Source organism: Rhineura floridana, chromosome 8, assembly GCF_030035675.1.
Source record: "Rhineura floridana isolate rRhiFlo1 chromosome 8, rRhiFlo1.hap2, whole genome shotgun sequence".
Classification (NCBI taxonomy): Eukaryota; Metazoa; Chordata; class Lepidosauria; order Squamata; family Rhineuridae; genus Rhineura; species Rhineura floridana.
This window is the reverse complement of record NC_084487.1, coordinates 78,930,497-79,074,675: the sequence shown is the minus strand read 5'-3', so window position 1 is coordinate 79,074,675 and position 144,179 is coordinate 78,930,497. Positions and strand designations below refer to the sequence as shown.

The 144,179-nt window shown below is 41.3% G+C and overlaps 1 protein-coding gene across 1 annotated transcript; it reads right to left on the bottom strand.

The window, feature by feature from the left end:
• Positions 1–27,868: 27,868 nt before the first annotated feature.
• Positions 27,869–90,186, bottom strand: LRIG3 (leucine rich repeats and immunoglobulin like domains 3). The gene is made up of 19 exons (XM_061639872.1): positions 89,706–90,186; positions 79,767–79,838; positions 79,346–79,420; positions 48,825–48,959; positions 48,217–48,360; positions 46,688–46,831; positions 46,293–46,436; positions 45,764–45,907; positions 44,357–44,437; positions 43,007–43,078; positions 42,452–42,523; positions 41,660–41,823; positions 36,810–37,130; positions 34,600–34,881; positions 33,992–34,444; positions 33,616–33,789; positions 31,028–31,171; positions 30,059–30,334; positions 27,869–28,343 (listed from the first exon to the last, which is right to left on the bottom strand). Exons 1-19 carry the CDS (start codon positions 90,011–90,013, stop codon positions 28,096–28,098), a joined length of 3,453 nt encoding a protein of 1,150 aa, XP_061495856.1. The 5' UTR covers positions 90,014–90,186; the 3' UTR covers positions 27,869–28,095.
• Positions 90,187–144,179: the final 53,993 nt, after the last annotated feature.

Genomic DNA, 144,179 nt, shown 5'->3' with positions numbered 1-144,179 from the left:
TGAGTAAGGCAGAAAACTCAGCATCCCACAACCACTCCCTCCCACAAAGATGTGTTTACTACACCCTGGATCCATTCAGTCATACCCCCTTGGCAAGCTTTAATAAGCCAAGAAGGGAAAAGGTTGAAAGGACACATCGCTGGCTGCATCATTGCAAGCACCAATATAAAACTCTTATATCATCTGACTACAAGTAATAATTATAAATAGGGGACTGAATATAATTTAAGACTTGCTGACTAACAGGAGCTTTGTATATTCATATGGTTCCAACATGTTGCTCTGCAAAAGATATCCATCCATCCATCCATCCATCCATCCATCCATCCATCCATCCATCCATCCATCCATCCATCCATCCATCCATCCATCCATCCATCCATCCATCCATCCATCCATCCATCCATCCATCCATCCATCCATCCATCCATCCATCCATCCATCCATCCATCCATCCATCCATCCATCCATCCATCCATCCATCCATCCATCCATCCATCCATCCATCCATCCATCCATCCATCCATCCATCCATCCATCCATCCATCCATCCATCCATCCATCCATCCATCCATCTATCTATCTATCTATCTATCTATCTATCTATCTATCTATCTATCTATCTATCTATCTATCTATCTATCTATCTATCTATCTATCTATCTATCTATCTATCTATCTATCTATCTATCTATCTATCTATCTATCTATCTATCTATCTATCTATCTATCTATCTATCTATCTATCTATCTATCTATCTATCTATCTATCTATCTAATCAGGATCCAGAGCAAGCTTGAGTGAAGTTCTGTTTGTTGCTTTCAAAGCTGAGTCCATTTTATCTGCAAATCACTGTTACAAAGGATCTCTATACTTAAGTGCTGGTTGACTTGAAAACATCCAAATGATATATATCACAAAGTGGACAGAAGCAGCCGTAATCATTGGGGTTCTTTCAGACCCCTTCAGCATCTATGAAACAGTGAGAACGCTTGAGTGATTAAATTACAAATTAAGATAGCATGCAGAAATAAAAGATAAGTTGGAGGGCCAGTGCAAGACATTTTGCTGTCTGAGACAGAACCTCTGCCACTGCCCCACTCACTGCCCCCTTTCCAGTAACCTCCCACCTCCTGTTCCTCCTTTTCTTTGCAGCACTGGATCAGCGATGGCAGTGCAGACATGCCAGTGCCCTTCAGGGCTTCCCACCCAGCAGTGCTTCTGCTGAATGGAGGATGCTTTGGATAATGAAAGCCAGTGCAGAAGTGGGGAGAAGATTGAGCCACAGATTCAGCCTTTGGGAGCCAGTTGCCTATGCCTTCTAAGATGAAGTTGAAGTTCAAACTGTACCTGGGACAATGTGCGTAAGGGCAAAACTATCAGCACTCCCTACCTGCCCCCCCCCAGCCGACAACTTGGACTATTAAGAAAGAGGGATGGAAACAGACACCAACGTTTATTCCTTTGTAGGCTTCCCCACCACATTCCTCCTGCTGGTTTGTGCCACTCTGCACTTCTCTTCTTTGTTCTCCTTCCGCTGAAAGTACTGGTCACATGTTTCTCAGATTGTCCTGAAGTCCCTGGCAACTATGTTTAAAACTCTCCTTTTTTCCGCAGGACATCCCAATATATATTCTGCAAGCCTTCGTACTTCTCATTTTAGTTAGAGCTTTCAACCACATGCCTAGGACACCAACTCAGTGCACTCACTGCTCGTCTACATGCTGGGCTGCACTTTTCCGGCAGTGTGTGTGTGTGTAGAAATGTTAAGTATGAAAAACAAGAGTTGCCCTCAGAGTGACATCATCCATTCAAATCTAAGCCTAGTTGGAGGCACCATCTGTGATTCTGGGTTTCACAGGCTTTGCATGTATAATTACGTAACCTCAGGTTTTCCACTGATTCCTTTTAGAATGAAAAATCCACTTTGTCTCGTTCATACCTCTAACCGGTGTGTAATTACGGATGACGAAGGGAAGAGATAGTAGTGAAACCCTCAGTGCAGTCCACAAGCCCTACTCCTGACGTCCTCTCATTTTAGCCATATTATGCTTCCCGTAGACTTCTAAAAAAAACTCCAGCCTTCTAAAAAAACTAGGGGGAGGGCAGCTCCTTCTGCCTTGCCTGTAATTTGAGGATTGCCACCAACCAACTTCTCCTTCACCCAAAAATGCCATATGAAAATAAGAAATGAAAGCACGCACTCATCGCAAGAAACAAATGCATGGATCTGATGGAGTGGTCTTCATTGTTCTGTCCCATTTCCCTATCTCTGCTATAACCACACATATAAATGACGAGAGAGATGACATGAAATTACTGCATTAACTTAGCTTGTTCCCTACAGGCTACTGCCTATTACAAACTTATAGTATATCAAGGGGACAAAACCAGGGCCAGCGCCAGGCATGACTGGGCCCTTGGGCACCAGCCTCCACTGGGCCCATGGCGCCATAGCCCAACCTCCCCAATATAGGCAGCACAGGGCTAATAAGCCTGCCCAGTGCCCCACCTACCTCTCATGTAGTGTGAATGACTTAGATGGCAGTGGGGGGCATCAGCTCCTTAGGGAAGCCCCCACTGCCATTATGAGTAATGGCAGGCATGTGCGCACCGCATGCATGGCATTCACACTGATGGGAGAGGTAGGTGGGGCATGGGGGGTTATTGAAGCCTACACTATCTATATTGGGAAGGGTGCCTGGGAGTTTCTTCTCTGCGATTTGTGACAGGTCGGATTGCAGGACCCAACACTGCCATGGATCATGGAATGGGAGCAGCACCCTCCCACCCTAAGGAGGGGCCCTTCAGGGGGGCCCAGGCCACAAGGATCCTCAGTCAGGGCCCAACCTGGCCTTTTTCTGGTGCTGGCCCTGGACAAAACACAATTTTAAAACAACCTTTTCATAACCAGCTGGCACATAGCATGGTTTAAAAATTAGGAGCTGTATGGTCATAAAGAGACAATTGCCAGCTCATAATGTATAATCTGGATGCCCAACGGTATGCTTGGGGTTCATGCTTAATTTGTCACAAATTTATTGTAAGTACCTTTTCCTCTATCCTGCCCAATTTATCGCATCCAACTATTCAGTCAGATAAAGGAAAAGAAAAAAGAAATAATATAAAGGTTGTATGTTCTAGCTATGACAGTATTTGGCAGCAAGGCCAATTATGTGCATATGGTCAAATGAACACTGGAAAAGATGTGAAAGATAATAGCATATTTTAGTATTGTGATAGACTCTCCCTACAGTTTCACACACATACACACACTGTTAATTATGTACAAAATTAAAAACATAAGAACCAGACATGAAACAAAAAAATACAAACATTAATAATAGGATTGCAGCTCTGAAAAATGAAACTATCTCTAATGACAAAAGATATTAAAAATTAAATAAAATGCTAACTTATGGAATATGGAGATGTCAACATGAAATACTTTATAACCAAAGAGAATTGCGGAGGGTTGCTACAGAAGCCAAAAGAAAATTTATATTTCAGCGTTCAAGAATCTTCAGAAGTGATATGAAGTTGTACAAAAAGCTCTGTTGGTGTGACATAGTGATGATTCCCTCCTGATACCCATCATGCCCTGGCTGCTCTGCTCCCATCATGGAGAGGAGAAATCACATCTAGCCAGGGATAGGCGTCATGTGTTATTCTGTTGAGTCATTATTGCATTAAATGAACCTTGGCATTGACAACTGAAACTAGATTTGAGGGTTGCACTTCTGTTCAAATTAAGGCATTGCATCTAAAAGCTTCATGACTGTTCTGTGCCAGAATTGCATGATATCAACATATGACTTATTCCTGATTGCTGGTCAACTCAGGCCCCTGCTATACCACACATTTAAAACAGTGTCATACTACTTTAAACAGTCAAGACTTTCCCTCAAAGAATCCTGGGAAGTGCAGTTTGTGATGGGTGTTGAGAGTTGTTAGGAGACTCCTATTCCCCTGACAGAGCTCCAGTAGCCAGAGTGGGTTAACAGTCTGCCCCTCTTCTGCTGACTGTAGCTCTGTGGGGGGAATAAGGCATCTCCTAACAACTCTCAGCACCTTTTACAAACTACACTTCCCAGGACTGATTGGGGGAAGCCATAACTGTTTAAAGTGGAATGAATGTCTGGTGTGGATGTGGCCACAGAATTAACTATACTCCTCCAGTATCTTATGCTGAACCAGCACTTGAATGTATTCTACCACATCAAGCTTACGCAAAAGACTTGCTAGTCTCGAAGAGCAGTTTTGCGAACCACTTGAAAATCGCTGGACTTCTTGGTGGACCACTTCATCTTTTTTCTTCAGTGCTGGCATTGTCATCAAAACCAGAGCCATGCTGTGAAAATCATGGGCCCCAGGCCAGGCTGCTGAGGAGGAGCCCTTTAACTAGTTGGTGGAGAAATAGCAGGCTGCAGTGTCAGGGCAGTAGTATGAAAAGTGTGGGTCCTAAAACCCAGGGTCTTGTTAGCCTCTTTGATAATCCAGCCCTGGTTAAAATGACTTCAATCACCATGGACAGAAAAATTAAATCAAGCGCAAGGCCAAGTACAGACATTCTCAACTCTTCCTCAGCCTTTCCGTGAACCATCTAAATGAAGCCTGTGGCCCACCAGCCACCATTTGAGAATCTCTGCTTTAGAGAGACACTTTTTTTTTTTTTTTGCCAAAGAGCCCTTGGGCAAGTCTGTGTCACTGGGGAGATGAGGGCAGTGTATTAAATAAAAAACAGAGTCAATATATGCTTGAATACCAGATGCCAAGAACAAAGAGAGAAGACTGTTCCGTCATGTCCTGCTTACAAGTTTCCCAAAAGCATCTGGCTTGCAACTGTGGGAAACAGAATGCTGGACTTGACAGATCTTTTTTCTAATGCTGAGCTGAATTTTCAGCCAAAAATGTTCAGCTCAACATGGGGGGAGGGACAAGAAGAGGAGTAAAATTGTTCCCCTTCACCATTTTCACTGCAACTAGTTTCACAGCACTGGTGGTTGCAAAGAACAGCATTTCCTAGCAGCCATTGTCTGGCAGCTGCCATCCCTCCTGCCCCATCCCCAGAAGTACCTGAGACTGATATTATGAGATGATGTAGCATCATTCCCAGGGTGCTTTGGGGAGTGTGTGTCTGTCTGTGTGTGAAATTAGAAGTTTCCAACCAGACACCATTAATAACAACTTTCTTTGCAATCAAGACCAAATCTGCTATTTTAGCTGCATTTGGGCCACCCGTTATGATGTATCTGAAATAGTTTTGATGCTGTTATTTTCATAATTATTAGAACTCAAGTTGCTGGTGGTGGTGGTGGTGGCCATGGTTGTTTTTGTAAAATTCTCAAAAAAATCCTCTATAGATCTGGATGCTAAATATTCACGAGACATTTTCTGAATATTTAAAGAAACATTGAATATTCATTGTAGACTGATATCTAAAGTTCACATTGTGCATATTCAGTTGTGGTCATATGTATCCAATGTTAGTCTTATAGCAGACCCATTGAAATCAATGAGCACAAGTAACAATCCCATTGATTTCAATGGGTCTACCCTAAATATGACTAACAATGGATATCACCCTTATGCTCTAAGAATAGTTGTTTCACAAATATTTCCTGTCCAACATTTATTACATTTCTATTTTTTTTAGCAAAAAAAGTTAAAGGAAGGTACATTGCTGAGCTTTGAGTCAAATATGGATTGCACCTGGAGCTTCTTCTATGAGAGCAGTATACCACATACATAACAGTTTAAAGCAATCATGAAAGATTTTGGCTGGAGTCATAAATACACAGAAGTCAATCAATATTTCTAACATATAGCATCTTTTTTTTTATCAGCCAAAGGTGAAACCAGGCACATCCATTGAACATGGCTTTAAATGAATCAAAGTTGCTTAAGTGTTCTCAGGAGGTGATAAATTAAAAAAATGTTATGCATGAAGGAAATAGGTTTCCACAAGGTAGAAAAAGCAATAAGGCCTGAGCTTGGTAATAAATTGTTAGATACCCACAAAAACCAAGTTGTTACCAGTAAAAATTATCTGTGCACCTTTTTTAAAAAAACAAAACATTTTTGCTTCTATCTATAAAAAAGGCAGAATTATTTCCTGCAGCCAATGAATGTTGCTTTTCCTTATCCTCCATGCTGTTTACGCCATTCAAGTCATCATTTGATTCAACTTCTTGCATTCTTTTTTAAAGTCATTCTTTTTTCTATTTGATGATGGCATTCCTGGCTAAACTGACTGGCATTTGCTATCCAAATAATACATCGTTTAGTGTTTTATTGCTTTATGAACTTTTATGTTAAATCCCTGTTTGAGAAGGAAAGCTTATAGTGAACAAAATTGTGTACAAAAAGAAACATATTAGGAGAAATGCTCATGAAAAAGCACACAAATTTTCCAATTTTTAAAAAAATGCAATGGGGTGAATCAACTTAAGTCTGGAAAAATGAGAAGGTGATAGATTTGTCCATCCCTGGGAGACAAAGAGAGTGGCTGAAAGAGAAGCCATCAGCTACGCATGCAGCACCTGGCTATTATGAATATCACATCCCCAGATTACAAATGGAATGTGTGCTATTTATTTGTTAAACTTGTCTCCTGCCTTTCCACCAAGGCAAGGAGGCTTGAATCCAACAGCCTACTCGTCATGCTCAATGCAGGAACAACCTGTACGTTGGTGACCTGGCATGGAATGGGCTGCTTAAACCAGCAGGAATATGGATCAAAACCATTATTTACAGACTTGGAAACACCATTATTCCTATGAATTAGCACTTTAAGATGTAGAGACAGAACAAACCATCTGTTTTTGGCAGTGATAATATAGTATAGCAATGCATGGAGGGACAGGGAGAACTACTGCCCTCACTCTACAGCAGCATAACCATAGTAACCAGAGGCACAGTAACAGCACTCCATGGAATACTACAACTATGGAAACCCACAAGACCACCCACAGTCATCTGCCTTGCTGAGTTTAGCACACATTTTAAAAACTGGAAAACTTCCTACATTTCTCACATGGTAAGCTGGTCATTTCTATTCAAACCAATTTTTTTATTTCCAAATATCCTTTAAAAATGTATGTGATAGGAGAGGAATGGAAGGTGAGGGACTGTAATTCTCAAAAAAAAAGCAAACAGAAAATATTAAGAACCATAGCAAATAATAAGGCCTTTTTGCAATTTTCCTGGCCTAAAGACACTTCAGAAGTTCCCTGGTAGTGTGATTCTGACTTGTGTATTCTGTTTTTATGTTTCCAGGTAAGGTTCAAAGAGGTCTGCATTTCTCATGTAGGGATTTGCATCTAATGCATGCATGTTTCCACAGAAAGAAAGGAAGAAAGATTAATGGTAAATTCACAGTTGGGAGTCTTTGAAATACTGTCTCATTTCAAACCTCCTCATCCCATTTCACAGAATCACTGAGTTGGTAGTAACTTCAACGGTCATCTAGCCCAGCCCCCTGCCAATACAGGAAACCGAGTAATACAGCATCCCTTAGGCAGCTATCAAAACTCTGCTTTAAAACTTCTAATGAAGGAGAGTCCATCGCCTTCCATGGTAGTCTGCTTAGTGATGGCTAGTGACTATTGGGACTGGTAGGATGGAAGGCAGGGAGACCAACAGTAGGTGGAGCCAGAGCCAATGACAGGCAGAGCCAACTAATTCTAGTTTTGTCCTCATCCTCTTCCCTGATGAGTTCTATAGGGCAACACTGAGACTAAGGAGGAGGAAGTTAACAGGCATTGCTACCCATTGGTGGGACAGTGCCCTCTTTGCCCTAATGGACCATCCTCCACTCAGTGTGTTTCACTTCTGAACAGCTTGTATAATCAGGAAATTATTTCTATTGTTTAATCTAAATCACTTTTCTTATAGTTTGAAGCCATTAATTCAGGCCCTGCCCTCTGGACCAACAGAAAATAAGTCTGATCTGTTATCTACATGACAGTCCTGAAAATATTTGAAAGCCTATAATAGTCTCTTCTCCAGGCTAAACATAACCAACTCCTTCAACCTTCCCGGTAGGATTTCAGCTTACTCCAGGCCCCTCACCATCTTTGTCATTCTCCTCTGGATGTGGACAGTTCATCCTCCTTAAACTGTGATGCCCAAAAGTGGACACAAAACTCCAGGAGAGGTGTGGCCAAAGCAGAATAGAGTGGTACAATTATATCTCATAATCTGGACACCATACTTCTGTTTAGGTAACCTAGGATTACATTTGCTTTTTGTTGTTGTTGTTGGCAATCCTAGTATTATCATTGACCCTAGACATATTGGCACCATGGATTATTGCATAGTTTGCTCCCTCCCTTATATTTTGGGTCTTCACTTCATCCCTGTCCCTCCTTTCAAAATACACAACACTCCTATTTGGTCCTACAATCAAGTACTGAGCTCTTTGTTATCATCAAGGTTTCCTCCAATATCCGTCAGTCCGTCCTATGCTACATTCTGACAGTTTATTCCATTTTCCCAACATTTCCTTACCTGAGCATTTCCACATTTTATTTGATCTTTCACATGATGTAAAAGTCACTTCTGGAAATCTAGCAGAATACAATGGATGTTTACTGATCGATCATGTTAATTGCTTCTAGAAAAAAAAGTTTGCAACCTCATTAACCCAGAAAATTGCAGGAGTAAAGTGACGAAATTTGGGGCAGTATTTCAGCATACAGTTCTTTCCTGTCGTTTTCATGGGGGAATCACGGGGGAACAGAAGTGTGCATATGCAGAAAGGATGGGAAAGTAGCAACATGTCCAATGAAGTTCATTGTTGTGTCACACCACACCCATTGGTGTGAATGAAATTTAGCTTGGCATTGCAGTATATCAGTCAAAAAGCCACAGTTTCATAATGCAACAGGTTATTCAGAGTGAAAGGAGTGTTAGAAATCAGAACAGAAACCTTACCATTATAATCAGTAAAACTAATGCAACAAACCCCATGTCTGACTGCAGCCTAGTCTGTCCATGCCATTTTTCATGCATCTTTGTTTCTAAGAACTACAGTGTGAGTGCTCATCTGAAGCCCAATATACATTTTAGACCATTTCTAGTACAAACATATAATTATGATAATGTTAATGACTTTATCAGGATTTTATTTTTTAAAAAGTGGTTGAATGAAGTCATGGAAATTGGCCCGCAGCAAGAAATCTCTCCACACACATTTTATTTACAACTTGCTTTCCATCTACGCTGACACGACTGGGAATTTACAACTGCAGCAAAAGCATTACAAATAGTAACCTCAGAAATTCCACATTTTTACCGGGCTGCATTATTATGGAACATTTGTCAAATGCTGTCAGTTCTGTAAGTGATTTACTGCAACATCTGTAAAAAATATGGGGGAAGGGATAGGAGCCCATCTTGGTATTGGACTCGAGTGTTTCAGAAGATCTTCATGCATGAGGAAAATGTAGCTGAAGAGTTCTAAAAGAAAGCTCATTCTCTTTTAAGCTGCAATCCTATGCCTGTCTGCCCAGTGAAGTCATTGGGATTTATTCCAGATACATGTGTATACGACTGCAGCTTTAGATATTTCACACACTAGCTATATGTAACACTTGTTTCTGCTCTGGGGAGCATATAAAGAGTAATCCTCCCAAAAAGGTTAGATGCACCTAAGGGTGAACACATTCAATTTAGCTGGTGAAGCTGAATGAGTGCAATGGTTTAATTTTTTATTTTACAGATACACACAAATCAAAACAGTAACAAACTAAAAATAAAGGCTTTTCTTTCTAATCAGAATTCAGTAATTTACAAACAAATGATAGTGATCACACTTTAGCATCTCCGATTTGGAGGGTGATTCATGAATAATCCACTATATGTTTTGGAAAGCTGTTTGCTGTGCATTTGGTCACCTCTTACGATATCATAGCCAAATTTTGCATGGCAGTTCGAGATCAAGCAGCAGGTTTTCATCTATGTTTGGACTCAGTTGGATGCCATTTCAAATCAAGATGGCAGACTGAAGCCTTCAAAACTGCACTGATTTTTTTGTGTTTCTTAGATCTTCCAAACAATGCTGGGTGCAAGGCTGCTGGCATCTCATAAAAGCAGCTATTCTGAGGTTTTGGTAATTTGCAGATGTATTTCAGTTTCACCAATTAATCAGTTAGAAGGCTGATGTTTGTTCAGCTGAGAATGTAGGATGCTGTCCTGTTCGGAAGCAGCCTTTTGGCCTGCCTGCTTCAATATTATCCATTCTGACTGGTTCTCCATATTATTTCCCATCCCCATCTCCTTTTAATTGAACCAGATTGAACCAGAGGACCGTCTACATGTCACTATTGAGCCATGGCCCTCTCCAGGGCTGGCTCAATGTTTTGCTGCCTGAAGCAAAAGACAAGATATTCCCCTGCCCACCCCCGCATACAGAATCCAACTGAATTTTATTCATACACTGGCAATGGGACAACAACCTCCACCCGACCCGAGGGCAGCAGGCTAGCATCGGTGGCACAGAGCAGGCTAGCATGGGGGATTCAGAGAGAATGGGGAGGCTGCTACCCGCTAGATCTGGCCCTCTCCAAAATTTCTCTAAGAGGTAACAACTTTAAAAAAAACCAATCTATTTTATTCTGAAGCTTCTTAAAGGACAAAAGTTCTTCATTTGCTGACCCAGTCAAAAAGTCAACTAACTACCTGGTGAAGACAATGTTCTAGTAAATTGGTATCCCTTCAGCATGTCATAATTCAGTGGTGTACAATTTACACACTTTTTACCAGTCTCCAATAATTAATTGGCAGAACACCAAGCTGTTCAACTTATTAAGAAAATACAGCCCATAAAGAATGTTGAACAAGTTCATGATTACAGGCATTGCTGAAAATAAGATAGCACAAGGTCTGTGGCGCAAAAGAGAACTCTCATCCATGATATGATTTTGAATGAGAACGCAGACCTGGTGTGTATTACAGAGACATGGCTGGATGAGGCCTCAGCTCCTACGCTTGAGGCCATGTGCCCAGCTGGTTTCTGTTACGCACAGCAGCCGAGGGTAGGTAGGCGGGGAGGGGGTGTGGCAGTCATCTATCGAGGGTCCTTGGTTTTCGCCAGACCCCCTCTCCATGAGACCAAGTTTGTTGACTGCATGTACTGGAAGTTGGGCCCAAAGGGCAGTTTAGGGATTCTGCTTGTGTACTGCCCATCCTGCTGCACAGCAGACTCACTGACCGAGGTGCTTGAGGTGGTCTCGGCTGCACGGGTTCTCGCCCCCAGCCTATTAGTTTTGGGGGACTTCAACGTACATGCCGAGACTGTCCTTACTGGAGCTCCTCGGGATTTCATGGAAACCATGACTTCCTGGGAACTGCACCTTAGTAGTATGGGGCCCACCCATGTAGCCGGTCATGCTCTTGACCTTGTGTTTGTCTCGGTAGGGGAGGGAAGTGCTCTGAAAATGGGGGCTATTTTGTCTAACCCCGTGTCATGGTCAGATCACTATCTGGTGAATATAGACCTCTCAATGCCACACACCCTTCACAGGGGACAAGGACCTATTAGGATGGTCTGCCCCAGGCGCCTGATGGATCCGGAAGGATTCCTGAATGCACTGGGAGATTTGGAGCCTGCCGAAGGACGCTCGGTTGAAGCCCTGGTGATGGAATGGAATAGGGAGCTCACTAGGGCAATAGACCGAGTGGCCCCGAAACGTCCTCTCCCCCTGAACAGAGCTCAGACAGCGCCCTGGTATACGCCACGGTTGCGGAGCCTGAGACAGGAGGTGAGACGACTAGAACGCCAGTGGCGGAAATCCTGCTCTGAAGACGATTGGACACTGGTTAGAGCAGCAATAGCTGCCTACGAGGTGGCAACAAAGGCAACAAAGAAATAATTCTTTGCTGCCTCTATTGCATCTGCAGAGTGTTGTCCCAGGAGGTTGTTCCAAGTGGTCCGTAGCCTGGTCGGTCCAGTTGCTCAGGAACCCATACAGCACTCAAAAGCCTCCTGTGACAGATTTGCTAAACACTTTGCCGATAAAATCGAACGACTGAAGAGCATGATTCCGTGCGCCGTGGACACAGGAAGTGAGCCAGAGGCGGTCAGTAGCATTCCGGTCCGGTGGGATCGGTTTCAGCCTCTTCCTTCTGAGGAAGTGGACAAGGTGCTCTCTACTGTGAAGCCAACCACTTGTCTGCTGGACCCTTGCCCCTCATGGCTCATTATGAGCTGTAAAGAGAGGCTGAGCGAAGGGATCAGGGCGGTGGTAAATGCATCCTTGGAAGAGGGTGCAATGCCAACAGCCCTCAAGGAGGCAGTAATAAAGCCCATCTTGAAAAAGTCCTCCTTGGATCCCCAAGAATTGAATAACTTTCGCCCAGTCTCTAACTTGCCATTCTTGGGCAAGGTGATTGAGTGTGTGGTGGCCAAACAGTTACAGACACACTTGGATGAAGCAGATTATCTAGACCCATTACAATCGGGCTTCAGGACTGGACATGGAACTGAAACAGCCTTGGTCGCCGTGGTGGATGATATGAGGAGGGCGTTGGATAGAGGAGAATATACCTTCCTCGTCCTCCTCGATCTCTCAGCGGCCTTCGATACCGTTGACCATGGTATCCTTTTAGATCGCCTGGGGGGACTGGGAATAGGGGGCACTGTTTTACTGTGGCTCCGTTCCTACCTCTCAGACAGACATCAACGGGTGGCATTGGGGGATGAGGTTTCAGACCCTTGGCCTCTCAATTGCGGAGTGCCACAGGGATCTATCCTCTCCCCCATGCTATTCAACATCTATGTAAAGCCGCTGGGAGCCATCATCAGGAGATTTGGGCTGCAATGTCACCAATATGCAGATGACACTCAGCTCTATCTCTCGTTTAAGTCCTCACCAGAGTTGGCTGTGGATACCATGTCCAAGTGCTTGGATTCCGTCAGTGAATGGATGGGAAGGAATAGGCTGAAACTGAACCCCGACAAGACCGAGGTGTTGCTCGTGGGGGACAAGAGAAGGTTGGGGGATATAGACCTGATGTTTAATGGGGTAAGACTACCCCTGAAAGACCAGGTCCGTAGCCTTGGGGTCATTCTTGACTCCCAGCTGTCTATGGAGGCTCAGGTCTCGGCAGTGAGCTGGGCGGCTTGGTATCAATTACATTTGATACGGAGGCTACAACCCTGCCTTCCTGTACATGTGCTCCCACGGGTGATACATGCCCTGGTCTCCTCTTGCTTAGACTACTGCAATGCGCTCTATGTGGGGTTACCCTTGAAAATGGTCCGGAAATTACAGCTGGTACAGAATGCGGCGGCGCGCTTGATTAAGAACAGCCGTCACCGTGATCATATCACCCCGGTGTTAGTGGATCTACACTGGTTACCAGTTGTTTACCTGGCCCAATTCAAGGTGTTGGTATTGACCTTTAAAACCCTATACGGTTCTGGCCCAGTTTATCTGAAGGAGCGCCTCCAGCATCACCAATTATGCCGCATGACAAGATCAGCCACACAAGACCTTCTCTCGGTCCCATCAGTTAAAACAGCTAGGCTGGTGCGGACCAGAGAGAGGGCATTTTCGATTGTGGCCCCCACCCTCTGGAACTCCCTTCCTTTCGATCTTCGCCACACGCCCTCCCTGACAGGTTTCCGCCGGGCCTTAAAGACCTGGCTATTCAGGCAGGCCTATGGGGTCTCTGGGGATGGGCCAGTTTCTAATGTTTAATGCTGTTTAATTTTAATTATTATATTTTTGGTTATATTGTATTTTATCATGATATTGTACATCGCCTAGAGTGGCCGTTTATTCGGCCAGATAGGCGACTCAAAAATAAAATATTGTTATTATTATTATTATTATTATTATTGTTCAATTATGTGTGCCTTGTTCAGCCAGGAGGCATTACAGATGCAATATCATCTCCTATCTCCTGCACTACACCTGTAAGAATATCAAGCTACAAACTCTTTGACGTTTGCATTGGAAGAAAAGCATAGCATAGCTCTGTGTTCCATGAGCCTACAAGTGTCAAGCGCAAACATTCTGCCTCTTCTTAACAAATAAAACTCAGATGTCAGCAACTGTGTATGAATAGAAACTGTGAAATATTTTAGTCCTGTTTGTACCTCAAAAATGTTGTACGTACTCTGGAACTGAGTCCCACATACAAAGCAGATATACATCACATCAGATTGAAGGCTCCTTTGTGAAGACATAATAGCTTTACCCTTCAAAATGCACACACATAGAGCATTTGTGCATAGAGCAAGCCTTCATAGCCAACACAGACTGCAAATAATTTTTGCTCAAGAATTTCATCCGTAAGATGTCTTAAAAATCCCTCAAGGTCCAGCAATTTAGATTGACAGTTGAAACTGGAACTCCTCTATTAGCAATCAAGTGTTGTAATATGCTTACAGAATGATGCACATAAGCACTGTAAAGGCCCATCGGTGTTAATGGTAGATTTTAAACATGTACCTATTTCTTCTACTTAAAACCAGTGGAACTCAGAAGTGCCTAAGTTTAGGAAGCTTGGCCCTCTGATAAGCTGAAAAGCCACAATATGAAAAACAGACGCTGGTACTTATATGAACTGGGTATCCTCCCTCTTTTTGGGTGGTTGTGGTGTCAACCCTTTCTACTATGTTCTGGAATTTCCCTGCATTTGAAAGTCAACTCGGTTAGAACTCTTTCTCTCTCTCTTGAAGAAGGCTATTCATGCACATCTAACCATTTAGAATAGATCTTTAAATCAGGGTCTAAGCACCTGGATTGTTAAATGTTAAGATCTGATTTGACATCCAGACAGAAGTAATGAAAAATGTTTATAAGCCTCCAATGATGCATGTATTTGCACAGACTTTTGCAAAGTTTTTAAATGGGGCCCTGTTTTATTTTACATTTTAGCCTTTATGCAGAATGCCATTTTTTTTGGTCAAAGCTTTTCTTTTTCTTTTTTTCTTTTTGCATGGTGGGGGATCAAAACTAAGGCTGCAATCCTACACTTACCTAAAATCAATGCGATTTCCTTCTGTGTACAGACATGTATAGGATTGTGCTGCAAGCAGTTTTAAAGATCTTAGGCAACACCTGTCATCAAAGTGGGGCCAGGGGGAAAATGGGATTGATGTTCAATAATAACTCTCATGTGTTGACAATTAAATATGGAGGCATTTTCAAGCAAACAAATCCCTATATTTATTATGAACTCAGTTCTTCATCATGTCAGAGAATTTATGTTTGCTATTTGTAAAATCATGTTTTATATGGATACACAAGTCCGCAGATTTTAGAACAGGGATGAGGTACTTGTGGCACTCCAGACCTCACAACTGCCTCACCTTTCTCTTTCTGGTGGTGACAGCTGGTTATGTAAGCGGTGGTGCACCACTAGCCACTACTGCTAACAGATGTTGTTGGACTACAACTCCCATCATCCCTGTTGATTGGGTTATCCAGGCTGGGGTTGATAGGAATTGGAGTCTAACTATTGGAGGGCCACAGATTCCCCATCCTTGTTTTCAAACAGGGATGGGGAACTCTTTTTAGCCTGAGGGCCACATTCCCTTCTGAGCAACCTTCCAAGGGCCACATGCCAGTGCAGTAGGCTAGTATCTACACAGATTCACCCACCTTCTCTGTCCTCCACCCAGATAAGTAAGAGGCATTATCAGAGTTCAAGGACACAGCTAGGCAAAAGCACTCGGGGTGTGAACCAGGGCCAGTGAGGTGCGGCCTGGGGATAGGTGTGGCCTGGGAAGAGTTCTGGCCAAGAGGCCTGGACAGCCACACTTGGCCCCTGGGGCCTGAGGTTCCCCATGCCTGTTTTAGAAGAACCAGAAGCCACAGCGGTTAAGGTTACAATCCTGTTACCCATTTCCCTGAGATTAGTGCCCATTGAACATGAGTAAACATGCATAAAGATTATGCTTTAACAGTGCACTCCTAAACATGGCTGCTTAGAAGTCCATCCCAATTTCAAGAGGTCATACTTCCAGGCAAGTGTGTACAGGATTGCACCATTAGTCAGAAAACCTAATTTAGGATTTCATGAGTTGTGTCAGAGCTGAATGTCCAACTCTGTAAAAATTAATTGCTCTCCAAACACCGTTAACTATCCCCAAATGCCGATATCATTGTCTGCCACCACATAACCACATCTGGCAACAATGAAGACAAATTAACAATAAGAGTCAGAAAACCTGGCAATTTGATAAACAAAAGCATGAAAAATCCATTCTGTACAGTTAGACCACCAGTGACTAAAGATGGATTAACTTCCTGTCTCCAATGCTAGGACCTAAATTAAAGAGGGAAATTACAATGCAATCTGGATGCCAGGTTCCTGAATGGGGAGAAAAAAACCCGGCTTTGACTTCATGAGATTAGTGTGTAGGGCAGGGGGAACCTTTTGCACCAGACTTGTTTCTGAAAGATGCAGCCTGTTAAGTTTTGTTCAAACAGCTGGTTTCAATTTGGGTTTAAAAAAATCTGACAACTATATAAATTTGCACCTTCAAAGTGAATGGATAAAAAAAATTAAAAAGCCTAGTAACATTAGCCTATAGGGAGCCACATGGGTCTGAGGATTCACAACTTTCAGGAGCCCCAGACTACTGTACCAATGAGAACAGACAGGGAGGTTTCAGTTTGGCTTTAAGAACCCTGAAACATTAAGCTTTACTTTTTAAACCTAGCCAACCTCTTAAAAAACTTTTGTTTAGGAATGGTGTGGCTGGGGGGTGCTTAGTATAGACCTGATCTAGAAAGGTTATGCTGAATTGTACAGTTTAATTGATGAATATGTATCTCTTAAGACAGGAGTAGGGAACTTCTGTCCCTTCAGATGTTGTTGGACTCAAAATTCCTACCTGCAGCAGCCAACATAGTTAATGATCAGGGATGATGGGAGTAGTCCAACAACATCTGGAGGACCACAGGTTTCTTACTCCTGCTTTGCTGCAGAATACTGTAAGGAATTACGATTGGTCTCTTCCAGTTAACAAAGTGCTGCGTGTACAATGCCTTCTCCCTAATATGCTAACATTTGCACATGAAGAGAGGGTAGGGAATGCTTTCCATGTATGCACTTGGCTATACACATATTTAGAGATAGTGAAAAATCGTATCACATGAGATATACCTGAGTAAGCCTTAAGGCATCATACACAACAATTTTAACCAGTGGAATAGACAGTGGAACCAAATGCACAGATATAGGATGGGGATTCCTGGCTTGGCAGCAGTACAAGTGAAAATGGCTGTGGTCTTGTAGCCGACCTCAGGCTGAGCATGTCAGTAGTGTAATGTGGGCACAAAACATAATTTTAAGCTGCATTAACAGAACCATCGTTTTCAAGACACCAAAAATCCTCGTTCTAATCAGATATCATCTGGAATACAATCAATCTTTATTGATACGGTCATAGACCAAAAGACATTTATAAATAAAACTACATACGTTTATAATAAAAGGTTACAAAGTTGCAGTCATGTTAAAACAGTAAAACAATAAAACAACAAGGAAAACAGTTACAGTTGGGTGGCGGAAGCTTCTGAAAGGATAGATGCCTTCCGAATTGATTGAGCCGCAATAATAAATTTAGCAACTGACAAGATAGTATCCTTATTAGCTGCTGACAAAAGATGTAAAAGTAAACAGTTAAGCGGTTTGTAGGCGTATTTATTTATGATGGGGGTTATGAATTTGGTGCGAATATCGTCATATAGGGTGCACTCAAAGATGACATGAGAGAGAGTTTCTATGGCGCTGACACCACAAAGGCATAATCGGTTTGCATACGGGATACGTTTAAATCTCCCTTCAAGTAAGGCAGAGATAAGACAGTTAAATCTAGCCTTTGTAAAGGCTAGACGATATTTGGGGATCGTAAGAGTTTCCAGATAAGGGGCACTGAGCATAGGCACAAAGCTCAGACCAAAGTGAATAGGAGAGCAGGTCGAGGTGGCTGCAGTTATGGAACGTTGGAAGTCCATATCGTTGATACGAGTCCGGATAGAATGTTTAACTGTCTCTGGAGCGAGGGACATCAGATGTTCAATTGAGAGGCCAATACTTGCAAGGTAATTTGTAAACGTACGGGCCCATTTTGAGGTAAAAGAGTCTTCCCAGAGTAAAGGGAGATAGCCAGTAGATTTTTCATAAGACATTTTAAACCAGAAATTTAGGGCGGCCAACCACGCTTGAGACTCAAGTGAGACTAGGCCAGATTCTAACCTAAGGACCGCCGCAGGAACGCACCTGGGAACGCCAAAAATTTGTCTGAGAAACAAGGAGAGAACTGCCTCCGCAGAAGAGTTGAAGGCGCCAATCCATAAAGGTACCCCGTAGAGAAGTTGAGAAATAGTTTTGGATCTAAAAACCTTTAGGGCTGCCGGAATGTATTGTCCTCCTTTAGTGAAGAAGAACCTTCGAATACCACTGGCTGAGTTGCGAGCAGTAGAAATAGCCCCTCGGATATGGGGATTCCAGGACAGAGAGGAATGAAAAAGTATACCAAGGTATTTGAAATGAGAAACCTGTTCTATTTTATGGGTATTAATTGTCCATGCGTGAGCAGGAGAGTGCTTGGCAAAAGCTAAGATCTTAGTTTTGGAAAAGTTTATAGATAGTTTGTTATCATGACAGAAACTCATAAAAGCTTTAGTTAGGCGTTTGAGTCCTACTTTGGAAACAGAAAGGAGAACAGCGTCATCTGCATACAATAACAAGGGACAATGCAGGTTTGCTAACTTAGGGGGGTGGAAGTCCGGGGATTGACAATAGAGAGACAGATCATTCATGAAAAAATTAAATAAAAGTGGGGCTAGTATGCAGCCTTGTCTAACTCCTTTTGTTGTAGTAATGGGGTTTGTGAGATGACCTTCACGACTACATCTAACACGAAAGGATGTGCGGTGGTGCAGACGGCTAATTAAGAAGAGGAGTCTCTTGTCGATCGTAGATTTTGCGAGTTTCGCCCATAGTATCTCCCTAGGGATGGAATCAAAAGCCGATTTCAAGTCGACAAAGGCAACAAACAGGCCGTTACCCCAGCGGTTCTTGTATTTTTCAGCTAAGTGATTTAAAATCACACAGTGTTCTATCCCAGACCTACCTTTCCGGAAAGCTGCCTGCTCCCTCCCAAGGATATTATCCTCCTCCAACCAAGATGAGAGTCTCTCTTTTAAGTAGCAGGCATATAGTTTGCCAATAATGGAAAGGAGGCTAATTGGGCGGTAATTTGCTGGGTCCTCTTTGTTCCCTTTTTTAAATATAGGGATAACTATGGATTCAAGCCAAGACTCAGGGAAGCATCCGGAATTATTGATCAGAGTAAAGAAATTTGCTAGAAGAGGGGCCCACCAAGCTTGGTGCGCCTTCAACATTTCAGAAAGTATGTTATCAGGTCCAGGAGCTTTGCCGGATTTCAAACTAGCAATCAAATCAATAATTTCTTTTTGGGTTACAGGTGGCCAAGTGGGAAGATTTGTTAAATTATCAATAAAGGAAACAGCATTTACAGTCTCGTTGTTTGCAGAAAAATATTTCTCCCAGAGGTATGGGGAAATGTGGCAAGGGGCCGGATTTAGTGGGCTCATAGAACCAGAAATCAGCTCCCAAAAACACTTCGAATTATTTGATCTGGAGGCTTGAATTAAGGCTTCCCAATCTTCGTGCATCACCTGCCTTTTTTTGATGACTATCATATGCTTGTAGTATTTTTTGATAATAAAATACTCAGGGGGGAGGGTGGTTAAATTTTGGTGTCGATATTGAAGGTATAGCCGTCTCAGCTGTTTCTTAGCATCAAGACAGTCCTTATCAAACCATCTGGGAAAACCAGTGGTAGGAGGAGCCCTGAAGGAAGAAGATGGTGGGATAATAGAGGCTTTAAGTTTGGTAATTAAGGAGTTATACGCTATTGACGCTAAATATGAATCAGAAGCATGCATGATCTCCCTCTGTAAGGACAGGGCAGAGGGGGAAGTGAGAAATAAGGCCACATTAGCGGCTACTGTGGGAGTCCAAAATGTCCTTTTATGGGTAGGGTGGATTAGATTTGCCATTGGTTTATGGGTAAGGAGCAAGTGACCGCGTTCTGGTAGATAAAAGGAAAAGGTAAGGGGAAGGTGATCACTATCCTGTCTGGAGCCCACAGAAAAGTCCAAAATAAACCTGAACAGGGAATGCGAGATCAAGGCGTAATCGATGACGCTGCACCTGAGGCCAGAGATGTAGGTAAATTCCGCACATGAATCTATCTGCTTATGACCGTTCAACATTATTAGGCTGTGTCTAGCAAGGAATCGGTATAAACATATTCCACCATAATTTATCTTGGGGTCCTTGGAAGTCCTAGCATAGCCTGGGAGGTATGGGGCGGTGTCCTCGCCCCCCCAGAGGTTTGAAGCAAATAGCGCATCATTGTGGGGGCCAGACCTGGCGTTGAAATCACCCATAACAATGAGAGGCGCTTTGGGGAATTTAGCCTCGAGTGATGTTAGATAATTGGTAAGAACGCCCCAGTCACAGTCAATTTGTGCCCGAGAGGCATGAGGGGGAATATAAACATTTACTAACAGAAGAGAAAATGTGCTAAAAGATAATAAAACAGCCTGTGCAATGTTTTTACAAGGGGTTAAACTTATAGAGCGAGCTGTTACAGAAGTAGAGATGAGTATGGCTAGGCCTCCTTTGGGTCTGCCTTTGGAACTGGGTTGGGAATAGGTCGCTGGTAAACATGAACAAGAGAAACCATCCACTATTAATTTAAGGGTACACCACGTCTCCTGTAAGAAAATTAAGTTAAATTTGTTCAGAAAAGTAATAAAGTCAGGAATTTTTTGTTTGGCATTCCACCCTGCAATGTTCCAGGAGAGAAGGTGGAATGTAAAATTAGGTGAGAGAACAGAAACCTGGCATGCATTAATAATTGGATTCGTAGGATGAGAGATTTCCTTTGCTGTATAAGATTTGCATAGTGAGTGCTGTGATGTCCTGAAATGAGGGTTTACCATTTTTTCAGGAGATTCACAGGATAGAATCGGGTTTTTAGAATTTAATAAGGGTTGTCAAGTCAGTTCAGGAACCTCATGTACAATCACATCACATATTGTGCTAGGTCTACAGACATTTGAGTAACAATGTGGCAGTACCTTTAAGGGAACTTTCAGAGGAGAAACTTGAATGCTGGATGGTGAGTTCAGTTCATAGTCCTCCAAGTATCTGGAACATGTCCTTTTTGCCCTTAGATTGTTTAACAGATTCTGCATTTTGTTTATGACCTCACTTTGTTCATTCTCAGTGAATGTATGGAAACTATTTAATAGTTCCTCCTCTCCCTCACAAGCAAAGTCAAATGCGAGATCTTGATTTTCCTTACTGTTTACCAGAGAAGGAGGTGACTGTAACGGAACGAAAATGGGAGCTGGTGGTGGGGAGGAGCTTACTTCATCCAAAATAATAAGATCAGAGTTTATGGAGTTAAGTGTTTCAAAGTTTAATGTTTCTTGTGCTGGGGGAGTCAAAGGGGATAAATTCTTTTCCAGCATAGTTGGTCCTAATGATAGAGAAGAGCAGTTCATGTTTAATGTGCTTTTAAGAGGAAGCTGTTCCAGGAATGGATCCAAGTTTCCAGAGTTTGATATATTTTTGCTGCTGTTCGAGGAAAACTTCCTCCTCTCATGTGAAGAGATAAGGTTTGTTGTTGGAGTTCTCTTTGTGAACAAGGAAATTGGACTGGCCAGGTTTGTGAAATGTCTCTGAACGGATATTCCATGGTAGCTGAGAAGGGATTTATTTGCAATTATCCGTGCTGTTGTCTCAGCCGATTTAAAGGTAAGTAAAGCAGACGTTTTTGTTGAGGGGTTGTAAAGGAATTCCACATACGAGATATCGTCAGGCCGTAAATCCATTACACCTAACGACTGGAGGGCGTAACACACTCTTTGCTTCCTGATGTTTACTTTTTCTTTGATGTTAAGAAGAGGAAGATTCAGCAGTGCAAGTTTGTTTGAATTATATTTGAGAAGCCAATTCCCATTTGTATTCTCTCGTCGTGAAATCTTGTTATTGGTAGAGCATATTCCGCTATAGGACCTCGGGTTGGGGTGAGTAAGTAGCTCTGGGAGATTTGGACTTTTTTTGCTTTCTGGTAAGGCTTTGCAATAAGATCTAGGGGGTGTTCTCGCTGTAGATGAAGCAGATAAATTCTTTGTTTGCGAAGCTGTTTGCTGTTGAGCTTTAAGTACTTTAAAAAGTTTCTGAAAGTTCATCTTCTTACTCCTTGGCGGTTTGTAATTTTTTATGTTTTTGGATTTTTTCTCCTTAGGTGCAATACGAGGTTTCTTTGTGTTTGCACACTTCAGTGTTGTTGTTGTTTTGTGGGGGGGAAGAGTGTAGTTTAGGCTCAAATATAGTTTGGATAGTTCTTCCATAAATGATTTTAGAAGGTTGTTTGTTTCTTCCAAAAAAACTTTGATGTTTTCAGTCTCTTTTGCCACAATGGCTAATTGTAGCTGCAGACATTTTTGGCCAGTTAGAAGTAGTTTTTGGCCAATTTGTGCCAGTTCCGTGGTTTCAGTAACTTCTGTAGAGCAGGCAGAAGAAGGCTGTGATTGAGTAAAAACGGGAGTCTGGCTGTCGATGTCTGTAGCATGCACAGTAGACAGAATGTCTAAGGGGGAATGTAGGTCAGTGTCCTTGTACAGAGAGGAAGATGGCGTCTCCTTGCTTTCAGGTACCTGCAGCAGAGAGTTGATCAGACTAGGTGTATGCGTCTCCCCAAAAAGGGGATCTGTGGATGTTCCATACACCAGGCTTTGTATAATTTCTGGGTCATCCCTTGCCTGGAATTCCTCACTCAAGCAGGTACAGAATTGTTCTGTTTCGATTTGGGAAGGGGTTTTCTCAATAGATCGTGACGCATTTCTCTTTGTCTTGTCCGCTTTGGTTGGTAAAAAGAAGTTTGTAATTTTAAGCTGTTGATCCCCATTCCCAGATTCTTCCAAAACCTGGTCTGATTTATGGTCATGTTCATAACATCTTTTCCTTGTTTGAACCATTTTAAAAACTATAAGGTTTGCCTTTTAAACTCTAAGATGAACGGAGGTATAATTATAAATTGTCGACTCCAAGGCTAAGTAGTTTTATCTTAGGAATCCTTAGATTTTGTTATGGTAAATTATATTCCTTGAGTTAGTAATGCGAAGCAGAGTTGTGACTCACCGGCTGATAAAGAGTCTGTTTTCTTGCTGATAAAATGGTTCCATAGCCTTCAAAAAAATAGGTGTTGTTGATGCTGTTAGGTTCCAGAATAAAAATTTCCAAAGAATATCTCTAAAGATAGCAAAAAAAGAGGCAAGGTGGGTATGAGCTCCAGAGCTCGCTAGTGGACCAGCCTGCCAGCAGCCATCTTCCCCCTTCTCCCTGGTCTAAATTCTCCATCTAGAATACTGTGTCAAGTTCTGGGCACTGCACCTTAAGAAGGATGTGAATTCAAAGGAGGGCAACACAGTTTGTCAGTGGTGTGGAAAACAAGTTCCAGGTGGAAAGGTTGTAGTAACCAGGTGAGTTTAGCCTGTAGAGCAGCAGTAAGGAATCTCCATGCTGCAGGCCTAATTTGGGTCAACAGGTCTTGCCATTTGGTCCACATGACTGTTTAGGCCAAGCCGTTTCCACCTGCCCTATACCTGACATATACCATGCCAAGCACCTACAATTCCGAAGTTATTTGCAGTGTTGTGCCTTCGCTGGCTTGGTTTCTAATAACAGAAGTCCTCCAGAGCTATTGAGACTTGTTTTTTTTAATTTGTTCTTAAATAACCTGGATTAGAAGTGAGTTTTCTGCTAGCACCAGATTGTTCGGGGGGTGGGGGAAACTAAGAACAAAAAGTGATGTGAGGAGCTCTAAAGTGATCTCTGCAAACTGGGTGAATCAGCATTAAAATGGCAAATGTGATTCAACGTAAGCAAGTGTTAAGCGATGCACATTGGGGCAAAAAATCCTAACATCACATATATTCACCAATATAGTGAATATTAATATAGGCAAAAACCCTTACGGTTTAAGAACGTATCTATAGCCAATAGATATTTCTATGAAACTTTAAAAATCAGGGAAACTGGGCTGCTCTAGTGAATGCACCAGGAGAGTAGGAGACTTGACCTCCTCTGAGATATTGTACTGCCCTACACATTTGTAAAAATGCAAACAAAACTTGGGTTGGTCTTTCACAGTCCAATCCACTTCCTGTGTAGCTTGGAAGAATTTGGTAACATGTGCCTCTGAGCATATGGTGAGTGGTGGCAACACCTGCCATCTCCAAAGATGGAAATTACATTTTTGTATGTTTGTTGGTGTTCTCCTTACTTTGTTTCTTTCCTGTATTACTTGTTTCTACAGAGAATCTAACCTAGACAATTATATTTCTCTCATTATTCATCCTAGAAATCTATGTGAAATTTATTTTTATTAATTTCAAAGCCTTTTTATTGGTCAATGTCATAGGATGGTGAAGGCAGCCTTTTGTTTCAAACTGGAGATTATGTTCTATTTCTATTTTGGATGCATTAACATTTGAATCTGAAACTGCAGTTTGATGTAAAATCAGACTGATTACAATGTTACTACTTAAGCAATGACTCTAGCTGTTGGAAAAAACAAACTTAGCCTGCCCAAGATGCATGATTTAAGCCTGCTATGTTTAAACCACTCCACTTAAGGAAAGGTGGGCATGGTCCATTAAAAACATGGAGCACACCTGGAATTTTGCTAGAATATATTTCACCTTCCACTGTTTTATCTTGTGCAAACTGAAACACTCCTCATGTCCATTGGAATCTATTCTCCAGAGTAGTCAGTGCCATTATTCCACAATTGTTTTTGGAGTTTTTTTTAGTGTTGCAAAGTGTTGCTGTACTTCACATATTCACAGAAACAGAAGCAAAAGAAAATGATTTATTATAGGAAACTTCACTAAAATTGGAAAGTAAATCAAACATTTAAAGCGACTATCTGAACGATATCAGCTGTCTTATTAATGTTGCTTTCTCCCTGCTAAAACAAGATCAGCACAGCACAGGTCCCATTTCTGTAATATGGGCTGATTGCAGATGTTGCCACCACTCACCACATGCTCAGAGACACGTTACCAAATTTTTCCAAGCTACACAAGAAGTGGACTGGACTGTGAAAGACTAACCCAAATTGTGTTTGCATTTTTACAGATCTGTAGGGCAGTACAATGTCTCAGAGAGGAGGTCAGCTCTCCTGCTCCCGTGGTGCATTCATTACAGCTGCCCAAATTCGCTGCTTTTAAAGTTTGATAGAAATATCTGTTGGCTATAGGTACGTTCTTAAACTGCAAGGTTTTTTTTTTTGCCTATTAGTGAATCTCTCTGCTTTTTAATCCAGAAGGTAAGAAATGCGATCCTGTGAAAATTTGCTGAGAATGGATTGATCATTTGCATGCTTATTGATTTCAGTGGAATTTACTTGCATGTAATCATGGTTAGGATTGGTAAAACTGGCCATGGGGAAGGAGGTGGTGGGAGGAATTGGAAGGGGAGGGGCAGGGGTGAAGGAAGGGGAGGGAAGGGGCAAAAGGAGGTGATGGGAGGGAAGAGGAGGGCAGGTTAGGTTTGATCATTTGCATGCTTACTGAGTTCAATGGGATTTACTCCCATGCAATCATGCTTAAGATAGGAAAAACTGACCATGGGGGGGGAGAAGGGGAGAGGGAGGAGGGAACTGGAAGGGGATGGGGAGGGAAGGGGCAAAAGGGAGGGGATGGGAGGAAGAGGGAAGGGCGGGTTTGATCATTTGCATGCTTTTGAGTTTAATGGGATTTACTCCTGTGCAATTACACTTAGGATAAATGAAACTGACCCGGAGGAGGGAGGGAGGGTGCATGGAGAGAGAAGGGAGGAGATTGGGTGGGTGGGCACTGGGCAGAGGGGAAGCCCCTTTCTTTTCCAAAAGGAAAACAATGTGAACAGTATCATTGCTTTTCAGGGTCCCCCCCCTTTTTAGCAGCTACATGTAGCCTCCCACATAAATGTAAACCAAAGCAGTCCCTGGCCACATCCACACCAAACCTTTATTTCACTTTAGACAGTCATGGCTTCTCCCAAAGAATCCTGGGAAGTGTAGTTATTGAAGGGTGCCGAGAGTTGCTAGGAGATGCTCTGTGCCCCTCACAGAGCTACAATTAGAGCAGCTGACTGTTAAACCACTGTGGCCACTGTAGCTCTGTCAGGGGAATAGGAGTCTTCACAAACTACACTTCCATACTGGAAAGGAAAGATCACCTTTTTTGGAAGTTTTAACAAGGAGAAATAGTGGAGATGGGTGCAACACAGAAGGTAACACAGGTAGGCTTTCCCCACTCCCTTATTGCTGTATTCAAGCCTCTCCCGTTGTTTAAAACCACCAGTGTCCCCCCTCTCATGTGCTTCCATCAATGCTTTACTCACACCTCTCCTGTTGTTTAAAATGGGGTGTGTATGCAATGGGGGTTGCAGAACAGGAAGGAAGAAGGCATGGAAATGACGGTGGTCTGTGTGCATGGGGGAGTTGGGAAAAGGAAGGAGGAGGCAGGAAGAAAAAAGGATGAAGATGAAAATGGGGTGCAAGTGGGTGTCCAAAAAAGGCAGGAGGCATGGAAATAGAAGTGAATAGGAAAACAGTTGTACAAAGGGTCTTAAGAATAGTGGTGGCTTCATAACTGGGCAGAAGGTGAAAAGGGTGCTTAGCAGGGAGGAGGCAGATGCAAGATAATACCATGTGGATGGTCTGTGTGCAAGGGAGGGTTGCAGAAAAGGGAAGGAAGGAGGCATGGACATGGAGAAGGTGAAAACAGGTGCAAAGTGGGGCTGTTGAAAGAAGAGCGAAGTGGTTTCGGAAATGAGGTTGGGAAGGTGAAAAGAATGCTTAGTAGTTGAATGGGGTGGGAAGGGGAAATATAGGGTTGTTATGGCAAGGGTTGGTGAGTGGAGTAAGCAGGGGCACATTCCATACTAGATTTAATAAATAAAGCAAGTTTGACAAAGCATTAAATGGTATAGTAGCCAGTTTTAAAATTGTTTTCAGATTTTCTGCAAAGTTCAAAGATTTTAGATATTGCTACATTGTTAGAGATAATTTGTTTGGAGAAATGAAATAGTTAAAAGAAGAATCTAACATAAAAATGATTCTTTCATATTTGTTCAGTAATACTTTCCAGTGAATCAAGTGGCAGACAATTAAAGTTCCATTCAAATCCTACTTGTGTTCAACTCAGTAAGGCAAACATCACATATGGATGTGATGTTCCTCTGCATGTGCAAAGCTCTGCATGTAATTTGGAACCACTAAAATGAGGCCAAATATGATAGAATTGCAAATACTTGGGAATACGAGCCCTGTTGTTACTTTTGCTCTAGAGAAGCATAATGCATATTGGCGAGACTGGGTAACTCAAAAGTAGTATCTCACATAGAATAATGGAATCTATCTGGAGTAGGAGGCTTACTATAAGCACTATGGGCACTTATGCACTGTACTGCAGACTAATTGGCCCAAAGGGGGGGGGGAACAGAACTTTTTAATTTTTCTGAATATAAACTGGCTGTATTTTTCTTTTTATTACAGTGCTTCAAGCACACAAGACAGCCCAACATTATTAAAAGTGAAGTGGAAATATGACCAATTTACCTGCTTATAACACTGGAATGACCATTAAATGCACACACCTTGAAAACAAAAATTGCACGTGTTGGTATTTGTTTACAACAGTGTAGCACCCATTTCAATAAAATGAAATCTGTCTCAGTAACGAATGCGTAGGTATTATTTACACATTTTTTTAAAAAAGGTACCACTTGGTTAAAACAAAGCTATAAAGTTATTAGAAATATATTCTATTAGGAATGTATAATCTGCATAAAAATGTATAATGTTTTGGCAATAAAACGGAATCCGTATAAAATGTATTTCATTTTTTGAATCATAGCTCTATTAAAAAACAAGTATGGAGTGTCTTCTTCCTCTCCTTTTTAAATAATGTCCACTTTGAGGTAGTATATTCCTTTAGTTCATAAAACAGTTTGAAGGTGAGTGGAGCGAGCTATGTTTCCAACTCAGAAAACTGAGAAGTAGGAGTCCTAAAATTTTCAGCAACCTGTCCGTAAAAAGAGTTGCCACTCTCCCCTTCAGGAAATGTCCTGCCCTTTCTAATATCATCCTCAGACTCTGAGTCAAAGTACAATGATTCACGAGGATGATTTTGTGAGCCTTTTGGTTGCCAAATCGATGGCTGCTTACAGCTTGGGAAGGAATCAAACTGATGTCTCCATATAGGCTTTCCAAATGTTCCTGAAAGAGATAAGGTAAGAGAAAAGCGTGTTTGTCAACTGCAATCTATTAAAAATGGACAAAAAACCCGCAAACCAATGAAATATGTTTAAATCAGATTCACCTTTGTACCTTCGCCTCTGGACACAATCAAATGTTGAAGTGTCAAGCGCTTAGTAATAAATGTGCTTTTAAAATACTGAACTCCCCCGGTTTAACCAGAGGCTATATACATGTGCCTGCAGACTTCCATTAAACATATATCTGGCTGGTTGGGGAATGACATGTATGTGTGATTTCCCAACCCAATGTTGAAGCTGGGACTGCATGCACATGGTTCATTTTAAAAAAGCTGGATACCCACTGCTCATCTGTTTTGAGAAAGAGTGAGGACAACACTTTGATACAGTGTATTGGTGAAAGAGTGATAGACTAGAGAGTCCCGGGCAAAAATCCATAAATTGATAATGAAATGGAGAGAATCATCTTTCAGCCAGACATTTTCTCTATGCCTAGCCTACCTCACAGGATTGTTGTAAAGACAAAATAAGGACGAGATAGCTTTGCATGGTGCTCTGAGCTCCTTGGAAGAATGGCTGGATAAAAATGCAAAGAGCTAATCAATGGGATTCCAGCTTCTTTACTGTGCAGGCCCAGCTGCTATGTGCATGCTTTGCTGGATTGGGGCCAAACAGCCATATTGTGTATGGACACTGATTCTATGCTGTAGGTTCCCAGTGACAGACTTAGTTGCTCATCATTCATTTTCCATCTTTAAATTCTACGGCCTCCCCCCATAGCAATTTAGGCAAATAAAAATGTTAATGTATAACTCTACCATGGTACCAAAGGAGGTCAAATCTTTTAATATCAGTTCAGCTTACTTCCTTTCTTTTCAGGGGAAGGGAAGTTATGCCAGCTCAAAAGCTTACTACTAATAACTCCAAAACAAGAATCTGTTTCCTGTTCAGAAGTATGATCTGAAGCTTTTACAGTGTGATCTTATGTTTACTCAGATGTGACAATCCCATTATGTTCAACAGGGCCTAAGTAACAGAGAAATCCACACTGCCCTCTTGTCAGGCTGGGTGGGGTGTTCCTCTGCCCAGCTCTCCTGGTTGGGCCAGCCTCCTGCTGGCTTCTGCCAGCTTCCCCATCTGCCCACCGAACATGCAGGCAGTTGGTGGACTGCCCAGACAAGCTTTCCGAGGGCTGGTAGGGAGGGTGCACAGTAGGGTTGCCAGTTTCCTGGCCCAAGACTGATCCTGCATCTTTAGGAGAAGAGAAAGTTAGCCAAGTGTATCTTTAGGAGAAGAGAAAGTCAGCCCGGCCTCCAAGAGATCTTCTGTATCTTTAAAAGTTGTGCAGGGGGAAGGGAGAATTCCACCTTGTGGTTTTTCTCATTACGGTGTTGCAAGAACACCTGCACTTGGCTGACTTTCTCTTCTCCTAAAGATACAGGATCAGTCTCAGGCCAGGATCCTGGCACCACTAGTGCACAGTGAACTCGCCCAGGGTCCACTGGATCCCTAACCAGTCTCACTACCGTCAAACAATGGCATAGATCCCCAATGTCCTGCCTTACCACTTTCCACAGTGGCTGCTGTGAGCAGCAGGTCTGCAGATGCAGTGGTGGCCCCATCACTCTACCAAGCTCCAGCAGTGGGTGGGAGTAATTTTGATTTTGCCCCAAGTTGATTTAGGCTTGCTGCCTTACTCAACCATGAAAAACATACCCATGAAGGTGCTACTTGCAGTAAGAGAAGACAGCTCTTTATTTCTGTTAAATTTGCATGCATCCATATTTAGATGTGAGCTTCTTGTTCCACTTTCTTCACTTTGAGTGTAAGCAGAAGGAAGCAATTTATTACTTGGAGGATGTATTCCAGTAATGCTGATATACTGGTCAAAAGGATCTTCAGGTGGGTGGGGACAGGGGTAACATTCCCTTCTCTTTAAGCAGTTTGAATCATAAAAGTCTGTGCACTCCGCCCTTTGATCTGGGTTGCAGCCTTAAACAAACAAAACAACAAAATGAAATGAGATTGGATTAGCTTCACTAAGCAAAGAGACTCTTAAAAAAAGAGAGACAACAATGAAAAACAGTAAACTATTTAAATGCGTGTATAATTAATTACTGCAATGCCCTCTACATGGGGCTGCCTTTGAAGACGGTTCAGAAACTCCAGCTTGTGCAAAATGCAGCGGCCAGATTGGTAACAGGGACCAGACGGTTCAAACGTATAAAACTGATTCTGGCCCGCTTGCATTGGCTGCCTATATGTTTCCGAGCTCGATTCAAGGTGCTGGTTTTAACCTATAAAGTCTTACACGGCTTGGGACCACAATACCTGACGGAACGCCTCTCCCGACACGAACCCATCCATACACTACGCTCAACATCAAAGGCCCTCCTCTGGGTGCCTACTCCGAGGGAAGCTTGTAGGATGGCAACAAGGGAGAGGGCCTTCTCAGTGGTGGCCCCCAAATTATGGAACGATCTCTCTGACGAGGTGCACCTGATGCCAACACTTATCTTTTCGGCACCAGGTCAAGACTTTATCTTCTCCCAGGCATTTTAGCATGTGTTTTTAAATTGCTTTTTAAAAATGTGTTTGTTTTTAATGTTCTTAATTGTTGTACACTGCCCAGAGAGCTTTGGCTATGGGGTGGTATACAAATGCAACAAACAAACAAACACATACCTGTGTGGCATACTTCAAACATATCTGGTCCACATATATTCCCTTTCAAATATATACTTCCTGAAGTTCCCAGATAATGACATAAAAATGGATCTGTTACAGCTTCCAAGTCACTTTCACTGCAGTTATCTACATGACAAATTCCTTTAAAACAGAGATGGCACATGTCAGGTCCCTTTTATTCTTACAATCCATATATGAATATATATATATATATATATATATATATATATATATATATATATATATATATATATATATATATATATATACACACATACACACACACACACACATGTAATAAAAATCTATGCAATAGATGAACTATTTATTGATTTCACAGCAGTTTTATTTTGAGATAATCATTCATTTATTTATTAAGAGTATTTATAGCCTACCCTTTACCTGAAAATCCCAGACATACTGATTTGAGAACATAAGAGATTTTCCACCTATAGTGGCTCCCAGGTTTAGGCTTGTACACAGACTGACTTCAAACTAGACAGCCTCTTTAGATGGATGTAGGATTGACCATGCTGTGGGACATCTCAGCTTTTTGTAAAAACTCCTCTAAATTTCAGAAGCAGCATGAGAAAAATGTGCAAAACCTGCTGCTGTGGTGGTGGAGAGACTCTCCTAAACCAACATTCCTTAAATGGAAGTTGCTGTGCAGCCCTCTAGATCACAGTCATTGCCTCCATTTAAGGAATGTTGGTTTAGGAGATTCTGAGAGCCAGTGTAGTGGTTAAAGTGCTGGACTACAACCTGGGAGACCAGGGTTCGAATCCCCACACAGCCATGAAGCTCACTGGGTGACCTTGGGCCAGTCACTGCCTCAGCCTCAGAGGGAGGCAATGGTAAACCCCCTCTGAATACCGCTTACCATGAAAACCCTATTCATAGGGTCACGGTAAGTCCGAATCAACTTGAAGGGAGTCCATTTCCATTTTCAGAGCAGGAGAGGTGGATCTGTATCCCTCTAGTTTTGCTGGACTACATCTCCCATATTCCTTGATCATTGGCCATGCATACTGGGGCTGATGGGAGTTGCATTCCAGCGACATCTGGGGGGCCACAGGTTCCCCACTTTTCATCTAGAGTATAGGTAAGCAAAAATGGCTGCCAAAAATGTTTTTCTGTTGTATCTCACAGAAACAGTAAGTGAATACAGACTTTGCCTTTCAGTCCTGGGCCCAGTGCTCTTCAACATTTTTATTAATGACTTGGATGAGGAGGTACAGAGCATGCTTATCAAATTTGCAAATGATACAAAATTGGGGGGCATAGCTAATACCGTGGAAGACAGAAACAAAATTAAAAGGGACCTTGATAGGCTGGAGCATGGGGCTGAAAATAACAGAATGAAATTCAACAGGGATAAATGCAAAGTTCTACACCTAGGAAAAAGAAACCAAATGCACAGTTATAAGATGGGGGATACTTGGCTCAGCAATACGACATGTGAGAAGGATCTTGGAATTGTTGTTGATCACAAACTGAATATGAGTCAACAGTGTGATGTCGCTACAAAAAAGGCAAACGCTGTATTAGGCTGCATTAACAGAAGTATAGGTTCCAAATCGAGTGAAATATTAGTTCCCCTCTATTCAGCGCTGGTTAGGCCTCATCTTGAGTACTGCGTCCAGTTCTGGTCTCCGCACTTCTAGAAGGATGCAGACAAACTGGAACAGGTTCAGAGGAGGGCACCAAGGATGATCAGGGGACTGGAAACAAAGCCCTATGAGGAGAGACTGAAAGAACTGGGCATGTTTAGCCTGGAGAAGAGAAGACTGAGGGGAGATATGATAGCACTCTTCAAGTACATGAAAGGTTGTCACACAGGGGAGGGCCAGGATCTCTTCTCGGTTGTCCCAGAGTGCAGCACACAGAATAATGGGCTCAAGTTGCAGGAAGCCAGATTTCGACTGGACATCAGGAAAAACTTCCTGTTAGAGCCATACGACAATGGAACCAATTACCTAGAGAGATAGTGGGCTCTCTGACACTGGAGACATTCAAGAGGCAGCTGGACAGCCATCTGTTGGGAATGCTTTGATTTGGATTCCTGCATTGAGGAGGGGGTTGGACTTGATGGCCTTATAGGCCCCTTCCTACTCTACTCTTCTATGATATGGAAGATGGGAAAGCATTTCAGCTTGGAATAGAGATGTTTGATGTTGGGGAAAGGGAGAAAAGAACTTCTCTGCCTGCAGCAGGCCTCAGTTGGCTCCCTAGCTGAAGACACCTGGCAGCAATTTGAGCACTATTAATGTCACTGACCAGTGGTTGAAGAACTTGGCTCCAGGTGTAAAATTAAAATAAAAGGCAGGACAAGAAGAATCTCAGAGTAATTTCCTGGAAACATTCCTCAACCAGAGAGAAAAGCATTAGTGTGCTTTTGTATATGAAGATGTTCTACAGAATGCTACAAAATGACAAATGTTTTGAATACCCTTTTGGGATAATACTCATCAGTACACAATTTTCTCCTCAATAGAGTCTATCTGCCAAAAAAGCTACCTCCATGATTTAAGAACAATAGTGCTTTCATCCGTAGCCTTCAAATGGTACACTTCTAAAATATTTACCACTGCTATCTCTTTGTTGTAAGAAATATCCTCCCATTGACGATGAGGAGGAGGAGGATGATACAAAATGATATTGGCTTCCATTCTCTGATAACCCATATCCATCTTGTCTTTCAGCTAAAGTTCCTTGGGATGACAGATAGCTTGGAATATCAGCAGGCAGATTTGTCTCATCTGTGATTTAAGCAAACACACAAAACTATCAGTATCAAGATTCATTGCAGCATTTTAAAGCTACATGGGGCAGATTTGAAAAGTTATTCGCTCTTCTGAATATGAGTCAAGGGACACAAATAAGTCTGGGAAAAAAACCCTGTAGGGTAACCACAAACATATTTTGAGTGTGCTCTTCAGCGCCAAGTTTCAGTTTACACACCTGTGTTTGTGATGCTGCAATCTTCATTCCTTCTCCTTGTGTGATATATGATGACCACCCACACAAGGGAAGTGCCCACCACACAGCATACCACAGCTATGATCACAACACCCACAGTGGCCCATCCATCATCATCCAAAGTTGGGACAGCATTCTGAGGAGAATCACAGGTTGGAGTGGGAATTACACTGAGGCGAATGTTGCCTCTCTCTGTTCCAAGAGTATTAGACATTTCACATGTGTACTTTCCAGCGTCTTCAAAGTCTGTGTCCACAATGATAAGCAACTGATTTCCTGCAGCAAAGAAATGTCTCTCTGTCACCATTAAAGTGCTGTCATCTTTGGTCCAGTTAAGTCGAGGTGGAGGGCTACCACCAGCAATACACTGCAAGACTGCAGTTTCACCTTTTGTCACTGTCCGATCAAGCAAGGGCCGCAAAAATGAGGGTGTTTCTGAAGAAACAAAGCAAAAATATGAATGTTACCAAGTCCAAAAGTATCTTCAAAGCTTTAATCATCTGGTCAACAAGCATCCATTCCCTGCCAAAGGCAAAACAGTGGGTTACCAATCCCCCCATGTTCACTTGGCAAGTTAGATTTTATCTTACCTAATACTGTTAAAGTTGCATTAGCAGAGATGCTCCCAGCAGTATTTTGAGCTGTGCAACTGTAAACACCAGTATCCTCAATTTTGACATCCACAATAAAGAACACATCGTCCTCAGGCATCACATGCATACGTCTCTTACGTGCTGCAGGAAAGTCAGTGCCACCATCTTTCTGCCAAGCTATCTGGGGGACTGGGTGACCTACTGCAGCACATTCTAGTCGTGCCATCGCCCCTGCACGGATGGTAAGGTCCATGGGCATCTTGGTAAATGAAGGAAGCACTACAGAGAACACAACAAATGCAAAAAGATACAAGTGATTCTTGTTAAGTAGTAACCAGGCAATTGCTTTCAGTATGCCCATACGCTACAAGCAGAGTCAGTGTCACCCTCAATTCATGGACATTTCCTCCATTATTTGCCCTGCTCTCCAGGGCAATTCAGTCTAGATATTTTAATGCCAAATTCAGAAACAAACATCCACAAGCAACTTTTGAAATAAGGTGTGATTTAAGGAAAATCTTAACACATACTGAACCATCTTTTCCTCATTCCTAGTAACAGCAGCATAATGTTACGCTTGTAGATGCTTGCTACACTATCAGTTCTGTTGCTCCTATATCATCTTTTTTAGGGACAGATGAATATTGGTTTCTCTCAATTTATAATCTGAAATTTGCCTCATTTATTCATCTGTTGTTTTTAATAAATGTCTGCATGAAAATGTGTATGCATTTCTTATATACACATTTTTGCAAGCAATAGCATGTATTTTTGTGCACATTTCCCCCCATACACACATTTTGTATTTTTTTATTATTCGAGAGATCCATCACAAAATCTGGAGATGTGTACATTTTAAAGGATCACTGAATTCTGGTTTACATATTAGTTCAGGAAATATGAATTAGGAAGGCTCACATTAAAATGGTAACAGAAATAATTTCTCCCCCGTCTCTATTTATGATGCTGTATTTAATTTAATTTTATTGTTTTATTGTCTGTCACTCCCCACCCCCCATCCACAGCTCATATTCTTTATCTGGATATATCTTGACTGTCAATTGTTTGAGTCTTTGATGGAGCAAATGTAATCTAATTTATGGAAATATTATTAGCATGATAATATACGCTGAAATAATGAAATGTATATAAAGATACAGTGAAAACTCCTATTGGGGAGGAGTATAAGTTTTGATACTTTATGTTATGTTACTCCTTAAAACAATAAAAATATATTAAAAATATAATTTATGGAAATCATTTCTAAAGAACCAAGTAAGTCAAATCGTGTTTGAAAAGCTCTGATGTACTAAATTCATTAAGGCACATATATGAAGTAATGCTATTTTAGACAACACTGTATAGGGTCACACTTCAGTTCATGGTTGACTCTGGGGTTTTACCCTTCTGTTAATAAAACCTCTTTTAATGAAAACTGTGCCCAAATATTCTATCTCCAGCAGTTTAACAGATCATCCCACTCTTCAAGTAAATTTACCAGGGCTGCTTATTATAACCACAATACAAGATAAAAGAACAGTATGAGAAAAATTAAAAGCAGCAAGTATGACCAACATAAAAGGCCATTTTGGGTTTTTTAGGCCTTTGACTGATCTGCTGTGGGTTTCTGTCAGTTTTATCTGGGTGCTGTTATTTGCAATCTATTGTGAGGTTTTTACTGATTTTTTATTATTTAAAATAAATAATTTACATTATTTTTGAGGGCCTTTCAGAATGAACAAGCCTTCCCAAAGAAATGTACTCTGAAATAAAGGCTTGTTCATTCTGAAAGGCCCTCTTAAAAATAATGTAAATAAATAACCCAATATGCTTTGAGTTAATAGGCCTGAGAATTTTTTTTAAAGCCTTTGCCTGGTACCAAAAGAAACACAGTGTACACATCAAGAAAGCATTCCAGGGGAGATCATTCTACAGATGGGGTGCCATCACTGAGAAGGCTGTCACTCCCCAGTTACCACCTGCTGCACCACATTTGATGAACATCTGGAGAAGAGCCACTGATGCCTAGACTTGTAGTTTTTCTGCATTTAAAAAGAATGTTTTCACATTTGTTCTACATATGTCCATATAGGTCAGCCAACAGCATCTAAACCTCTAGTATCCAAACATTCTGGGTACAGCCTTCTGGATGACATTTTATATCATATGTAATTTGTTTAATGTACAGGTAATATCAAGATGCTTACTGTTCACTGTAAGTTTAGCTTTGACAGAATAGGAAGAGCCAAAGTGATTTGAAATAACACACTGGTATTTCCCCTCACTACTGAATTCAACATTGCGCAGCCTAAGAATGGTGGTGTATTCCATCACTTCACCGCCCTGTGCCCTGAGGTGCGCATAATTCTCCATTTCAGCATCATGCAGCAAATCATTGTCTTTCTTCCACGCAAAAGTCATTGGGGAATCACTGCTGCTGGCAGCTGAACATATAAAACTTAAATTGGAACCTTTGATTGCTGACTGAGTTTCAGGTTGGACAGTTATCTGTGGCTTTGGAAAATCATCTGTAAATGTAAGAGCAAAAGAAAAAAATGAATTGCAAGAATATGCTCAGATGATTGCTTGTCACAGACAAGAGCGAGAGACCAGACTAGTAAAGCTTGTCATTATACATTTGAACAAATCAAGCAGAGATATAATGCAGTTTTCCAATCTGCCATCTATACCACAGATGGAGAGCTTGTGGCACACTCCAGATATTTGTTGGACTCCAACTCCCATCATCCCAGACTATTTACTATGGTGGATGGGGCCTGATGGGAGGTGAAATCCAACAACATTTAGAGGGCTGTAGGTTCCCCATCCCTGATCTAAATGGTACCATTCAAGAATATTTTTACAAATAACATTTGACTAGAGCAGGGATGGAGAGCCATTACTGGACTACATCTGCCATAATCCCTGACTATTGGCAGTGATGGTGGGGCAGGGACTAATGGAAAGTGAAGTCTAATGATATGTTGAGCAACACAGATTCCCCATCTCTGGTCTAGAGAATCTTAGTTTATATCCTCATCTTGGCACTGTCCTTCCCCAAGTAAGGAAGCAGCACACATACACAAAATGATCTTATATTGTTTGAATAGAGCTGGACAGGCATGGGGAAGCAAGCAGACACCTTCTATTCCCAATAATGCTGCTTTGGCATGCAATTGTGGGTAGGCGAGAAAAAGAGAGAAAGATAAATAGGGCTCTATATAATCCCACAGGGATTTCTCCACACATGGGCACTATGTGCTCACATGGGAAATGATTGTACACTGATCACTATAACATTTTGACCAATCAAATGATGTTAGCATTTTTCTCAAAAAGCAGAAGTACATATATGCATTTACCTGGCAGTTGAGTCCTTTCAACCCGACAGGACTTCTAAGTAAACATGTGCTGCCAGTTTCCAGCACTTGTCAGCTAGTGGCTTTGCACTCTGACAAGGGAGTATGAGGTTGTGTGTTAAAAGCCAGGTTCCTGGCATGCTGGCAGGTTTCATTATGGTAACTACTGTGACTTCCATATTGCTTTTTCACCTTTGAGTTGGTGCAGCTTTGGCCCAGGGTATACCCGTTGTTGTCTTTTATTGTATAATCATATGATGATCACACGCAGTAATGATATACAAGTTCACCCACAAATTAATGAGATTATTCTTTAATAATTTTATTATTTTTAATAATTATTTTGTATCTATTTGTTTTTATTGTTTTTAATTGTTGTAAACAGCCCAGAGAACTTCAGCTATGGGGCGGTATATAAATGTAATAAATAAATAATAAATAAATAATCTAGATGGTATGGCATGTTTCAACACTCACTTTTAGCTTATCTTTTTTTTAAAAAAATTGCCTTTGAGTCTGAAATTTATTGTCTTTTGATAACTGAGAGACGTACAAATGACATCAATTTTAAATTCTAAGGACAAGGAAACCCATAAGCACAAACTTTCATTTTGTTAAAATGTGCCTTTTCTGGGAAGGAAAGGTGAGGAAACAAAACTTTAACCTGGCATGTTGAATTAGCTTCTAAAACCACACACACACAGAGTTGTTTTCATTAAATTTAGAAAGGCATGTGGTATTTTTCTCCTGCTGAGCAATCATCTTAATGAATGCAAGGATGAATATTTGAGAATTATGGTCATTCAGCTAAAAGATTTGAGAATTAAGTAGCACAGTTCTTCAAAACTTAAATATATATCTTATTTTCATTTCACACTGAAACATTAAAGTGATAACTAGGATTTAAGATCAAAAAGTGTTCTTCAATTCATTTAATTGGTTTAATCCACTTAATTCAAAAAGTAACTTCTCAATTAGATATAAAGGATTTATTTAAGTATTAAGAAGCCATATTGCACAGATGCAATATCAGATATTTTATTATATGGAAACTGTGGGGTGCTTCCTCCAGTTGGGTGCCTCCAACTTTGGTTCAATTCAAAGCATGACTCTTTCCTGTATAAGTGATCTTTTGTGGCTCAATTTCCCATCTCTAAAAATGGGTTAATTATGGTTTTTGACCTACAGTTTCATTAGTTATGTTTTATAGCTCTTCAGGGCAAGCCACAGTTGTTGTTTTTTTTTTTTTACAAAAGCTGAGTTTCTGCTCCCTGTTATGCAAACATAAATCAATTTCTTTTAATGTGCATGTGTACTGTGTACAGAACTTCAGCCCATGTTAGCTTGGGGCTACCAACTGTGGTCATTAACTCTGGCTATGAAAGAGCACTTTTACAATGGGTGAGGGAGAAAGACATTCATGAACAGCACAAAAATTATAATCAGAATCCTAAGATTTGAACCTCCTTGTTATTCAGCATTAGGGCATTCCTCATTGTAGTGTAGATAAACCTGAGTGAACCCCTCAAGAATATACAATGCATGAAAGATTATTTATTCTTCTTGATCAGTTCCACTGGCTCTGCCTCTTGTACACTTACCACCCCCCTTAAACATGCTCACATCTCACTGGATGCCAGGACCTCCTTTCCTTCTAAACAGAGAACAGGTGCAAAGAGCACCTCACTGTGTCTGAAAGGGTGTGGCAGCCACAGCACCTTCTCAAAATTCCAAATATGCCCACTGCCCCCCCAAAAAGGCTATCAAGCTGTTTTATGTATAGAAAGAGAGAGAATGATTGATACTTGTAAAAACAAACTAAGCTTGTTGGTTCAAAGGCTCTTTGTTAACATTTGATTCTTTTAAATTAAGCTGCTATACCAATATTCTTCAAAACTAATAAATCTCACGGGGAAAATAGACTAATACAATTACTTAGAAATAAGAAAGCACAACAGCTACTTTGTGGGCAATCATTCTCTCACATTACACTCCTCAAAGACTATGCTACACAAGTATCAATCCTCATTGTTGGAAATGGGACACTTGCCATGGAGAGTGTTTGTTTCCGATAAATGGGATCTTTAGAGTACTTAAAAGGAGTCTTAGAGATCTTTGGCAGCCAGGGTCAGGCTATAAATTAGAGTCAAGGAAATACTCAAACTATTATCAATGGCATTACCAGTGCCCATGACCTGAGGCTCTATGGGCAATTCAGAGAGGATAGTTGCCAGCACTCTCTCTGAAAATGAAGCTCAAAATGAAGGTTATATTTAATCTGCTTGGTAATATTTGACAAAAAGTGCAAAAAGTTTACTTAATGCTCTTCAATGAGGCAGATTGATTATTATTTAGCAGATTTATATTCTATTTTTCAACTACAGTCCTCAAAACGGCTAATAACATTTATAAAATAATGCTTAAATACTACTGTATAGTTCTGAGAGGCTCTCAAAGTGGTTTAAAAAAGATTCTCATAATCAAATTTGCATTGAACTCTGTATCAGCACCAGAAACAACATGATGTCCCTATGATGCCAAGATAATTCTGGTGGCATTCCCTCCTTGGTCTTTCCTGGTGTTGTCCTTCACCAAAGCCTACTAACAGGCACAGTTATTATCTAATCTCCAGATATGCCATGATAAATTTGTGGAGGATAAGGTTATCAATGGGTACTAGCCATGGCACATATGTTCCACCTCCACTATCGGAAGCAGTATGCCTCTCAATACCAGTTGCTAGTAATCAAAATTGTGGAGAGTGCTATTGCGCTCTGGTCCTCTTGTGGGTTTCCCATAGGCATCTGGCTGCTTGACCAGATGGGCCTGTGGCCTGTTCAAGCAGGGCTCTTCCTACGTTCTTATGACGTTGGAAACAAGGAAGTGGGGATGATAAGCTAGAATTCACTCAGCTAGAACAATAATTGTTCTCATGCTCCACATGCAGACACAACTTTTTTAAATGAAGGCCACTATACTACAGGGCTTAGAGAATGAAGGAAAAAACTGAGTAACAAGAAGATGGAGCTATGCCTAGCTAAATAAAACTGAAATTAAAATAGATCATGGAATCAAAGTTGGAAAGGATGTTGGTAGTACCTAGTTAGATAAATTAGTTTGTTACAAGAGGATTCCCCAGAGACTGTTTCCTGGGCTACTACTACTATGCTAGTCAAAAGAGAATAGATACATTTTGTCCCACCTCTAATACTTCTCTGTAGGGGGAGTGAACCGGGTATGTTAGAACTTTGTTCTGAGTACTCAAACGTTCCTAGAGAAGTGGCATTGCACAGAAACCATAACCCAACCATTTTTGGGTTTAAAAACACTAAGCATGCATCAGTCTAAACGATGCCAGGATACTTAGAACAGTGCTTACCTAAGTGCTATTCGTATTTTAAGTTTAACAGCACATACATTTGCCACCACAAACCACTGATCTTTTCTTTGTACACAACTAGAAGTATGCAGTACACTGGATTAAATCATAAACTGTCATTCCCCATCTGAAATGAAACCACAAACCCTTAAATATCTGAAGATCAGAGCTCATGAACAGTGGGAAGAGGAAAAAAAAGAGTATTTTAACGAACAAAAAACCCCACAACCCTCACAGTTTAGGTAATAAAGATAACGCTTGTTAAATCTGTGCTACAACAAAAATCTTGATGGCAATTAAAAAGGCTTTTAAAACTTACCACACACAAAATCTTCTAGGTTGACAGCAAGCACATTTCTCCCTTTTAGTACCTGAGGGTGGGCACAAGTGGCATTTACGAAAGCCTGGAAATTATTGTCTATCAGCCACTCGGGTAGCCATTTCAACTGGCAATCGCACAAAAGGCTTGATGTGTTTAGATACCTGTAAAACAAAACAGAAGCGAATTCAATTCATAAGAAAAATAGACTGGATGGTACATATTACATAGCCCTTGCTCATTCTGTCCAACACAGAGAACAGTGCAATCGCCCTGCTCCATGCCTGGCCTATCCAGATGCACTATAAAACCAAGATAGGAGGGTTAACTTTTTAAACTAACAAGAGAATGCAGGGGAGAGGTGCAAAGCACTTGCTCCCTGCCATACCTTACCTTTCCAGGCTCCACTGCATTAAGCTATGTTGTGCCTGCTGGCTCCCTGGTATCAGAGCCACAGTGTGTGTGTCTGTGTGTGTGGGGACGTCTTAAAGCAGCAGAGCCTATTGTGCTTAAGGGGCAGGTTTTGATTCCCTCCTCCATAGCTGCACAGGCAAAGCACATGTTTAGTAAACACACGTCTGGTTTGACTCTGAATATCCCTTGCTTTAGGTAGGTGGAAAAAGTGTTTCTCTGTTAAAGGACCAAAATGCAATGTTTTCACTCATTGGCTTTGAGTTTTCTGAAATTATCACTACTTTAATTGTACCCCTCAACATACACATTTCCTTTCTCGAGCCTGCAACACCTTTTTCTCTCAACTGGCCATGTCAGGGGCAGAGCAGAGACACTTACAATTCTTTAAGTTTCTTCATTTGTGAAAATGTATTTCCTTGAACTGACATGACTGCATTGTTACTTAGATCTCTGTAAGGTGGAAACAAAAGAAAAAGACAAATTGGGTATCAGATCTAGTATAGTATGCAAACAAAGTTAAAGCAAATTCGTACATTCTCTTCCAAAGGGGTAGGAGACAAAAGAAAAAGAAGCAGCTTGCATCCAGTAAGTGCCACACTACACTGAAGATCTTTTAAAAGATAATGATTTGACCACATTTTGTAGAAATAGCAGTATTTGGTAGGGGAATTCCATCCATAGACCCTATATTGGGACATGGTAAGCTGCCTTATACTGTTGGTCCATCCAGCTCAGTACTGTCTACACTGAGTGGCAGCAACTCTCCAGGGTGTCAGGCAGGGTTCTCTCTCAGCCTGCTTGGAGGTGCCAGAGATTGAACCTGGGACTTTCTGCAAATGCAGATGTTCTACCGCTATGCTACGGCCCTTCCAAGCTTAGCAGCGTTTTACATTTTAGCAATTGTTTGGTTAAGTATGATTTTCAACTACTCACAGGTGTTCAAGTGCATCCAGACCAGAAAATGCCTTCTTAGTAATTGACCTAATCCGGTTTCCTTGGAGTAGCCTGGAAGTGTAAAATGTATAATGTGTGACAGACGAAAATGAAAAAGGTACAGGATATTTGGCACCATTAAGGGGCTCTCTTGATAACCACTTTGAAGAAATGTTTTACTTCACACTGACTCTTCATCTCTCAGGCCCGTCATTTGTTCTATTTCCTAAATACAAACATTTATTCTGCTTCAACTGAAGAGATGAAGGCATGTTCAAAGACATTTAATGTACAGAATTTGGTAAAGCAATTATTTTTGAAGTAACTGTAAGCCACCTCTTATTTCCATTTCTGTGCACTGTCAAGAAAATATTTGCATTCTAGCATCGGCACCTTATCAAACACTGCCTTTGGGATCTCTTATGTAGCCTTCCAATAACATGACCTCCTTTAATTTCTGCTATGAAGAATCTTGGTCCTATGTGAAAGGTTTATAAGGGATATTCTCTTCCATTATTCTCTTAATGCACAGTGTCATATTCCAAAGTCTTTTCAAACAAAGAATGTTGGTGTACTTTTTTGCTCCTTCAGAAAAAGGAAGATTCACTGAAGGACAGCAGATCAAGGAAGACAGTATTAAATTAATGTGGCTCCAAGTAGCAAATCAATAAAGATCTTGGTGTTTCTAGACGTCTGCTCCAAGGATGTTTTAATTCCCACTCTTGCTGCTGACACTTTAGCTAATTTTGACTTTCCTAATCACCCTGTAGGCTTAAAAAAGCAGAATAGTTTGATAACTAAGCACTGTTGTGGTTCAGATCTCAGTCACATCTACGGTCAGGTATTAGGTGACCTAGAAGCCAAATCCATCCTGCAGCAGACACTTCAACCATCAGTACTTCCCCACTGTGCCTGCCTGGTTCTTCTGTATTTTTACTTTTAACTCTCTTGTCTTTCTGTAATGTGACCTTTTTGTAAAAAAGAGGGAGAAATCTGGAAGGACAATGACGGCTGATGGTTGTACTTCCTAGGTCTGGGGGTGGGGATTCAGGACCTGCATTTTTTTTTAAAAAAAATTATGTACTGCCTTCAAGTTGATTCCAACTTATGGCGACCCTATGAATAGGGTTTTCATGAGGCTGAGAGGCAGTGACTGGCCCAAGGTCACCCAGTGAGCTTCATAGCTATGTGGGAATTCGAACCCTGGTCTCCCAGGTCGTAGTCCAACACTTTAACAACTACACCACACTGGCTCTCTCAGGACCTGCATTACTTGCGGGTAATTAATTAATCAATTAACAACAACAACTACAACAATAATATGAAGATAAAGCAGTAAGTTGTACTTACAGCCATCTAAGTTTGTCAAGTCCAGAAAAAGCACCATTCATATCTTCAATTGTCCAGGAGATTTCATTATTTTTAAGATCCCTGTTGCAAGGAAAAGAAAAGTGAGACTCAAGATTTGAAAAGTGAACAATTACATTTTAAATCACAAAAAACAAATGATCCCCAGGGGAAAAAAGCACATTAGGATTCTAGCAGCATGTTAATCCCTAATCGAAATATTTCAGTATCTGGTGAATTGGTTACTCTTTCCATAAGCAGTGCTCAAAAGCACCCTCTCCAAGGTACTTTTCAAAAAGTGCAGCCGCATTTCATAAAATCAGCAGTGCTGTTTTATATTTTGTTATGACCAGATTTTACTTTTGTTTTCTACTGATTATATGATGTGTTCATTCATTCATTTATTTTTAAGCTCTGCTGTAAGTTTTTCTAAAAGATGAGGTATAGATAAATGAAACAAAGAAAAATGAAGACTGTAGAAATGGCTTTTGCAGTTGTGCTAATGCACATCAATGGCAGCAAAGACAAAACATCTCTTATAGCAAACTGTTTCCTCCTGGAAAAGAAGTTGTATCATCACCTGCCAAGGTGAAGAAAGGTTCCAAGAACAGAAGCAGCAAAGAAAGAAAGAGTTCAGGACACTTGCCTGACTTTCACATCATAATATCAGTCCCAATATAGAGGCTGCCACAGTAACTAATACAACAGAACATTTTTAATGCAACAACGAGCCAATCATACAGTTGCAATATATTCAGAGGCTCTCAGAGTGGATTTTTCAATACACATAGAGCAAGAATGTTAAGAATGGCTGAACAGTCCCTTAAAACAATTAAAAAGACAGCAGATAACCAGCCAATGCAATCACTATACCTCTTCACACTATACATTTGTATTCATCTTCAATGTATAGCAGTCTAATCTAAGCCAGATTCAGTGACGCAAGATAGTTCACAGAAAAGAAGAGCTCATCCTGACCTAAAAGTTCACGGACAACTTCCCCAGAGTCTTGGCAGCCAAATAAACCTAACAGAGTTCACTCCCATTTTCCCTTCACATAGTGAGGTTTGTCATTATGACCCCATGACATGTACTATATGATACTCACAATAGTTCTATTTAGGCATTATAGCTCCCATATAGAGTAATGCAGGTGTGAGGCTGCACCAAACAATTCCATCCCTAGTGTCTGAGTATACGGTGTGAATATCTGAGGGGGGAGGGCTTTGAATTTGTGAAGGCTTCCATGGGACCGGGAACCCTGATCATGGAGGCTGTCAGGTCCCATGGAAGACTTCACAAAGGCTTCCTTCCTCCCTGCAGAGGTTTGTGCTGTATGCACATTCATCTACACTCAGATCATCTTGATATTTTCGAACTTAAAAACAAAAAAACTAGCATGACACTTACAGCGTTTGCAAACTGGATAGTCCTCGGAAGGCACAATCCGCAATGTAACTGACTCTGTTGTTCCCCATGCTCAGTCTCACCAGCGGGCTTAAACCAACAAAGCTCGAATCCTCTAGCCGTGCTAAATGATTATAAGTCAAGTCCCTGCAAGTTGGGGGGGAGAGGAATGGTTGCTTTAATCAGTATTAATAATGCACTCAAACCCAATCCAAATTCATCCCTTCGTTAGTTTCAACATAATTATTTTCAATTTAAGTTTATGCATTATTTTCCGTTACACAGAATACTTTTGAAGAATTGAAAATTAAACAAAGGCCAACTGTAACTGCTACAAAGAGGGTAAGAAAACAGAACTGGCTTCAGTTTCTCACAACAAAATATCATTGTATTTACACACACAGAGAGAACTGTTGTCACCTTGGAAACCTTGTTATAAAAAATTCACAGATCACTGGTAAGCAGCTCATGCATTGGCTTGTACCCTACTCTTAAAAATGGAAGAGAGTTTAAACACAAAACCACTACTCACAGCTCACTGAGTTTTTGGCAAAACTCCCAGGCATCAGGGCTGATCCTGCTGATAGCATTTTGGCTAAGATGGAGCTGCTGCAACATCAGCAAGCCATAAAGCCAGCCTTTGGTAATCTCTGTGAGGTTGTTATGATCCAGCTGCCTATACACACAAAAATAAAAAATCCAAGTTTCATATGAAAGTTTTATTTTATTTTATTTAACAAATCAAGGTACCGTGCCTTCATATAATAAGACATGAGGGCTCTTTCTACAGGAAACAGAAGCCAGAAGAGTTTTACAAGTTGGTAGTTTATATATTTATATGCTGTTAACATCCCAGTACTCAAAATAAGCAACAAACTATGGAGTTCAAAATGTTCCTTTCTCGAAGACTATGAAACACATACTTACAGTATTTCCATGCTACTTAATCCCCAGAAAGCTCCGTCCATGAGCCTGGCTAGCCCATTTCTCTGTATTCTTAAAGATTTCAAGGAAGGAAGTCCTTGAAAAGTAAGCCCATCTATTTTTTTAATTTTGTTACGGTTCATCTCTCTGAGGAAAAAAATAGTAATTCCAAGTTAACTAAAATAAGATCAAACTTTGAAGCCTATATATACTCTGGACTACATTGATTCCATCTTATCCAACATACAAGTTGGTACCCAGTTTTGCTGTGTCCAACATCTCTCTCCAGTATCTTCCCTGTTATTTTTTAAAAGCTACTTACTGTTTTGTTACTAGCATGACTACCACCATTATCAGCCTATGCAATTTCTTGACGGGTTTGTCCACACTTTGCCCCCATGTCCAGAATGCCTATGCCAATCCTGCAATGAACCATTCTTTTCAAGTCCTTAAACTGGCTCTCTTCCACACTCCCAGATATCAAGCTTCTAGTCCTTCATCTGCATGCCCTTATTATTTCTTGGCACTCCTCTCTTTTTTTTCTCCCCTTCTATTTCCCCCAGGTCATCTATTATCAACACCCGTTCAACTCCCTGTCTCTATGCTTTCCCCTAGAATACCTTCCCTTGTCTCTGTGACTCAAGCTTTCTTCCTTTCATTCTTACATTCACTTTTTTAGTAAAACCTTTTCCATACTGTCTCCTGAACATCACTTTACTTGATGTTCATTACTACTCTACCACATTTCTCCTGGACTACAGCCAGTCTAGATAGAATCCTTCCTCTCATGTGGCCCACCTAAGCTTGTTGACCAAAAGTAACTTGGCATCAGGGAGGCCAGTTTGCTCTGGATGTGGGGTGGTGTCAATCTAGCTGCAAATGTTCAGGCTGGGCCACAGCAGGAAAAAGAAGGGAGGATTCTCTCGTCAGTGCAGCCAGACCTTCACAATGCAGCCCATCAAACTGTTAATTACTTTACTAGTAGCAAGATAGAAGAATCAAAAATAAATACCGTATCTTCCTGATGTACCAGGATAACATTGTGAACCACAACAGTATGTTAGCATTGTTAGGGGCATTATTTTAGGGCAGCCTTTCCCAACCAGTGTGCCTCCAGATGTTGTTGGACCACAACTCTCATCTTCCTGACCTTTGGCAATGCTGGCTGAGGCTGATGGGAGTTGTGGTCCAACAACATCTGATGGCACACTGGTTGGGAAAGGCTGCTTTAGGGAAAGAAAGCACATCAAGTAGTGATAAATGTTTAGAACAGGGATGGGAGAACTTGTGGTCCTCCAGATGTTGTTGGGACATCATCCCTGGCCACTGGCCATGCTGACCAGGGAGTTGGTGTCAGACAACATCTGGAGGACCACCGGTTCCCCCATCTCTGGTTTTGAACATGAACGCATCACAAGAATTATGCCTCTGTTCTATCTAAAGCTTTCCTGCCTTTATGTGGTTACTAGTAAGGTTGATACTAAACCACTGGCAGAGACCTGCAGGAGTAATTTAAAACAGGCTGTACTTACAGATGTTGGAGATGAGGGAGTTTAAACATCTTTTGTGGGATGGCTGATATTCGGTTCCTGTTCAGCTTCAATACTTGAAGTGTGCTAGACAAGTTGTCAAAAGTGCCTGGTTCCATGGAAATTATTCGATTATTATTAATGTGGCTGTGGAAACAATGACAGTTGACATCTTTGGAAATGGTAACAGATTTTATACCAAGACTTCATTACCTGTTACCTGGCAACTACTAATCCTAACTTAAGAATTTAATAATCACTTTAAAAACTCTCTCCTCCCACCTACCCCCAAGCAGTGGTTAAGTGCACTTTGAATGGAAATATACTATTTTGCCTTCAATCAAATTCTATGGTTCTTAGAAGACAGGAAATAATCAACACTGATCCAATGCAAAAACAACTTAAATAAATTCTCAAATAACTTTTCTATGATTGAAAGATATTCAACTCTTCGATTCATAACTATTTTTTCACTATTCTAAAAACTTCATACATATTGTGGTTCTATTTTACTTTAACATAGTTAAAGTAATATGGACTAAAGTAAATTAATATATGATTTAAAATATTGGATGAAATGAAGGCTTTTTCTTAAATAAAGTTTAACTTACAGGTACTTGAGCACCAGAGGAGGAAATGACTCCATCTTAAGCACAGAAATATTGTTGCTGCTCAAGTCCAAAGTTTCTAGAGACTGATACAGCTTCAGGTGTTCAGGCAAGATGTCTGCAATCTTGTTACTTGTCCTAAATAAAAATTTAACAGTCAGACAAAGAGCAGTGAAAAATAAAGCTATTTCCAGACAAGTAGTAAAATAATTGCACTCTCCAAGAACTTTGTTAAAGAAAAATAAACTTTTGCCAAGAAGGAGGCTGAATTCCTATATACATGTGCCTGAGAATAGGTCCCACTAAACTCAAATGGGGCTTATTTTAAGCTGACATGGACAGAGTTGTACTATCAGAGTCCTACATGAAAACAGGCTTGCAGACCATCAACATATTTTATTTATAGTGGGTTGTATCTGACAAAGCTGTTCCACTTGTACAAGGTCTTCCACTTATTTATTTATTATTAAATTTATATCTCACCCTTCCTCCCGGTAGAAGCCCAGGGAAGCAATAGAACTTGCACAATGGAATTTCCCCATCCCTCTCCTTTCCCTGCATGTACCCCCCTCCCAAATCTGGAGTGTTGGGGGGAACCCAAAGAACAGGTTTGGGGATGCACAGGGCGGGAGGGGAAGTTCCACTGTGCAAACAGAATTTCTTGTGCACAAAACAATTTTACTGGATACAACCCAGTGGTTTTTTTTTTTTTTTAAAGACAATTCCCTCCCCAATGGCTCATAAAATTAGCTTACATAATGCAATTACTAATCCTAAGAGCAAGAATGAATAATAATACTAATAAAATCATGAGGGAAAAGAAATAGGGAAAAGATGGATTTTAAACATATTTAAATAAAAGTGACGAAGAAGCCAGCTGAAAATTAAAGAGAGGGAGTGATGTCCAATGATGTCACAGCCTGCCTGCATAAAAGACTTCCTCTCGTGCAAATTAGCCTTCCCTTTCTCCCCCTCCCCCAGGTCCCCAAAATTTGTCCTTGGGTTGGTGAACTCTCTGGAGCAGATTTAGGGCTGCAGAGAGAAAGAGACGAAGGGGAAGCCTCACTGTCTTTTGCCCAGAGGGTTTCACATATAAGGAATCACAAGAAAAGAGGCACAGAGGTGAGAAATAGCCCATACAAAGCATAGGAGAAAACAGACACCTATCAAGAGACAGAGCACAGAGCAAAATGACAAAAGACAAGAGAACTCTGGGAGGACAGAATAGGGATTTGATTTAGCAGCGTGTAAAGATCAAAAAGAAGGAAATTAAGGAGGAGAGCTAGGAAGGAAGAAGAACATCCTTGAAAGTAAGAAGTTTACTTTCTTGAATAGAAAAAAGGACCCAGGCAAAGAACAAAAAATGAATAGGCAATATATGATCAGAACATGAGTTAAGAGAAGACAAGTAGCAGATTTCAGAGTTCAAAAAAGAGGAACACTGTGAACTTGGGAGCCAGAAGAAGAACAATGGCAAAACTAAGAAAAACAACCAAAACCTGACCATAAAAAGAGCAGGCCTTACATGAACATATATAATACTAGGACATGTGCTTGTTGGAATTGTGCTCTTTTGCTACAGCTTTCATTGGCATCATATCCTAAGTAAAACCTCAGTTTTTTTGATGAAACAAACTATTCATAGTTTCCCAATGACTACCCCAACAAACAAAAATAATTATTTGCTTCCTTTGGGATAATTCTGTTCAGGACAATAATGCAGAGCTGGGTTGGGAGGTATCAGACACCAGGTCAACCACAGTGTCAAACAGGCTGTCCTTATTCAGCCAGGAGTGCAATTAAAAACAAAATAAACAAAGCATTGCCCTCTTCAGCTATCAACCCAATAAAATGGCTGTCACTCTACCAAGAGCTCCTTCTCTGCAAAAATAATAGCAAATTGAGCCCATGTTTGTGTGCAGGGTATGGGAACACCACCAAAAAGGATGCAGTGTTTCATCCTTCAGGGAAGTGAGGGTGCTAAAGCCTTTCCCGAGGTTGCATCTTTCTACTCTTCCATTTGATTTCAGGACATTTCTCCATTCAGGAATCAGAATCCAATAACAGTTTTCTGAAAATTTCTGCCAAAAACTAGACAACTATCACCTAGCAGGAGCCATTCCATCAGGCTATAGCACCGAGGTGCAGAGAAGCAGGGCTATTCCATTGCTCCTAAGAGACCTGGTGCCTTAGGCTTATCCTCTACTTTGACCCTCCCTTAACTGCAGGCGCAATTCTGCTAGGTTACCTGAACTGTTTCCATCCCAAATCGTCATGAGTACTGCAGCTTTAAGAACTGGTAGCCAACTTATCCCCCCCCCCCATTCCATCCTCATCTCTTTTCTAGGGTGTCACGTTTTTGAGTGCAGCAGGGCCTGTCTTACTATGGATCTTGTAAGTTGCTCCAAGGATCTTTTTAGCTGAAGGGGTAAAAAATGCCTGTCAGAAAGGCCATCTCCAGGTTTGAAGGGGTCTTCAGCAAAGGGCCCTCTAGTGGGCCTTCCCCTACATCAGGGATTGGAGCCTGTAACCTTCCAGATGCTGCTGGACTCCAATTCCCATCAGGCTCAGCCAACAAGGCCAATGGCCAGGGATGATGGGAACTGCAGTCCAACATCTGGAGGTTCCTCACCCCTGTCCTATGTGGATAGATTGCTGGGCTTCTGTAGCTGCAGTGGCAGATGGCTACAAGCTGCCTTGTTGAAATGTCCTTCAGTATATGTCAAGGGCATTATGGTAAATCAAAACTAGCTACCTGAAGCAAGGAACCCAAAGCAGGCTTTATTGCTGGTGAGCCAATTCCAGGGTACTGGGTTACTGGCAGCTGCTGAAAGGTGCCAAGTGCTTATGCCAGACAGGGCTGCCCATCAGACTAATTTATGGGGCACATTAGAATTTAAGATAGAACAGAAATATAATGTGCTTGATCGTCTTCTCTTCTAAGTAGCGGGAGAAGCTGGCCTGCCCACCCTCAATTCTGCTAAAAATATACCATTTGAGGATATTCTGAGTACATCAATCGAGTGTTCCTTCAAACTAAGTTGTTTCTATTTAAAACAGGATGTCTGGCAACTGAGGTACCTATATAAGCATTTCAGGGAAGTTGGAAGGCTGAGATTAATCACTCATTAAAATCAAGAAATTGGCTAAAAAAAGAAAAAGCCACAAGTTGTGGATTAACTGGCTCTCACACCAGATGTGTAAAAAAGAAAAGATATTTTGTTACACCTCAGATATTGTTCTCATTCAGCATCAAGTTTCAGTCCTCTGCCAGGCTGGTGCAGGTCCTTTAAATTTAACTCTCAGCTGGATAGTCTTACTTAAATAAAACTGCCTTCAAACAACATTCATGGATGATCCATGCAGCAGATTTACCAGTGAGCAAGACAAATTTAGATAACAAGTCTAAGAGGCTTTAGTTTAGATATTCGTGTTCATAAGGTAATTACTAATAAGGCGCTAAAACTGCCAATTACTTGAGTGACAAATAAAATTGTCCTTGCAGTAAAACTGTGCTTCAGCCTAAGACAGCAATTTCCTGAACAGCATGCTTCTAAATTGCAGTGTGAAAGTGTTCAGTTAGGGAGAGTGTACACACTGCAGTCTTTGTGTCACCATTGCTTCATAAAACAGAAATTTCTTGCAACTAGTTGGATAATAGCTGATATTTTCATGAATTTCAGCTGTTCCACATGGATCCAAGTAATCTCACCTACAGATATTAGATTTTAACTGGCAAATTACATGAGGCCACCTCTTTTTACTGATAACGTTTGCTGGGGCTTTATTGTGGGATGGTGGGAAGGGAAACAACATTCATTTGTTAACTAACAGCAGGCAAGACATGAGTGGTTTAATTATAGCTAAATGCAGTTCAAAGACAGAGTAAGTAATTAAACTGCACTACATTTTTGTTACCGAAAAAATGCACTTGAAGATAGTATAACCCTCCATGTAGAGATGAGAGAGTTTAACTGTCTTAAAAGACATCTTACTGTAAGACAGAGCTCGCCAATCTTTCTGGGCTTATGGGCACATACAGAATTTAGAGAGCATACCATAGACACAACTACCTTTGGCTGTTTCTCTTTCCCCTCCCGTGTGACATGGTACCTTCCCACTTCAGGCAAACAGAGAAAAAGCACATGCACTGCCCCTCTCCCCCACCCTTTCCATGGGATCTGGATAAAGGGAGAATCCAACGGAATAAAAGTGATCTTAGTAAATTTGCATGACATAGGGCTTCCCCAAAACCACTATCAAATAAAAACTTATATTGGTAGACTGCACAGTAATAAAATAAAATACTAGCTCCAACGTTTGCCAGAATTACAAAAACATTGATCTAATGCAGAGATCTATATAGATCATCATGGCTTTTGCACAGGTTTACAACAAAACCACCAACAAATTACAGAACACATCTGTGGAAACAGAGATAACCTATAATTTGATGGTGGTTTTGAAGGGATCCCTTGTAAAAATGAGGATTTGTGTTTACATGCTATGGCAGTGCTGGAAAACACCAGATTTGTGATTTTTATGGTTCAGTCAGTGGAGTCAGATGAGTTCTGTGATTTGATGGTGGTTTGGAGGGGTGGATACCCAGGAAAAAAATTCTGCAGTTTCAAGATAATCTATTTTACAACATCCAACTGGCACTTTCTCTTTCTCCCTGCTTCCCCTCAGTTCCTTCCTTCTGTCTTCCAGATCATTCCCCTTTCCATCCTACCCTGTTGGTCACTCCCCTTTCTGTTCTGCTCCTCATGTGCTGATCTGAGCCTTGAAAAGCAGATAGTGTTCTTTCACCCTTGGTCCCTCATGATGAAGGGGGAAATAAGCATGGGTGTGGCACAGAAGATTTGTGGGTGCCAGGGGAAGTCTTCAGGGTCACCATGGTGCTAATTGGTAACTCCAACCTTAAAAGGTTTTTCCCTGCTTCACATCTAGCAGCACATCACATCAATTGATCAATCCAGCCAGCCAGCCAGCCAGCACCGGCTGCCCATTAGCTACTGGACCAAATTCAAGGTTCTGGTTTTGGTGCACAAAGCCCTAAGCAGCTTGGGACCAGGATACCTGAAAGATAATCTTACCCCTTACATCGCAGTCAATCACTATGCTCTGCAGGTGAGGGTCTCCTGCAGATACCATCTTATCAGGAGGTCCATTTAGGACAACATAGAAAGCAGACAGAATTGCCTCCCTTTAAATATTAGACAGGTGCAAAGTTGTTATCTTTTCAGTGCCTACTAAAGACTTTCCTATTTCAACAAGGCTTTTAAGTAGAGACCTTATCTCAGTCTGCATCTGTGTTGAAATTGTTTTTAGATTTTTTAAAAAGATGCTTTATTTTTCAGATGTTTTTGTTTGGGAGGAAGGGTGGAATATAACTTTAACAAACAAACAAGCAAACATTATTGTTTAATTTTCTTAACCTTTGGCTCAGGTTAGATAATTAACAAGTTCCACCAGTGATTCAAAACACCAAAAACAACCGCCCCAGCCCATATAATCTGGCAGAGGGAATAATATTCTTTTTCTTAACACAACACATTACTAATAACATCCAACTTAGGAGTCCACACTACTCAGTGCTACTTTATCATGCTCAAAAAAGACTTTCAAACATACTTTTTATAAATTCTCCAAGGAAGAACACAGTGGTACTTCTGTTTTTGGTAATGGTGGACTCTAAATTCAAGATTCAAACATCTCTTATTAGCAGGAGTACCAGTAACACATTACAATTTCCTTAGACCTCAAATCTTTTATTTCCAATATCTACATACAGCACTGGTCTTGCTGTGAACTGAAGCCAACTAGTGGTATGCAGAGAAGGAGAAACCTATGTAATGGACACCAATCTTTTTTGTTGAAAATTGGAGTTCAATCTGAAACACAAGAATCTGACAATCATGGCTAGAAACCACTTGAAGTTCAGAAATCTTAACAATTGTGACCATTTACAGGATGCTGATCAATCATTCCCTTCAGCTTGTAAGGATTAAAATTGTTTGGTGCCATATACAATAAATAAAACAAGGATATTTTTAAAATCATGGTGGACAACCTGCAGTCTAGATGTCACATGTAGAGATCTGCCTAATTTTATGCAAATAGCAAAGAGGGAAAAATGGATGAAAGAGGGGGAAGAAAGAAAAAGAGTGGCAAGGAGAAAAGGGGCTGGCAGAGAGAGAAAGGTGTTGTTAACTCACTTTTGGCTCTAGTCCCACCTCCATTCACTACTGGCACGCAGCTCCCAACAGATTACCCTTGAAGGGATTTGGCCCTCTACAGAAAAAAAAACTTCCCCATCACTGGTTTAAATACCATTATGCTGTCAGATTACTAACAGGTAGATGCTCCCATGCGCCTGTCAAAGTTGGCCTGTAGAGTAGGGGAAGATAAAAATCTGGCCCATTGGGCCAGAAAGGCTCTCCATCCCGATTTAGAAGTTCCCCATCCTTCAAGATCTTAAGAACAGGGAATCCTCTTTATACTGTATGGTCAGCACAGGCATGACAAATATCTCTTCACTTCTAATGTGAGAACATAGAACTGATGTTGCTTTAGACCTAGCATGGCCTGCTTGGTACTAGAAATGTATTATAAATGCAGCACAAGTCTCCAGTGCTATCTCCTGGCTGTAACCTAATCCCCATTGTATAGCCCTACAGCTTTCTGTTAGAATGATACTCATCGACACAGGAAATACTTAGTGGCTAAAATGGTGTCTAGTAAAATTTAAGACATTTAACTTGTAATTTAACTTGTAACTACTGAACCTAAGATTTAACACTCACCAATCTAAATGGGAAATCAAAACTGACTGCGGACTGACTTGCAACAGCATTCCATCATTTCTCTCTGTAACCAGTAAGGATCCACAGAAAACATCATTAAGCCATGAAACAAAATTTTGACAGAATAGAGACTAAAGCATGTCCAGTTGTTTCATGCCTTAACTAGTAAAATCTGCAGTTTTTGCAGTTGGTCCGAACATATTACATACACTCTTCAAGACAAGTAACTCCTTATTGCTTTACTTTTCACTGTTTTGCTTGGCAAATATTCAGATTTGATGTTAGACCATTCCTGACTCTACCTATGCCTTCTGTTTAGAGATGTGGCACTGTATATTTTTAACTACCTATTTTAGTTATACTTTGATTTTTTTAGCCCAATTTGTTTTTAGCTTCTGAATTTTATCAATGATTTTAATTTATGTCCTATGCAAACTGCTTAGATGTTTTGACAATTAAGTGGTACACACATTTTATAAATAAATAAATAAAATACCGCGATTAAAGAAAAGAACTAGAAATTCTAACATCCTATTCTCTACCCTGACCGTCTTCTGTTGGTCCTATAGTAGAGTATTCTTAATGGTTGACGACTCTTATGCCCTACAATAGTGCAAATAATTAATTACATATCTCCAACCCCCACTTCTCTTCAATTTAAAAATTTCCCAGTTCTTTCTGTTACCTACAGGTGCCCCCAATTCCACTTGCCAATGGAATGGCCCTAGTTCTTTGATAAGGAGGTCTTCAAGCATGACTGACTCTTTTTGTTGAGGTTTGAAGAAGGGAAACTGCAGCAGGAACACAAGAGGAAATGCTGGGAGAGACTCCTGCTGTTCCTTTTCTTATCCAAGAAAGAGAAAACTCCACCTGTCTTCCAAGCCTTCTATGCTTACTTGGCACAAGTCGGGCACAAGTTGAGAAGGGCAGAAACTGTGAGGGAGACTCTGCTCTTTCCTGCCTCCATCTACTTCAGTACAGGAGAGAAGGAAAGTCAAAAGATCATAAGAGGAGTCCTGTTGGATCAGGCCAAAGGCCTACCTGGTCCGGCATCCTTTTCCCCATATTAGTAGGGGAGCAATTGTAATGTGGTGGCAGAATTAGTGAAAGAATGTGCAGTTGGTTTTATTTGATCAGAAACTACCTTCATATACATAATTTCCATGGTGTAACTCTATAGTGTGTGGCTTATATTTTTGATGACATCATCAAGATGATCACCATGAAAATTCACAAAATCATGAATATCTCTATAAATGGTGGATGGATTTTAAGGTCTCATTTTATAGTCATTTCAACTATAAATTTGATCCTTACAACTTTAACTCAAAAGTCAGTATTCTTACAGATATTTGCGGATTTATAACATCAACCCTCTCTATACTAGTTTTTAGTGTTACACAGGTAATAAAGACAGAACAAAAGATTTCCTACTGCAATTTATTTTTTGCATGTGGTTAAATGTAAGTATTTTAATAGGTGACAGTAATATGTAATATAATTGCAGTGTTATCAAGTCATTCACTATTGTTTATTGGAACTGTTAGTCGTTACGGTAACATAACATAACTGTTCATACATTGCTGTTGAGCCCCAACTCCCCCAGGAGGAGCAGGAAGGGGAGTTGGTCGAGCCTCAGCTTCCACAGATAGATCAGGGAGAGGAGCCAGAGGTGGATGAGGTTTCTGAGGGCATTGAGGGAGGGGTGAAGTCAACAGCCCACCAGTTCCCATGGTCAGTCCTCCCGTCAACGCAGAGCTCGCTCCACCTACAAGCGTCCCAACAGAGCCACTGAGGAACGACCTCATGAGCACGCCAACTCCACCCCCCCAGGGCTCCCCACCTGGCACTTCAAACACTTCCCCGCCAGCGGGTTCCCCGCCCCCTGAAGTCAAGCCAGCACTTAGCAAGCCAGCACTGTCAGATGAGCAAGTGGAGGCTCGCCCCACATGAGACACCATGAGAAGCGGGTCGGTCAGAAGGTGAAACTTCGAAGGAAACACAGATTACGGGTGAAGACCTTTCCTATTTAAGGTGGCGCCCCAGATTGGGGTGCTGAGTCAACTTACTCCACATGCTGCAGAGCAAGCTTAGGTAGCCTAGTTAGGGTCAGTAGTGAGTCAGCATAGATAGGTCTATGAGGCACACAGCTTTTGATGTAACCGTTACTCTAATAAAACAAGAATTAATTCCAGTCTTATCTCCGCTTCGTCTCTTGGACTCTGGGCAGGAGAACTGCATATACTAACAGGCTTTAGTCAACATAATCATCACCATAATCATCTTTATTATCAGAGTCTGAGAGATCCGGTCCAATGTGAGAATCATCATCACACACATCATCATTTCCTCGACATTCACATGTCTGTACATAGGCATGCATGGCATGTCACAGAAAATGGGAGATATCTGTCCATCCTTCATGCTCCACCCATGTTCAACAGGAGGTGGAATTGCTGGGTGTGCTTGGTCATCTTAGTTCCAAATCATAGCTTGGTGGTTAACCCTCTTCATTGCAGGTATAAAAGCACCTCATGTAGGTGGTAGTTTTTCCTAATTTGTCTGCTTCCTAGAAAACATGGATCAACATAATTCTGCAAGAGTAGCTATCCTGGTTCTTGGCTGACAGACCTGGCAAATGAATGCTTCCAATTTATCAAATACTATGTCTGGGATTGTGTCATGTGTTCCTAGTGAGCTTAAAACAAGAAGGGTGTCTTCGGTCGCTGTAGTGAATGCTTTCCAGTATGAAATTTTACCTTTCCCTGACAATGTACAATCAGATCCAGACAAGGAGTGAAATGCAGACAACGCAGAAGCCTTCAAAAGGCCTAGAGACTGCAGTATATTCACAAGTGATATAACATTTTTGGAAGAAGGAATAAAGTAAGACTCAGGAGGAAGTCTTGTGTACCTTTGTATAGCAAGAACCAAAATATATAAAGTTGTATAGCTCCTTTTTCTGTTGCATTGATGGCATTAGAATTATCTTGGTTTCTGCTTCTTCCTGGGTGCTACTAAGAAACTTCAAATAACAATGTGAGGCTGCCACATCTGCACACCATGCAGCTACAAAGCTAGTCCTTTCTAGCCATTTTTGCATGCTGAAGCATCTTATGAGCTAGGTACACAGTTAACTGATCTTTGGTGCTAATGTGCAAAAGTAGCTTTCCTTATAGTAACATTTGCTATGTTCGTGCTGTCCATGATTTTGTACTGGGTGGGTGACATCCCCTGAACTCTTTAAAATTACTGGCCACATTCATTTTTATTTTCTTCTTGGCTCTTGAACGCAAATGTAGTTTGTTCTTCTCATAGATTCATGGTACTATTTTCTAAGATGAGTGTGTTTTGAAATCTTCATACAGTTTGGTACTGAGAGCATGGATTTGCCTAACATCCTTTGCAATTTTTTCACGGAAACTGCCTTGGTTGCAATCTTAATGAGTTCAGGCCCATCAAATGAAAATAGATTCCCAATCCATTTCAGTTTGATATGCAGTTTATTTATTGCCGTATCTTGTTTAGTGACTGCTTCTTTTGAGTTCTGATGATGCTTGTGCATTGTTGCTGGTTCTAATGATATCCCTGCAATGCCTGATGTCTCTTCAGATATTTGGTCAAGTACTGGTGCTGTTAAAAAATAACGGGCCAGGGCCTTAGGATGCTGTGTAATACCTACCAAACCTCTTGCAATCTTCAAAGCTTTATTCTGGTGTTCAAGTGCTTCACCAGCTCCAAGGATACAGAATGGAACCACAGTTTTCCTAACAGTTACCTTGTTCAAACTCCTTCCGTATTTCAGGATCAGACTCCTTCAAAGCACATACTTCAGCAAAGTAGTACGCCATCATGCCAGAGTAATTGTGTAGATCTAACACCAAGAATGATTGCTTCTAGAGATGAAATGTGCACATTCCAGTCACAACTTCTAAAAGACCTAATTACTTGCAACAAGCACCACAATTGCCATGTACTCTCACATCATTTTAAATGTTGGGTTTGATTGTCCTTGGATCTCATCAAATTCCCTTATTCGTCCAGAGAGATTGCATTTCTCTATAGTGGTTAACAGATCTTCAATATCAGTGCCTTTGGTAAAACTGGGTTTACCTTGTAGGCTTTCCACCTTCTTACGAATTTCTTCACATGGATGCTTCTTAAATATTTCTAGGTAGCAGTCGTACAGTGCAACGAGTGTACGTGTGTGAACTTCTACAGTACGCCAAAGGTATTTCTCCATAATAATGTGATGCACAGTGCTCTCACTATAGCAAACATCCCATATTTCAGGAATACTGATCCATCAATGTAAGTACCAATTGCAATGCCATCATATGTGCAGTTCACTAGGCCGTAAAATAAACCGAACACGAAAATAGTGTTGAGACATTATTGGTTGTTGTATAGGCTTATAGAGACCCAAATCTAAAAATTAAAATTCATCCATCCCCAGTTATGGAGATATTAATGATTTTGTGACCTTTGACGGCAGCCATCTTGATGACATCAATGAATGCTATTCTGTAGCTCTTTTTTTAGGTTTAAATTGAGACCTTATAAATTAAAATCTGTCCACTATTTACAGTGATATTCATGATTTTGTGAATTTTGATGGTGGCCATCTTGATGATGTCATCAAAACTATACACCACACACTGTAGGGTTGCACCATGGAAAGTTTGTACCTACAGGTAGTTTCTGATCAAATGAAACCAACCATACTTTCTTTTCACTAATTCTGCCATAGTACATGAGTTTTATTCATATGCTCCTGGACTATATAGTGTCCAACCAGATTCTTCTTGGAAGTCCACAAGCAGGATACTAAAGCTTATGTAAAATCAGGGGGGGGGGGAAGCTGTGCCGATTACAGCTGCGACCCACAGCAAGAAATCAGTGCCAGTCCGAAAAGACAGCAGACTGTTGGATAAATCCAGTACCAAGTCCAATTTAGTGGATATTCTCCACCATCCCTAGAGTGAAATAGTACCTTCTTTTGTCTCCCTCAGATCTCCCAAAGTCCTCTGAATCTGCCAGAGGACTAAGAGTAGGGATAGAATTGGTTGCAAGGATCAAGAGGAGCTCACTAGTAAGCAAAACTGTCATTTGTGGACCTCTGACAGTTTGCCTTACTTCTTCAAACTTCATTTAGGAACCAGTTTTGCTTTTTGCCCCCATTTCCTTATAGCTTTACCCACTAATAAATATTTACTTCCTTTGCAATCCCTTACTCTTCCATGATCCCATTTACTTGGCAAGAATCATATATACCGGTGCTCCCAGGTTATCCTTGCTTCTGTTCCCATTTTTTTCTTCCTACTTGCTCTGCCGCAGACCAAACATTTAACACACAAGCAAATTCTTCAGCTTTACCTTGAACCACATTTAAGAGCTTGCAAAACCTGCACTTCTCTCCCTCTATGCTCCAATCTTTTGTTCACTGCCTCTCTCCAAGTAACATTTTACCACAATTTTCATTCCTGGGCCTGCTTCCAAGTGGATTCCAAGAATGAAACCTTGCCTGTAATTCAATAGGTCATGCCTCCACCTTCATCTCAAGTTTCCTATTTCTTTTTCAAGGTTCAATTTAAATATTTGATCAAATATTTTTGCTAGTTTCAGATCTAAAGCTTACACTCTTTGACCTGGGACTCCACGTAGGCAAGAAGACCAAAACAACACCGGTACTAAATTGCACATGCATGTATAGCTGCTGGAAATGGAGACTGGCGTGTGTGTCACAGCCAACATAGAAGTTTTTACCTTCTCAAAATACAGTACTTATCAAGAAGCAGTTTTATATTTAATAGCAAAAAAAAAAAGGAATGAGAAACCAAGTTTATATATAGCCACCATCTGATTCTGAAGAAATTAGGGAGAAGCTCATGCATCATTTAAGGACCATGCCATCAAGTGATGATTAATGTGTGAATGGTCATCACAGATCAAGCAATACAGCTTTGTACTAACATCATTTTGAAAAATACCAATCATTTGGGTAGTTCATATATTCAACTCCAATTTATCAAGTAATGAATAATCAAATGGGTGTGTGTGTAAAAAGAGGAATTTAAAAGCAATCCCACAGAAACAAAAGAAGAGCTATCACTGGTCTTCAGAGCCCATGTGACAGATTTTCTGATATAGCAACTTGCAAGTCCTTCACAAGGGAGCTGATTTACAAAAAGAAAAAAATGGTTCTGTGCATAAAAACAGTATGATGAAGATACTGCACAAAGACCTTACATAGTAAAAAATAAATGAATGAACTGACCTTTAAATTTATGATTAACTTGTATTACATGGAATAGCATTACACTGCCCATTGAACCATTTGTTGTTGATCCATTCTATCCACATAATAAGCAGCAAGTCAATAGAAATGTTGTTCATAAGGCTTTGGAGCCCTATTAGAACCTTTCGGGTCTCACATAACAAGCTGCCATTCCTGTACGGCCCTTCAGACACAGTTCAAACATTTTCTTGCAAATAAAAACCACAAAAGAGTAGCCTGTGTTTTGTATACATGTGTATTCCATTCATTTATGCCCCAAAAGCAAAAAAGAGCCAATTTCATTCTGAATTTTTGCAGCCTTCACTCCCCCAGAAGGGGTGACCATCCCTGCAAGTTGCATCCAACTCTAGCAAAAATACGAGAGACTTTCTAAAAAGTCAGATTTTAAAGGTTTGCATGAACCCCCCTAGATGTATCTGCTTACAAGTTGGCAAGCATAATCCACTTTGGAGGGGCTCCTATTCCTGCAAATTTCATCCACTTCTGTGAAAAGTAAAAAATAAAATAAAAAGAATAAAAATGGCTATAATGTTTTAATTCCCAAACAGCTTTGGTTTCTTTCTTTCTTTAATAAAAATCTTTTCCAAATAGAGAGTCGAATTGGAAAGACACCGAGCAGCTCTAAAACAGATTAGGCTGCTTCCCAAAACTACATATACAAGTCAAATCTTGTTGCCAGTGCACACCCCTAGAAAATATTGTCAAAAGATGATAAACCTTTATCCTTATGACTCATCTGCAATAAACAATAAAGAGATATAATGTAAAGTAGCCTAAGCCACTGAGAAGTATATTGTCAGGAAATAAGTGAGTGTGGGGATTTCCTCCTGCCTCGAACAATTCTGTCTTTTTAACACCTTCTGGGAGGCACAGGGCCACACATGGGGCTCTACTATTTGTAAGAACATCTCTAGAAATTACTTTAGTGAAAGAGAAAGCTCCATACTTTAAGGGGCAGCATAGACAGTTGTTCTCTCCTTGTAGGGAATTGGAAGGCCAATTCATAAACACCTCAGTGTGTGCATGTCAAAAGCACAACAAGTTCCATGTCAGAGTATAGAACAGGAAGGGGGCAAGGCCATTTCGGGGAAGCTGCACCCACCCGCCCTAAACCCAAAGTCTTACATGACATCATATGTAGGGTTTCAAAGGAACAATCATCTGAAGGGTCAGTTGTGAGCTTAAAGTAGGCTCCCGATTGTTCCTTTACTGGAACAGTCATGCTCCCAACCATCAATTTAATGGAAACTGCTTCTCCTTCCCAGTGCTGCTCTCTGAAGCTACCCTGTATGGCTCCTTTCCACCTCTGCCATCAGGGATGGGAAGGACAAGCATGGGGAGCCTTTCAAATAATAATGTTTACAATGCTTTTGCGTTGTGGTTGCCAAGCTTGGGAACCCCATGCAATGGATTTGAACAGGTGGGCAGGACAACACACTTGTCATTCATGTGACATCATGTGATTGTCAGATGGCTGCCCCACCCACCTATCAAAGTTGGCCCATGGGGTGAGGCCAGATCTGGCCACTGGAGCCAAAAAGGTTCCCCATCACTGGTCTAGAAGGAACAGCATTATTACTAAAACTGGTATATGGATGGAAGAACACAGAGTATAACATTGTAATAACTACTGAACATTGTCAATCATACATACTACTGCAAGACAGAAGACAGCCATTCACTCTATTTACTTTCTAGTTATACACTGAAATATAGCACAGTTTTGAAAGAAAGTCAATACAATTCAAAAGTCAAATGCTCTGGAAAAGTCACAGCCCAATGCCTACTGGATGTATTGCAAGACTTTCCATCAGTCTTCATATCTTTATTGACTATGTCAAAGCTGAAGGGTGAATGAGTCTGAAACTTATTCACTTATGTCCTCTAAGTAAAGTTTGAGGGGAACTGGTCAAAGTGGATGCAGAAGGCATACAACTGATATTACTAGTGCTGCATCTGGCTCTCTGCCAAATACATTCCATCTCTAGAACTGTAAGAGGTCCAGCACTTCTGAAAAAGTGCAAGTGTTCTTTCTTTTTTAAAGCAACGTACTAGTCATTGGCATCCATTGTTGCAAACATATGCTTGAATATCTGACAGAAATAAGCATAGCCCTGCTGGATCAGACCAAAGACCTATCTAGTCCATTATCCTTTGCTCAGTGGTCAACCAGATGCCCAAGGGAAGCCTGCAGTCAAGACCTAAGAGCAAGAGTACTCTTTCCATTTGCAATTCCCAGCAACTGGTATTCAGCAGCAGATGGTGGAGGTACAACATTGCCATTGTAGCTAGTAGACATTGGTAGCCTTATCCTCCATCAATTTATCTAATCCTAAAGCCATCCAAATTGGTAGTCATCACTACATATCTTGTGGGAGTGAATTCCATCGTTTGTGCACTGTGTGAAGAATACTCTCTTTTGCCTGTCCTGAAACTTCAAACATTCAACTTTATTGGATGGCCCTGGATACTAGTGTTATGAGAGAGGGAGAAAGAATCTCTCCCTACCCACTTTCTCCACGCTATGCATGATCTTATAACACCCCTGTCATGTTTTCTTTTTAAAAAAAAAGGTTTTAAAAGCAAGCAAACCAAATTGTTCAAAAGTCTTTATATTTTAAAGCTCACGTCATTCGTAATCATAACTTCTTAAATCATAAGATTAAGGAGTTATAACAGTTTGGGAGATCTCAGGGTTCTTATTGTAACTTTTTTGGTACAATTCTTAATGTTCTTTCAAATATATAGCAAAGGCAAAGTCAGACAATTAACATATAATTCTTAAATATAAACCATTAACAATGTTTTATCTAAATCGCATATACAAGGATTTGTTATACATAGGCCAATTTATATCACTGTCACAAAAAAATGAAAGTAAACAGTAAATACAAAAGCATATTTTCCCCAAAGTTCTTATAGCTGTCACCACACAATCTCTCTCTCAAGCTGGGTCTTGCTGGATCTAGCTGCTAGCCCCAGAGAATAATTCTTTTTTTCTCTTCCACCTCAGCTTCCACCAGTATCATCTTCAGATGGGTATCAGAAAAGTAATTACAAGTCCTTCTTAAATAAGAAACAGACAGAAACGTACAATTTTCAGAAACTTTACAAATCATAAGAACATAAGAAGAGCCTGCTGGATCAGGCCAGTGGCCCATCTAGTCCAGCATCCTGTTCTCACAGTGGCCAACCAGGTGCCTGGGGGAAGCCCGCAAGCGGGACCCGAGTGCAAGAACACTCTCCCCTCCTGAGGCTTCCGGCAACTGGTTTTCAGAAGCATGCTGCCTCTGACTAGGGTGGCACAGCACAGCCATCATGGCTAGTAGCCATTGATAGCCCTGTCCTCCATGAATTTGTCTAATCTTCTTTTAAAGCCATCCAAGCTGGTGGCCATTACTGCATCTTGTGGGAGCAAATTCCATAGTTTAACTATGCGCTGAGTAAAGAAGTACTTCCTTTTGTCTGTCCTGAATCTTCCAACATTCAGCTTCTTTGAATGTCCACGAGTTCTAGTATTATGAGAGAGGGAGAAGAACTCTTCTCTATCCACTTTCTCAATGCCATGCATAATTTTATACACTTCTATCATGTCTCCTCTGACCCGCCTTTTCTCTAAACTAAAAAGCCCCAAATGCTGCAACCTTTCCTCGTAAGGGAGTCGCTCCATCCCCTTGATCATTCTGGTTGCCCTCTTCTGAACCTTTTCCAACTCTGTAATATCCTTTTTGAGATGAGGCGACCAGAACTGTACACAGTATTCCAAATGCGGCCGCACCATAGATTTATACAATGGCATTATGATATCGGCTGTTTTATTTTCAATACCTTTCCTAATTATCGCTAGCATGGAATTTGCCTTTTTCACAGCTGCCGCACACTGGGTCGACATTTTCATCGTGCTGTCCACTACAACCCCGAGGTCTCTCTCCTGGTCGGTCACCGCCAGTTCAGACCCCATGAGCGTATATGTGAAATTAAGATTGTTTGCTCCAATATGCATAATTTTACACTTGTTTATATTGAATTGCATTTGCCATTTTTCCGCCCATTCACTCAGTTTGGAGAGGTCTTTTTGGAGCTTTTCGCAATCCCTTTTTGTTTTAACAACCCTGAACAATTTAGTGTCGTCAGCAAACTTGGCCACTTCACTGCTCACTCCTAATTCTAGGTCATTAATGAACAAGTTGAAAAGTACAGGTCCCAATACCGATCCTTGAGGGACTCCACTTTCTACAGCCCTCCATTGGGAGAACTGTCCGTTGATTCCTACTCTCTGCTTTCTGCTTCTTAACCAATTCCTTATCCACAAGAGGACCTCTCCTCTTATTCCATGACTGCTAAGCTTCCTCAGAAGCCTTTGGTGAGGTACCTTGTCAAACGCTTTTTGAAAGTCTAAGTACACTATGTCCACTGGATCACCTCTATCTATATGCTGGTTGACACTCTGAAAGAATTCTAATAGGTTACTGAGACAGGACTTTCCCTTGCAGAAGCCATGCTGACTCTGCTTCAGCAAGGCTTGTTCTTCTATGTGCTTAGTTAATCTAGCTTTAATTATACTTTCTACCAGTTTTCCAGGGACAGAAGTTAAGCTAACTGGCCTGTAATTTCCGGGATCCCCTCTGGATCCCTTTTTGAAGATTGGCGTTACATTTGCCACTTTCCAGTCCTCAGGCACGGAGGAGGACCCAAGGGACAAGTTACATATTTTAGTTAGCAGATCAGCAATTTCACCTTTGAGTTCTTTGAGAACTCTCGGGTGGATGCCATCCGGGCCCAGTGATTTGTCAGTTTTTATATTGTCCATTAAGCTTAGAACTTCCTCTCTCGTTACCACTATTTGTCTCAGTTCGTCAGAATCCCTTCCTGCAAATGTTAGTTCAGGTTCAGGGATCTGCACTGTATGTTCCACTGTGAAGACAGATGCAAAGAATTCATTTAGCTTCTCTGCAATCTCCTTATCGTTCTTTAGTACACCTTTGACTCTCTTATCATCCAAGGGTCCAATTGTCTCCCTAGATGGTCTCCTGCTTTGAATGTATTTATAGATTTTTTTGTTGTTGGTTTTTATGTTCTTAGCAATCTGCTCCTCAAATTCTTTTTTAGCATCCCTTATTGTCTTCTTGCATTTCTTTTGCCAGAGTTTGTGTTCTTTTTTATTTTCTTCATTCGGACAAGACTTCCATTTTCTGAAGGAAGACTTTTTGCCTCTAAGAGCTTCCTTGACTTTGCTCGTTAACCATGCTGGCATCTTCTTGGCCCTGGTGGTACCTTTTCTGATCTGCGGTATGCACTCCAGTTGAGCTTCTAATATAGTGTTTTTAAACAACTTCCAAGCATTTTCGAGTGTTGTGACCCTCTGGACTTTGTTTTTCAGCTTTCTTTTTACCAATCCCCTCATTTTTGTGAAGTTTCCTCTTTTGAAGTCAAATGTGACCGTGTTGGATTTTCTTGGCAATTGGCCAGTTACATGTATGTTTAATTTAATAGCAGTTTATATATTTAAAATAACTTCATTGCCAACCTGTTTCCAGGGTTCAGGGCCTACAGAAAAGAGACCATAGACATTATCCAACTTTTCTGAAGTAATATAAGCTAGCTGCCCATAATGGCAACCAGCCCCTGCCTCAACTCTCCACTGAGTACGTGCAGCCTCTTTAAAGTTAAATGCACCAGTGGGCTGTGTTATCATGGCACCAGTGGCTGGCATATTGTGATCCTTGTCACATTCTAATAGAGGCTGACTGTGTTATGAATCCTCCATGCATCTCTGGCAGCTGCTATCCTTGACAGCAGGTGGTAATGGCTTGAGAACCCCTCTTCCTTGCACTACTCTTAGCATGGACAGAGCTAGTGCAATCAATGCTCACTCCGCCGCTGCTTGAACTGCACCATAGTTGCAAATTTCTTGTGTCAACAGACAAACCTTTCCTGAAACAAACCTTTTAAAGCTATTATTTTTATGACACCCAAAACAACTTACATGAACAAAAAACACTAAAACCAAGTAGAACAAACTTTAAAAATACAGCTGTATAAAAAAGGCAGATATTGCAATTCCAAGTGATTGTTATATTATTGAAGTCCCAAGTCATTGTTGTATTATTTATTTTAAAATATTTTTATATTGCCTTTCATAATATCAAAACACAACTCGGCACTAAAACCACAGTTGCAGAGGAGATTACTGTGGTCATGCAGCTAAATCTTTAACAAAATGAAGGAAGTGGACCTCAGATTAAAAGAAGCCATGTGAGTGTCATTGCTATTATGGCAGAGAAAGAATCCCTACACCACTACTGTGGTCCTTTGCCCATCTTCAAGGAGCCAGAGCAGGCTGAGGATAATACAGCTCTCCAGGCCAACACACAAAGGAAAGGAAGGAACATTCTGAAGCTAAAGGAGCAACTATCACACTTATAAATCAACTGTGTGTGAGAGCACTTGCCAACGTCTTGCTTGGGAGCCAGCCTGCCCCATACACCCTGCTCCCAGCCCCCCCAAAGACCATGTGGGACTGCTCCACCTACCTCTTCTCTCTTTCTGTGAATGCCCTGCGTGCGGAGCGCACAGGTCGCTGCCATCAACCAAGATGGCGGCGGAGACTTCTCTAAGTGGCTGATCTCTGTTGATGGCATGCATGTGAGCTATGCTGTGTGCGCGCACATGCCTACCATCAACCAAGATGGCACTAGGGGCATCAACCTCTTAGAGAAGCCTCTGCTGCCATCTTGGTGGATGGCAGCTGCACGCATAGCACACAGGACATTCACAAAAAGGGAGGAGAGGTAGGTAGGGTGGGCGGGCCCTGCAGGCCCGCACAGTCTGTAGGGGGATGGCTGAGAGCTCTGTCTCTGCGATCTGCAGCAGGGTCGAGAGTCGACCCTGCCGAGGATCATGGAAGGACAGCACTACCCCCATACCCTGAGGAGGGGCCTTTCAGAAGTCCCTCTAGGCCAGGGCCCAACATGGCCGCCTTTGGACACTGTCCCGAGATGAGATCCTTCCTACCCATTAAGATCTGCAATGGCAACCCTTTTGGGGTGCTTCTGCCATTAGAGTTAGGTGGCTGGCAATCAGTGGTTGGAGTAATAGCTCTCCATTTATACACTGTGCTTCCAAGGCCTCTCAACCAGCCTTCCTTGTTAAGTGGGGCACCCACATTTCCAGGTGGACCTTTTTTTTGGGGGGGGAGGCACATAGTGCCAGCCAAATCACCCCCACACTCTCTGGTAGAGAGGGTGTGAGGGCCAACCCAGGGAAAGGCAAAGGCAGTGACCTTCCCCCTCACTTCTCCTCCATCCAAAGAGTGTGTTAACTTACATAAAGGGCTATGTAAAATTTAGTATGACCACTGGGAATGAAATGAATATTTTTTGTTTCACAAGAAAAAAAGGATATAAAAGATACAGTGAACAAGGAGATATCAAAAGTTGTAAAATAAAACAAAATAGTTTATTCTGTAACAAAGAAATTAAAAACTAGCATAGTTTGTTTTCTAAAAAAACCCAGTTATTCTTTTGTTACAGCAACATCAATACAAAAGAAATCAACAACAGATTTAGAAACAGTAAGAGCACATTACAATGCAGCCATAGTTGAGCATTTAGGAAGACTGGTGCACAGGACAATACGCATAACTTTCTTGTTGAAGTCAGTAAGATTTAGTCCTAACTTTCTAAAATATTTACTGCATAATAGACTTCCTTTTGTAAACTTATAAAAATGTTTGATAAGCATGCAAGGAACCTTTCTTTTTTCATAAAGATTTTATGCTGAGCTGCACATATTGGAAACATCAGAAATTATGCCTGAGTTACAGCCTAGGTGTCCAGCAGGCCTGCTAACTATAGTGTACACACCAGTGCTTCTATTCCTCTAGGGCTGTTTTTATCCTTTGTCATCAAGTACTCAAGAAAAAGAATTTAAAAAGTCACTATGATTGTGAGCATAGTGAGCACTTAAAAGAATAAAGGATAACTTAGGGAAGATTTTTTTCAACTCACTAAAAGTTATCTCTTTATTTCACCCTTTAGTAATAAGCACCCAATCCTGCTCTACTTCTCACAATAACTGAAAAATAAACAAACTCTTACTTTTTACTTCAGGCAGGCAAACATGCTTCTTTATTGCTGGTTGGGTAGAGAACCCAACTGAAGTTTAAAAAACAGCAAAGTCTATGGGGTGGTGTCCAACACTGCCCATAATACAAAATTCTTCAAGGGTCATGGTACTATACAGGCTTCCATCCCCCCCCCCAGATCACTTAACTAATAGGGCGATTGTGATCATGAAAAATCCATCCCTAATCAGATAAAGTCTTGAGTGAGAAGACCTTTGTGGGCTCTTCCAGATGCAGCTTTCGTTCTGCCTTCGCCTTGCCTTATTCACTGCATTTTCAAGCGGGTTCTAGTCTTAAATTGCTCCTATTCTTAAAACAAGCTGTCATTCTTTAAGTAGAGACTGTCATTGTCTGCCATGTCACAAATTAAAAAAAACAATTTTTCAAAAAAACTCCTGGGGGGGGGGGCAAAGCACAGCTCTGGGAGTCTGTTTATCCATTTGTCCCACCCTGGCTACAGGGCTGCTTTCCCCTGGTATTTAGTCTGCATATGTTTTCTTTTGCCTTTTCTTAAGTTTTGCCCAGGCCCTTCAAGTGTGTGCATATTTTTTTTAATGCTGCCACCTTCTATTGTTTTATGGTGTTTAGTGTCCACTGCTCCTTTCCCTTGTTTAGATTTGTAGTCCAAGATTTATGGCTTTATTATGGTTTCATGTTTAAGAAGGAGTAATAGCTACTTCCTCAGACTGAAAAGGACACGCACATAACACCCCCCCCACACACACACATATGGAAGAAGAGGCAAGTGCCTGTTTAAAAAGGAAGTGTTTATAATCTGCTACAGAAAGCGGAATACAAGTGGCAACAGTAGGGCCAGGCTTAAATGACCAACACTTATTTATGGCTGGCAAAAGCAGAATTATGACTGGCAGAAGCATATGCCAATTAGCCTAATTTTCATAATTGAAGCAGGCCACAGAATCCAGCTTTTCTCTGTGCACTGTTTGGGTTACCTTGCTGCAGACTTTGGACTTTTCTTATCAGACCCCAGAGCATAAAATGCTCTAGTAATATCAGCTTTTTACAGTGTCAAGCTGCAAGGGCACTGGCTGCACTCCAGTCTTGCTCCAACTCATCCAGGGATTAGTAGTAGAGAAAGGCAGAAAGAGAGGCTGCCAGATATGGAGAGAAAAAGAAGCCAGTCACCCTTCCAAAATAAGCTAAACGTGCTCTCAGAAAGGGAAAATCTGACACAACGATGGCAGACAGCCCAACGCTACACCCATTTCGAGCAGTAGTTTTAAAATCCCACTCACTTTAACTCCCAGCCCATATTTACCCTCCTCCCAATTCAAAAGGCCACTACTCAGACTGGGTTGATATAAGCCGTGCAGGTCTGGGTGGTGAAGCTTCGATCAGGGTGGTAGCAGCAAATCTGCTTCCCTGCCAACTGCCAACGCAACACATGAAAGGTCACACACAGGCATCAAATGGGGCAGCATTCATCTGGTTCAATCAGGATTTTTTGAGGAGGTGGAAGGTGCTAACTGGCACAGTTCAGGCTAAGATTAGGAGCAATTACTGCAGAATTAGGAATTCTGGGCAAACAGCTATTATGAATTGAAGACGTGCACAGCTTAAAATTAGAAAATGGTTACACCATAGTGCCAGCCGACCAGTGCTTTGCATCTCTGCAAGCTGAGAATCCCACCGTGGCAAATTCTGCTCTTGAGCATGTTTACTATTGAGCTAGACATTCTGCTCAAGGCAACATTGCCTCAGAAAGGGAACTTATGTAGGAAGAATGTTAATAGTACATAGCAAAAATTAAGGACAATTCTTAATATATGCACTGCGAATAGGACAACACTGAGTTTAAAATGTTGTCCAGGCTAAATATTATGGAGGAAAAACATCCTAGTCTGTAATTCCAGGCAGCACCCAAAAAATCCATATGCACTGGCTGCTTACATGGTCTTCTTTAGGAGACTCTTATCTCTGAATGAATGAAACAACTTATTGAAAGCCTCCTCTTCTCTGGAACAGATCCTGAATTGGGAAAATATTGTGGGTATTCATCATCCTTATGATAAATTATGGGAAAGTCAAGATTGGACATAGATGTTGCTCTTGACTATTACAATGCATTCTATATGGGACTGTCCTTAAAGATAGTTTGGAAGCTGCAGATAGTGCAAAATGTTGCCGCCTGTGTCTGGCACTTAGGGACCATGTAACACCAGTCTTCAGAGAGCTGCACCAGCAGCCAATTAACTACCAACCCCAACTAAAGGTTTTGGTCTTAACATATAAAGTCCTAAATGACTTGAGACCCATTGAGATATGCCTCGCTCCATATCAACCTGCCCATGACTTGAGATCTGCTACAGAAGGTCTGCTGGTAGTCCCAGCCTTAAGGAAAATCCGGGGGTGGGGGCATCCATGAACTGTTGAAGGGCCTTCTTAGCAATATCATCCCATTTGTGGAATGCACTCTCCCCAGGGTTTCAATTCTCACCAACATTGTTCAGCATTAGGCACTTGCTTAAGTCCCATTTTTCCACTAAGGCTTCTAATGTAGAGGGATGCCTAGATCTCAGAAAAATAATACTGTTTCTACTTAACTGTACTGCCAATACTGTATTTGGTTTTGATGTTTATCATTTAATGTATTTATAGTTGCAACCCACCTTGAGGTCTGAGGGCAAAGCAGAGATGTAAATTATAAAAATAAATAAATCCCAAGACAGTGGCCTATAACAGAAAGTTAACTGTGGAAGAAGGTGGCTGTGCTATTCTCTTCCATGAAAGGTTTTTTGGGGGAAAACTGAGGTGATCCGGTAAAAAGATGCTTTCAGTACAGGTAATTCATCCAAAACTCTCGTCACTGAAGTCTCAAAGACTGAAATATTGTACAATATGCTACTAACACATGCTTTAAGAGGACCCTGTGTTCACTATGTGTGGTCCTTCAAATATTTCAGAAATGCAAATATCTCAAATATCTGTGTTTAGGGATACAGAATATGGATACTGACAGCGCAAACATTCATAGTAGTTTAAATTCAGAACCCCCAACAGTAGAAAAACTGTACTCATTCCATTATAGCACCTAGGTGTTAATTTCTTCCAAAACAGTTTTCAATAAGGATGATGAAAATAAGAATTTAAATGATCATATGTCAATAGGAATGCATAAAAATCAACATGGCTATGCTGAACTAAAATCTTTCAGGGGGGAATTTTAAGCAAACCAGGGTAACACAATATTATTGCCCTAAGATCTCCCATGGGGTCTGTCTGACTAAGGGCCTGTCAAATAGAAGATGAGGTTGTACGGCTTTGATAGTAACATTCAATTTTCATGGCAGGATTTAGACTTGACCAGCATTCCCCCAACAAGTTCCCTATAAGAGTATATTCAAGATACAAAATTCCTGCAATGATTAACTACACAAATCAGAGGTGAACAAGCTCTAGGAACTGGAAGCTAGGGATATTTTTCCCCATGGAGATCCCTTGTGAATTGGTGTTGGAGCAATCCAGAAGTTCTTACCTTAAGAATCTTCTCTTAATGTTTAGCCAAAAATCTGATTCCCTGGCATTTCCACCCACTGGTTCTAGTTCTTCTGTCCTGAGCAACAAAGAACAAATCTAGTCCATCTTCAGCTGTTTGAGGACAGCTGTCGTGTCTCCCTTAAAGTAAACCAAGGGTTGCCAACCCGGCACCCTTGAATGCCTTCATTAGCAACCCCCAGGCAGGGGTCCCAGACTCTGAGTTTCCATTTTTTTAAAAAGTATCTAGCCCTCCTAGAAAGAACGTTATGAAGCTAAATGTGCAGGTACCCTTTTAAGAGATTCACTGTACAGTTAACCTATGCACATTGGTATACATGTCTACTTCAAAAGTCTTTTTTGTGCGTTTAATGGGGTTTACTCCCAGGCAAGTGGGTATAGGATGGCAATCTAGGTCTTGGTTTACAATTGGCTTTGGGGAAAACAGGGTTCTTGTGCCTTTAACAGCTGTAACTCCACAATCAGGACCAACAGGACACAATAAACCATGGTAAACACGAGGTGCTGTCAGCACTGTCTCAAAATTTGAAATGTGCCCCCTGGTCCAAAAAGGTTGGCAACCTGTGATCTAAACATACCCAGCTTTTTCCTCATAGGACTCTTGTTTCCAGAGCCCACACCATCATAGTCAACCACCTCTGCACACACTCCAGTTTATGTAGCATCCAGAACAGAACAGGACATTTCCTGTAACCTTGATGTTATGCTTCTGTTAACACAGAAGGTGTTGGCTTTTTTAGCAGCCACAATGCACTGCTGGTTTATCCTCAGCTTGTGATCCACCAAGGCTGAAATCCTAACCTGATTCTGCTGATGAGGTGCGCCTGGCGCCCACACTGTTATCTTTTCGGCGCCAGGTCAAGACTTTCCTCTTCTCCCAGGCATTTTAGCATATGTTTTAAATTGTTTTTAAAAGATGTGTTTTTAAATTTGTATATTTGTTTTTAATGTTTTTAGTTATTGTAAACTGCCCAGAGAGCTTCAGCTATGGGGCGGTATATAAATACAATAAATAAATAAATAAACCTGACTTACCTAAAAGTAAGCCCCAATGTGAATTATAGGACTTACTTTTGAACAGACATGCTTAGGATTGTGCTGCAAAATACCCAGAACCTTTTCCATGTGCTTCTGCCAAGCTTGGTCTCCCTCATCCTAAACGTGTGCCTTGAATTTTTCTTGTATCTGAATGTAGGACTACATTCATCTTTGTTGAACTATGCTGTGTTGGTTTCAGCCCAGTGTTCAAGCATGTCAAGATCATTTTGAATCTTTATTTTGACTTCTATGACGTTAGCTATCCCTCCCAGCTTTGTGTTCTATGCAGATTTGATAGGCATCCACTCTATAGCCTCATCCATGTCATTTAGGAAATGGGAAACACAGACAGAGCCCAGAAATAGTAAAGAACATGTTGAAACTGATATTTATCTCCACAGGTTAAATCACTTATGAATTCCTAGATTTGGAAGAAGCCAGCTATGCCTGAGATTTCTAGCTATCCTATCAACTACTATTTGCTAATTTACATCCGGAGCACATAAGATAAAAACTTAAAGCCTCAAACTTATATAAGAGCTACTCTTCTTTGATTCAAAAGAGGACACTGGAGTTTTTAAAAAACTGAGTGAAGATTTGGAAGGTATCCATAACTCATTTGCAGTATTCCTCAAGAAGACTTTAAATAACACAAGGAGTGTAAAAATATGATCTCTGTGTTATTTGTGCATGTGCGCACACACACAAATCATCTGGACTGACTTAAAAACAGAACCAATCCCCACAGAGAAAGGGCTAGCACTAACAAAGAGAGAGAGACAGCTTTTCTTAGTTCACTAGAAACCTGCTTTCAAGTGAAGCTAGCCTTTAAAGGGGTGAAACATTGCCATAATGCTGTCATATTAATTCATAATACATATCTTACAAAGAGAATGGCCGTAAAAATTAAGTCACAACTCATTAGATACCAAAATGACACAATTTACTGAAAATGTAAATTCTATAGTTACAGGACTTTCACAGCACAATGCTATGCATATTTACTCAGAAGTAAGTAACACTGAGTTCAACAGTTCTTATTCCCAGATAAATGGGTATAGGATCGTTTAACTAAATTTATATACTGCTTGAATGTAAAGACCTCTAAGCAGTTTACCAAAAAAAATCAATAAAAAAGTTTAAAATAAGTAATTAAAAACATTTAAAGCAATGAAAATAGCTTTACAGCCTCAGCCATTCTTGCACATTCACAAACTGTGAGCTGTAAGAGATCAGCTGATCATGGCAGCCCACAAGGTTGATTCTGTGTTTGCCTGGAGGGGGCTGACTTGAAGAATGGAGAGTGAACATCACCAATTACACACTCGACTCCACCAGATCCCTGTGCTGTGCCTTTATTTTGTTCATCCCAAAGTTTGGCCCATGCTGTGCTGACCTAAAGATGGCTTTCACGTCAAAGTAGCCATAATAAATTGCTACTATTTCTAATTCCAGTCATTCTCCGCAGAGGTCAGAAGGTGCATGGTATACACTTGTAACCTCAGTGGAGTTCTGCAGAGCATAATCAGAAGCTTTCTGAGGCCCCTTTGAGTTTCAAGCTACAATGGTAACAAGACACCTCTCAAGCAGCCCAACTGTGCTGCTTAACAATGCAATCTTTTCAGGAGATATGTTAAAAGAGGTTTTTTAAAAAGCACACAACCAAAATCTAATAAAGGTTTTATATTTGGTCTGAAAAAACTAACAAACTCATAAATTCAAGATTGTAAGGCTTATTTTAAGAAGCTTTTTTACAGTTGCAGAGGAGTAACTTTAGGTTTTCCTGAGCTATAGTTACATTTCCTTGGGAATGTAGAGGCCATTGTAGAAAGCAGTAGTTGCTGTTGCCCACTGGGACTGGTAGAGCAGAAAGCAGGGAGACCAACAGTAGGTGAGGCCGGGGCCAATGACAGGCAGGGCCAACTAATTCTAGTTTTGTCCCCATGTTCCTCCCTACTGAGTTTTACAAGGGCAGCACTGAGACTAAGGTGGAGAAAGCCAACAGGCAGTGTTACCTACTGGATGGGTTGTAAGTATGAAGGCAGATATGTGGGGACTGGCTGAGGGCAGACTGAGATTGGTAGGACACTGCCCCATTTGCCCTAATGGGGCAACTTCCATGGGTAGAAAGTACACAAAGTATTTCCTAAAGAAAAACAGGGAAGCCCCCCGATGCCTTATGTAAAGCTTCTTCCCCAGTAACTCTTATTCTGTACTGGTGGCACACTGTGGTTTGGTTAATGTGGGTTAATTTATCGGAAACTGATTTGTGGAGGATTATTTCATAAGATGTGGAGACTCATCTTCGTGATTTCCTAGACAAGGGGTAGCTAACATAGTACCACCAGATGATTTGCACTACAACTCCCATCAGTCCCAGCCAGCATGGCCAGTGGTCAGGGATGACTGGAATCACAGTCGGACAACTTCTAGAGGGCACCATTTTGGCTACCTCTGGTCAACATACCATCTTTAGCATACAAGACGTCACTTGAACCAGCTTATGCATAAGGTCTTCTCTATGCTCTTAGAGCGGCCAGATGACAGGGTCTTGTACTGTTAATAGATGTGTGAAAAGAAAGGGTTTCAGCTGGTGTAGCTTGTCATGTGTGGTACACCTGATGAAATCTCCTCTACACAGCTCTGTGCATAAGACCTGTCTCCCCCCCCCCCACAAAAAAAATCTGGCCACCCTAGCTAAGATCCAGTCATATCACATGGAACATCACCAGACGGAGAAGTGCTACACATTGTGTGGATGGAATGGGAAATAACAGTACACAGTAGCTGTGTGGTAAAGGCAACTTGTTCTCTGATAATGAACTTTTACATCTACATTTGAGATTTCATCTGCAAAATTCTATTGGGTTGTTGTTCATGTTATGGACCAGTCCTCCGCCTCTTCTTTTTTGCCATAAACCATCTGCTTTTCCTTTTTAATTCTCTCCTCCACCCAGCTTAATCTGTAGGAAAGCCACACCAATATCAAATGTCATTTAGCTCTTACTCAAATAAGAGCAGAGCAGACACAGCGGCTGCACCAGCTGACTTCACTGACCTAGGCACAGAGTAAAAACAGCAGGATAATAAGTCACCAGATGTAAGCAATTGAATACTGATCAGTTTCTTTAACTGAACAGCTTCCCAAAATTTACCATTTTTAACCCTTTAGGGTTCTCTACCAATAAACACCATACAACTTGTACTTCCTGCTGATTTTCACTGATGAGAAGAGACAACTACATAGTACGCAATTAAATGATTGAAATTGTATTGCCAAATAATGCAGAGAACAACATTTTTGGTTACTAAGGGTTAGAAAACTCGTAATAGACTGAGAAGTAATTAAGAATTTTCCATGTCGCATACCGCTAGAGCAAAAGGTGGGAGTTGGAAAGCTACCAAACGTTACTGTTATTAGCGAAATATAAAAATCTGAATTTTATTAACAAGAAGGTAGATCATTACAAAAAGGCAAAGTCGCACTAAAGAGGACCTAGATTCAGTCTCTCAATTCAATTGGTGGGATTTTAAATTTATTTAAAAGTACTTCATGCATGCAGCTCCATATGATCTGTTAGAGTGTAGCCTGCCTGTTTTCCTATAGTATCTATGACTTATTTTTGCAAGCAGCCACTTAATGAAGGCCAGCAATTGACTTCAGGCAAGGACCATAGGAATCTACCTTATACTGGGTCACAATATTGACCCATCTAAATCAATACTGTCCACACTGACTAGCAGAGGATTTCAGACATGAGTCTTTCCCAATCCCTACCTGGAGATGCTAGGGATTGCACAGGGGCCTTTTGTGGCCAAAGCACATGCTCTACCACTGGGCCACAGCCTTCCACTTCCAGAACTCATGTTTTCCATATTGTTTTAACCCTTGGAGAGCCAGTGTGGTGTAGTGGTTAAGGTGCTCGACTACGACCTGGGAGACCAGGGTTCGAATCCCCACACAGCCATGAAGCGCACTGGGTGACTTTGGGCCAGTCACTGCCTCTCAGCCTCATGAAAACCCTATTCATAGGGTCGCCATAAGTTGGAATCGACTTGAAGGCAGTACATACATACACTTAACCCTTTATATTAATCACTGCAAACACACACTTTCAAACATATCTCTAAAACTATGAGGGCTTATTATTGCTGTTGTACCTTAAAAGAGAGAAACATGAGATTGTAAGATTCTGAACTGTAACAGTCTGTGCTACATATACATTCTACACAAATATCAATGCACATAGAAGAAATACCAGCAGAGGCCACCATGTTCCAGGTTGGCTCCATATTAACCATAATTTAATATCACTATTTTAAACTCCAAATTTCCTTCATTTATGAAGATACCTCCAAGTTAGTATTTGGAAAGTCATGGAATATGCAGATATAGGGCTGGTTTGCACACAACACTAAACCATAGCTTAGTTCTACATGCACACGTTAGAATGAGTCCAAGTAAAGTCTCCAGCTCACACACTCAACCCTCCCCTCTCCTCCCACATGGCCAGAGAAGGACTTCTGTGGTATTTAGTTTCACCTTCTGTGAATCCTGAAAAGGTAAACTAAGCTCTACTGAAGTTCTTCTCCTGGATACCCAAAAAGGAGAGGGGAGCGTGTGTTCTCATTCAGTTGGGTATGTTCAAGCCAGCGCATGCAGCGCTGAACCATGGTTTAACATTGTATGTTAACGTGGCGACTGTTTTTATATACACATAAAAACATGAAGTCAACTTACAAAGACAGGAGAGTGATGTTTGCTGAAACAGGCCCGAGATTTGGTATGGTTTCCAATTCATTACTGTTCAGTTTTCTGCCAACAACATAAAAGAAAACAATCAGCAGACACAGAAACAAGTGCCAACTGGCATCTTCCGATTTTTCCTTGGTCATTTTAACCCATCACAATAACTTATAAAACCTTCCAAAAGAAGGAAGTGGGGAGCCTAAAGCAATGCTAACCTGCATGGATGCACACTGAATTCCTAAGCGAGGCCCTTTAAGAAAAATTACGGTGATAGCCTCATTTCACTTTATGGGATTTTGTGCCCACACATCGCTATGAATACCACACCTCAAAATAAAATTTAAAGGAAGAGATCTTACAATATGCATATTATAGTCAAAGAGAAGAACATGCATTCAACGCAACCACTTACATTTCTCGTAGTTTACAAAGGTGACTCAAAGAACTAGGCTTGACTGAAGACAATCTATTGTGGCTCAGATCTCTACAAGGATGAAAAAAAGATGCCAACTTTTACTGATATGAGGTACATTTCAAAGAAAACAATAGGTTCGCAGTAGGAAACTGGATCAAATACTTAAATGCAATACATCAAATACACATTGATTCTGTTGTGTTCTCCGCTGCTGTAATTTATTATTATTATTATAAGTAGTAGTAGTAGTAGTAGTAGTAGTAGTAGTAGTAGTAGTAGTAGTTGCATTAGTAGCAGAAGAAGAAGAATGCAGGGATGAAGAACCCGTGGCCCTTTTAATATTGAACTTTAACTCCCATCATCCCTGACCAGTCCCTTTTTTATTATGCATCATCTCATCCAGGGGTGAGGAATCTATGACCTTCCCAATGTTGTTGGATTACAAGTCCCATCATCCATGATCATTGGCCATGTTGGCTAACTGTAGGAAGTTGAACGGAGACAGGAATATACGTTTGCATCAGCTTGAGTTGGTTCAATTAACTGTCAGTAGAACAAGATAACAGTTCTACATCTCCTACACAGCCTATGATCCAAACCTCTTTTCCTCATCACAGAACTCTAGGGGGCTAAAATTGTTGTTGTAGTCTAGTGACATCTGGCAAACCCAGAATAAAACTGTTGCTCAATTTATAGCTTTCACCTGGTAAGTCCAAATTTGAAAAGTCTAGGTTTATCGACAGCTAGGTAGTAAGGAAGCATCTCTTCTCTTGTGTTCACGTGTCCTACCACCATTAATTCTCACACATAAAAATATTGATGCAAACCATATGTGAGTAGTAGAAAACAGGCCTGAATAAACACTCCAGCCTCAAGGCATTGACATTTGAAATACAAAGTTGAATGACACAGCCCTATCTGCCACAGACGAGTATCTCCTGCAGGAGCATAAGCCTAATTCCTCATGTGCATCACCCTTGATGGATTGAGACATTACATGAAATCCTTCATAGAACTGAAGAGATGTAGGCCAAGTAGTTTAACAAGACTGAAAAGGTGATCTGAATTAAGCTCACTTTAACACAGAGAAAAGACTTTCTCTTGCCTTGTACCTAACATGATATTCAGCCTTTGCTCACAGGGATTAGAAGAACTATGCAAATGCATAGCCAAAATGCTATGAAGGCATGACTGTTAAAGTCTAATACATTACTGTTCATCCTGTATTAGACAAGAATCAGCAATTATTACAAGAAAGAGTTTTTAAATTCTACTGCAAAAAAACCCCTTCAACCTGCCTTTCTTCAGTTTTTACCTGAAAATAAAAGAAGAAGAAGAGGGGAATACCCTACAAAGATGTATTTAAAACAAGTTTGCCTTAGGACCTACCAGACAGTAACAGACGTGAGTGGATTTGTTCTGCTGGAGTTATAACATTTTTTTTGGGGGGGGAGATCTGGCAGAGACTTTAATCTACAAAAATCCTGCAATTACAACCACTGCTGTGTATGATCACCAAACTGGAGCCAGACACTTTCACTCAGAGCTCATGCTCACCATCCATCTGGAGTCCATCAAGACAACCTTAAGCATAACAACTTGCATTATGTTTCAGACTAAATTTGTGTTTTCTGACACTGCTGATATCCACAGATTTTCCATGCACTGTGCTGCTTTCTTAAAAATAAAAAAGATGCAAATATCTCTCAAAAGCCCTCAAGGTATTCTTAAATCTGATTCAGAAAATTATGACTTCTATGCAGAATTTTAATAACATGCCTTCATTTCTCAGCAGCCCAAATCAAACAGCAATTACCAGTACTTTAATAGGTCTTCCATTTATATCAAATTTTACAGTTTCTAGAATCATAAAGGAGAAGAAGAGTACTCTTTTGAAGTAAACTGCCAGGAATTAGATGAAAGGTAAAATACATATAATCCTTTCTGAAATCAGCTTCTTTCTTGATCCAGTAAGTTTTAAAATGTACACATTTGTCTTTCTAAGAGAACAAAAGTAGGTGATACAATTTCTTACACTCAGAAAATACTATGAACAGATCTCTCCTTATAATTTAGAAGTAGTAGCTGGCATCACATAAGTGATGGAAACACATTTTCCACTCCCAATTGCATCCTCCCTTTTCACCCTTCCCGTAAACCACAGCACATGGAAAGAAAAATCTCTACAGTGGTTTAATCTTACTAGCAACAATTTCAAACGTACAAAACTCTTAAAATGCAAAGGCTGGCTGGACTCCAGCATTTTGAGTGCAAGTTTCACTTTTAAAGTTAGGACACATTTTAAAATGCCAAGTTGTAGGTGCAAACTCAAATGTGCAGCTTTCAGACTCTTCTCATGGGATTATGACACCTTAGAAGACACACAGAGGACAGCTTGCTTGAAAATGCATTCCGCAAATGGAAAACTCAGGCATACCTTCTCGAGGTATAAGCTCTGGCATGTGAAACTTCTCATGTAGTTTTGCTTTCAAGGTAGAGACCTCCTATGCACATTCTGTGATGAATCATGAGAACGAAGTGTGTGTAAAATAATTGTAAAGCACATTTTAATAACCCTCTACTAAATGGTAACAACACCTGCTACTTTAGTGTAAATGCAGAATTTAAGTTCATCACTTGTGAACTGAAAAATGTTGTCTATACATTTGAGTCTGACTGAGGAAGGTATCAACAGTTTTTTTGAAACTGTTACAACAGACAGACAGAATGATGCTTCGAGCTTGTGTGTTTTCTGTCTCCTCCCTTCTCCAGTGCCTTAGCAAGGAGATAGAAGTATTTGCTTCCATTTTCAACTAATGATGGTTTGTTGTTAGGCATGAATCTGGATAGTCTTAACTATGGGTTAGTGAAACAAGCCATGGTCAGAAACCATGATCTGAAGTTAGCTTATCTCCTAAACTGTAGTTAAAGACAATCCACTGTTTACCTGGGTACAGACATGACAATAAACTTCAATTAGTTAAAAAGAGAGGTGTTTTTAAGGGGCAGATTACAGGAGAAGGGACCTGCAGTGGCAATTAGGAATTGCAGTCAGAAAATGGCTATCAGTGTTTGCAGTCAGAAAATGGAACAATCAATATATATGTAAAGAACTGGGGGGGTTCAAGTTTCACAAGGTTTCACCTTTTAACAATCCTTGGTTTGGGGAATGATGAGGACTTCCAGAAGTGGCCAGCTATACTAACATAAAACGTTCCAACACCGTGTTTGTCCATGGCATTGTTCACTCTGATGGATGGGGTTATCAGCAATAAGATACATAACTAATCTCAGCAAAGTGAAGTGGTGAAGAAAGAGCTTTTTGGACATTTTATAAATATATGTTTATGGTCTCTCTTGGAAATGCCTGAAACTTAAGTCAAATCTTTAAAATGTAAATCCAGCCCAGTTTCTTAATCAATCCCCATTTGAGCCTTTAGAGCTGCTAATTCAGCAGAAAGAAGGAAAGCTAAAAAACAAAGAGGTAGGCTGTAGCTGTTTTAAGACACAGATCCAAAGTGACTCATAAATCAGAGTGCTATGTTCAGATTTTAATTTGGAAAATGCTGAAGAACAGCTGTGAAAACTATCCAAACTTTTTTTCTTCTGGCAATTCTGGTAAGAACTGGAGGGTTTAGAAAATGTAAATACTGAGATGCAATACAAACATTAGCTGAAACCATCCTTTAGATTTCCCCGTCTCAGTGACAGCTTTAACATTCCTAGACAAACCCTGGTAAAATAATCTAGAATTCCAAAGAGAACTGAAAAACAGCAAAGATGTCTGGAAACTCTTCAGATTTTCTCTTCCTCTCCCATCCTGGCTGCTAAACATTAAACCGAGGAAAAGCTAAGTTCTTAAACTGTTGAGTATTTTTCTAGCCTCCTACCCTGCAAGCAGAAACAAACGGTAAAGAAATTTGTTGATAAACTATTGCAAACATTTACTAGTTCTCAACAGTCTTGGTTTTAAGTATGCGAATATTTCTTGTGAAACTCTATAGTAAAACTGTGTTAAAATTGGCCATTTTCCATCACTCAGAGTCTTTTGCTATGTCAACTGCAATTACGAGAGTAACCACAACTCAGACAACATGTACAGATAATACAGTAATGGTCCTGCAACAGCCATATAAAAAAATAATTTTGGTTTTTCTAGCTGCATCATTTGTTCCAATAGAGCATCCAAAATCCCATCCATCAAGAACTCTGAATGTAAAAAGAATTAGGACTTTCCACTCAGATGTTTACCAATGACAAGTTTGGGTTGGTTGAGCTGGAAGAGCAAATAGGCTAAACCTGATGGGAAATTTCTGGTCAGGTAAGAATTTTTCAGTAGCTCTCTAGATGCTGGGGAACTTGTGGTCCTCCAAATACTGTTGGGAACCCAGCCAGCATGGCCAATAGTCAGGGCTGATGGGAGTTGTAGTCCAGCAACTTCTGGAGGATCTCCACCTTTGTTCCACAAAAACACCTTAAATTCTGAACTTACTGACTTGGAAAATTTACACTGCTTAGAATAACAGCCTGAGAAATATATTATTGGTGTTAGCCTGCAATCCCATACACACTTAGCTGGAAGCAAGTCACATTAAACTAAATGATGCTTATTTATGAATAGACATGCACTCTTAGTATGTTGTCCTATTATTTTACATGTAACGCAGCCGAAGCTCTGCTCATGGCCAGAGTTCGATTCCAACGGAAGAAGGAAGTTGAATCTCCGGTAAAAGGGGTCGAGGTCCACTCAGCCTTCCATCCGTCCGTGGTCGGTAAAATGAGTACCCGGCATATGCTGGGGGGTAAAGAAAGGCCGGGGAAGGAACTGGCAATCCCACCCCATATATACGGTCTGCCTAGTAAACGTCGCAAGACGTCACCCTAAGAGTCGGAAACGACTCGCACTATAAGTGCAGGGACACCTCTACCTTTAGTCTAATCCTAAACATGTTTCCTCAGAAGCAAGCAAGCATTCCAAGTAAGCATGGACAGGATCACTCTCAGAGTGCATTTCATCCCAAGACTGTATTCCTTGCACACTTGGGAGTAAACAATATTAAACTCAGTGGGGTTTGCTCCCAAGTGTGAAAAGGAATGCAGCCTTGGATTGAAACACTAAGCACTCTAAGAGTGGAATCCTATGCATGCTCACTCAGAAGCAATCCCACTTGTCCAATGGGTCTTACTCCCCAACATGTTTAGGATTGTAGCCTTTCTTGACAGCAAGTTCCTCTGAAGTCAGTAAGAAATATATTTAGGAGGTGCCAAGGGTATGAGATTTTTAAAGCAAGTGCTTTTTGTTATGTATGACATGAACTCCCACATACATATTTCAGCAAACACGTTCACAACTTAACATTATTTGCAGACAAACTATCTGGAGTAACAGAGATCTATGCTAATAACAGCAAATTATTTTGTTTAGTTATTGTCTCTTACCTGTCTTCGGCTGCTTAGTGGGGGTGGGCTATGTTGTATGAGAACAACAGGAGGCAAGAGGAAAATGCCACATGGCTTCCTGCACACTATTTAAGGGGATGATGAACAGGAACTTCTAAAGGCATTTAACTCAAACAAAAGAAACATTTGCACAAAACCTACCAGACCACATGGTCTGGTGACACCTACAAAGATGTAACCCTGTGAGTTTAAAAGCAAGTGACACAGCTGCCCAATGAGTGATCACAGCAGGATTTCTTACAAAAGGCCAAGTGCTTATTTATACAAGTGGAGCCCATTTTTCACACTTCTTTTAAAGGAATGTGAACATACATATGGACAATTTACGTCTCCAGGGCAAATCCAATTAGAAAAGCTTCCACTGTGCTAGTAAAAACAACAAAAGATTTGTTTGCATTAGTGGCCACTAAATTAACTGTTACAGAGATATCTTGTTATTATTTCTGTTGACTAAACACCCCATCTTAAATGACAACTATTTTTTTAAAAAAAATAAGTTTTAATTACTAATTATCTTTTTTAAACAAAAATAGCTGGGAATTCCTGTATTTCCACTGGTTTGCTACATTTGTACTTTTACAACTTTAACTGGATTTCTAGGGAAACTGCCAGCATATTTAATAAACCTTTGTTTTAAGTGTCATAATTTCACCAAAATGTAAGAAAGGACTTTTATCAGCAAATATATATATATAAATGGTGGCAATTATTTCTTCTCAGATAAAAGCTTGGCCTACATCTACATTCAGGTATTCATGAAGCTATTTATGGCTGCAATCATATACTCAACTTACCTGGCAGTAAACACCACTGAACTCGATGGGGCTTACTTCTGAACAGACATGTATAGGGCTGTGCTATAAATCTTCCATAGAGGCAAACCCATGTGTTATGAATCCAACAGACACTTTTCCTCCGTAAGGAAACATGACCTCCAGAGGAGGCAATTGAATAGAATTAGCTACAACTAATTGAAACACTTCCTGTTTACTTTAAAGTTCTTATCTCTACTTGCTTCTGTAGTGCAACAGAAAATTAATAAACCAATTGAGAAGTGATTGAAGTGACAAGAGATTAAGATCAATCATAGTATCCTAGAGTTTTTCACCTACTTTCTGACTTTAGAAAACTTCCAAGTCTTTATGGAAGAGTCATTGTGGACTATATATTAAAATGCCAGCTCAATCACATCCATCTCTCATGTTTGTGTTGATGTATTAATTTAATGGCCAGTGGAATTAGTAAATTAGCACAGGAAACTGAAACTCACATCACAAGGAATGGATGCTTGTCACATTACAACTACTTCAGTATATCAATAAATCATCACGTGCACAAAAGCACAAGAGACCACAACTTTCCTGAACCTTTCCTCAGCTTGCAGGAATGTTACTCAGGAACCATACCGGGCCCAATGTTTGCTTAAACAAGTATCAGCCAACACTGTTCGTAACAATGCAAGTTTGAAATAGCCAAAGCAAGTTGAGTTGGATTATAGGATATCAGCAACCATTGCCTTAAAACAACATACTTCATATACATTTAATTAGCAGGGAGTCAGCGCCCAGATATTTATTTATCCCCTCGCCTTTCAGCACAGTGCCATTTCAATATAAAACTATCTGTACTGCTTTTAATTATCTATGGAAACATGCACTGATTTCAAGCTGTATTTCTGCATCATTCTTCAAATGACGAACAATCCCTAGGCAATGGTTTGTGGATATGCTTGTTACTACACAGCATCTTGGTCAGTTCATAAGGACCTAGAAAATTTGAGCCACTTCACACACATTACTAAACCCCTACATAGCAAGCACATGTTATACAATTATATAGCGGCATCCTACTAGGGTGAAAAGCACTTAAAAGTATGATGGGCTACTTCTCAGTGCACATGTAAGCAGCAATTTTCATTACATATTAGACTCATCACACTTGACGCCACTGGTACATGATATAATGTGAATTCCTAAATGAAAGTGTCTTCCATGTCACTGGAAAAAAATGGTAGGGGGAAGAGAATGGCATCATTTCTCCAAACACAGGTACAAATACAGTGCCCACAGTAGGCCTGGGACCACTCACCACCACACTTCTATATGCTGCCTATTCTAGGCTGCAGAAAATAAATCCACTTCTCCTTACACCAGACGTGTGGAATCTGGCCCTCCAGATGTTCCTGAACCATTAACTCCCATTAACCCTGGCAATGGACAGGGATTATGGGTGTTGTAGTTTAGTAACATCTTGAGGGCCAAAGGTTCCCTACACCTGCCCTATACAGTTACAACTAACCATATATACACATTTACACATGCTCAAAAGTTTCAAGTTGTTTTGTTGCACCAGCCAAGGCTGACATTCTCAGACTGCTGCCAAGACCCCAGCACCTCAAGGAAGTGCATCAGCCAGCAAGAGGGTCCCTTGGGAGTTTCAGACCCCCTCAGGCAGATGGGCTTCTGTCCTCTTTGAGGAAACATTTCCTCATCTCCATCTCCTCCTGACCAGAAACAGAAGCCGAAGTAGGCTGAAGTTGAAAGAGGTACCCACCACTGCTCACTCATTTGTCCTTTCCCTCTACACAGTGGCAGGACTGCTTCCAGAGCCAGCAGACAAGTGAGTGGAGGTGGCTGCTCAACACCACTATTGCTACTCACACATCCATCCAAGTGGAGCAACGAGCACCTGGTGCCTCCCCTCCATGACTTGCCTGCCCTCTCCTAAAAGGGGGATTAGACAACTTCACAGAGAACAATCAACAGGTACTAGTTATGACGGCTATGTGTTACCCCCAGGAACAAAGACAGCATGCCTCTGAATACCAGTCACTGGGAATCAACAATGAGAGGGAACTACTGCTTTCATGCCATGCTTAAGGGCCTCCCAGAGGCATCTGGTTAACCACTGTGGAGAACAGGATCGTGGACTGGATAGGCCTTTGTTCTAGTCCACTAGAGATCTTTCTTACGTACTTTTAATAGTTAGGATTGGGCCCACTGGGAAGTATCCTTGCTGGCCCAAATCCCAAGTGCTGTAACTGGCCCAAGAGACATCATGTCTCCCTTCAATCACCCTCCCCTAATATCTGCTGCTATCTGGAGGGAAAGGGAAAGCAAGAGAACAGAGGCAGCCACTGAGTCTTCTGCTCACTTGCCCTCTCCCTCTGAGCAGTGCAGAGGCTAGAAATGCTCTTTCTGGGAAGGCATAGCAGATTCTAACCATACTGCCTTGCAAGACAGCAAGTGGAGGGGACTTCTGCTCATTTCTCACCTGCTTGCTAGGTAATCTGGGCTCCTTCAAGATGAAGGGCGGGATATAAATATAATAGTCTCTGGGTCATGTGACAGGTTGAGACTAGGCCCAAATGTCCATGGTGCCCTGAGAGGGAGAGAGAAAGAGAGGGGGCATAGGTCAGTGGTAGAGCATGAAGGTCCCATGTTCAATCCCCAGCATATCCAGGTAAGGCTGGGACATATAATACAGAACCAATGGTCTGATTTGGTACAAGGCACTTCCTATATTCCTTTGAAAGCAGTGCAGGTGGGGAAAAAATAATTCCCCTAACCCAGAGATGGGGGAACCTGTGGCTCTCCAGATGTTGTTGGGACTTCAACTTCCAGGAGCCCCAGCGACCATGGGCAATGGCCAAGGATGATGGGAGTTGGAACCCAACAACATCTGGAGGCCCACAGGACTGCCACCACCACAACCACCCCGCTTTAAAGCCATCACTATTACTTGAGTGCTCACCGGCTTTGCAGTGACAGCCAACAGCCCCACCTCCACCTGGTTACCATAACTCTCCCTCCTACCCTTTGAGAGGGCCAAGTCCACTGCCACTTGTCCATCCTCCCCCCCAACAGGGTGGCAAAGCAGAAAATACAGACAAATTAAGCACATCTGTGCTCGCCTTCCATGAAAACCAATAGTTGGAATTGGGCTGCCAAAAAGGGAGGGTGCAAAGAAAAAAACTGGGGCTTCACCAATGCCATTTTTTCCTGTGATGTTGTTTGGGTTTTTTTTTAATTATCTGCTTTTAAACTGCTGTGACCCGCCCTGGGACCTTTGGTGAAGGGCGGATAATTTTTAATAATAATAATATTGCCGAGGGCCAATCAAAGAGTTGTGTTCAACTAAATCCTACTCAGAGCAGACCCACTTAAATCGATGGACCTAAGTTCGTCACGTTCCTTAACTTCAATGGGTCTACTCTGAGAAGGACTAGCGTTGAATCGAGCCACCCACAATCTAAGAATTGGCCTTACTCCACCTTTCAGACTCAAGCATACTATATTAAAATCAAAGCCATGCAACCATTTGCTCCTCCAGCCCCACCATTTAGCCCTTCAGGCAAAGGAGCACAGAGCGCCCCCTCGCGCCGGAGACCTGCAGTGGCGTCCCGCGCTCGCCGCCAACCCAGGCAGGGGAAACGTCTGCTCGCTCGCCTCGCCGGGCCCCGCTCTCAATACTCACAGCTGCACTATCCAGTCCGGGAGTGGCTCCGGCACTCGGCTCAGCTTGAGGCGGCTGCAGTCCAATAGTTCCCCCAGACAGCGGCACGAAGCCGGGCACCCTTCGGCCAGCCCCAGGAAAAAGAGACTGCAGCAAAGGAGCGGCGACGGCGGCAACAGCAGCAGCAGCAGCGGGTGCGCGGTGGTACCCATGGCCGGAGCTCCTGGCACGCTCGGCGGCACGCAAGGCTTTCGGACGGGGTGGGTGGCTCGAAGGCGAAGCAGACCCTCCTCCGCTCTTCGGGTGCTTGGACTCAGACTCCCCTTCATGCCAGCTTCCCCACTAAATCCCCGGGCGAGGTTCCCCCTCTACACAACCAACTCCAGACGCTTCGCCAAACTTTTCGCTCTCGCCGCCTCTCAGCGCCTGCCTGGCCCTGGCTCCGCCCCCTCCCATGTGATAACAACAAAACGGAGGGAGGGATGGTTAGGGAAAGAAAAGGGCCTCGATGAGAGCCTGCTGGGAGGGAAGGGTCGAGCGGAGCAAAAACACCAACTCACGAACACATTCCAGACGGGGAGCCGTTTCACGCAGCTAGTTCGGGCGAACAACAACCCTGGCTTGCTGAGTGGGCTTAGATAAAGCCTCCTTCGTCAGATCCCCTGAAGGGTTGGTCAGTGGCGTCACTAGGGTTGGTGTCACCCGGTGCGGTAACTCATGGTGTCACCCCTCCTCCCGTACCAGACCATACAGAATCCTTAGTAATGTTTTTTGTACTAATGTTACTCGTAAATTGTAATTCCCATATATCACTGAATGTAATAGCACACACACACAGAGCCAGCTGTGGGATCGTCACACAAACAACCTAGAACATTTTTTCCCTTTCACAAGGACATGCAAAAGATTGAACCCAGGACCTTCTGCATGCAAAGCACATGCTCAGTCTACCACTGAGATATAGGGTAGAAAAGCACTCACTGTTCTGCTGGCCTGGGGATAATTCTGAGGGCCAGTGGGAACTACAGATGTGATGGGAGGCAGGGAGAAGTGAGTGGGCAAAGAGTGCAGGTGCAATGCCGAGGTGCCGTCTCAGCAAAACTGACGCCAGTCCTAGTGGGTAAGCCCCATTCAACAGGGTGGGATTTACTTCTGAGTAAGCATGCACAGGATTGCAAGGTGGGGGGGAGCAGCAAATCCCCCCTTCCTCAACCCCAGCTTAGCCCTTCCCTACTTTAAAGTTGACAATGAGGACACTGAACTTGTCAAGGATTATCAATACCTCCGCACAGTCATTAACCAAAATGGAGACAATAGTCAAGAAATTAGGCTAGGACTGGGGAAGGCAGGTATTGGAGAACTCACATGCAAATATGTATCACTGAACACTAAAGTCAGGATCATTCAGACCATGGTATTCTCCATCTCTATGTATGGATGTATAAGTTGAACAGTGAAAAAAGTAGATAAGAGAAAAATCAACTCATTTGAAATGTGGTGTTGGAGGAGAGCTTTGAGCATACCATGGACTGTGAAAAAGACAAATAATTGGGTGGTAGAACAAATTAAACCAGAACTATCACTAGAAGCTAAAATGATGAAACTGAGGTTATCATACTTTGGACACATAATGAGAAGACATGATTCATTAGAAAAGATAATAATGCTTGGAAAAAGAGAAGGGAGTAGAAAAAGAGGAAGGCCAAACAAGAGATGGATTGATTCCGTAAAGGAAGCCACAGACCTGAACTTATAAGATCTGAACAGGGTGGTTCATGACAGATGCTCTTGGAGGTCACTGATTCGTAGGGTCGCCATAAGTCGTAGTCAACTTGGAGACACATAACAACAACAAATAGCTCCCAAATATCTCCCAAATGTGTCCCTTGCTTCTGATTGCATGGGACAAGAGAGTATGTGACCTATAGCTGTTCATTCACACAATATGTCACCATGGTTTAGCATTACATCTGAACATAGCTACTCTGTCTTCAACAGCAGCCCAACAAATTACTTCAAATGCCCATAAGCAAATCAGGATGTGCCAACCAGAAGTATACAGCCTCTGAATGTAGATTCCATTTAGCTATCATGTGCTTGATACACATAATCCTTCATAGATGCATCTTTTTTTTTTAAGCCATCCAAATTAGTGGCCATCCAGCCCTGAATTCCTTAACTTGATTGCATGTTGTACAAAAAGATACTTTATTTTCTTTCCACTTCTAACCAGAGATGTAGTCATCCAGGGTTGTAGGGGGATTATAGACCCCTTACTTTTTTGGGACCAGGGTCCCAGCCAGATTCCTATATATGTGTCAATCAGCATGAAAGGGGGGCACATTAGCCACTGAGTTGAGTCATTGTCCTTTTATGATGATTGGAGCCAACAGAGTGAAAGAAAGTGAGCCAGGCCCTGAGAAGACTCTTCTCAATGGCTAACATACAGCCCCCCCTGATTATCTCCAAGTGACATCTATTGTAGTGAAGTGTGGACTTGGAGATGACAAGGAGAACAAGGAAGATGAGAGAAGGTGGAAAGTGGGCATAGCTGTGAGAGGGCATGGAGTCACTATCATGAAGAGACCCTGCACTTTTGAATTTGCCACTACACTACTGCTTCCACTTTACAACTGTCCAAGTTGAAGACATATGCAGAAAAAAACCCATAAAATGTCTGCTGACATAGCTATGTAACATGGGAATGGTCGAAAATATCCTGAGGGATTTGCAAAACATGTTTCTGTTTCACATTTAGCTACAATCTCACTAAGGGTTCACACAAAGTTAGGTAGCCCTGACCATTGTATTGCCGCTTTGTCTTTCTGAAAATGAACATGGAAAAGTAAGTCTGAATGAAGCTTCAGCCTGTGCATCAACGTCATTTGAAAATATGCGAGAAACGGTGCTTTTAAGGGCGGCCTCAAGACTTTTTCTTGAAGTTGCATTTCAGTAGAAGTTTTCCCAAATCCTCGCCTCTGTGGGCTTAAGTAGACGAGACCGATCATGACTAAACTCAGTCCCAGAATACAGGTGGCCAAATTTAAAGTACGGGGCTACCAACTAGTGTCTCAAACACACACACGCGCACGCTATTAGGGCATGAGTGACCCTTCTTGGGCATGGGTCTATTACATTAAATGGTCCCTATCTAGCATCCCCCGCCGTCAGAAAGAAGATACCGAGGCGTCTCTTAGCTGCACCAGATTACGGGACCTTGGTCACTCCGACGGTGGCAGTGGAGGCGATGGGGCCCCCCAGGTAGAGACGCTGCAGCGGTGGCTGCCACTGCTCAGTCCCATCGCGGCCGCTCCCGCCCAGCGGCGCCCACAGCATGAGGGGTGAAGTGGGCGTCCTTTCCGGAGTAGGGGAACCGGCTCCGGGGCTAAGAAGGAGCCGGCCCAGCCTGGCCTGGCCTCCACTGCCACCGCCTCTTCACGGCTCCTGCTGAGGCTGCCAGGCCGCTCGGACGCCATCTCCTAGCAACCGCGCCTGGCCCCGCCCGCACCTGAGAAGGCGCCCAAGCGGCCTGGCAGCCTCAGCAGGAGCCGAGAAGAGGCGGTGGTGGTGGAGGCCAGCCCAGCTCCTCCTTAGCCCCGGACTCCCCCGGAGCTGGCCCGCCGACCAGCTAAGCAGCTGGGTTGGGGAGGAGTCACTTACTCTGCTTACCGGGACGGAGGAGGACGGGAGTTCTTGTCAGCTGGGGGGGTGGCTCGTGGTGTCACCCCCATCTCAGGGTGTCACCCGCTGCGGTGCGCACCTGCCACACCGCCCTAGTGACGCCCCTGGGGTTGGTCTTGGTTCGCAAACAGACAGGCATGTGCATAGACAGGAATATGATGGATACAACCTAACAGTTCTCGGCTTCCTATTATTATTAATATTACATTTATATCCCACATTTCCTCCATGGAGCTCAAGGTGTTGTACATGGTTCTCCCCCTTCTCCATCTTATCATCACAACAACCCTGTGAGATAAGTTAATCAGAGACTGTGACTGGCCCAAAGTCACCTGGCAAGGTGAGTGGGGCTTTGAACCCTGTTCTCCCAGATCCTAGTCCAGCACCCTAACAACTACACCACACTGGAATATGTTACAAGATAAGCACAGTGCCCATTAATAGCAGCAGGGTGACAAAAAAGCACCACCCTGACGGCACAACACTTAAGAGTGAAGGTTTGTGGAAGAGTATGGGGCATGTGAGAGCCAGTGTGGTGTAGTGGTTAAGATGCTGGACTACGACCTGGGAGACCAGGGTTCGAATCTTCACATAGCCATGAAACTCACTGGGTGACCTTGGGCCAGTCACTGCCTCTTAGCCTCAGAGGAAGGCAATGGTAAACCACCCCTGAATACAGTTTACAATGAAAACCCTATTCATAGGGTTGCCATAAGTCAGGATCAACTTGAAAGCCGTCCATTTCCATGGGGCATGTGCTACTGGCTGCGCAAGTGTTCAGTTAAATTTCTGCATGACTGTTGAGCTGCACTTTCTCCACATCTTTGGGAATCCTGCTTTTGCACCCCAGTGGTACTGCACAATCTTTGCACACCTAATGTCATGGTCCAGTCGTCTGCTTCGCCAGTTAAATGGATCTGATAGACTTCTGCTTTAAGATTCTGGAGAACTGCTGCCAACCAAAGTGGGCAATACTGGGCTAGATTAACCAACTGACTGCTTCAGGATAAGGCAGCTTTATATGTCCATATGTTCCAGGGTTCATGGGCACATTAAGAAAGTCATTCATGCATGTAGTTGTGCACATGTTGATTCCATACAGACATTAGCTACAAACATAGATCTCTGCCTTCCATGTACAGTTGCTCACCATGGTTATGCTGTGGTTGTGTCACCAAGAATAGGTTTACAATATTCCTAACCTTGCTATGCTAATTTAATATCCTTAAGGGGAGAGAAAACATTGGTCTCAGTTGAGTCCTAAATCAATAGAATCAAATTTACTACAGAAAATGGTTGTTATGTGCCTTCAGGACGATTACAACTTATGGTGACCCTATGAATCAGCGACCTTATGGCGACCATATGAATCCGTGACCTCCAGTGTCAAAGAAGCTGACAGCAATGCCGTCAGCAGTCTAGACCAAGAGGCTAGACTCCTAGCAGGGTCATCCAAGGCAGAATGGTCAAAGCTGAGAGACCAGACTAAGATGCATCCAAACTCAGAGGAAGGTAAACCACCTCTGAATACCTCTTATCATGAAAACCCTATGAACAGAAAATTAGAGGGCTGCAATCTATGCACACAAACTCATTTTGTGCATAATTGGCTACAGCATGATTATGCAGTTAGTGATTTAAACAAGAGGAGAGGCATTACTGATGCTTACTAGGATGCAATGTCCTTTGACTTAGAACTTGCCCTGTGTCTCCTAGGCCACATTCACATCATACATTTCTTCCACTATTGCTCCACTTTAAACAGTCATGGCTTGCCCCAAAGAATCCTGGGAAGGGTAGTTTGTGAAGGTTGTTGAGAGTTGTTAGACCCCTATTTCCCTCAGAACTACAATTCACTAATAGGCAAAAAAAACCCCTTGCGGTTTAAGAACGTACTTATAGCCCACAGATATTTCTTATCCAACTTTTAAAAGCAGGGAAATTGGGCAGCTATAGTGAATGCACCAGGGGAACAGGAGACCTGACCTCCTCTCTGAAATATTGTACTGCCCTACAAATTTGTAAAAAAACAAACACAATTTAGGTTGGTCTTGCACAGTCCAATCCACTTCCTGTGTAGCTTGGAAGAATTTGGTAACATATGCCTCTGAGCATATGGTGAGCGGTGGCAACACCTGCAGTCAGCCCCAAATAACAGAAACAAAACCTGTGCTGTGCTGATCTTGTTTTACCAGGGAGGAAGCAACATTATTAAGGCAGTTGATATAGCTCAGATAGTCACTTTAAATATGTTTGATTTACTTTGTAATTTTAGTGAAGTTTCTTATAGTAAATCATTTTCTTTTGTTTCCATTTCTGTGAATATGTGAAGTACAGCAACGCTTTGCAAAATTTACACTAAAAAAACTCTAAAAACAATTGTGGAATAAAGGCACTGACTATTCTGCAGAACAGTCTCCAGTGGACATGAGGAGTGTCTCAGTTTCCACAAGATAAAACAGAAGTAGGTGAAATATATTCTAGCAAATTTCTAGGTGTGCTCTATGTTTTTAATTGACTGTACCCACTTTGCCTTAAGTGGAAAAGGAAAAATAGCAGACTGAAAACATGCGTCTTGTTTTTTCCAACAGCTAGAGTCATTGCTTAAGTAGAAACATTGTAATCAGTCTGATTTTACATCAAACTGCAGTTTCAGATTCAACTGTTAATGCACCCAAAATAGTAATAGAGCATAACCTCCAGTTTGAAACACAAAAGGCTGTCTTCACCATCATATGACATTGACCAATAAAAAGACTTTGAAATTAATAAAAATAAATTTGACACAGATTTCTAGGATAAATCAGGAAAGAAATATAATTTCAGTATCTCAGAGAGGAGGCCAGATCTCCTGCTCTCCTGGTGCATTCACTATAGCTGCCCAATTTCCCTGTTTTTTAAAGTTGAACTCTGGGAAATGTAGGTCTGTGGGAGGAAGAAGGTCTCCTAAGAACTCTCAACACCCTTTACAAACTACACTTCCAGGATTCTTAGAGGGAAGCCACGACTGAAGGAAAATCTGAGAACTTCAGACCTTTCCTCCACCTTCTTCTTAGTAATCTTAACAGTGAAAGTGAAAATGCCGAGTTTGGTCAAATAAGAGCCCTGACCTTCTTCGCCTCTGCTTTGCCATTGCTGTAGTGCAAATAGCAAAAACTTGGCATTTCTAGTAGAACACACAATAAAGTATCCCCAGCTATGGACAAAAAAAAAAAACATCTAGGAAAAAAGGAGTTTAGCAAAAGATTCTCTTTAGACAGAAGTCTCATGGATTATATGGACACGAATAGATACATTGACCATTTGCTGACACAACTGGAAGAGCAGTGCTGGAACATGTGGAGCCTCATTTATTCAAATATCTAAGGGGAACCTCTAGGAAGAGATTGGAATAAGTCTGCTTGTTAGACAAAAAAGGTTTCTATGGAAAACAGTGTGGGAACTGAAGGCTGCCACTATAGCTGGTGACAAGTGCCTTAGTCTAACTCTAGAGGAGCACTTCGCAAAGTAAGGAGTAGAGTTCTTGTCTCAGGCACCAAGAAGGACTATCTGTGCACAGAGAACCAACTTCAAGGATTAGTGAAGAAAAAGTTTGCAAGAACCTGAAAAGGGAACAATGGATCACAGAACCAGCAAGATGAAAACCATGAAAAAAACCAGCAGTAAGCCTGGAGTAGCAACTCTGACTAAAATATTTGTTTTACAGTTCCAGCCTAGCTGCAGTGTCTTTTGAGAGCACAATTTGTGAGGTTTTAGATACAGCTGCTGTACTTGAACTTGGCATTGACCATGGCCACCTGGTAGTGCTGCACCAGAACCAGAAAGATAAAGGCTATTTACTTAAGAAAAGGCTTGGCAGTTGGGATTGTAAGCATGCCGTGGAGAATTTGAACTATCAGGAGGTTTGTAAACCAGTATCAGGACATTTGGATGTTCTGAATACATTACAAAAATTGAATACGTAGGATAACAGTCAAGGGAATTGTTGAAATAGAGAAGGATAACTTAGGTGTAGTATAGTGGTTAAGGTACTGGACTACGACCTGGGAGACCAGGATTCAAATCCCCACACAGCCATGAAGCTCACTGGGTGACCTTGGGCCAGTCACTGCCTCTCAGCCTCAGAGGGAGGCAATGGTAAAAACCCCTCTGAATACCATTTACCATGAAAACCCTATCACCGTAAGTCAGGATTGACTTGAAGGCAGTCCATTTCCATTTTCAACTTAGATAAGGCATTTTAAAACCATGGAATTAATAGGATAGGATTTCTGAAATAAAATTCCATCCTTTTAAAAAAATATATTTTAAAGATGTTTGTTTTAATATGTTTTTTATGGTTTGTTTTAATATATTTTAAAGTTTGCTCTTAGGATGTGCTTAAGTGTTTTTAGTTTTTGTTTGCCACCCTGGGCTCCTACTGGAAGGAAGGGCAGGATATAATTCCAATAAATCAATAAAGTGGAAAAAATGTCTGGTGTGAACGTGGCCCTTATGCCAGAGGTGTAGACTGTAATTTAGGGATGAAGAAAAGGCAGTTTGGTCATGGTGAGAAGCCCTCTTCTTCATCCCTAGTCTTTATATTCCAATGCTGAGTATTAAAAATAGTTTCTATGGCTGAGCTCTGGCTCAAACTAAGCCCTGCATGTAATTCAGCACTTCTTGAACCAATTATCTCTGTAGAAAATTTGACTTAATACTAAAGTTGGCCAGGATATAGCTCACATATTCATGTGAACAAGTATTTCAGTTCAACCATCATTTAAAAGAGTCACTTGATAAATTAGGAATTGCACATGAAAGCTCATGTCATAATAAATCAGTTACAGCACATACCTAAAATCATTCCCAGTGTAGATTAGCCAGCCATAAACTGCTTTTAAAAATAAAAGTTATAACAAAAGGAGGAGGATGAAGAAAAAAAGCAGAACTTTTCTCACCATTAGAATATTGACAGATAAAGTGGAAGTGGGCATATGCAACTATTTTTCATGGGCAGGGGGCAAAATAAATGCTCCAAACAAACAGGGCCCCTTACCAGTCCAACATGGCTGTGCCACCATTCTGTTCTCCTTGACAGAACACCATTTTAATGGTGGGCAGATAGAGCTGCCACTTTTGAACTTGAGCCAAGCTCAGCTCTCATCCACTGTGGGTATCCACTGTTTTAATTTACCCAAAATGCCTTGCCCCAAACCATAGATATATGAAATACTGCAAAGATATACACACTTACCTAGGTGTAAACCTTACTGAATTCAAGACCCTACGTGGTGCAGAGTGGTAATCAGCGGTAATGCAGCCGAAGCTCTGCTCACGGCCGGAGTTCGATTCCAATGGAAGGAGGAAGTCGAATCTCCGGTAAAAGGGGTCGAGGTCCACTCAGCCTTCCATCCATCTGTGGTCGGTAGAATGAGTACCTGGCATACACTGGGGGGTAAAGAAAGGCCGGGGAAGGAACTGGCAAACCCACCCCATATATACGGTCTGCCTAGTAAACGTCGCAAGACGTCATCCTAAGAGTCAGAAACGACTCGCACTATAAGTGCGGGGACACCTTTACCTTTACCTGGGTTCACACTGCAGGCATACATGTATAGGATTGCACTGTTGAGGGGACATATATGACTCTGTGTGCATGTATGAGAGAACAATCCCAGGGTATACTCTAAAGGTGCATGAGGCCACCATATCGCTGAAGCTAAGCAGATCTGGGTCTGATCAGTGCCTAGATGGGAGACTGCCTGGTAGTAAACATGTATGCCGCCTTGGTTTCTGTGATAAAAGAAAGGCAGGATATAAATGCAAAAAATAAATAACTTTCTCCAAAATAACTTTGTAAGTCCCTAATTGACTAAAGATAGTCAATTGACTAAAAATAGGAATGGGGAACTTCCAGTCCATGTGCTCAGTTACCAGGGGCAGGTAAAATTGCAGCTGAGTCAAAAAGGAATTTACAGGCACTGCCAATCAGCTGATAAATGCCACCTGCACAGCTCTTTACAAAGTGCTTTGAAGTCTGACTATGAACTGATTGTTGGGGCTTCAAAGTGCAGTGCAGGGCACCAAGGATCAGCTGATTGTTGGGGCTTCAAAGTGCAGCCCGGTTGGTGCAGTTCCTCACTGGGAACTCCTTACTGCAGCCAAGGGAGCTACGAGGAAGTGGATTGAATTCAAAGTGTTTCCTCCAGTACTTTGTATCCAAGCCACTTCCTCTGGAGACATGCTATGTGCATGCTATGATTAGCTTATAACTGATCATAGAGGTGGTCTTCTATCTATGGAATGTTCTTCCCAGTGAGACTCACCTGGTGCCTACTTTAACATCTTTTTGGGCATCAGTTTCTCTGTTCCCAGGTGTTTGATGGTATTGGTTGGGTTTTATAAAAATATTTTTCTATTGGACTTTTTTGGCTGGCTGTTTTGCTAAAATATTACAGGTATTTATGTTGTGGGATGTTTCCTTACTATTGTACTGTTCCTCTTGATGTTTTATATTTTGTATGTTTCTTTCCTGTAAGTTGCCTTGAGACTATCTTCGTATAAAGCATATAAGAAATAATACTGTGCAGTGCTGAAATGCAATAAATAAATAATGAAATGCACTAAATAGACTTACTTTTAAAGTAATGCAAAAATATGAAATATATGTTCTCTTTATATCTTAATTCAATAAAAGAGCATATGTAAATGGAAAAAAAGGATAGGCTGCCACTGCACAATGCTCTAATTCCCAAAGTTGACAGGAAAGTACTTTTTAAGAAAAACATATTTTTTTTCTTATCTGGAGTGTTTGCAAGGACAGTGACTCATAGGCAAGTGTTAATAGAAGCATTAAGCTTTCACTTTTAACTTTCAAGGAAAAGTACAGAAGGAATGGATGTCTGAATTTACCATGTCAGTTGAAATATTTTGCATAAGTGTAAACTATAAATGGGAGGAAAGGTAGCAGGAATAAAGAAAGAACAACAATAAACAATTCTGATCTTGTAATTTTAGGGAATATTTTATAACAACAAGGACTTAATGAAGCAATATATGCAATATAAATATAATGTTAACAAGGCATGAAACTGTTTAACATACTTAGCACAGAGGGATTTGGGTTGTTGTTAGACTAGTAAATAAGTGGCTTCAATAAAGTGCAATAAACATTGTATTTGTGTTAATTAAAATCATGTCCCCTTGATGAAATGGAGCTATCATAATATCAAAAAAGACCTAGGATAGGAGGATAGGGGCCCCATTTTATAGTCAGGAACTGTCATCATCACCACATAATACAGTGTTCTTGTTTCATGCAAAACTCTGTGGCTCAGAATTGGGCAAATATTGGCTGTGTGAGGAGCTTGTTTGTGTTAGAACAAATGATGAAGTATTCTCCTGTCAATTCATATTGAATGCCATGGTGTGGCACTCCAAAATACATGTTGAGACAATACTTTATTAGGGCAATGAAAATGTCACAGAATAATGTGCAAGCTTTTGAGTTCCCTAAACTCTTTGCCAGGCTAGATGGTAACAAATGGGAGTGGAGGGATGGCGGGAGGGGAGAGAAAAAGTTCTAGTTAGCTGCATCTGTGTCATGAGCACTTTGGAGAACTCTTGTCAGGACAGATCCAAGGAGGAGAAGGTCTGGGATCCAAGGGAGGGGCCCAGCGGTCTGGGAGTGATGGATGAGGATGCTGGGGGGGGGCACTGATTTGCCCACTGACAGCCCTTCCCCTGAGGTGTTGGCTGATGAGGATGTAGGGGTTGAGCTGTCAATTCATACCCTTATACCAGCTCCAGTGGCTGTTCCACCTCCAGGCCAGTCTTCTGTTGCTGATCCACCCCCAGCTCTGGAGCTGGGGATAATCTGGCCTGGTTGTCCCTGCCTCCATTGCCACAGATGTGTTATCGGTTGTGCAGGTATGAACAGAATGAGCCCATTAACCAGCTTACCTTTAGGAGCGCTCACTTGCTTGCCTAGTCCTGAACAGAGAGACAAATATAGCATAAGTAGTTGTGCCTTCCCCATCCTTTATTAGGTCACTCAGGGTGTGTGTTAAGGGTTGTAACAATGTTTTTGCTTGCATAGCCATGCGTGTAGAGCCTTGCAATTTTCTTAACCCTGTATGAACTGTAATCTGATCTATGTTCCAGTTGTGTGCTAATTTGTGGATTAAAGCAACAATTGAGCCAAGAATCCTGAGTCCAAATCTCTTGGTGGGATCCAGGACAGTCTGTATCTGGAAAGCGTCTTAAGATGAGGTGTGGGAAGAGGTAGCAAACATTCAAATGAGGCCCCTTCAGTGCTTTGCAGGTTTCAGGTGGCATCCAGGCCTCCCAGGACGGGGGAAACACATAACGGTGAACCCCATGTCTCTGTAAATGCAACAACCAGCAGTTACTGAGTTCTGGCTCTATCCTTAAGCAAAACACATGTGATCATTTGTAAATGTCAAATAGGAATTAAGAGAAACTAGGCCATAAAGATAGCCATGCTAACTCATAAGAAACATTCAGAAGTACATATTAGTGCATATGACATTTTGGTTGGCCTAATAAAGATATTGCCTAATATGTATTTTGGAAGTTTCCTTATGGACCAATTTAGCTACCTTTACTTTTTATATTGAGCATGTTAATACAGTGGGGCAGTGTGGGTGGGACCCTGTTTAGAGAAGTGAAGACCCTCTGATGGGAAAATACCCCCCAAAGCTTTCCATTTTTTTCTGGACCTTTGCATCTCTAGCTCTTTTGCTCTTTCATCTTCTCAACACCATGCTGCAGTCCAAGAGGGAAGGGGTGGGATGCAGGAAGTGTGGTGTAGTGTATATATTGTCAGAACCATGGCTTCTCTTTAATTTTTTTTTCATCTAGCATGCAAGAATCCTTGTCTTAGAAATTGGAATCTTTATGAAACTATCTGTATGAAGACTCCCAATTCTATTTTACTCAGTATTCTCTAGCCAGAGCAAGGGTACTTTATTCCTCTTGTTATTCCTTTCCCCTTTCCTTACCCCTCCCAAAATATTTTGTTTTAATCAAAAGAATGTTTTTGCCCCCGCAAGGCAGAAAAATATCAATTGATAATCCCTTTTATTTTATAATAACACTAAAACCTGATGACCATTTACCACAGTTCCTGTGATTACTCATTGCAATTTCACATGCCTTTGAGGAAAAACAATAAAACGTATTTAAATAATTTCCTAGTAATTGCAGATCCTTTTCTGAGTGTGTCATAGGTCCACAGTGAATGCCCTGAAATGCATGTAGAATTCTCTTTTGTGGTAGTAATTATACTTGACTTTATGTGATCCAAGATCCAACCGTGAAAACCAAATTATGCATAATTTGAGCTGGGCTGATTACAACTAGCAAAACCATATGAACTCTCTCTGAAAGCCTTGCCTAGGGCACCAGATATTCAGCCATTTGTAGTGTTCACCCAAATGTGGAGTGTTTGTCTCCATTACAAATAAACTTGAGTATCCTTCTGGCAATTCACATTTTGTAATGATTGCTAATGTCTTCAAGATATGTCCTGCATATGGTAAATGGCAAGCTAAATGGAGGCTTGTAAGGGTGCAGGAGGAGGGGCAGTCAACTAAACATTCATCATTCAAGATTATGTAATATCTTTTTCTTTTCTTTTCTTTTTCTTTTTGGTTAATGTAGGTCACAGTCCTAAACTCAGTTCCTTTCAACCAGATACTCTGAATCTAAATTACTTTATGATCCTATAAATATTTCTTGGGAATGAGACCTATTAAAATTCTATGCATGAGAGTAAGATGCCAGGTTTATAGAGACCCATTATTTTAAATGAAATAAATTTTATAACGCTCAACTGCAAGAAGCCATAAGCAAGCCTCAATTAACCACCAACACTTATATCACACCCCAGCTCTGTTTTTTGAAAGGAAGATTGACTTCTGGGTCCCTAACTTCTACCCCTCATCTTCAGGCTGACAACTTCTCTTCCACAGTCTCAGATCATTGCTACACAGAACAATTTGTAAAGGTAGGGGCCTTCTCCAGAAGGGACAAAAGGCAGCAATATTGGAGAGGCCATCTTTCTTTCTTTCTAGCAAATTCAGGGTTTGAGGAAAAACATTACAAGGAATTTTGAAGGTCAACAAGATTTGCATACTCGTGTATGACTGTCAGGCACCTCAGCAATGATCAGTTAGGATAGCCCTTGATGCTTAAAAGGTGCTTAAATCTTAACTATATTAAGGACTATATTCACACCAGATATTTATTCCACTATTATTCCACTTTAAATAGTCATGGCTTCCCCCAAAGAATCCTGGGAAGTGTAGTTTGTGAAGGGTGTTGAGAGTTGTTAGGAGATCCCTATTCACCTCACAGAGATACAATTCTCAGTGTTCTCTAGAAAGGAAATGACTGTTAAACCACTCTGGCAAATTGAGAAAAAATGAGAAAATGTTAGTGTGAAGGCTCAGGTTCCATTTAAATAAACATGGGGAGAGGAGATGCTTTATAAATGACCTCTATCAAAACCATAAAGCAGAATGATAGTTTGCAAGGAAGGTAGGACCCTCAATATACAAAGGTACTGCGACCTTACTACATCAAAGGGTGGTGGTGGTAGAGATTATTCCATTGACTTTCATAAATCATTCAGTACAATACTTTATGTCTTTATGAAAACTATTTTAAAAATATTCCACTTGATTTGGCATATGGAATAGAAACTGAAGAACTATAGATAAAGGGTAATGGGTCACAGCAAAATAACAGAACTTCAGAGAGGCACAGTGAGAATGAGAAAATATTATTTGCTTCATTTGTTCTTTTGTAATTACAAAATAGGAAAAACCATGAATTTCATATCTAATAATGGAAAGTTTTGTAAATGTGAAACAGTAGCTTAGAAATATTAATATAGGAAATAATAACCTGCAACTATCTGTCCTGGAAACATAATACATGTGTGCTGAGTTTTCTGCCTTATTCATAGGAATCTTCTTGTGGTTGGTATGGTATTGCATTTAGGAAATCATCACTGTCTTTTCTTTTTCTATTTGCATATCATTTACCTCTGACCTTACTCCCTTACATCCATAGAAGCAACAACAGTGGTTCCATGAGCTCAGCCCAACCCCCTTAAACTCACTGATGATGCACCTTATTGGTTGCTTGTCGGTTTGTTTTTGGTTTGTTTTTTGCCCAATAGTGGTAAAATAGAATTCACATACTAGGAAATGTTGGTGCAATTACTGTTGTTCGCAAGCTACATCCTGTGAAGGTAGACCAACCCATGTGTGTTTTCTCTCTGTCAATTATTACTCACTGGAATTGGGTTGGCTGTCAAATTACTTTATAGCAGCCCACAGGGTAGGCAGAAAAGGTTAGAGAATCTTCTTCCTCTTGCTCATTTTTCAATCCTCTTTATGAAGTGAAGGGTCAAGTCTGTAAAGATGTTTGGAGCAGCCATGTTAAAAAGCAGGGCATTCCAGGTAGGGGGTTTGCCAACCCTTCTTTGATATGGATATTTTTGCAGAAGATCTCTAGTCAAGCTTTACCAACAGTACAATCCAAACCATATCTACTCAGAAGTAAGTCCTATTGAGTTCAATGGGGCCTAGTCCCTTTGTAAGTATGTAGCCTTCAGGGGTATCCATCTTTACTCCCAAGTACTCCCATCAAACATCTCCACAACACTAGGCTCCTTTATTCCTGCAGTGGTCTCTGGCGACTACCTGACCTGAGGGTACTTAAACCCTTCTTGTCAGAAGCAAGTAGGCTAGATTCAATGTTCTCTACCCAGGCTCCATCTTTTAGCTAAGGTTTCTATCTAAATTTCCAATCAGAGAATTTTTTTTCTTTGAGTGGTATGCTCCAAGCAACTGTGGTTGATGCTTAATGTATCATGCTTAATGACATCACTAGGGCCCACCCCTGAAATCTCAGATCTTGGGAAGCTTCTGACCTGCCAATCCTATTCCTTGACCATTTACTTCCATACTTCCATGGCCAGGAGGGCCTCATATAATGATCAAGTAATATTATAATGCTGGTTCAAGCTTCTAATAATTTTTCTCTAAACATTTACCAGTTAAAAGTGTCCTTCTCAGCGGCCTGGGCTAGGGACCATGATTTTCATAATACAATGCTGGTTTTGATGATGCCAGCACTAAAAGGTGGTGGTGGTGGGGAGTTTATCAAGTGGTCCATCAAGATGCCAGCAGTTTTCAAGTAGTCTAATGGGAGCTGGAGTTTGAAAACCACTGTTTCCCAGCGTTTTCCATTCAAATCAATATTGCTAGCATGAAACGTAATATGAACATTTAAATGTACCATAACTTAGGCACTTAAATGCTTGTGTTAAAACTACTTTCAAAGCAAACAGTGAAGTGGTGTGATGTATTAGAAGGAGTAGGGTGCTGCCATGGAGCAGTAACTGAGAAGCAGGGTGCCCCTACGCTAAGGCTGGCTAAGTTGTGGCCCTCTAGATTTTATAGCAGCTCCCATCAGCCTCCGCCAGCATGGCCAATGAATATGGATGATAGGAGTTATGGTTCAATGACATCTGGAGGACTATAGCTTCCTCATCATCAAATGGCGGCAAGCTGCACCAGGGGAGTGATAACCTTTTACCTGCTTGTCGCCTTCCTCCATGGTCAACATAATTTCCATTTTCTGACACTTTTATAGAGCGGGGAGGGTGGCTTACAGGCTTCCCTTGGTGAATTCTGATTTTTGTACTGTATTTATGTATATATTTATGTATATGGATATTGTTTATGTATTTTGCTTTGTAAATTAATTTGATATATTTTTATTGTACCTTGTGTATTCTATTGTAAACCGCTTTGAGATCTTTTAGATAGTAAGCGGTCTATAAATGGAAATAATAATAATACAAATAATAATCCCTGCTGTACACCCTTACTGTTGGGAAATAGTAGGTAGCAGGTAGGGATAGAAGAATTTTTAAAAATTAATATTTATTTGCAAATTTAACAAAAAGAGGGGAGAGGAAAATGATAATTAAAAAGAAAGGGAAATAAAATATATATAGTTGCTAAGAGACTTATACTTTGAACTTGGAAGGATAAACAGCCACCATCTATTATGCAATGATCTGAGGACCTTACTGCTCTGGCTACATTTGAACATACTTTTTCTAGTTTCATGTGAACACCTATTTGGACATCTGGAGGGCTTATATTAATGTATATATTTAACATAAGATGCATGTACTGATGGTTCTTGTATCCTTAATATGAGGGATGGAAGGATCTGCCAGTTTTGGTTCTCTTGGTTTCTCATTTTTCCAGTCTTAAAATCAGTTCTCCACATTTTGCCAGCAATTTGCAAATTTTGTTTTAAAATCTTCATGAAAATTCTTCATATTTGTGCAAATTTCACCTAATAAACACGTTTCTAGGTAGTTTTGACTAATGTACACATTTTGCAAGCTATTTCTCCTAATATAATGCATTTATGTATGTTATTTTCATTAATAAATTCATTTTAGGTACCCTTTCCCTTATTCCATGCATTTTTGTCGTCATTGTTTGACTGGAGAACTGCATCACAAAATTTGCATAAGTGCAAATTTCAAAGGATGGCTATGTTTGTTGGAATAGGCAAACTTGCATGTTCACTTTAAGGGATATTTGGGGAAATATCTCATGTACCTGTTTACCATGATGTAATTTCCTAACGGGTGGGATTAGTTACCTGTCTTCCTCCTCCTTTGTCCTGGAGATTCCTGCATATTCTCCATTGCTGATCTCTTTACCTCTGGGGGAGGCCACATGGCAGATGCTCTCCTCAGAGCATCGCTACTAAAGACTAAGATGGACTAAGACTTCTACTTTTTCTTTCATCTAAGCTAGAGCCTATGTTTCTGAAAGGCTGTGAGTAAATATTCTTTATCTTTTACCTAAGAAGATTGTGTCTATTGTTATTTGTGCCTAGGAAATGTGGGCTGGTTTACATTCTCACTCTGCTGCTTGCATTTTATATCTCTGCTAAGAAATAGGACCACGAAACTTAGTTCCTATTTCATTTTATATTTTTAAAATACCAAACAATGTTTAGGTTCTCATATTGTTTTGGAGAGGGAGAATTTAATACATTCAGCTTTAAATGTAAACTGAATTGAATTTCTCCTCCATTCCTAGTGGCAGGGGTGCATCTACATGGGTATGAGCCCAGCAATACCTTGTTTCCACCATCATCTTGTATCCCTGCCTGTGAGAGTATGAGGGATCCCATCCCCTTTGGCTACCACTCAGCAGTGGAAAGGTCTTCTTCCTACCACGGATTATACCTCACTGTCTGTCACTGCATTTCCAAATGTGTTCGTCTTTCAGTAGGTATTCATTAGCCACATACTTCTTTATTTCTATTAGAGAGGCTCAAACAAGCATAGTTCCCAGTTAAAAGCTGACTAATCAGTATATTACAGGATGCTAATATATTTTTTAAAAAGTGTCCCTTCATAATTACTCTCTCACTGTCTTCTGGCAACATTGGTGTCTGTTTACTCCTGCAATTTGACACGTTGGAAATAGCTTTACAGTGTGAGGGCATTTGGCGCTCTTTTGGCCTCTGCATATTTTCATGAAAGTAGCAATAAAGGATGTGTTATGACTAGATAAATGAAAAATTGGTTAACGAGTTTCAAATTGCTTATTGCCTCAGGAAAGCTTTAAATAAACCTTCCTTAGATGTTACTTCATTTGTTAGGACTCCAAAATCAAGTTTAATACAAACAGTGGAGTGGAACGAAGAAAGTACAGCCTAAAAATATTTCCTTTGAAGCTTAAAGAACATGTGAAAGCACATATTAAGACAAATATTTTTCTTTGCTTTGTGCATTCTTTCATTTTTAAGATGGAGAAAACAATCCTGTGAAATAAGAACGAGGCTAGATCACTAAATTTCAAAGCCTCACTTGACCACCTGTCTCTGCATTCTTTGTTTTCAGTTTTCTAATTCAGTTAAATTTCATCCATTTACTGTGCAATTCTTTTTGTGTTAACTCAGGAGTAAGCCCCAATGTGTTCAGAAGGTTTACTCCTTGGTAGCTGTGTATAGGATTGCAAGCTTGTTAAATCTCACTTAAGTGGGCATTCTTTAAAACAACAATAGGAAGTGGCTAGCATCCAAACCAAGAAAAAAAGGGGACAAAAACCAAGATGCTAGAAAAGTAGGAATTTATTGTACGTTTAAACCCAATGCTTTTCAGCCTGTTGGTTTTCAGGCCTTCATCAGGGGAATGCAGGCTAACGAGAAGTTCAAATGAGCAGACCGCTTACAACAGTATAAACACGGTCTGCTCATTTGAACTTCTCGTTAGCCTGCATTCCCCTGATGAAGGCCTGAAAACCAACAGGGTGAAACGCGTTGGGTTTAAACGTACAATAAATTCCTACTTTTCTAGCATCTTGTTTTTTGTCCCCTTTTTTTCTTCATTCTTTAAAACAGTATATACAGTGCCGTGAAAAGGTATTTGCCCCCTGTCTGATTTTCTGCGTTGTTGGATATTTTTGGTACTGAATGTTGTCAGATCTTGAACCAAAACCTAATATTAGAGAAAAGGGAGCCTGAGTGAACAAACAACACAAAATTTTGATACGTATTTCATTTATTTATTAAAGAAAATTAAGCAACACCCAATGCCCCCGAGTGAAAAAGTAATTGCCCCCTTAGACTCAAAACCTGGTTACGCCACCTTTAGCAGCAATGACTTCAACCAAATGCTTCCTATAGTTCCTGATCAGTCTCTCACAGCACTGTGGTAGACTTTTGGCCCACTGCTCCATGCAGAACTGCTTTAACTCAGTGACATTTGTGGGTTTTCGAGCATGAACTGCTCCTTTCAGGTACTGCCACAACATCTCAATGGGGTTTAGGACTGGACTTTGACTAGGCCATTCCAAAATTTTAAATTTCTTGTTCCTCAACCATTCTGGTGTAGAGTTGCTTGTGTGTTTTGGATCATTGTCTTGCTGCATGACCCAGCTGTGCTTCAGCTGACGGACAGATGGCCTGACATTCGCCTGTAGAGTTCTCTGAGACAAAACAGAATTCATGGTTCCTTCAATGATGGCAAGTAGTCCAGGTCCTGATGCAGCAAAGCACCCCCAAAGCATGACTCTGCCACCACCATGCTTGACTGTTGGTATGAAGTTCTTCATGTGGAATGCAGTGTTTGGTTTTTGCCATACATAATGGGACTCATGTTGCCACAAAAGTTCCATCTTTGACTCATCTGTCCATAGAACATTGTTCCAGAACTCTTGAGGATCATCCAGGTGCTTTTTGGCAAACTCTAGATGAACACTCATGTTCTCCTTAGTCAGCAGTGGTTTCCGCTTTGCTACTCTGCCGTGAATCCCATGTTTGCACAGAGTCTTTCTGATGGTGGACTGACCTCGGCTGAGACAAGAGAGGCCTGCAGATCCCTGGATGTTGTTCTGGGGTTCTTTGTGACTTCCTCGATTCTTTTACGCCTTGCTCTTGGATGGATTTTGGCAGGACAGCCACTCCTAGGAAGATTCACTACTGTCCCAAACCTTCTCTATTTGGTTAATATGGCTCTGACTGTGGTTTGGTGGAGCCCCAGAGCCTTAGAAATGGCTTTGTAACCCTTTCCAGACTGATATGCATCAACACGCATTGGCGGGTTGGCTCCAGAAGGTGGTGCTTGGGGAACATTGCTCAGCACCCTGGACTCTCCAGTATGGGGTTCTGCAGGGGTCAGTTCTGTCCCCCATGCTGTTCAACATCTACATAAAACATTGGGTGCTGTCATCCAGAGCTTTGGAGTGTGTTGCCATCAATACGCTGATGACACGCAGCTCTATTTCTCCTTTTCATCTTCTTCAGGTGAGGCTGTCAATGTGCTGAACCAGTGCCTGGCTGTGACAACGGACTGGATGAGGGCTAATAAACTGAGGCTCAATCCAGACAAGATTGAGATGCTGCTAGTGGCTGGTTCTTCTGACTGGATGGTGGATGTCCAACCTGTCCTGAATGGAGTTGCACTCCCCCTGAAGGAGCAGGTTCGTAGCTTGGGGGTTCTCCTAGAACCATCTCTGTCACTTGAGGCTCAGGTAGCCTCGGTGGCACGGAGTGCCTTCTACCAACTTTGGTTGGTGGCCCAGCTACAGCCCTATCTAGACAGCGATAACCTGGCTTCAGTTGTCCATGCTCTGATAACCTCCAAGTTAGATTACTGCAATGAGCTCTACGTGCGACTGCCTTTGAAGATGGTTCGGAAACTGCAGCTTGTGCAAAATGTAGCAGCCAGATTGGTGACAGGGACCAGACGGTTCAAACATATAAAACCTATTCTGGCCACTTGCATTGGCTGCCTGTATGTTTCCGAGCTCGATTCAAGGTGCTGGTTTTAACCTATAAAGCCTTACACGGCTTAGGACCACAATACCTGATGGAACGCCTCTCCTGACACGAACCCACCCATACACTATGCTCAACATCAAAGGCCTTTCTCTAGGTGCCTACACCAAGGGAAGCTCGTAGGATGGCAACAAGGGCCTTCTCAGTGGTGGCCCCCAAATTATGGAACGATCTCATAGAATCATAGAATAGTAGAGCTGGAAGGGGCCTATAAGACCATCAAGTCCAACCCCCTGCTCAATGCAGGAATCCACATCAAAGCATTCCCAACAGATGGCCGTCCAGCTGCCTCTTGAATGTCTCCAGTGTCGGTTCCATCATCGTATGGCTCTAACAGTTAAAAAGTTTTTCCTGATGTTCAGTCGAAATCTGGCTTCCTGCAACTTGAGCCCATTATTTCGTGTCCTGCACTATGGGACGATCGAGAAGAGATCCCCACCCTCCTCTATGTGACAACCTTTCATGTACTTGAAGAGTGCTATCATATCTCCCCTCAGTCTTCTCTTCTCCAGGCAAAACATGCCCAGTTCTTTCAGTCTCTCCTCATAGGGATTTGTTTCCAGATCATCCTTGTTGCCCTCCTCTGGACAGTTATAAGATGGGGGATACAAATACAATAAATAAATAAATAAATAAATAACTGTTATCCGGAAGTGTTCAGGAATTTCTTTTGATCGTGGCATGATGTGGCTTTGGAACCTGTGTGCTGGCAACTTCAATCTGATTGCAAGGGCCAAAGTTAGTCAGATTTATATTTGGCAGGGCTGGCCCAAAGCAGGCCTGATTGTTTACCAAGGTATTCAAACTTCTGGCCCTAATAATCCCTTTCATTGGGTTAATAGGGGGCAATTACTTTTTCACACAGGGGCATTGGGTGTTGCCTAACTTTCTTTAATAAATAAATGAAATAAGTATCAAAATTTTGTGTTGTTTGTTTACTCAGGTTCCCTTTTCTCTAATATTACGTTTTGGTTCAAAATCTGACAACATTCAGTGCCAAAAATATTCAACAATGCAGAAAATCAAGACAGGGGGCAAATACTTTTTCATGGCACTGTACAATTTATAGCAGGGATGGGTGACCTCAGGCCCAGGGACTAAATGTGACCCTCCGTGCCTCTCTATTGGATGCTTGGAACTCTCCCCAGGCCGCATTCCCTCCAGGCCCTTTTTTTGTGTTGGAAGTGCAACAGCAGGGATAATTTAGTTTGTAAATGTTAGTGTTAAAATTATCTAGCCAAAAGCGGAATGGGTGGAGGTGTTGTTTAGCAACCAGACAGAGTGGCATGATCGTTGGTGAATTAACATGTGGTCTGATCGGCTATGTAGTTCTGATGGAGTTTTCCTCTGTATGTTTTAGTTCTCTTTGCTATGTGCAAGACCTGAACTGAAAGGCAAAATCTCTCCGTTCCTTTTTTCTCACACTATACAGTTTTTGGTCAGTTTGACTAGTAAAGTGTTATCAGGACTTTAATCTCCATCTGAGCCAGTGTGGCGTAGTGGTTAAGGTGTTGGACTATGACATGGGAGACCAGGGTTCAAATCCCCACACAGCCATGAAACTCACTGGGTGACCTTGGGCCAGTCACTGCGTCTCAGCATCAACTTGAAGTCGGAATCGACTTGAAGGCAGTACATTTACATTTTTTAATCTCCATCTGCATTATTTAAAGGACCTTGCTAACACTTTGCACACTCCACATATTTTGACCAGCTGGAGTATGTCCTTGAACTCTGATAATGACCCCTGCTTGCCTAGATGGAAAGTAGAGATGTGTCTGTGTAAAAAAAGTATATAACATACCTTAATTGTTCTACCCATTTTTGCCTCTAACCGCACCCACTACTGGCATGTGTCCCTTGGAAGGTTGCCCAGAAGGGAATGTGGCCTTGGGCTCTACAAGGTTCTCTCCTCTAATCTATAGTCATGTGGGTTCTGAATATTGCTTCCTGGGAGATGTAGCATGACAGGAAGGGACAGGACTACCACTTGCATGAGAGCCAATTTCAGGATTTTGCAGGTCCTCATGTGAGGGAATGTCAGTGGAACCGCCGTAACTTCCAAGATACGTCAGAATGAAAATACATTTTTACCTTCAACCTTGTTAAGAGATATATAAAGTCAATATTGTAGGCTTTTTGGGGTGGGGGTGGTAGGCTCCTTGCCAGACTTATACTGTCAGCAAACAAACAACCGCATCGTGCTTTCTGACTGAAATTTGTGGTAAAACTTGAAGAAACCTAATCTCCTGTACTTGTTATCCAATACAATATAAATTTAGGAGAACTTTTAAACACATGGGGTGGGTGGGCAGAGAAGTCTCACTATTCAGATTTGTATGTCCTTATGAACCAGACTCAAACCCACAAATTTCAGGCCTTGTTAGGGATGGGTTTGCTCTGCAGTAGGTGTCCATCCATGGCATTACAGACACTCTCTTCCTCTTCCCATTCAAAAGGAAGCGGATGCAATGGTGTTGAACAGGTCTTACTGACAGTCCCCTTTACACCCTTATTTATTCATTTGTTTAATAAATGTCTAAACCACCCTTCATCCAAATGGATCCCTGGATAATACACCACAATAAATGCAAAACATACACCATTAGAAAACCATACAACTAAAAACCACTGGCTAATTTTTTAAAAAAAACAAATGTAACTCCTTTAAATTGCTTGGCAAACAAGGAAATCTTGACCTGGCACTGGAAAGACTGCAAGGCTAATGTCAGCTGAGCCTCTCAGGATGGATGTATTCCAAAGCTGGGGTGCCAAAATGGAAAAGACCCTATTCTTTGTGCAAGGTTAACATACTTTAGCAAATGACAATCAGCTGGTTGTTAAGTGTTTGGGAAGCAGTGTGTACAGGGCTTAACAAGCCCTTTGAACTATCTCCTCCCACCTCTCCCCTTCTTCTCTCATGTTGCATATGTCTTCTTTTTGAATCCTCCATTGCCATGTGAAGCAAGCGAGTGTGGAGCTGCATGCGGAAAGTGGAAAACTATGGACTGAACAAAACCACCATTTTTTTCTTTCTGTTTTCCAAAACTTTGCCTGTAGCATTTTATTTATTTATTTATTTATTTAAAATATTTCTACCCCACCCTTCTACCGTACAATAGGGCACTCAGGGCAGCTACAATAAAATTGCACACATATATAATAAAATACACAATAAAACACACAAACATTACAGTAAATTAAAATGCATAGAATAGATTTAAAATACATAAAATGCATTGTGCATACACATATGAGGGAGTGAGAATAAAAGAACTTAAAAGATAAGAATAAAAGATAAAAACACATTTGTAAGTAAACTTTTTCAATACTTTATTGGAGATGGTTTGATTGCCTTATTCAGCTAGACTGTGTGAGTCAAGACAAAAAGGGAGAAAGGGAGGACTGGTTATTTCTCATTCCAGTTTTGCCATTTTTTCAGTGCTAGAGACTAAACCACATATCCCAAATCAGAGTTGGGAAGCTGGGAGAGCAATGGAGCCCCACCCACACCACTCCACCTACTGGCCACAGATGTCATTTAAACTGAGGCAATCATGTCACAAATTTAAAAGCTTTTTTTACTCAAACAACATCTTAGGTGGGACAAAGAAGTGCTCTGTGTGTGGGGGGGGGCGCAACCCACTGGGCCCATCCTGGCAACAAGCCTGCATGTACTTCCTTGTTCTTTTAAGAGAGCAGCTATGCACTGTATTTATATGCTGGAAGAGCTCCCTGCATCTGTAAGAACTGAAGTAAGGCAATGTAATTTTTTACATTTTTTTCTGTTTTGCCATTATTTTTGACTCATACTGAAATAGTCTATTCAACAAAATAAAGATCTGTCCTACCTCCTATATGGAAAAGTACCACTGTGAACATTTAGTTAAATTCAGCCCCAGTGTCGGGTAATTTGAACTTGTTTCATAATAAAACAGCAGTTTCTATATGAGAGATTGAATCTGTGAAAATACTTTAAGGATTTAAGCTGTCCAAAATGTCTGGCATTTTGAAGTGTCTGCTAATGGTGTTGCTTTTCATATTTCTATGTCACTTTTCCATGAAAATGCTTTTTTATATAATTTTTTCTTCTGTAACTTTTTACATCATTTTGTTCTTCTCAGTATGGAATAAAAGTCAATGTCAGAATGTCCTGCACTTTGGAAATTTCTCTTTCTTTTTGGAGCACAACTTTCACTAATGTATGAGAAAATTACCCTTAAAACAGCTACACATGCAGCCACTTGAAGAAAACTTCCTTTCCCCTATAATCAGTAAACATTCTGCAAGATTGTACAGGGTTGGTTTTAAGATGTTTGGCAGTACAGGAGATGTACTGAAAATATTAGTCCATCCAAAAAACAAATAAAAAAAACCCAGTTCTGCTCAAGCAGACATTTTTCACAGAAGTCATCCTGTGAAGAAATGGGAAAGAATTCTGTTCATTACTGTAATGGGCTGTAAGGAGGGCAAACAAAACTTATATAATGACTCTCTGGAATTGTGACAGAGTCCTATGCAAGAACTGCCACATGTCCAAGTCGGATTTAGAAAAGGTGGAAATACCAGAGATCATATCACAAACATACATTGGATAATGGAATGGACTAAGGAATTTCAGAAGAAAATCACCTTGTGCTTTATAGATTACAGCAAAGCCTTTGATTGTGTAGATCATGGAATGCTTTAAAAGAAATGGGGGTGCCACAGCATCTGATTGTCCTGATGTGCAACCTATACTCTGGAGGCTACTGTAAGGACAGAATATGGAGAAACCGATTGGCTCCCCATCGGAAAGGGTGTGAGACAGGATTGTATTTTATCACCCTCTTTGTTTACTCTATATACAGAACTTATCATACCGAAAGCAGGATTGGACCAAGACAAAGGAGGTGTGAAAATCGGAGGGAGAAATATCAATAATTTAAGATATGCAGATGATACCATACTATTAGCAGAAACCAGTAATGATTTTAAATGAATGCTGTTGAAAGTTAAAGAGGAAAGCACAAAAGCAGGACTACAGCTGAACATCAAGAAGACTAAAGTAACAACAACATACAATTTATGTAACTTTAAAGTTGACAACGAGGACATTGAACTTGTCAAGGATTAGCAATACCTCGGCACAGTCCTTAACCAAAATGGAAACAATTGTCAAGAAATTAGAAGAAGGCTAGGACTGGGGAGGGCAGCTATGAGAGAACTAGAAAAGGTCCTCAAATGCAAAAATGTATCACTGAACAGTAAGGAGGCAGCTGACAGAGAGAGGAGGCGGAGCACTGGTGAGGCTCGGTGGCGCTCTCTGCGAGGGAGAAGGGACTCGGGATTCCTGACCCTGAAAGACCTGAGAGACTTGGGAGGCAGCTGACCAAGAGAGGAGGTGGAGCTCTGGTGAGGTAAGCAGCTCATCTGCATACTTTCTTTCCCATCAGGCTCGGCGGCGCGTGCCATAAAACAAAAAAACCAAAAAACCAAACCAAAATCCGTTCAACTAATTCCTGGCACTCACAAGAGAAACATCAAAACTGCCCCTGACAACAGAAGTAGGAAACAACAAACATAAAATGGAGGAGGATCAAGCAGCTGTTGTCACCTGCAACGTGTGTGCTATGTTCATTTTCTTAACGGAAACCAGATGCGATTACACTTGCAGCAAGTGCAGATTGGTGGCGCTCCTAGAAGAAAAGGTTAGGGGGCTGCAGCAACACATAGACACCCTGCGACTTATCAGAGAAGATGAGGACTTCCTCGATAGAACACAAGAGGAATTAAGGGAGCGACACAAAGTACAGGAAGAAAGTGACAAGGAAGAAGAGGACTGCAACAGCAACAAATCCCCGTGGAGGACTGTCACTGTAAGGGCAAGGAAAAACAGGAGGGATTCAGAACTGCTACAACTAACAAATCACTTTCAGCGCCTCTCAGCAGACAGCACCCCTGAAGAGCCTCAACAAACTCAACTGCATCAAGAGACACTGACTGCAAAGGAAGACTCCACACCCCAGAAGAAGGAGGCTGATGCAACCACCGCTCGCGGCAAAAAGAGGAGGGTGCTGGTGGTTGGAGACTTGTTGCTCAGGGGGGTAGAGGCGGCGGTATGCCAGCCGGACAAAATGAATCGGGAATTCTGTTGTCTTCCTGGGGCGCACATCCGGGACGTCGCTGACAACCTGCCGAGGCTCATTGGGAAACAAGATAGGTACCCCTTTCTCCTCATCCATGTGGGCACAAACGACATGGCCAGAAACACCTTGGAAAAGATCACCTCGGACTATGAGGCTCTGGGTAGGAAGGTCAAGCATTTGGGGGCGCAGGTGGTCTTCTCATCAATTCTTCCCGTGAAGGATAGAGGACTACAAAGGGAAAGGAAGATACTGCAGGTCAACGACTGGTTACGCAGATGGTGTCGACGGGAAAGGTTTGGATTCTGGGACCATGGTCTAAGCTTCTTGGAGGGGGGACTGTTGGCAGGAGATGGGCTGCACCTCACAAGGACTGGGAAGAATCTCTTTGGCAGAAGTATGGCAAAACTCATCAAGAGGGCTTTAAACTAAAGCCTCTGGGGGATGGAGATGATAGCTTAAATACCGATCCAAAGACAGCGGGTTGTAAACGCAACAATTTGAAGGGTACAGCAGACACTGGGAGGGAGAAAGGGATGCATGGCAAAGCTCACAGTATATTAATGGAGGAATCCAATCGGGACAAAAGAGACTTCTGCTGTCTGTATACCAACGTGCGGAGCTTGGGAAACAAGCAAGGGGAGCTTGAAGTCTTAGTGCATCAAGACAAATATGACTTCATAGGGATAACAGAAACTTGGTGGGATGACTCCCATGATTGGAATATAGCCATTCAGGGATATAAACGCTACAGAAAGAATAGAAGCAACAGAAAAGGAGGGGGAGTAGCGTTATACGTCAAAGACAAATACACCTCTATGGAAATCCAAGAGAGCGAACAAAGGGGTCAGGTAGAGACCATTTGGGTAAAAATAAATGGAGAAACAAATAAAACCGACAAGGTAGTAGGTGTCTACTACAGACCCCCTGGCCAGGAAGAGGTGGTAGATGAGGCCTTTCTCAAACAAATCTCTGAAATCTCAAGGAGGCAAGTAGTAGTAGTGATGGGGGACTTCAACTACCCGGATATCTGCTGGGAGACAAACTCTGCGAAGCACAAAGCCTCCAAGAAATTCCTGATGGGCCTTGCTGATAATTTCCTCTTTCAAAAAGTAGAAGAAGGAACAAGGGGATCAGCAATCCTGGACCTGATCTTAACTAACATGGATGAATTGGTCACAGGAATTAAAGTGGTCGGTACCTTGGGGGAAAGTGACCACGTAATGCTGGAGTTTGTGATTCTGGGGAACGCCAAAGAAGAATATAGTCAAACATGGACCTTGGATTTCAGGAAAGCCGATTTTAGCAAGCTCAGGGAAATGATGGGTAGGATCCCGTGGCTAGATAGACTAAAGAAAAAAGGAGCCCAAGAAGTGTGGGAGTTCATGAAGAACGTATTACAAAAAGCGCAATCGCAAACAATTCCAAAGAGGAAGAAAAATGGAAGACATCAGAAAAAGCCAATGTGGCTACACGGAAGACTGGTGGAGGAGGTAAAAGTAAAAAAGAGCATGTATAAAGAATGGAAGGAAGGACGCATCACCAAGGAAGAGTACCGACGAGCGGCTCGGGCTTGCAGGAATAGCGTAAGGAAAGCTAAAACCCAGAATGAGCTGAGGCTGGCGAGGGAAGCGAAGAACAACAAAAAGGGGTTTTTCAGATATGTTCGAAGCAAGAGAAAGACCAAGGAAACAGTGGGACTGCTGCTCAATGAGGATGCCAAAATGTTGACAGATAACGAGGAAAAGGCAGAACTGCTCAACACCTATTTTGCCTCCGTTTTCTCCCAAAAAGGGAACAGTGTGCAACCTTGCATCGGTAGCAATCTCAGTAAGGGGTCAGGACTGCAGTTCGAGATTGATAAGGAGATAGTCAGGAAATACCTAGTTAACCTAAATGAGTTCAAATCTCCAGGGCCTGATGAACTGCATCCCAGAGTATTGAAGGAACTAGCGGATGTACTCTCGGAACCTCTTGCCATCATCTTTGAGAAATCCTGGAGAACGGGAGAGGTGCCGGAGGATTGGGGATGGGCAAATGTCATCCCGCTCTTTAAAAAGAGTAAAAAAGAAGATCCGGGGAATTACAGGCCGGTCAGTCTGACTTCAATACCGGGAAAGATATTAGAACGGATAATAAAAGAGTCCATTGGCAACTATCTAGATGACAATGCTGTGATTAGAAGGAGCCAGCATAGATTTGTCAAGAAAAAATCCTGTCAAACTAATCTCATCTCTTTTTTTGATCGGGTCACTAGCTTAGTAGATGGTGGAAATGCTGTAGATGTCATCTATCTAGATTTCAGCAAAGCGTTTGACAAAGTCCCCCACGACCTTTTGATTAGCAAACTCGTCAAATGCGGACTACATGGAAATACTGTCAGGTGGATTCACAACTGGTTGGAAAACCGTACTCAAAGAGTGGTTGTTGGTGGCTCTGCTTCGGACTGGAAGGAGGTCTCGAGTGGAGTGCCACAGGGTTCTGTCCTGGGGCCAATACTCTTCAACATTTTTATCAATGACTTAGACGATGGGGTGGAGGGAAGCCTTATGAAGTTTGCGGATGATACGAAACTGGGAGGGATAGCTAACACAATGGAAGACAGGAATAAAATCCAAAGGGACCTGGATAGACTAGAAAATTGGGCTGAAATTAATAAAATGACATTCAATAAAGACAAATGCAGGATTCTGCATTTAGGCCACAAAAACAAAATGCACGGGTACAGGATGGGAAATACCCAGCTTAGCAGTAGTGCGTGTGAGAAGGATCTTGGAATTGTAGTGGATCGCAAGTTGAACATGACTCAGCAGTGTGATGCTGTGGCAAAAAAGGCAAACGCGGTTTTGGGCTGCATAAACAGAGCTATAGTTTCCAGGTCGAAGGAAGTAATAGTCCCACTATATTCTGCATTGGTCAGGCCTCATCTGGAATACTGCGTTCAGTTCTGGGCGCCTCATTTTAAGAAAGATATAGACACGTTAGAGCGGGTCCAGAAGAGGGCGACGAGGATGATAGCCAGTATGGAGAACAAGTCTTATGAGGAAAGGTTGAAGGAACTTGGCATGTTCAGTCTGGTGAAGAGAAGGCTGAGGGGTGACATGATTGCACTCTTTAAGTACCTGAAGGGCTGTCACATAGAGGAGGGTACAGATTTGTTCTCTGCTGCCCCAGAGGGTAGGACTAGGTCTAATGGTTTTAAGTTGCAGGAGTGTAGATTCAGATTGGACATTAGAAGGAACTTCTTGACAGTAAGGGCGGTTTGGCAATGGAACCGACTGCCTAGGGAGGTGGTGGGATCCCCTTCACTGGATGTCTTCAAGCAGAGGCTGGACAGCTATCTGCGGGAGATGCTCTAGCTGTGGATTTCCTGCTGTGAGCAGGGGGTTGGACTCGATGGCCTCCAAGGCCCCTTCCAACTCTATGATTCTGTGATTCTATGATTCATACCATGGCATTCCTGATCTCTATGTATGGATGTGAAAGCTGGACAGTGAAAAAATTGGATAAGATAAAAAACTCATTTGAAATGTGGTGCTGGAGGAGAGCCTTGCTGATACCATGGACCACGAAAAAGACAAATAATTGGGTATTAGAACAAATTAAACCAGAACTAGAAGCTAACTAGAACTAGAAACCAGAATTAGAAGCTAAAATGATGAAACTGAGGTTGTCGTACTTTGGACGCATCATGAGAAGACATGATTCCCTAGAAAAGACAATAATGCTGGGAAAAACAGAAGGGAGTAGAAAAAGAGGAAAACCAAACAAGAGGTAGATTGATTCCATAAAGGAAGCCACAGACCTGAACTTATAAGATCTGAACAGGGTGGTTCACAACTGCTGTTCTTAGAAGTCACTGATTCATTGGAGGTCACTGGTTCAATCGACTTGAAGGCACATTACAACAACATACAACTATCTAGGCTTCTTGGCTCTGAGACTTAGATCTGAGAGAGTGGCCAAGACCTGAAATTGTAAGTCTGTATTATTATTGATAATTCCATGTATATCTTTTCTTTCTTCCAAGGAGCTCAAGGTTGAGTATGTGGTTCTCCCCTGCCTCGCCACAAGCAATGCAACAAGCACGGTGGCAATATCTGGGGAGGGGGAGTCTCAAGGGGAATAGTCATATGTGGCCCCAATAGGGATGGAGGAGAAATTCAATAATAATAATAATAATAATAATTTATTTCTAGGCCGCCTATGACGCTATGAATTCTATTTTACCACTATTGGGCAAAAAACAAACCAAAAACAAACCGACAAGCAACCAATAAGGTGCATCATCAGTGAGTTTAAGGGGGTTGGGCTGAGCTCATGGAACCACTGTTGTTGCTTCTATGGATGTAAGGGAGTAAGGTCAGAGGTAAATGATATGCAAATAGAAAAAGAAAAACGAAAGACAGTGATGATTTCTTAAAAGCAATACTATACCAACCACAACAAGATTCCTATGAGTAAGGCAGAAAACTCAGCATCCCACAACCAGTCAGGATTCCTAACCAACCCAAATTGTTTGCATTTTGACAAATTTGTAGGGCAGTACAATATCTCAGAGAGGAGGTCAGGTCTCCCTGGTCCCCTGGTGCATTGACTATAGCTGTCCAATTTCCCTGCTTTTTAAAGTTTGATAGAAATATCTGTGGGCTATAGGTATGTTCTTAAACCACAAGGTTTTTTTTGCCTATTAGTGAATCATTTCACTGACATTGCGGCGGGTAGTGACGTTTTGGTGTGCATCTCATGAACCAGACCACCTAGAAACCTTTTTTTAAAAAAATGAAAGCTGAGAGTCCAGAGATTAAGCTGACTCACCCAGAGAGGACCCCAAACATCCAGAGTCTCCAGCCGAAAACTGGACATCTGGCCACTGTATAATGTAGATCAACCAGAGTAAACTTGATATGACCTATAGTCTGTCTTTCTCAGCAAGCCATCATCTAAAAATTTGGGATAGCACAAGCTACTTTATGGCAATTTTTCTTTGCACAGCAGTGCAGATCTCAGAGCCAAATCACAAACTGCTTTTCAGTTTCAAAAGTTCTTTGCATGTAGCGTAGGCACCTGCTGTTTGAGAAGTACACCCTCAGAGCCCCCTTGGTGTGTGGAAATAGATACATTGGATCCTAACCTAAATCTTTTAAATTAGACAGTATGGTTATAGGCAGCCATTGAGAGATTTGTTATTCACCAAAGTTGTTTTTAAATACAAGGTAATTTAAATGTTAAGGATTTGCTTTCTCTCGCTGAAGCAGTGGAAGACATCCAGATGATTAAATGTCTTTATCCTGTTAAAATCAGTCTGTGACACACATCTATAATTTTCTAGATATCCTTCCGGCTTTTCCTGTTTATAGGTCTTTCATGTACATTGGGAAAAAATGAAGAACACCTGGGATTGTTCATTATCAAAATACTTAATAAAATTCATTTCTAAAGTTCAGCAACATTAATCTTCTAAATGACTAAATTCAATAATTTCCTTGACAGTACAATCAGCTATTTTGTTCCCAGTGGGTGAATATTAATGATTAAAATAAATATATTTGCTATAATATATAGTTAGTCAAATAAATTACCCAAAATAATTTCACACAAAGATAAGGTATCCAACCCAGCAATGACCAGGTGTGTGCAAGGGAAAAAAATCTTGGTGTTGATTGCAAAACCAACAAACCTGAGTCAGATTTGATGATTGCAGCTCAGTGATGGAGCACATCTTTGTTTACAGAAGGTTCCAGGTACAGTCTCTAGATCGGGCTGGAAAAGACTTCTCTGAAATCCTGGAGAACTGTGCTACCAGGGCGGGGATGCCATGGTTAGCTAACATGGTGTCATCCTGATGTTACTGGACTCCAACTCTGATCAGCCAGATCGAGCATGGCCAATTGTCAGGAATAATGGGAGTTGTAATCCAACAACATCTGGAGGGCACCCCATTATATACCCCTAATGTAAGCAAAATAGAACTATATGGACCAATGGTCTGACTTGGTACAAGGTAGGTTCCTAATATACAACTTTCCTTTAATGGGCAGTTATAGTAAGAAGGAATTTAATATCATCATGCAGGGCCAGCATCAGAAGGTGGTCAGGTTGGGCCCTGGCTGAAGGGCCCTGAAGGGCCCCTCCTTAGGGTGGGAGGGTAGCTCTCCCATTCCATGATCCATGGCAGCGTCAACTGCTAACCCTGTTGCTGATCGAAGAGATGGAGCTCCCAAGCCCACCCATAAAGACCATGCAGGCCTGCGACACCCATCCGCATGCCTCACCTACCTCTCTCATTGCTGTGAATTCTGTGTGCACACATACCTGCCATCAACCAGGATGGTGGTGGAGGCTTCCCTAATGGGCTGATGTCCCTGCTGCCATCTTGGTTGATGGCAGGCACATGCACACGTAGCATTCACAAAAAGTGACAGGAGAAGTAGGTGGGGCATGCGGGCAGGCACTGTGGGCCTGGGACAGGCTGGTGCCCAAGGGCCCAGTAATTCCTGGCACCAGCCCTGTATGCCATAACTATACAATGGATATGTGTATCATCCATATATATGCATTGCAGAGAAAGGGAAACTCGGATGGGATTGTCATTTTTGGCATTAACCCAGGCTAATCTTCAAGTCTAACCATATGCTATGCTTGATGTTGCCTTATATAAATGGTCTCAGCCCAACCCTCAAAATCCCTAGAATGGAAATGGGCCTTTCAATTGTAAACAATCTCTTTCGTGCACATGTAAACTGTGCTTGTAAAACTAATCCCTCATTTTATTTCAGTACAATATTCCTCTCTCTGAGTTGTACCACCCCTGCTGACTTGATTTTCCCATACAGTTCCTACTCCAGATATACATTTACCTCTCCAGCATATTTTAGACTCAGTACCACTGCTATAACTGGTAGTAGACTTCTTCTCTGCCAGGTATCTCCACCGTTGCAAGCTGCGGTCTGAATTCGTTATTCCAGGTTATCTCCAGCTACTAAAGGCCCTCTGTGGGGTGATTACCAATTACAAATTGAGACATCCTAATCTAGGCTGCTAAGAAATGTACTGGAACAGAAGCCAGTCTAAAGCTGTGCTCCATCTGGGGTTTTTTTAGTCGTTCCTTCTTTCATCCGTGCTAAGTTGCAGCTGGGCAGAGCTGACACTGGACTTAAAGATGTTTTTGAGAGCACCTGTCATTCCAGAAAAGTGTTAAGAATGAGAAGGAAGGTTGCTTGTTGGTAATAGAGGATTTCCAAAAGTGCTGCCCCTAAATATCCACAAAGTAAATGCTATGTACTATTTGAATTAAATGCAGATTGAAAGAGAAAAGGGATGAGGAGGGAGAGGCATAGAAGTTTCTTCAAGATGGAAAGATGTGAATTTAAACAAAAACGTTTGGATGCCAGTGATTTACTACACACACCCTGATAAATATGAAATGGCATGTGTGATTCTGGATCCAAGTGTTGCCATGTCTACTACAATAAAGTCTTGAAGCACCCAATTCGAGTTCCCACTAATTGCTATCTGAAAATTACCATATAACAGAACTCTAATACAGTAGGGCCCTGCTTTACAGCGCTTGACAGTGTTCCACTAATACAGCGGTTGTGAATTGTAGAAAGGCCCCGCTTTACAGCACTTGTTCCGCTTTTACAGTGGTTTTTTGCCGCCGGGTGCCATTTTGGTCAATGTAAGTCAATGGGATCCGCTTTACAGCGGTTTTCGCTTTACAGCGGGGGTCCAGAACATAACCCGCTGTATGAGCGGGCCCTACTGTACTCACATTTGAAACTATGCTATCTTCTGTGACTAGAACACAGTACCAAAGAAAATATTTAATCTGAGGCTTTGTACCAAGTTTAACAAATTTCTACAAAACAGTAATTTTGGTTTATTAGTTGTCTTTCTCTGGGTAATAAAACACTTCTTCACCATGTCTGGAATATCTTTTTGACAGTTAAGTAATGACACCTGTTTCTGAAATAGGGATTATGTTTGCAAAGTTGCTGAAAGTTTTTTTAAAATTGTATTTGTTTGAATTACATTTAAAAAAAATGTTTTTAATGTTTTGTTTTAATGAATTTAAAGGTCTTTTTATGATGTTTTAAAGTGTTTTTAGTGTTTCTGTTTGCCGCCCTGGGCTCCTACTGGAAGGAAGGGCGGGGTATAAATAAATAAATTACTGTGCAAACCACACTGAAAGCACATGCAAACCACATTGAAATCACATCCCCCCCCAAGAATCTTGGGAAATGTAGTTTGTTAAGGGGGCTGGGAATTATAGTTCTGTGAGGAGTAAACTACAGTTCTCAGGATTCTTTGCTGGAAGTCATGTGCTTTAAATGTATGTTGTATACACAGCCACTAGCAATTGAGTGTTTTTTTTAAAGGTTAGGTGTGTGACTGACAAAATGAGTGTGCTAGCCTTCCCAGCAGGCTACTTTGCAAGGGGGCTTAGGCTGCAATCCAATACACACTTGCCTGGGACTAAGTCCCATTGAACCCAATGGAGCTTACTTCTCAGTAGACATCTACTGGATCGCACTGCCTGACACCTTCCTCACCCCATAATTAAATGGTTGTTTGCTGGTAACCAGGGCTGGTGCCAAAGATAGTGCCTCCCTCACTTCTCCTCTCTCCCCTCCTCTCCATTTACTTCCTCCTTGTTGCTGCCATATTAGCAGCAATAGCTCTGGCTCCCTCTCTGCCTTCTCCTTGCCTCATTCTAGGTAGGGCCAAGGGAGTCCTTATTCAAAGTGAGGCATTCTGGGTGTGGTGACTGGAAGAGCTCCTGTTTGACTTGCAGGCTAGAAATGCTCTTTTAAACTTGGGGGAGGGGGTGCATATCAATATTATGTCTAAGGCAGAGACCAAATATTAATATAAATCTTTAAAACAAAGTAACGCTAATCCTTAAAATATGCTAAATATGTTAAAATGTATCCTTTGTTTCTTTGTTTATTTATTGAAATTATATCCCTCCTGAAGAAGCCCAGGGTACCAAACATACGTTAATAGATACAAATATATATATATACTGCCTAGAAATGCAAATGATGAAGTATATAAATGTTTTAAATAAATAAATAAAGTTATTGAATATATATCCCGACTCTCATTTCAGATTGCAATCCAGTTATCACCTTTGTACTCACAGGTATGAAATTAATCAGTGAGCTTCATTCAATTCATTTTCATGTGTGAAAGGATCTTGGTTAATGGAAAGAATGTTTCATCGTTCATTTTCAAGTCTTTGTTTCCTGCATTGAATGTCTCAGAACAATGACGCTATCAATAACAAGGATAGAGCCATTGAAATGTGTCAGAATAAAGGATAGAGCAAATTAACAATCATTAAAAGCTAAAGCATTTCTAAACGCATGTTATTATTTATGTTAATAGCGAACATAATTTCTCTCTACATAAAATGAAGGATTTAAAATGATGGTTTAAAACTCACTTTACTACACTGAAAATTAAAAAGATTATAGTGTTTTAAAAATTCTTCACTCAGGGCTCATCCATTCATCAGTATAATCTATAATATAGCCCCCTGTGCCTCCATTCATTCACCTTCATCCATATGACATTCTCCTCCAATCACTGCTTTTCCACACTTTCCTCTCCCTTGATCCAGGGTTTCCAATACCAACTATACACTGAAAAGGAGAGAAATAACAATTACAAAGGGTTGCTGATGAAGGATGCTGGTTGCTTTGAGCTGCAGTTTAACCTCCTTCCACTCCTCCTGCTTCTTTTGGGTTCCCATTGGTTCCCTCACACCTCTCCCTTCTGATCTGATCCAGATGAGAAGGATGAAGGGGAAGTTTATAAACAAAACAGGGCACACCTACAAGTATGGATGAGGAAAACGTTTGATTCGAGTACAAAAAAGGGGCAAAGCAATTAGGCTTGGACTACCAGCAGACAATTTCAGTAAAGAAAACATGGAGTTTTAGTATGGTCTGGATGAGCCCTCTGCTGTTAAGGGTCTCCATCTTCTTGGTGTGCAATATATAGGGCAAAAAACAGGTGAGCTTCCCCAGCTATGATAAAGTAACAAAAAGTTTTGCAGCTGTCCTGTGCTCAAAGTATACAAAAGAGTTTAGACTGGGATAGCCAACATGGTGTTCTCTCCCTGTGAGGATCAGTTCACACAATGAGTTTAGCATGGTGAAATGTGGGTATTTACTTGTTAAATCATCTACTCTTGTTACTCAAGTCATGACTCACATAGGACAAGACTGTGTTTTAGTTCAAAGTGCAACAAAACATTTCTAAAATAGTGAGTTTCTAGAATCACAAATAAGTACATAAATATGCAGTGCATCATCATCACAAACAAATTGAGTTCTCCAATCCAGTGTTGTTATTGTTTTTACATTCTTAGGTACAAACTATACATTACATACAAATGTATTGTTGCACGCCACCCCAATCTCCGAGCATTGAGAGATCTCCAGGGGTCCCTACCCTTATGCAGGGTTTGGTTTCCTTGGAAGAAGGTCTGTGGTGTCTTTATGAAATATGGTTTACCTATTTTCACACATTCCAACCTGAGCTTAAGATGGAGGAGTTCAAGGCATCAGCAGTCCAATATCTTGCTTTTCATCAGGCTTACAGGATGCACCCTAAAGCCATGGTGCAGGAAGCCAGCCTCTCTGCATGTCTTCAGCTCCCAGACTTTCCTCCAACTCCACTAAAAACACAACCCTCTTTTTTCCCCAGGAAGGGGGTACTCTCCTGAAGAGTTTCAATAACAGTAGGATCTCCCTGGCCCATTTACTAGTTAATGGGCACTTGATAGACCCATTAGCCCACCTGGCCACTCTATTAGGCTAGCAAAAGAGACTCATCTGACCAGTAAAGCGGGTTCCTTGGCTGCAGACCCCACCTCCAGGTGCAGGGTTCCAAATCTGAGGCTGGAAGAAGACTCCTAGAAATAATCTATCTCAACCCCAAACCCATAACAGTATGGGTTCTATGTTCTATGGACCTTTTTGTTAGGAACAGCAGCTTCAGTTCTGCATATAGGAGTAACAGAGATGGTGGTAAGTGCTTAAACCTTTGCTGATCATTTCTTTTGCTCTTACCATCTACCTTAGCTACATGCACACTAGTTGTTTCAAAAGCAACAAGTCTGTTTTGTCTGATTGTGGTTTGAAATGTATTTACCCATGGCTAAACACATCTTCCTTCCTCACTGATACAGGACCACCCACAGCAAAGTGTTGGGCCAATCTCTGTCTCTCCTTCACAGTGAAACACACCTGGAGTGGCAAACAATGGGGTTGATGGTCAATCAGTTTTGAAGTCCTTGTGAAGCTGATTTAAAGGTAAAATACACTCAATCTCCAATTTCCCACGTTTTAGAGTTTAAAAGCCCCACCTAGGATGCACACCTTAAGGTGGTGAGGGGGTTTGAGAGTGTCGAAGAAGCTGAGAGCAATACCGTCAAGAGTCTAGACCAGTGGTTCCCAACCTTTATGAGCACAATATTTTGTGACCCCTCCCCCCAGGGAGGCAGGCTGGCTGCCGGGAAGGAAGGGGGAAAACAGCCTTTCTTTGCAGGCTTGCTTCTTTTTGTTTCACAAAAAGCCCTCTCCTCTCATTCTAAGTAAGGGTGCTGCCAGTAGCGGAAGTGCAAGGAAACAGGAATCAGTGATAGTAATCCCCTCTTCTTCCTGGTAGCCCCACCCTCAGCTTCCTTTGGCATCTGCCATGTATTTTATAGGCAGATGCCTGCCCTTAGTGCGCCTGAAAGAAGCTCTGGCGCTTCAGCAAAAGGCCTCCCCTCTCATTTGGAGCAAGGGGGAGGTGTCATCTGCAGCGGCAGTGGAAAGCAGACAGTGTAGAAGGAGTGAAGACTTTTTAAAAAAATTAATAAATAATTCATTTTTTTACTGTTCACGGCCCCCCTGGGGGTCCTGGCCCCCAGGTTGGGAACCACTGATCTAGACCAAGAGGCTAGATTCCTAGCAGGGGCATCCAAGGTGGAATGGTCAAAGCTGAGACACCAGACTAAGATGCATCCTGTACCTATACTCTGGACAAGAGGCTACTGTAAGGACAGAATATGGAGAAACCGATTGATTCCCAATCGGAAAGGGTGTGAGACAGGTGTATTTTATCACCCTATTTGTTTAATCTATATGCAGAACATATATGGAAAGCGGGATGGGACAAAGATGAAGGAAGTGTGAAAATTGGAGGGAGAAATATCAATAATTTAAGATATGCAGACGATACCATACTACTAGTAGAAACCAGTATTGACTTGAAACGAATGCTGATGGAAGTTCAAGAGGAAAGCAGAAAAGTAGGACTACAGCTGAATGTCAAGAAGACTAAAGTAATGACAACAGAAGATTTATGTAACTTTAACGTTGACAATGAGCACATTGAACTTGTCAAGGATTATCAATATCTTGGCACAGTCCTTAACCAAAATGGTCAAGAAATCAGAAGAAGGCTAGGACTGGGGAGGGCAGCTATGAGAGAACTAGAAAAGTTCCTCAAATGCAATGATGTGTCACTGAACACTAAAGTCAGGATCATTCAGACCATGGTATTCCCGAGCTCTATGTATGGATGTGAAAGTTGGACAGTGAAAAAAGTGGATAAGAGAAAAATCAACTCATTTGAAATGTGGTGTTGAAGGAGAGCTTCGCGGATACCATGGGCTGTGAAAAAGACAAATAATTGGGTGTTAGAACAAATTAAACCAGAACTGTCACTAGAAACTAAAATGATGAAACTGAGGTTATCAGACTTTGGACACATAATGAGAAGACATGATTCATTAGAAAAGATAATAATGCTGGGAAAAACAGAAGGGAGTAGAAAAAGAGGAAGGCCAAATAAGAGATGGATTGATTCTTAAAAGGAAGCCACAGACCTGAACTTACAACATCTCAACAGGGTCCATAAAGGAAGCCACAGACCTGTACTTAAAACATCTCAACAGAGTGGTTTATAAGAGATGCTATTGGAGGTTGCTGATTCATAGGGTCACCATAAGTTGTAATCGAAAGCATATAACAAAAAGAGTTTAAAAGAGGTAGAGTTTGACTAATGTTGTGTGTCCCTGCTTTCAGAAAACAGAGGTGGAGATGTGCTGAAACCAATACAACCACAAGTGTGTCTTCAGCCCTAGCAAATATGCATCTGGAACTGTAACGGGCAGGGTACAAAGCTATTTGGCAGGAAATTTGGAGCAAAAACAAAATAAATAGCTGGAAGGGAAGGTATTAAATATATATATGCCACTGCTTCTCCATTCAAAGTTGCAGAATAGCATGAGAAGAGTTTGTCCCTCCAGCAAAATGGATATAGTAGCTTGTGTCTATAAGGCATTAATGGAGAGTGCCAGCTTACTGGTGGGGAAGAAAAGTCTTGTCACTGAATGGTTTCAACACAATGCATCTCCAAATCCCTGCCATGGACGTACAGCTTGTGTTATTGCAGATCACTTTGTGCATTATCCTCAAGGATGGTGTTACCCCCTGTTGTTATGGGTGTTGTGTGGGGGTGGAATGATTGTGGGTGCTCCCTGGTGAGAGGAGGGAGCTCCAGGGGTGGGGAGTGTGTAGTGTTGCCCCACCTTTTGGTGAGAGCATAAGTTGAGGTGGTAGCAGCAGAAGTGGGAATGATGCTGATACCTGTACTCGTGTGTTTTATGGGTGGGGTTGTTTTGTCTTGTATACTTGTGTTTTAATCTGTTAGTAGTGATTATAATTTATTATGTTAGTTATTTTAGGTTATATTAATGTTTAAGATTTTTTTAAAAAATGTTTTGTATTGTCTTAAATGTGTAATTTGGTTTTTATGATGTTTATTGTTAATGTTAAGATGTTAATGTTTAAGATTTTTTAAAAAATATTTTGTATTGTTTTAAATGTGTAATTCGGTTTGTTTTTTTTTCAACAATGTAAACCGTTTAGAGGTTTGGGGCAAGAGAACTGGGACAAATGGTGGGTGGCTTCTGTGTGTGTTGCAACTTTTAACACTTGTGTGTCGTTAGCACTGTAGAGACTGTGTTTCCCTAGGTTTGAGAGAAGTGTGGAAGTTTTGCATTTCCCTCCCTTAGGTTTAAAAATGCTGTGTGGATATTTGGCTGGCTGGCTGTGAGAACAGGATGTTGGAATAGATGGGCCTTTGGCTTGATCCAGCAGACTCTTTCACTGTGGTGATTATAAGATGTATTGTTTATGCGAAGGACAGCTGTTGTGGAATCACTTTATTAAATACAAACAAAGGTTCGTCATTAGTGAGGCAGGTGCACCTTGTGCATGCTCATGCCATGCATTTCTGAGGCTTATAGTGCCTAATCATGTCTCCGCTCAAATCTGTGAGAGGAGGCTGTGGCTTGTGAGGAGCAGTTGGTGGTGCTAACAGTTAAACCCCTTAGGCTGCATCATTATGTAGAATATTGTCTGCACATTTTCCTTCTCAGTAAGCCAATTGGCAAGAATCTCCTTGCTTTTATACCTTCAAAAAAACCCCGAACACACCAGAGTACCTGGAGACTTTATACAATCCTTCTCCCTGTTACTGGCTGACTGTGTTGTGTTGTGTACATTACTTTGGTATCCTTTCAATCAAAGGGGTAGCCAGCTGGCCATGGCTTACAGCAGAAATGAAATAATAGTTTAGCACTTTAGAGGATAGCAAATACATTATTCCATAAATTTCATGGATTATCAAAAATGATGCCTCTGAAGATGTGCGTTTTAGTCCCCCCCCAAGGTTATGCCGCAATAAATTTGTTAGTTTTTAAGGTGTTAGTACTGCTCTTTTTGTTGTTTTGCTAAAATTGCACTATGATCTATTTTACAAGGTTGTTGTGAGTATAAAAAGACTATGAAATACTTTGGCAAACTTAAAATATTACAAAAAGTAAGTTCAAAGGATGGTTCAGAGTAGAAAGTGTGCAGAGCCTTTATGTACTATGAGATCATGGATTGCACCCTGCCTGCATATCCCACTCAGGCAAGCTTTTCCTAGCAGCTAGTGACACATTGGATTTACCAAGGACCTACATGAAAAGTCCATTGTTTGTAGGCTTGAATATCCTGGTTGGGTTCCAGATTATTTTTTCTTTGATTTTTAGGCTTAGTATTTTTCATGATTTCAAACCTGGGTTCCCCTCCTCCAATTCATAATCAGGAGCAAGCAAGCTGGAGATATCCCTTATTTATCAGTATTATGTCTATATATATTCCTCCAAGGAATTTGAGATAGCATTCATGGGTCACCTTTTCCCTATATTATACTCACAGCAATCCTAAGAGGTAGGATAGGCTGAGAGACAGTGGCTGATTTCACACATGGGGCTGATTACGTTAGGTTAACGGATTAAAAAGGTAGCATTTCTGTCCTGATTTCTAAAATCCCTTTCACACTGCAGTACCTGTTGCGTTAAGGAACAGCAGCTTTTTCAGCCGATATACCGGCATTTTGCGCAACTGTCTTTCACATGGCTTGTTTTCGTCCCTCACCCATGCACAGTGTTCCTCACTGTGTAGGAGGTTTAAGATCTTGTTCCATCGCCATGACAGCCCTTTCCCTTTAGGATCTGACTTTTTAAATTGTTTTAGTTGTATCAAGACAGAGGTATGTGTGGAAAATGCTGTTGCTATCTGCACCGATGCTGGAATACTGGTACAATGTTCATCAGTCAAAAACCCCCACAAAAACCTGCGCGACTAAAGGCCAGGAATGCACTGTATGCTGGGATGCCGGTCACATGAGCGGCTGCAGCTAGCAATAAACTCCTGCAATCTTCCGGGTTCCCAGCCTTGCTAACGGATTATTTCTGGTATCATTTATCATGGAAATTAGTGCTAAACTTCCACTACATTCCACTAGAATTCTGGAGCTAGCTTGTGCGTCGCGTGAAAGATCAGATATAATGCGCAAATTACCAGGTAAGAAATCATCAGAATAACGGAATGAAGTGCAGTGTGAAAGCAGCCAGTGACTGCCTAAAGGTCACACAATAAGTTTCATGTCTGATTTTTAACCCAGGTCCTAGTCCACTTACTGTAATACTCCACATTCTGAAAAAAAGGTATAAAAATTAGTAACTTGAGGGAGGGAAATAATTTTTTCCCTAAGTCTGGAAATTTATAGGATCCCTTGTTAACAGTCCTATGTGGCACCTTTAAGATTAACCCTTTCAGGTTGCAATCCTGTGCATACTTAACGAGCTCGATTGAAGCTGTAGACCCAGTGTGCAACGGATGTGAAAAAGGCAAATTCCATGCTAGGGATAACTAGGAAAGGTATTGAAAACAAAACTGCTGATATCATAATGCTGTTGTACAAATCCATGGTGCAGCCGCATTTGGAATACTGTGTACAGTTCTCACCTCAAAAGGTGGGAACTCAAAAAGAATACTGTAGAGCTGGAAAAGGTTCAGAAAAGGGCAACCAAAATGATCAAAGGGATGGAGTGACTTCCCTGTGAGGAAAGGTTGCAACAATTGGGGCTTTTTAGGTTTGGAGAAAAGGTGAATCATAGGTAACATGATAGAAGTGTATCAAAAGTTTTTAAAATTATGCATATCATGGAACAAGCGGATAGAGAAAAGTTTTTCTCTTCTCATAGCACTAGAACTCATGGACATTCAATGAAGCTGAATGTTGGAAGATTCAGGACAAACAAAAGAAAGCATGTCTTCATGCAGCACATAGTTAAATTGCAGAATTCACTCCCACAAGAGGCAGTAATGGCCTCCAACTTGAATGGCTTTAAAAGAAGATTAGACAAATTCTTGGAGGATAAGGCCATCAGTGGCTACTAGCCATGATGGCTGTGCTCTGTCTCCATAGTCAAAGGCAGCATGCTTCTGAAAACCAGTTGCTGGAAGCTGCAGGAGGGGAGAGTGTTCTTGTGCTCAGGTCCTGCTTGTGGGCTTCGTATAGGCATGTGGTTGGCACTGAGAGGAGGGGGGCAGGAAATTGGAACAACTTGGCCATACCCCTGTGACCACCACTGGCCATGCCCCCATGACCTCCTAGCAGCCCAATCAGAGCTAGGGGGCACCAGCTGCCACTGGGAATACTTAAATTTACTGCTATCTGTTCTGAATGTTCTAGGCTATGAACATCTCATTAAACTTATCATATGGAAAGAGTTCCAGTATTATTATTGATTTATATCCCCCCCCTTCCTCCCAGCAGGAGCCCAGGGTGCCAAACAAAAGCACTAAAAACTCTTTAAAACATCATAAAAACAGACCTTAAAATACATTAAAACAAAACAACTTTAAAAACATTTTTAAAAAGCTTTAAAGACATATTTAAAAAGGTTAAAAATATTGTTTTTTAAAACAACATTTTTAAAAAAAACATATTAAAAAGCAATTCCAACACAGATGCAGACTGGGATAGGTCTCAACTTAAAAGGCTTGTTGAAAGAGGAAAGTCTTCAAAAGGCGCCAAAAAGATAACAGAGATGGCGCCTCCCTAATATTTAAGGGGAGGGAATTTCCATATTAGAAAGAAAATAGGAAGCTTTAGATAGGACCACTGGTCCATCTAACTCCAGGTAAAAACATCTTTGTGAGGGACTGAATCCCCCCAAAGTAGTTATGTTTCTTTTGCTAATTTGTTAATAGATCAGTTGATGCAAGTATGATTTACTTGATGACTTTCCCACCATTTCTAAGTGACTTTGAAATTGGTTGAATTTCTGTGAAACTTTCTAGTAAAGAGAATGAAGTGACTCTCCTGAGGGTCTGGGCCCGTTTCTTTTTGGCCCGTTTCTTTTTTGCCTGTAATATGTTCTCTTCCAGCCAGCCTCTTATTCTCCATCTGATTTTAATAGAAAAGACATCTCTATCCTCTTTTTCTTTAAAGCTCCTCAGTAAAGTCAACATTTATTATTCCAGATTTAAATTGTGCTCAATCCAACCCCAGCCCCTGCCGCCGCCACCATGAACGAAAAAACCCAAACAGTTTTGAGTATCTAATTTCAAACAAGATGCAAATCCCTCCTTTGGAGAGAGACTGCAAGCTGCACAAATGGGTTGTGGCCAAAATTATCCTTAAAAAAATATAAATGGAGAGTGCTTGGGAAAATGTTGTGGTTATTGCCTTATTGTTCCAAGCAAACAAGGTATGCAAAATGGATCAGGCCAAGCCTGGTGGCAAGGGCCTGCCGCCACCCTTTAGTGGCGTTCAATGAATGCCAGGTAGTCAACATTGAAATTCCCCACAATGCCCTGCAATTATGTGACGTCTGTTGGTGCCAATGGAAGCTTTTCTCCTGTGGCTTATAGCGGTATTGGTGTGTGTGTGATTTTCAGCAGGATTTTGTAACAGTGGAAACTGGTGTCTCCGACATCAGTGGGGCAGTAAATCTGTTCTGAATTTAGTCTGAACTTACCTTGGACAGCTCCTTGGAAGTTCAGACTAAAATCCAGTATGGATTCACTGCCCCACTGACATCTGAGCCACCAGTCTCTACTGCTCTGTAGCATGAGGAGAAAGGGTTTAATTATCCTCCTGACATGCTATGGTCTTGATGTTAATTGCCAACTTCCACCCCTCCCACAGCTAAATGGTAAAGTCATGTGTAGTTTGGCCCCAGTACAACTGTATTAGGTGCAGAACAGCTGCCAGAGATCTGCTACGCCTGCAAAATGTCCCAGGTCAATCCCTGGCATCTTCAGGAAGGGTTGGAAATGTCCCCTTTTTGAAACCCTGTAGAGCTGCTGCCAGTCAGAGTGGACAATTCTGAGCTAGGTGAACCAATGGTCTGACTCAGTATAAAGTAGCTTCCTATGTTCCTACAATTAAAACAATAAATTTTGAAGATGTGTGGCTGGTTTGGATCCCAGGATGAGGAGATAAAGCCTAATCACTCGCCTCTCTAATATTTCCTGTATTGGGTTCCGTGTGTATAAACTTTGGGAACTATCTCTACATTGCATAATCACTTTTTCTTGCTTCCTCTAGTTGTTGTATTTAGTTTTAGACTATGGAACAGCAGAAGATTAAAATATGCCAATGTCTCCTGCTGTCTTACTGAATCTGCATAGAAATCTTACTATGCTCTATGTTAACTCTCACTGTTTCTGTGTCATGTCTGCCACTGAGCACCAGGAGATGGACCATATTAAAGTAATAGTTCAATTTATTCCAAACTTTTAAAAAAAATCAATTTCACATGAATTGTAGTGCAACATATGAGTCGATCAACATTTGTCACTGTAGGAATCACACCGCTGCAATCAAAGGGTATTCCCTGTTCAGAGGAACAATGTTCTGCTCATTTAGCAGCAAATCCAGCAACTGTACCTCTGTCTCTGTGCTAGGCTCACAGTTAGAATCATCTCTTTGATTTGTGGGAACAAAGTCTGTTATTACACAATTTAGCCAAGGAACAGAAAATAGGGAAAGCAAGCTGTAGCTTGTTTGAACATGAAATAAGAAATCACCTATCACTAGCCAAAAAGATTGATAGCATTTTTTTACCCCTGCAGAAGTCTCTATTTGCATAAAAATAGTTTCTTCTTTACTACCAGAGGAAATAATGAAGACTCTAGCTGTCCTGAAATGATCTGTGAAAGGATCTAAATTACAGCCAGCTGATGCTGTGGAAGACTTTTCTGACCATACAGGGTTGCACAACCTGCACTTCCAGTACCATGCCCATCTGTTATGATGAGGAACACTGCCAACAAAGAGAACCTGTGATTTTAATAGAAAGAATGGAGCAACTTAGGGTGTATCCCATTGGCAGCCTCCCCCAATTTGGTGTCCACCAGATGTTGTTGTGCCCCCAGCCAGCACAGCTAATAGTCAAGGGTGATAGAAATTGTAGCTCAGCAACATCTGGAGGACACCAGGCTTGTCTAAACATATGAGCACAAAACGTAAAGCTTGGGGAACACACAGAACGATCTCTTGCAAAAAGAACCCTTTTCCCTTTCCTTGGGCATTTCTAGTGTTAAAATCTTGATGTTCAGTTAGAAATGGACAAACCCGTCAGTTTCAGTTTCTCAGTTTTGCATTTTTCCAGTCTTAAGTTCAGTTCTCCATATTTCCACATCAGTTTTCATTTTTTTACAAAAAGTCCTCATGAAAATTCATCAATGTTTTATTGCCATTGTCTTCAAACACCCACGGTTACATGCAATTTTCCTAATATACACATTTTTGCTAAGCAATTTTCCCTAATATAATACACTTTTATGTTATATTCTCTAAAGTATCCATTTCTATGCACACTTTCCCCTAGTACATGCATTTTTGTACACATTCCTTGAATGGAGAACTGCCCTGCAAAAAAAAAAAATGCAACATAGGTAGGTTCACTTTTAAATGCAAACTAAATCAAATTTCTCTTCCATCCCTAAGTCCAATTTATGGAGGTTGATACCTCATATCATAGCACACAGAAGGAACATTAGGGGCACCTTCCAACTGTGCTATGGGAAGGTTTTAGGACACTGAGGGGAGAAATAACTATTCAGCTTATATTGCATTTACAGAGGTGTGTGTGTGAGTGAGTGAGTGAGTGAGAGTGAAAAACAACAACATCCCTACATCTATGTAGGGTTTACAGCTATTGAAATTTTTTTAAACTGGTACTTGGGTAGGATCTAGGATTAGGTTAATCCTGCCCTGTACTCATGTTAATATGTGATAGAGCACACACATGTACAAACTGTAGACTCTTCCACAACAACCAATGTGGCATAGTGGTTAGAGTATCAGACTAGGACCTGAGAGATCAGGATTCAAATCCCCATTCGACCATGAAGATCAGTGGATGACCTTGGGTCAGTCACAGGCTCTTAGCCTAACCTGCTTTGCAGTGTGGTTGTGAGGATAAAATGGGGACAGGGAGAACCATATACACCATCTTGAGTTCTTTGAAGAAAAGATGAAATATAACTGTAATAAATAAAATAATAAACTTCATCCTAATATGCATCTGAGGGTCGGACTACATTCATGACTGAGCAGTCTTGCTCCTTTCCTGTATGTACATTCAGGTGGAGTTGTGAAAATGACTTATTGCTTTTGAGATGTATGTGGCATCAAACTGTGAGCACCTTGCCTCTCTTACAAAGCTGAGATCTGGCACAAAGACTGGTTTTTGCACAGTTTTGCCTACACAGTTACAGCAAAATATGTACTGAAATGGCATCTCCCCTCTTATCGCAGTGATTAATAAACCATAATAGAAGCCTTAACCTTTGTGTAACACAGAATATCCAATCCGCAAATTTCCTTTATTCAGTATTTTAATGAGGGAAATTATGTTGTTGCAAGTTTTCAGTAACTAATGGCACATTCTAATTTCGTAATTGCCGAGCTTAATTATATCATTACTATATGTACCTGCAGTTCAGCAAGTAAAACGTTTGATGTTTTATTTATTCAGTGCAATTGCATGCAATATAACCATAGGAAATAATAATAGGTCACAGGAGCAAAGGACTTAGGTAGGAAAATTATTTGTTCTGGCCTCATCCTTTGCAAAAGTTACAGAAGTCATGGAAGAAAAGTAAGTCATCCCACTATTTCTGATTCTACCCTGGATAAACCTGAATGAACTTCAGAATGAATGAATATCCTCTAGAGAAAGTTAACTCTTTCTTTGCTGTGCGTCTAACCTAAAGACACATTTCACTACATTTCCCTTTCTTTGAGTTTTAACTTATTTTGTGTGTTTTTTTCCTATCAGCAAGCATTGTGTAGAGTAACATTTAGCCTCTATAACGTTCTGGTGTTTGAATTACTCTTCCTCTGGATGTCACTCTCTTCGGACTCTCAAGAGATAGGCTGTCTTTGGCAGGTGATGCTTGCTCACAAAAATTTGTCCGTTCTTTTTTCTCAGTCTTTTGAGATTGTTCTGGCAATAAATTCTGCTCTCCTGGTATTTCTGCCTCTGAATCCTCACTTTGTTGTGAAATTGGTTGTGGTTTGGGAACCAACTGTAAATGTCTCCTGTTCCTTTCGAATGTTCCATTGTTGGTAGTGACAACATAAGAACTTGGAGTTTGACTTTGGCTCTGGACTGTTGCTGGTTCAGACCATCCTTTCTGGTCATCCAGTTTCAGCCTTACTTGTGAACCAGGTTGTAATTTTGGAAGTGTCTTCATAACATCTGTCATAGTAACATTTATAGTTTCTTTTAGCCATGTTAGCCTTTGTCTGTGACATGGACTTTTCCCAAATCAGGCCACTTAGGATACAAATTTGCTTCTAAGGTTGGGATTGGTGTTCTTACTTGTCTTCGCATTATCAGTTGTGCAGGACTGCACTTCGTTGCGTTGATAGGTGTTGCTCTGTAGCTTAGCAGTGCTAGGAAGGGATCTTCCTGACATAAGATTTGCTTTGCTGTTTGTACTGCTCTCTCTGCTTCCCCATTGGCTTGTGGGTCATGGGGACTGGCTATAATGTGACAAAAGTCATATTTCTTTGCGAACAAAGTAAACTCTTTCCCTGCAAATTGCGGTCCATTATCTGTTGCTAGTTCATTTGGGCATCCCCATCTGACAAAGATATTCTTTAGACAACTGATAACAATAGAACTTGTTGAATCGGGCATGTATGCAATCTCTATGTATCTGGAGAAATAGTCTATTGCAACTAAGTACTTTTGTCCTTATAACTCTCTTTCCCACTCTCTTTCATTGTCTATCTGGCAATGGAGAGGTAATGTGGTTCCTTCCATTGTGAAAGTTTATTTGTCTGGCAAAACTCATAGTTTGCTATTATTGCCTTGAGGTCTTGCCCTATTCGTGGCCACCAAACAGCCATTCTTGCACGTTCTCTGCACTTAGTGATTCCTTTATGAACTTCATGGAGTTTTCCCAACATTTCTTGTTGCATTGTAGCAGGAATGACAATTCTATCACCAAACAGGACTGTTCCTTCCAACTCTGTAAGGCTTCTCTGTTCTGCGAAGCAAGATTTAAGGTTAGTTGTTACTTCAGACATGTACAATGGCCAACCAGTTCTGACAAATTTCAGCACCGTTGAAAGGTCTGGGTTAGTGCTGGTAGCTATTGGTTTAGAAGCTTGTAGAGGATTTACATAGACTTTGAGTTCCTCAACTAACTTGGTTGTTTCAGGGTCTGGAGTTTCCAGTGGATTTCTTGACAGTGTCTGCTACAATAAGAGTCTTGCCTTGTCTGTATTCTGCCTGAGCATTGTACCTCATCATGTGTAAAAGAAGACACTGACATCGTATTGGTACTCGATCCAGGTCTTCGCAATTTATCAGTGGTACCAAGAGTTTATGGTATGTACAGAGTGTAAATGATTCTAGCCCATAGAGATATTTTGAGAATTTTTCACAAGCCCAAACAGCAGCTAGACATTCCTTTTCTATTTTAGCATATTGGGTCTCAGCTTCTGTTAGCTTTCTTGAGCAATAGGCCACTGGTTTCAACTCTCCATCATGATTTTGTAGTAGTACTCCTTCCAGACCATAACTGCTGGCATCAGCACTCACTACAGTCTGCTGGTTAACTTCATAGTAAGCAAGTACTGGAGCCTCTGTTAAGAGTTTTTCCACTGTTGAGAAGGCCTTTTCTTGGCTTGGATCCCAGCACCAGTGCTATCTGCTTTCAAACGTGTATTTAATGGATGTAGTTTCTCTGCCAAATTTGGCAAGAAGAGTCCTAAATAATGTACCATGCCCAAAACCTTTTTTTAGTCCTGAAATCTGGAGGTTTGATTCTACTTTCTTAGGATCTGGACTCACACCATGCTCATTTATGCAGTGTTCAAAATATGTAAGGTCTTTCTGGCATAAGATGCATTTGCTGTTGTTGAGTCTCAACCCTGCTACCTTTACTGTTGCTAAGACTTTGGCCAATCTTTCACCATGTTCTGCCTTTGTGGCACCATAAACCAACACATCATCCATGAACACTGAAACTCCTTCCAGGCGTTGTAACAGCTCTGACATTTCTCTCTGAAACAGCTCAGGTGCACTTGAAATTCCAAATGTCAATCTCTTGAAGAAGTATCTCCCAAATGGAGTGAGGAATGTAGACAATTTAGCAGTGTTGGAAGCTAGGTGGATCTGCCAGAATCCACTTGCAGCATCAAGCAATGAAAATACACGGGGACCATCTAACTGGCAAGATATTCATAGAAGGAAGAATGTACTTTTCCCAATTGACAGCTTTATTTAGTTGTTTTAGATCCACACATATTCATACTGTTCCATGCTTTTTTGGTACTGGAACCATTGGCGCGTACCAATCAGTAGGTTCTGTGATAGGTTCTATGACTCCACAGCGAACCATTCTATCCAGTTCTGCCTTTATATTGGGTAGCAGTGGAACTGATATTGTTCTGGCAGTGTGAATAGCATAAGGTACAGCCCCTACTTTGAGCCTTATCTGTACTGGTGGTGTTTTCAAAGTTCCAACTGTGTCAGGAATTTCTGTGGAAAGCTCATTTAAACGTTGAACCAACCCTATCATAGTTGCATCTTGGCTTAAGAGGTTATTAGTCTTTGCACAGATCACATAGACCTTAAAGTCATAGTCATTGTCTCTATAGCAGATTCTTGCTATGAAGTATCCCATGCAATTTAGATTCTGTCCTCCAGGATCAGTTAAAACTGCTGTTGGTTGCTGTAGACAAGGTGGGTTAGAAAAAGACTTGTAAACAGACTCAAATTATTCTGACATCTGCACCAGTGTCTATTTTAAACTTTATTGAGAGCCCACTGATTTGTAGTGATACTTCCCAAGGATCTGTGGAATTTTCCACCTGTGTGGCTGGATCCAGAAAAAATTGTTCTTGACTTTTCTGCTGCTCCCTGCTCCACAGTTTCACTCACCATTCTAGTGTGGCACACCACAGTAGAATGACCTATCTTCTTACATTTGTGGCATTTTGCAGTCTTTGCAGGACAGACTGCTCTTTATGTATGCTCTTTCCCACATCTTGTGCATCTAGGGACTTTCATTTGAGCATTACATGTTTGGCTGTATATTTATTTCTGGTATTTTGGAGTTCGGGGTTTCCATTTCTGGAGGGGTTTCTTGGCCATTTCTTGCAGCCCTTTTAAAGCACCTTGGTCTTGGACCTGGCCTTTTATAAGCTCTGAGTTTCTTATCATCTCCACAGCCCTCTCCAAAGTGAGATTGGATTCCATCTGTGGCTTCTGGGACAGGTTTTGATCCAAAATTCCCACTAACAATCGGTCTCTGAACATTTCACTCCTGGTGTCCCCAAAAGCATATTCATCAGCTTTCTCACACAGCCATCTTATGAAGGCCTCTGCAGATTCCCCTGGTTTCTGATGTCTCTGGTGAAAGCATGCTCTCTCATGCATGAGATTTTTCTTTGGCACAAAATATTCATCAAATTTCCCCAGTTCTAGAAGATAGTCATCCTGATCCTCTGCAACAGCAAACACAAATGGTTAAATATCTGCTCTGTTTGCTGGCCCATGGCATAAATCAAGGAGCATACCTGAATTTCTTCCTTCTCTTCCTTCAGTTTTGTAGCAATGCTATATCTGGAAAACCTCTCCTTCCAATCTGGCCATGCTAGGCCTGGTGAAATCAAAGGCCTCGTGGGGAAAACTTTGCCATTGCTTTCCTCCCCCCCCCCCCCAGTTGTCCCAGGAGCTCTGCTACTCTGGAGACACTATGGAGATTTCTTAACTTCAGACACCATATTATATTGATCAGGATGAGACCAAGGATAAAATATAGCTTCTTTATTTAATAATTCTTAAACAGTAAAACATCTGAACTTGTTCTGTGCTAGGCCTCACCCAGCACACACAACACTGACTAACTCCAGTAACTAAATCAGTCTAGCTCCCGCTAGGATGTGTAATACTCTCTGGAGAAAGTTAACTCTTTCTTTGCTGTGCATCTAACCTACAGACACATTTCACTACAGAGATATCCACCAATTTGGATGGCTTTAAGACAGGATTAGACAAAATAATGAAGGATAAGGTTATCAATGGCTACTAGTCACAATGGCTATGCTCTACTTCCACTGTCAGAGGCAGCATTCCTCTGAATACTAGTTGCTGGGAATCACAGGTGGGGAGAGTACTGTTGCACTTGGGTCCTGCTTACAGGCAATCTATGGGCATTTGGTTGGTCAATATAAGAACAGAATGCTTGGCTAGATAGGCCTTTGGCTTGGTCCCACAGGGCTGTTCTTATTGAGTAAGACCTGCTATGCAGAAAAGCTTTCCAGTTAGGCTTATTTTCTGATCTGAGTAACAAGGAGTACCAAACTTCCCCTGCTTTCCGATCTTCAGCTGAAGCCTTTTTCCAAGTGTTGTCTTTATCAGACCTATACTGTTTAACCACAAGGAAGAAGGCTTTCTCAGAATTGGCACCCAGAGTATGGCATGTCCTCCACCAATAAGGCTTGCAATTTTTTCAGTGCTATACAAACACTTTTCATTTTATTTTACCCAGGTATTTGATCTGTTGCAAATCCTAGTCTGCTTTAAGGATTTTCTCTTCTTTTTTATTATTGCTTTTTTGGATACTATTTTGCATGACACTATTAACTGGATTGTAGACTGCGCTGAAATCCAAACAGGATGGACAATATATAACTGTTTTAATAAAGAAAGAAGATACTTGCTTTTTTCTTTTTCTTTTTTGTTTAAAAACTGGTTTTGGAGCTCATACATAATTTGTACTTGTTGTTGTTGTTTAGATGTATATCCTACCCTTCCACCCAGCAGGAGCCCAGGGCAGCAAACAAAAGGACTAAAAACCCTCTAAAACATCATAAAAATAGACTTTAAAATATATTACAACAAAACATCCTTTAAAACATATTAAAACAAGACATCTTTAAATACATCTTTTTTTAAAAAGCTGTAGAAAATCATAAAAAACAATTCCAACACAGACTGGGATAAGGTCGCTACCTAAAAGGCTTGTTGAAAGAGGAAGGTCTTTAGTAGGCACCAAAAAGATAACAGAGATGGTGTCTGTCTAATATTTAAGGAAAGAGAATTCCAAAGGGTAGGTGCCACTACACTAAAGGTCTGCTTCTTATGTTGTGTGGAGCAGATCTTCTGCAGACTGTAGTGATTGACTGGATATATAAGGGATAAGATGATATTTCAGGTATGCAGCCCAAGCTGTATAGGGCTTTGTACACCAAAACCAGAACCTTGAACATGGTAGTTAATAGGCAGCCAGTACAATTCTTTCAGTAGCAGGGTGACATGGTGGAAATAACCTGCCCCAGTGACCAGTAGCACCGCTACATTTTACACCAGTTGCAGCTTCTGGACCAATGTAATGTAATGTAATATAATGTT

What these genes read in the sequence shown, in the direction of transcription:
- LRIG3 (XM_061639872.1), bottom strand. Translation starts at nt 90,013, where the DNA reads ATGAAGGGGAGTCTGAGTCCAAGCACCCGAAGAGCGGAGGAGGGTCTG. An exon ending in TTAAGTAGCATGGAAATACT is followed by an intron (nt 46,437 to 46,687) that starts GTAAGTATGTGT and finishes TTGTGTGTATAG; the next exon opens with GCAGCTGGATCATAACAACC. An exon ending in GTTTGAAGTATGCCACACAG is followed by an intron (nt 30,335 to 31,027) that starts GTATGTGTTTGT and finishes TGTTTGTTTAAG; the next exon opens with GCTGCAACCCAGATCAAAGG.